Raw genomic sequence first — 144,179 nt, forward strand, 5'->3', positions numbered from 1 at the left:
TGCTTTTCCCAGTGTTTAGTTTGAGTTAACGTTATTTTAGACTGAATCAAGCTGTCAGCTAGCGGTTAGCCAAATTAGCTGTTAGCTAAACTAACGTTAGCTTCCTGGTGGAGGCTAACGGCAGAAGGGTGGAACAGATTGTGATTCGTGCAGTGTTGTAAATCCTCGTAAAACAGGATTATCATCTTGTGCATGCGCATGATGGATCGTGCAGGCAGCACAGATCGGGTACCGACAGCTCCCCCTCCTCACCAGCATGAGTTCCACCATTCAGAGGCATCACTGTGGGATTGTGGGATTGTTCAGGATTGTGGGTAATGAAATACTTATCCAAGACATCGCGAATAAAAGACATTTATCTCAAAACAAGGTTGGTGCCCCATGAACTTATCCAAGACATCGCGAACAAAAGACATTTATCTCAAAACAAGGTAGCCTATGAATATCCATGAACACAATTCTAAGATGCACGAGACATAAAGGCTTCTGGGATCGGTTGATAACTCAAACTTGCCGAGAACCTAGACACCTGTTTGATTACATAGACTCATGCATTAGGCACGGTTATGGTCTCATTCAGTAGCCTGGTGCGCGGTCTCCTCGTGACAGCCTATCTACCATGCAGCCTGCAACATTCACTTCTCTGACATTTAACTTAACATAACTACCAAGATAACATGACGTGTATTTGTATGTGATGTACTTCCTCATCGATAATGTGTGAATTGCCATGAACACAATCATCTAAGATGCACCAGAAACAAGGCTTCGTTAATAACTCAAACTTGCCAAGAACCAAGACATCGCTTGATTACATTAGACTTGAGCGGTTGCACGATTACATTTGGTCTCGTTCAATAGCCTGGTGCGCGGTCTCCAATCTACAACTCTTCAACAACTATTTCGGTCCAATCATGCTGCTCGAGGTAGTCCATTTCCTGATTGATTCTACCACCACTCCAGTGGAGGCGCTAATGAGGTAAAATAACAGGGATGAGTCGGTTCATTGACGTATGGCACTCGATTCTCCCGGTTCAGTGACACGACTCGGGTTAATTAACCGGCTCTTCAGTCAGTAGCACTAACACTAGCTAGAGTTGTAGTTCAGTAATGGCGGCGGAGAAAGATGCGAGCGAAGCCATTCGGTCCGTTGTGGCAACGCTGCCGAATATCCAGAAGTTAAAGCCCGAGCAAGAACAATCTTTGCTGAGTTTTGTTGGTGGCCATGATGTTGTGGCCCTCTTCCACACGGGGTTGGGGAAAATTTAGATTTTCCAGCCCGCTCCGTTAGTGGTGAAGGAGTTGGCTAAGGCTAACGCTAGCGACGCTAATGCTAAATATAAGCCTTGTCGGTCTCCCCTCTTGTTGCACATGCGCATGACATACGTCACGACCAAACGTTAGCGATTGGTTATGGCAGATCCAGAGTGGCTCTGGGCAGATCCAATAGTTTTAAACTTCAACAGAGTACCCGCCTTCAAGGAAGTTAACACTTGTCAATGGAGAGAGGCCAGACTCTCTGTACAAATGAAATGTACGAGAGTCTGGTAGGACCAGGCTAGAATGGACAGAGGTTTAGCACCCTTTACACCCATGCTTCAGATACCACATCCAACCTTGCTATCATACCCTGAGTGAAGTCAACACCATTAACAGCTGGCTTGACTTTTTGCTCTGCACACAGTATTATACAAGTCATAATAATGCTTCTGCCATGGGGTTTTATTGGTTCTTTTACTGTAATTAGCAACAACTTTCTTGCAGTCTTGTTATATTCTCATTTCTTTTCATTTGGATTCCAGCACATACAATATTTTGTGTGGTCTGTGTACGTTTTGATAGTTTGTTTTTTCGTTTGAACCACAAAACAAAATAACGAGAAACCACCTGTTTTACGTTTGTCGTTTCAAACCAAAAACAAAGAAACGGTAAAAAAAAGAGCCGTTCTCCCGTTTTTGGTTTCTGAATCGAAAAACGAAAAACGACTAAACCAAATTCAAATAACAGTCCGATTTTGGTTTTTTGAAATTCCTTTTTTCATTTCTCCGTTTGAATATCTAGCCTACATTAAAAGAAAGACAGGTTGGCCAAGTGACCAGGAAGTAATAGTAAATATATAGCCTATAAAAATAAAAGCCAAGCTGTTAGAACGGTCATAACACCAGAGTAACGTTAGAAGAAAAAAAATCAATCAATAAATAGACTTATATAAACCTGGACCGAAAGAAATATGTTAGCAACAGTAGTTTATTACAGTGATTTAATATCGTGCCTATCCACGTACACATCACCAGTCACGTTAAATGAGCGCATTCTTTGGTTCAATACAGTAATAGTTACCCTAAGAACTTATTGTGTGTGCAGAGTTGTTACTGTTAGCACTATATTATATAATTAAATTAATATTTAATGTGATTTCCATCGTAATGGACCAAACTGTTCCCCCTTTCTACCAGCAGGTGGCAGTATTTAAATGACTGACTGTATTGTGTCTTTGGTAACTGTTTTAAATCAAGATTACTGATATAGATGTATTTATTGTTGTTCATTTCATTTGGTTTTTGATTTTGATTTTATTTGCAACCTAGTTATCATCATCATCATTCACCCCCAGCCCAGAGTTAAACCTGCATGCCCTTCTGTTTTAAACTGATTCTAACACTGCTATCAGCTTCTTAGCAGCTCAGACAACAAACTCACATCAGAAATGTCCTAATGTAGGCCATCTGGCCAAAAGAATGATTTACCAGTGTGCTATATGTGAATCTCTCTTCTCTATACACATTCCAGTGTGTATAACATACAACACTCCCATTGTGTCATGCGAGTGAAGATAATCCGTACAAGTCTTAAACATTTATTCAACATATATAGCACATACATGCTTTCAAAGGCATTGCATGTACAATCTATGGCTGCAGAACATTTACTGTGAAGCCCTAAGGTAAGAACATTTTACAAGGTCCTCAAAAGAAAGTCCAGCAACATAATTACATTACTAAAAACAGGCTGTCAACGCTGAGTACATCAGCAATAACTGCAACAAAACGTTTCCAGTAACTTTTGAACAGTCCTGCTTATTACGAATCTTTGCCCATTCCTCTGTACAGAACAGCTTCAACTCTTGGATGTTGGTGGGTTTCCTCACATGAGCTGCTTGCTTCCTCATCCTTCCACAACATTTCAGTCATTTTAAGGTCAGAACTTTTGACTTGGCCTTTCCAAAACATTCACTTTATTGTTCTTTAAGGTAGGTGGGTAGATTTATTTTGTCACAATATAATAGGTTATATAGTATAAACCACATCATCATCAGCACATTTGCTGATGTAAGATGTCACACTGATGATGTATAATCGTCAAGGCTCTCCTGGGTGGTGACCTCATCTGTCCACACTTTGACTGTCCTTACTTATGATCAGACTTGCAGCACTGTCTTTATATTTCATGAAAGCTTAAATGTTAACATAAAAATGTTTTAGAATGGCGTAAAATTAAGAAATGAGAATGTGTCTGTACATCTAGCCTATGTGTCTTAAGCAGCATAAGCAATCAACATTTGTTTGCTTTCACTCCCTCTGACTGCAGCTCAATATATCATTTGGACTGTGCAATGACAGATATCGTAGCAATAGATGATGGAGAAGTGAACTGTGCATCACTACGCTGCATGAACTTTATCTGAAAAATTTGTGTATGTAAAAGTAAAAATACAATTCCATAAATGATATTCCATAAATATTATCAAAACTTTAGGAGGTGTTCTCTGTAGTGTGGTCCTGTAGCAATACATAATGATGGCAGTTGTTAAGTAGGCTATTCTGCTTAATATTACCAATATGCCAATAATTGCTGACAACAACTAGCCTTTATAATCAATCTGGAATGTAAACAAAACATTGTCAAGGTACACATTTCAAAGAAGACTACTTGAATGAATATGACGTGCTAGAAAAACAAAATGCATCAGGCGGTATCCAATGATAGCCCCACCATGGGCCCAACACTTTTCTGTAGCTTTTCCATTATATTAATTTAATTATATAATATAGTGCTAACAGTAACAACTCTGCACACACAATACGTTCTTAGGTTAACTATTACCAACTGTATTGAACCAAACAATGCGCTCATTAAACGTGACTGGTGATGTGTACGTGGATAGGCACGATATTAAATCACTGTAATAAACTACTGTTGTTAACATATTTCTTTCGGTCCAGGTTTATATAAGCCTATTTATTGATTGATTTTTTTTCTTCTAACGTTACTCTGGTGTTATGACCGTTCTAACAGCTTGGCTTTTATTTTTATAGGCTATATATTTACTATTACTTCCTGGTCACTTGGCCAACCTGTCTTTCTTTTAATGTAGATATTCAAACGGAGAAATGAAAAAAGGAATTTCAAAAAACCAAAATCGGACCGTTATTTGAATTTGGTTTAGTCGTTTTTCGTTTTTGGATTCAGAAACCAAAAACGGGAGAACGGCTCTTTTTTTTTACCGTTTCTTTGTTTTTGGTTTGAAACGACAAACGAAAAACAGGTGGTTTCTCGTTATTTTGTTTTGTGGTTCAAACGAAAAAACAAACTATCAAAACGTACACGGACGTTTATGCAAGTCCCCCATGACACAAACATGTTGTGTACTAATGTTATAGTTTATCTCAGTGGCCGTACCTCACTCTAAAATCAATCCTAAAATTGTAACACTTGGATCATACTTTACATTTCAATCTATTACCGCTTCACCAGGTATTTAATCTTAGACTAATTTACCAACTCCAGGAGCTGTTTTGTGTACAGAATTCAAGCTTACAATATCTTGCTTTGCTAACCATGTCTCTTGAATGCAGAGGATCTTACTATCCCTCCAAAAATCTTCAACCACAAAGCTCCCCGACCAGAATTTAAGTAGGGATGTTGCAGCTATATGTTATGAATCTAAAATCTGAGACTGCTATTAATATATTTCTTTATTAAAACATTTTAGATGTCACACATTTCATGAAATGTTTTGTAGCATAATACATTTTAACAAGTGCCATGATGATGCTTTCCTTACCAAGTGTTACAAATGAATATGCTAATGATACTCGCATAAGATTTTAATTATTCTGTTCCATTTTGTTACTGTTTCATAGCATGAGATGCATTTCGTGAGGCATGAAAAGTGACACTCGCCCAGATATGCATTTGTGCGAGCCTGCTTATGGAATTGCTGCCCACATCTCTGATCTACATTTGCATACATAATGTGGCATCAGACGCTTGGTGCTCCATATCCTCCATATTGGTTCTGCACCATTCAACTCCAGCTTTTGCTTCAGGTGAATAGAGCTCACATGTTCTCCTTTAGAAACTTGTCCTCAGTGTCTCAATCTGAAAAGGTCAGCAAATACAAAAAGGTCAGGGGTGACCGACCTGCCTTCGCCCACGCAGAGAATAACACTGATGATGATATCACAGCTGACTGATAAAATGCTATTGTATGTGTGGGGTTGGTAGGGTTGTGGGGTTTGTGTGCGTTTCTCTGCAGCAGTGCATGTACAGTTGGTGTTCTGCATGCCTGCGACAATTATTGGTGACCCTTTTAACCATGAGTCATGAGATTAAGCCTGGTTGATATACTTAAACTGACAGGTCTTCTGAGTCATATTTCATCTTTAAACTAACACCTACACTAACAGGAAAATGCTTCAGAGTGTTTTCTCCCCTCCCTGCTCAGGGACAGTGCACTGTGGCCTTTGCACCACATGGAGGCGCTACTGCATCAGCTTTAGGAGTCAAGACGGCTAAGTGAGAATGGAAAATATGTGTGTACCAAACGTAGGTGGTGGTTGTTATTGTGATTCAGCCCCTCGCAACTGGAGTGAGACCTCTCAGAGGCATGCTGGCTATTTTTTAAAGATGGATGGGAACACAACAACAAATGAAAAGCCTTTGGGTATTATGAATTTGATTTAGTGGCTTAATTCTCAAGTGAGACTGAAAAAGGGGATAGAAAAACATCCATATACGGTAGTTCACAGAGAGTGGTACAGTAAATTACATGTTCAAGGGCAACAAATTACTACCTGAAAGCCTGTTTACTGTTTAACAGCACCCATCCACACACACTTACACACACAGTCCTTGGCTTTTCTTTCCTTTCCTTTTGCTTGGAAACATACTTGACCCCAGCTGGGGTTAATTTATGATTCGTATGTTGTGGCAAAATACATAAAAAAGCAAATGTGAAACATCTTTGTTGAGTCAGTTTCCAATTAATAAACATTTCTGTTGTATAAAGTTGACCAAATTAAAATTAATGTCATGTAATCTGAACCATGACTGTGAATTACTGATTAAGCAGGTCTCCACAGGAAGACTGCTCAGCTCGATTATGTCTGGTGGTTTATAGCTGCGTAACTGATGACTTGTCCAGAAGCCCTGTCCACTCAGTTACACTTATTTACAAATGTAAATGACACTTTGCACCAGGCCTTTTACAATATATAAATAATCAACCTCTCAAAAAGCTGATATATGCAGATCTGTAAATTGCATTATGTAAAAAGACAAGAAGACTGGCATTCAGTACTCATCCTATAACTTATACTTTACTTATGCTGGGAAAACAATGTACTGCTCTTAGATTATACTTTTATATTTTTTCATTCAAATTGTCATTGAAACTAAATATAGTTGTAATTGCTCTTACAACAAGTACTGTATATAACCTTCCAAAGAGTTTTGCTTTTACTTGGCCTGGTACTGAGAAATCTGGTTCTGAGATTTCTGCCATCACCTCAACACAATGGAGATGAATGGAATATTGCCTGGGGTTCCCAACGTACAATAAATGACACATGCTTTCCTTGAAACAAGAAATAGTCATTATGAAAACACTTTCTCTTTCAGTCTCTTTGTGATACCTCACACGTTTTTTTTTACCTGTGTGGGCATTGCAATGATGTTAATTCCCTGGGGATTTACCCTAACCTTAATCACAATCACTACATGCCTTTACCTTAAGACCCTAAACAAAAATTAAGTTCTTTATTCTGATGGTTTACCGCGTAAGCACCAATTTTTTTGTCTACATAATTATGATGTGAATATATGAGTACATTTTTGTCCCCACAATACGATTACAAGTAGGCCTACTCACACACACACACACACACACACACACACACACACACACACACACACACACACACACACACACACACACACACACACACACACACACACGCCCTCCATCGCCCCAATAGCACCAGGTCTGTCTGTCTGTCTATGAGCCCAACTGCAATACTACAACCTGACACTGGTGCGCGCACTGCAGCTTCCACTCCATCCTACTCATGGATGTATAATAAGAAAAGTCGAGTTAGCCAGTGAGAGTCAGACACAATCAGGAAATCAGACCACTGTGTCTTCAAAATAAATTACCCAATGATTAAACACAAAAAAGTAGGTAATGTGGGGAAAACAGTCACTGTGTTTTAAATGAGTCCCCATTAAAATGTCTGAATCTGGACATGAAAGTCAAGTTAATTTGTATAGCCATTTTGAAACAAAGAGGTAATTTAAAGTATTTGCACAGGGCATAGATATATTAAGCTATTTAGATATGTATGCAACAAATAAAATAAATCTAATTTAAATAAAAGTTCTACAATTTCAGTGTGGTAGAAATAGCCCCAAATGTATCAAAGGAAATAACGACTTATCTCTGAATTATTGTTATCTATTATTTGGTAGCCTACATAGGCCTATAAGAAATACTACTATTAATTAGACCGGTCACCAAAACGCAAAATGGGAATCCCAAATTTAATAAAGAATTATACAAACATTTACCACAAAGTTCAAATTCAGAGCACAGCCGTTTGTCTTTATTTATAGTGTTAATTAGCTGTTGATAGCAGAAACAATTGAGTTGCTTTACTTAGTGACCACACAGCCTAATATTTTGAAAAGTCATGACCGGATATGAAGTTTCCCCCCTCTCTGGTCTGCGTTGACACCGGCCATCCAGCAGATCCCAACAGAGCAGCCTCGACCGCCGTATTCAGAGATCCCAGCTCTCCCAGTTCCTGTTTCCGTCGCAGCCTTTCTACTCAATTCTCTGGAGCAACAAATCTCGGCTACCGCCGCATCAGACCCCAGTCTCCGCAGCCCCGGTCGGATGCCGCTGGAAGCCGGTGTATCATGTCAAGGTAGGTGATATTAACCCTGCTGCTTGGCGGAAATGTAGCAGCCACGGAGGTTCAGCTCATAGATTTCCCCGCTACATCCCGGCCTGTTGACTGCGTCGCTCCCGAGATCACGGTGACCAAATAGCGGTCACGGTAGGTAGGATTTTCTGGTCCCGTTATATTAGCGCCGTTACTTGTTTTTTTTGCTCTGCTTTAGAGGGATGCTCCGTTGATACTTCGGTTCGTTATATGCAAATAAACTGCCTGCCGTTCTCCTTTGTTGCTTATTCGCGTTGGGAAAAGCAAGTGGGTATGTTCAAAACAATTTACAGTGTTTCCGCGTAACGACCACGGCAGTTAGCCTGAGACGTATTTTAAGACCGCAGCATTACCTGGACCGTGCAGTGTAAATGAATGGGTATTACAGTAGTGTGTGCCTTATTTAAGGATAAAGGCATCAACAAGGCTAGAAACGTGTAGCCTGTAAGCTAACTGTCTGTCTGTGTGCGTGCGTTTGCTTTCTGTTTGTCGTAGGCATATATGAGTTCTCGCCGTTAAATGAGAGTGAAATGCATTTGACCTCCACCCTCGCACACACAACATGAAAGTAAAGACACATGACATGGGGAGGTGTCTAACAAGTTTGTGTATCCTTCACTGTCTAACATGTATGTGTTGTATGTGTGGCGAGCAGACAAAGCAGCTGCATCTGTTTCAGCTTCGGTGCACTGCTGCTAGTATCAGGGAATTGCTTTGTAATAATCATCACCACAGCCAGGCGTGCGTTTGTTTTCAGTATCTGGAGGTGGAGTTAATGTGTAATAATTCCTTCTAATGTGTAATTATGATATAAAAACGACTGAGCTCAGTCCAAGCATCATCTTCATCACATCTGGGCAGTCAGAGGGAGCAAGCAAGGTGATTTCTGCTTTCCTCCTCACACACACTTTACAGTGCTTGTGATAATATAGCACAGACGGTCATGTGGTTCTGTGTTCAGTGTAGCTCAACTGATAGAGTCTGGCGTCAGTGCTGGTAAGGCTAGAGGTTCAATTCCCATCAGGGGCACCCATTAGAAGATGTACGCCTTCATAGTGTTGAAAAGTGCCAACAAATACCTTGTGATGATTGTACAGCTCACTGTGCAAACTCTTGGGTGGGTGTAATATTGTCATGGTCTCAGAACTGAAGCTGAAAGCATGTAAAGGAACAGTATGCTATAAGGCTCTTTTTATCTTATTTAATATGACAGATTCAATGGAAAATAAGTACAATATGTTAATGCTTTCACATGAAATTGATTTGTGATATGAATGATGTATGGCTTTTTTGTACCCTTAATTGTAGTATTTAATATCGCTTAATGTCTGCAGGTGTTATAACAAGACATATTTCAACTCTGTGAAGCACATTGTTTTTTTATTTCTTTGATAGCATATTGTCTGACGATAGATTATTAGCTCATAGTGTTGTATATTGCCACAATTATCCCTAAGTTTCTATCCATTTGCAGCCAATATCCACTGTGTTCTCATTTGAATTATAGTTGCTGACAAGGGAGAAACTCAACACCTACAACCAATGCATCATTAATGTTATCTAATAAAGTCAGCCTGGGTAACTGGAAGCAGATTGATTGAGTAACCCATTCATGAATAAGTAAACAGCCATGTATATATATATATATATATATATATATATATATATATATATATATATATATATATACAGTGCTGCTCATAAGTATTCATACCTATGCTAAAGTTGACTAAAAAGAGCAATAAAAAAATCATCTTTTGGAAATTGATCTTAATGCCTTAATTAAAAAAATGAGGGAAAATCCGACCTTTTAAGGACACCAATTTTTTTTGTGAATGAATAATGTAAATAAATAAATGTTCTTCCTTAAAATACAGGGGCCATAATTATACATACCCCTATGTTAAATTCCCATAGAGGCAGGCAGATTTTAATTTTGAAAGGCCAGTTATTTCATGGATCCAGGATACTATGCATCCTGATAAAGTTCCCTTGGCCTTTGAAATTAAAATAGCCCCACATCATCACATACCCTTCACCATACCTAGAGATTGGCATGGTTTTATTTCAGTTAGCCTAATAGCTAACTGAGATAAGATCCATATCAATGCAAATCAAACCAGCTATTAGGCTAACTGAAATAAAAAAATTGGTGTCCGTAAAAGGTTGGATTTGTCCTCATTTTTTTCATTAAGGCATTAAGATCAATTTCCAAAAGATGATTTTTTTATTCCTCTTTTTAGTCAACTTTAGCATGGGTATGAATACTTATGAGCAGCACTATATATATATATATATATATATATATATATATATATATGTATATATATATGTATATGTATATATATATATATATATATATATATATGTATATGTATGTATGTGTGTATATATATATATATATATATATATATATATATATGTATATGTTAAATAGTACCTTAATATTACCTTACCATACCTTAAATTAAATAGTAGTGATAACACTCAAACTATCTCTTGACATTTACTTGGCAGGTTTGGAGTTTTTTGCAGAATGCTTCCCAGATTGTGTTTTTTGCTTGTTGAGTTGATTGCATTGGACAAATGTTTCATTTGCTACCATGTTGCTGCTGTATCACATAATACTGCATATTTAATACAGAAGAATATGCTTTCTAGAGAGGTAGCCCCCCTGCTTTACTAGGGGTGGGAATCTCTTGGCACCTCACGATTCGATTCTGATTCAGAGGCCAACGATTCGATTCTAAACCGATTATTGATGCATCTCGATGCAACAATTTTTTATGTACATTTCCATGCATGATTTTTAAAAATATACATATAAATCTGAGTTTGCTACTTAGTTTGCTAATCACTTGCTAGACAAAGCAGCTAGACAAAGCTTAGATTTTGACATATACAGTAGGGCTGTCCTCGACTAAAGAAATTCATAGTCGACTAACACTTATATGATTTTGTCGATTAATCGATTAGTTGATGTAATCGACAGAGCTGTGCTTTTTGAGAGGTGGTTAAGACTAGAAAAGCACAATATAAATGTAGTTAATAAACCATCTGTAAAACTGAGTTTCTCCACAATTAATCCTGCAAAAGCACCACTTTAAATCTTGTGCTTACCAGAAATGTGCTCATAAGTTTCTTGGAAATGAGTAATTAAGCATGAATAAGCATAAAAAATGACTCATCAACTAAAGAAATCTTAGTCGACTAAGACCAAAACGACCGATTAGTTGACTAATCGACTAAGAGGTGGCAGCCCTAATATACAGTATTTGTCACACACAAGTTTTAATGAAATGTTTTGTCTACTGAGGTTTTTATTTTGCAGTCATTCCATGCTTAAGCCTTAAACATGCTTGTGAAAGTCCCCTTCTCTTCTAGTAATCTTCCATGTCAGAGGCTCAGTCATGTTTAAAGGTGGATCATTGGCTTCTTAGAACATGAAGGTGTCAGATATCATGTGATAAAGTAGATGAACAGCCTATATGTGTTTTGCCTAATTATTTTATGTATGTCTTATTAGATCATGTGTATATATACAAAATGTAATTTTTTTTTTCTCCTTTTGGCAATTTTTATGTTTTCTTTCTGCACTCTTGCCTAAACTCTAAGTTGTTGTCCATTATCCCATCCTCTTTCAGTCACTCTGTTTTCTGATTTGTACTTGTCTGGAGACAGTAACTTTTAAATAAAAATCAACACATTTATATATATATATATATATATATATATATATATATATATATATATATATATATATATATAAATTGATTATTAACTGAATCGAGAATCAAATCGTTCTAGAGAGAATTGCGATGCATCTAAGAATCGATTATTTTTCCCACCCCTATGCTTTACTAAAGCTATTTTCTCTCTTTCCCCTTCCTTCATTTCCCTCCCTCTCTCTCTCTGCCCTTTGTGCTTCCATCTTCCATACCTCATGCCACTGTCTGTCTTCATTTTTGACTAATGAGTTCATTAAACATATTAGTGTTGCTCTGCCAAAGAGGTTAGATGCGGTGTGGTGAGCAAAAGTGGGCGGTGACTCATTTCATAGTTTTATCTGTATTTAACACATTTGTTACGTGGCAAGCTCCATTTCTCTGTTTAGTTTAGCGCAGCAAGCCACTGCCAAGTGGAGTTTTATTTAAAATAGCAGTTGGATTTGTTTTTCATTTCAATTCTGTCTGCAATACCAGCCTGTTACCTGCACAGCAAGTGCCTCTGTTTGCATGAAAAGCCATTCTAATTTCAAGCATCACAGTGTTTTGGCTCACTGTACAGTGTGTGTATAATGCTTGATATTGGCTTCAGTGTGCTGTTCATACACCCCTTTTTTGCACCCTGTTGTCCCAGATATATCCTTTTTTTGAAAACGTAAGATGGATGAGAAGAGAATGCTAAATAGAGCTATGGAGGAAACAAACAACACATTTTGAAGACATGTTCCCAGTTTGGGGGCCTCATGCCACAAACAAAAAGAACATTGAAGTGTCTATGCAATACATAGCAATGCTTGTAGCGAGCTATGTAACAATGTTACCAAAAGAGGAAGCATTGTTTTGTTGGTATTGTTAATCTCTGTGCAGGGTATTTCTGCTCCCAAATTCCAGACAATGTACTGTAAATAGAGCAGAAGCCATTGAAAATAAATGTTTGCCTTTGTTGTATCTGCTTAGAAGAAGGGAAATACTGAAATTATTATGTATGGATACATAGACACAATTTCATTTCTGAGTCTTATTAAACACTTGGTCCGCCAAGACAAGAAAGATGAAGAGTAGCTGGTTCATGCATATGGTTCAAGGAACAATGTTCAGTGTTGCCATTTGGCTGGCATTTTTCATGTGAGAGTGGTGTTTAATGTCTGTTTCCTGTCTCCTCCACCCTCTAGGCTTTTGAAGACCCCAGTAAAGAGATGAGAAAATAATCATTAACCTCTTAAGATGTTAATGACTTAGTGGAGAATCTTAATGACATCTTTTGTATCAGAGTAGGGACTGTAGAGCTAGCCAACTGCATGCCTTGTGCAGGAACATACCCGTAGTCTCTAGTCTATTGTAAGCTTGCAGAATGCAGCCTCTCTAAAGGGCAACATCTGCAGGAAAAATGCATTTCTGCCATCACTCTTCTCCTGCTCTCATCCTACCAGAGGGCCATTATTATCTATATTGTAAGACAGAGTGTCTGTCTAGTGATCGTACCAGCCAATCACAGAGTGGGTGTGGGGCAGGTTTCCATGGAGAAAAGCGAGCCGGGCCATGAGGCTGCTGAAGCTCAGCTTGAGCAGCCTAGCCTGATCTAGGCTGATAGCATTCTCCGGCAGCAGAAAAAGAAAAGGCGCCAGCAGGCCTGCCCTGCTGTCTGCCTGTCTAAATGTCTCGCTGCTTGTCTACCTGTCTTATTCAGCTGAATGTCTAAAGACAGGGTGGAAGAAGGGGAGTTCTGAATAGGAATTCAGTCAGACAGGCACAATAGGAGTTTGACCCGATAGCAATGTGGCATCAGACTGGATTTGTGTAGGGACTGGATCTAGATCACATACTGTAGTGCCTTAGCCACAGCTGTCTTATGGCGTTTTTCCATTACATGGTACCTGCTCGACTCGCGTCGACTCTACTCATGTTTTTTGGTTTTCCATTACGAAAAAAGTCGTGCTAACAGGTACTTTTTTTAGTACCACCTCCGTCCAGGTTCCAAGAGAGTTGAGCCGATACCAAAAGGTGACGTGAAAACCTGCAGACTACTGATTGGTCAGAGAGAATCGTCATTAATCACTGCGTCATCATTGCTAGCGACAGACGGGGGTGTCCTGAACAAAACCGCCATTTTTAAATAGTTTAGCCATCAGTGTTTTTTTTTTCTGCCTCCAGCTTCTTTTGAAACTAAATTTGTCTTCTGGCTGTGGCAACAGTCACATGCTGTGAGTCAAAAACAACACACCTTCGACGTTCTGTGTGTGTGTCGCGACCAGCCACGCTCGCCTCAGGTATGAGGCGGTACTAAATCTGCAATGGAAAAAGGAGGACGGGGCACCGCGGTCAAGTCGAGCCGAGTAGAGTCGAATCGAGCAGGTACCATGTAATGGAAAAACGCCATTAGGTGGGTTTGGAGGATGTGTGAATGTGTGTTGGGTTTAGGTTGAGGGGTAGACCAGTCAGAGATCCTGACCTGAACTCCCCCTCAAAGAGTGTGCTGCCTCAGTTCTGTTTGGCCCTACAGGGAGGCTGCCCAGCCCGCAGTGCACTCACATTAACAGGATGTGTATTTGTGTTGGTGTGTGCGCACTTATGTGTGTTTGCTTTTGCTGTATCTCGGGGAGTTATTGCTGCTGCAGCCTGAGCCGGGAAGTGGGTCTTACGACATTTCTTCTTGGCTCATTGGAGCCGTCCAGAAATAGGCATGCTTAAATTCTCTCCTTCCCCTTTTTTCTCCTTTTCAGTAGGAAGCACTTAACTGCCCATTGTTGCACAGCTTTCTTTGTGCATTTCCATAATTTGGGTCTATGTTTATATATATATATATATATATATATATATATATATATATATCTGTGAATACTCCGAACCAGAACAAGAAGAATGCAGTGAAGTTTGTGGCGCCTTCTCTGACTGAGGAACTATAGTCACATGGGTATGACACACACTGAGAATTTATAGCTCATCAGAGGTTGCTGAGGGACTCACTGTGGGACACAAACAGCCCCCCTCTTTCTGCCAACCACCCACCCACCTACCCACAAAATCCCCTGATGCTCAGTGCCTATGGCCCATCAAACAGCCTTGTCAGCCCCTCTGAGTCCCCAGCTCAGGCCAGGATCAGAGCACGCATGGAGGGCTGGAGGGATTCAGGGATGCTACTAAAAAGGCTCAGCCGCATGACAATATACTGCACTGTCTGAGTCTTATGCACCCCACAGCGTCAAACTTAAAACTGGATCTGAACCTACTTCGGTCTCTAAAGGGCTCTTTCTAGTATAGGAGCATCCTGGAAGTACAAACCCACAGTAGTGGCATCTATAGATGGAAGGGACAGAAATTTGGAGTGTAGAAGAGGCAGATGGATACGAAGGGGAAATTAGGAGAGAAGAGAGAAGTAGTAATTGGGACAGCTGTGCAGCTTGAGGCGTAAGCAGTCAGATCACCCACCTCACTCCCACCCCCCACTCTCCCCACCCCAAAACATAAAAAAGCAGCGCCAGAGAGCCAGATGCTGGCCATTAGGATCACAGTGACAATAGCCCAAATTCATTCTGCAGCCAGAACACAGAATGCACAAGCCCACAAAGACACACACACATGGGGATAGAATAGAACAAGACTATGAGCTCATATGACAGAATGAGTGCATTTCCCACACTTGGGTAGAAAGGTTGTGTGACAGGCTTGCCTCTGCATGGGGGTTTGTGGATATTATTCTGTTTTTAACAGGAAGCCCAAATTCCCAGCAGCCACTCCACCTCTACCCACACACATGAGGACTATTGAATGGCCTCCATTTAGCCAGTGGTATCTGATCCAGTACTGGCCAGTATCGGGTGGCCTGTGCGTGACCTCCACACAGGTCCAGAGAGGATTCAACCCCAGGCCCCTAGAAAGTGGGACCTGGATCGGGACGAAAGGCCTGCGTTATCTTTCTCACAGGCAGGGGCTATTTTTGTCACTAGTGCCAGTCGTGCTTCCTGGAGGGTTTGTTTGCCATGGTGGGGGGAGTGTTTGTGGATTTTTGCTTTTACAATGTTGATCCCCAAGGGATAAATTCATCTCTGAGACCTCCATTGCGGAGTCAGAATGTAAGGTCAGTTACACTGCGTAGTCCTCGTAGCTGGAATGGATTCAGTGTTTCGCTTAGCACTAAGCCCCCCAACGTCTGTACCAAGTTCAGAGGAGGTGAGGTGGTTAATCTGCATGTGTCCATCTCCGTAGCTATCAGAGAGTTCATTGTCTGTGTGTGTGGCAAGTGCAGTGTGTGTTACCGATGGTTGGCGGTGTACGACGGCGGCTGAGAGGATTGTGTGGGATCGTAGAGGATTGGCCTGATTGGATTTCCGTTGCAGGAGTCCTGTCACCTGGCTCAGCATGGCACTCTGGAACACAGCAGGGTAGCAATCAGACAGCAGTCACACTTTGAATATACAGCTAAATCTGCATTCTGTCATTGCAGATACAAACATCCACTATACAGAATATAAAGATAAACTTCCCGATAGTCAAGTCAGTTTACTTATTTATTTGGCATTTCTGCTTTATTTGATAGTGATAGAGACAGACAGGAAAGTCAGGGGAGAGGGAGGGGAAGACATGCAACAAGGGGCCCGAACCATTGTTGCTCTAATGGTTTGGCTCTAGCCGGTGAGCTGCCAGGGCGTCAAGTCAATTTTATTCATAAAGGCCAATATCACAAATCAGAAATTCACCTCAAGGGGCTTCACAACCTGTACAGCATACATACGGCACCTTCTGTCTTTGTCTTTCTTTTAGATAGGACCTGAGCCACACAACCTTTTCAACCTCTTCACTCTGGAGACCTGGAAAGAGGACAGACTACACAAACACACAAGAGACAAAGCTCAAGCACACCTTTCACAGGAGAAAGGAAACAAACACAGAGGGAGGGAGGGAGGGACAAGCATACTGTACAAGGGAGAGAGAAAGTATTCTTGTTTGCAGGACAGACATGGACTATAAGTACTAGGGTTAATAGATTAATTGACACAGAGACCGACCCACCAAAAGGATAATGGTAACAGCTACAAGGCCCAAAGTAATCAAACAATAAACAACTAACTGGAAGTTAAGGTGGAAAGATGTGTTTTAAGTCTGGATTTAAATGCCTGTCTGATGTGAGCAGAGGGGGCATCCCAGAGGAAGAAGCATGATAGGAAAAGGCCCTGCAATCTGCTGACTTCTTTTTGGCTGGCCGGGGAGGCCAGCCCTATAAACGCGATAGTCTGCCGCTTAGTGAAGTTACACCATTGGTCGAAGTGAGTGAAGACGTCGGTCAAGTGGAAGCTTCCACATTGGCTGTTGCTGTTTAAAAATACATTAGCGTGCAAAGTCTTCTAGTAACGGCTTTTCTTTGCCTCCACTATCGCTGATCAGTCAGCTGATCAACTTCTTCAGTACGCGGTTGTTGTTGTTGCCACCGTCGCCGTTTGTTGTGTGTGAGTTAAAACTGGGATGGAAAGATAGACTACTTAAATAACCAGAGTACACATTATGAAGAAATGGAAAATCATCTTTTAAATAGAACCATCTGAAAGTAGTGCAAGGAAACAATGCCGGTGGAACTTAAGTTTCTCTCTCAGTTTCCACATCGGTGCATCTCTGAAGAGAAAGAGACGGTGGATTTGGAGCAGACAGATGCTGCCGAAGGGAGTAGAGAAGAAATAAACGGTAAAGTTGTCAGGTGGAAAAAAAAATGTACAGTATAGATTTTAGTTTGCCCATGAGTAAATGCTGCAGCTCCTCAAGACTAACATTTGAGGCTGGGGTTTATAATCGTCATGGGGTGAAACCTAGGTCTGGTCTGTTTAACAAACTAACATTATTAAAGCAGTCCTCAAATATTTGAAAGTAGCTCAACCATGTCATGTGATATGCTACTTCAGTACATGACAAACAAATTACTAGGACCACTACAGATTAGACTACTACACATTTAATATCCAGAAAGTAATGTTATAGACACCACCGCTGACTATGTCTTTAACAATTTGGCCACAATTAAGCACATTGATCATATACCGTCCAGCCATATACTAGGTTTCAACCTGGTCTTGTTTTTCAGGGGACAGACAGACCTATGCCCTGTATTGTGAGAGCATAGAGTGCAGGATGGAATAAGGTTTAGGAGATCAGACCGGTGTGAAGGGCATGCCCATTACTTTAAATGATCAATGATCACTGGCAGGAATCCATTGTTAACCAGACTGTGATGCTAATTTCTCCAAGTAGCCTCAAAAGACCAGAAAGCAATGCAGCAACAAGACATTTTGTGTTCTAACTAAAGTACACTGTGCTCTTGACTTTAAAAAAAAAAAAGAAGCTCTGATATGTTTACTATCTTGTTTCCCCCTACATATAGGTCTACAACCCATAGCTGAATAAAACCGCTTGTTCCATTGAACTTGTCAGGACTTTTCTCTGGGGGCTGTTGAAAAGCACTCTGGGAAATATAGGAAATCATTAACTGAAGTCAAATTAGACGAGGGAGGCTGAAAGAAAGTGGGTACAACAAAATCGTAATTATAACAATCACAGAATAACTCCTGGAATGCATTGTTGATCACATATTGATAATTTTCAACAGCGTGAGAATATCTGAGGGTGGATTGTTCTTTTGATTTCTTTTCTCACAACTTTCCTATAGGGCTGAGGTGGATTTAATTGAGGATGTCAGCAAAGAATCAGGGTGGTATTTTACAAAGAAGGAGTAGAATTTTAACCACATAACTGAATGTTGTGTTCATTTGCAATCATCAACATACGTGACTGAAACCCAGCATTTTAGGTTTTGTATAACAGACTCAAATCAGTTTCATCAGGATGTAGCAAATACTTGTATACTGCTGTTGGCTTTGAGTTGGATATACCTAATCATTACATGTAACAGCAGTACTTTGATGGACAATTCTGGTGTTTCTACTTTTGTTCCCTCAAATAATGAAGAATGAACGTAATATCTGCAAACGGAGGGAATCACAGAAGTTTTAAGGAGCGGATTACACCGTGATCCTCCCACAATGATTTTATATTAATGCACACCTCTGCAATTTGCTCACCCGAAGATAGAAGAGTACCACAGAGAGCTAGATCTGCAAAATCTAGACAAAACATCCCATCAGCATTATTTTGACATACAGTATATTGCAGTTGCAGTGCATTTGAAGAATTGATTTAAGGATATATTAACTTAATAGATGTGACTTGAAACAGTTCCAGGAGCCTCTGGATGAATGTAGTGATATCCAATTTCTTGTTGCTTAATGATATTTCTGGGTATTAAGAGGTTCTGTGTGCCAAGCAGAGTCTCATTCCCAATGTTTCAGTTATTGATTGAGTTATAAAATGAATTAATTTTCATGTTGCAGGCTTTTCATTATATATATATATATATATATATATATATATATATATATATATATATATATATATATATATATATATATTGCATTCTTTTATACTGCAATATGAATATGTACTTTCAACCCTTGTACAGTGCAGATGGCAGGCATTTTTGCACAGGCAGTCCACATACTAAATAATGTCGAAAAGTAACATGCTACGTCTCAGGACAACACAGATCTTATTGGCTACCAAGAATTTTCCATCAAAAAGGGGGGAAATTGATTTTTCACTTCCACATGACTTCTAAAATAAATAACTGCAGAAATGAAAAGGTCTGGTGCATTCTTGTGTGAACAGTAACCATTATGTTGAGGGCAAATTGAGCTGTGCATCTGCTAGAAAGCTGTGTGTAAGTTTGACTCATTATCTTTGTCACATGCAACCCTCTGGCCTCTGCCATCTTTCCTGTATTGTCACACTTTGCAGAACCATTGCTTCACAAATAATGTCTAAGAAACCAATGTCTTCCTGTGTTATAATAGCTTTTGAGTGCAGTGTGGAAGTCTGCAATACAACTTTAACCATCTGTCTACAGGATTTCATCTCTGTGAGCCTAGAGCTAGTGACTGTTAAAGTTTTGTCTTGGCCCAGAACGCAGAGATATCACACAGACACAGTAATAGTCTTAAAAGGTTTATTAGAGCAACAGGTACTCAAGGAGACAGACGATGGTTCCTAAACCGGGAAGCTCCAGACTGGTCCGGGCAGTTTCGGAGCACGAGAGGAGACCGGCTGAGGCGAGATCACTGGTGGGTTCCTGAAGTGAAGACGGAGGCTGGCAGGTGAGACTGGAGCATGCAGACGCCGTGGAGATGCAGCAGGACTGAGCGGAAACACATGGGTTGAGGTTAACGAACTGGCGCCGACAGGAAGATCAGCCCGGGTTAAATATTGCAGGTGATGAGGAATGAATGAGCTGCAGCTGCGGAGATCGGCTGAGCAGAGTTGATGCGGCCACGCCCCTTGACCCAGATCACGGACCACGCCTCCAGTACTCCACACAGAAACAAACACAGACAAGACACAACACAGACAGACACACAGGAAAAGACATCCAGGCAGGACAGGGGAAGGCTGCCCATAACAGTGACTGATACAGGGGATGGTTAAGTGTTGTCTAGTATCTCTGAAGCATCAGTCGGACATAGTCCATACATAGTTTAGCTGGTTGCATGTGGGGAGAAGTGTGATTTTACCAGCATGAGCCTGAGCCTCAAGATTTTGAAGAATCTGTCTGAGGGGCAGGAGGATAGTGTGGTCTTTTATCAGTATGGGATTTGGGAGGTACAGTTGCTGCTTCTCTTTGATGCTTGTTGAGGCTCCATGGTCCACAGAAAGGGGAAAAGAACAAAGCACTCTCTATTGCCTAATGTTTAGTTTTCACCCTTTCCTCCCATTCCTCTTTGTCCCTATTCTGGTGAACGCTGCAGTGCTACACCCTTGTCCAAATCCAACACCTTCACTTAGCTCCCAGTAAGATTCCTACAACCTTTGCTTTACTACATCAGCACACGAGTTGGGGTTCGGTACCATTTTATTGATTCTGAATCCTTCCAAACCCCTCATAATTTCCAAGTATATTAAAGCTAATAATAAATAATGAGGAGAGATAAATGGTTCAATAAAAAATCTGTAGGCATCAGAGCTTAACATATCCGGGTATTTTGCCGACTAGGACCTATCGGGCACTGTTCTACATGCCTCCTGCTGCCTCTGCAAGCTTGTTGACACCCCTCAGTCCTCCTTCAGCATTTGTGAGAGTGGCAGCACTGGCATTCACTTATGGCAAAGCCCTTGGCAAACCAGCATGAGACCATTAGCATCTGACATGTCTGTTGTGTAGCCCCAGGGGTGTTGCATCACACGGTGTCAGCACCCTCTCCTTCATCTCTTTTCATGTTGTCGTGGTACCATCCTCCACCGCAAACCCACTGCACCTCACTGCCAGTGCCATCAATGCAGAGGGGACTTTAAAGGGCCTGCTTGGCAGACCCATTCCTCAGTTTTAGCTGTGGTCTGGGAGAGCAATAACAACATGCCAGTCAGATATAAGAGCCCCTAATAGGACTCAATGAGATGACACAGCAGTCCAAGGCCTGTTATGCTGTTGTAGCTGTGGGACAAACGGGGAGAGGAGAGGAGGGAGAGAGCAAAAGCAAGTGATTGACCACATGCCAAAGAAATCATGAAACATTCTTCATGGAAACAAGAAAGTGTAACAAGACTGGATAGACAGATTGTAGGTGGTCTGTACCAATGTATGCTATCTGTGTGTCTGTGACCCTCTCTTGTGATGCCAGCCACACTACCAGGTTTTCAAATATGCATCTGTAAAATAGCTGCGTGACAAGCCGCTCCAGAAAACAGCCTCCCCTAGCCTGGTTTGTACTTTTCTTTGATCTTGTGACAACAGCAAAGAATTGAAGTTGGCACATCAACTCAATGAGGAGCGTTAAACACCCGGCGAGGGCTTTGCCTCCTCACTTTGATTTGTGGAGAAAATGAAGGATTATTATAGATGAATCCAGTGTTATGGTTGTCCTCCAACTCTTGATGTTTAAACAAAAACTAAAAGAGTGCAACCACCTGAACTGCCATGCTGTCACATTAGAGGATGAATGAGGCAAGCCATAACCACGTATGGCATACTTACTTATCATTATTCTACATTTACAGCATAGAGAACATGTTATTCAAAGTCATAATGATACCCTATAGTCCCTGTCTGTATTTTAAATAGAGGTGTGAATCTTCACTGATCTCCCGATTCGATTACGATTATCAGGTCTTCGATTCGATATCTCGATGCATCACGATGCGTCAAAAACATTTTTCTATTAAAGCCATATAGGATATTTGACTTGACAAACTTGCATTGTCAAGTGCAATGCAAGCTGCAATAAGTAACTTTAGACTGGAATGATGAAGTGTTTGGGTTTGTTTCTTTAAAGTAGCTACCACGAAGGTTTACCTATTTTGGATTAGTCATATACCACCCTACTTTTAACCAGCAAATCTATTGTGCTGTATTGGAATAACTGACCCCAGACAACTCCTTAACAAAAAAAGGTATTGTTTACTGAACGATAACTTAAATGTACAAATAATATTTAGCCGTTAGATTGAATAACAAAAAAAAAAAATAACACAAATCACACCCTTCAAATATGCTAACTGCAATATTTCTTCAAATGATATTACACACAACTACCCCTTTACCTGTTTCTCTATCAGTTTCCACTTAAAACACAAAAGGATTCCTCCTTACAGCAGTTTCAATGTAAAACTTACTCAAACCCTATTAAACCACTGTGTTACCACACACCCACACCCACCGAGAGAAAAAAAAAAGTTGCGGGCCTGATGGTAGCTTGTGTGGACGTGCAGGGCGTTATCTTCAGTGAAGCAAACGCACAGAAATCCAACTTACAGTTAGCTGTTAGTCCAAGAAACACATCTGAAACTCGAAAACGAAAACCAGTCACCAGCTACGGCAAAGTCCTCTTCAGCAGGGAAACACGCTGTCGTCCTCTCCGGTCCAAAATCAGCGTCCCCCGAACCAGCAACTCTCCGCCCTTAGTTCCAACTTTAGCTAGTCCGTTAGCTCCAACTTTAGCTAGTCCGTTAGCTCCAACTTTAGCCAGGCACACTAGCACAACGTTTGTTCTAAACCACTGCTGTTAGACAGGAAAAGTGCCGTAGTGTAGCTACACCTCTTCAGCTTCGTTATTCCACTTAGATCTTCTCCAAGCTAACTATTCTAGTGTCTCTCGATGTTTCTTAGTGTTTTCTTTCCTCTTCTCGATTTGTGATTCTCTCCACTCTCCTGTGCCGTTTTGCGTGTGTGTGTGTGTCTGTGTTTGTTTGTTTGTTTGTGTGCATGTCTGCCTGTCTCCGTCTGTCTGTCGGTGTGTGTGTGTGAAACGGGTTAGGCTACTAAGAATGTTATTTTTCATTTGAATGTTTATGCCGCGGCCGGAAAATTAACGAGCGACGTCATTGCGTTATAATCGATTATGGTGGGCCACTGCATTGATGCAGCATCGTCCATGTCCGCATCCCAATGCATCGATTATTTGATTAATTTCAACACCTCTAATTTTAAAGGTAATAACATGTACTTGTACTAGAGAGTGGTGGAGTCTATACAGCATGGATAGGGTCAAGCCTGGCCAAGGCCAAGCTGTGAGGGTCAAGCTTCATCTGTAAGCTTACCCTTCTATTTGAAAACTTGACCCATCCACTCTGTTGAAAAAACAAAACGCCTCTTTTTCATTCATAGCAGCATCATTGGCCTCACTCGGTCTTTGCTCTCCTCTGGCAATTGGCGCCCTAATTGAGGCACTCTTGAGCCATGTTTATCACCGTGGCAACGTTGCCCTGCAGATAATCATTGTCTTGTGGATAAGCATAACAACAGAGGAGAAGCTTTGCTTCAATTCCACTAACGCTGGACCAAGCTCCTTTGTGTCGGTTGCCTGCCGGGCTTGTCTTAACTAGGATTAGAAGCATTGGCTGTAAGCACCCACCAAGCCCCCACATTGTGCTCCTAGTGCACAGTGAACCCTATTCGTGCCCTTGGCAAATCACAATTTTCACCTCACCATTATTTATATATATGTATGTATGTATGTATGTATGTGTATGTATATATATATATATATATATATATATATATATACAATTGCAATGCATAACAATTACCATAAGTGCTAGAAATGGGCGGGGCTTTACATGTAGGGATGCAGCGGTTAACCAATTTCACTATTAACCGCGCTTTAAAACTTCCCGGTTAATTAATCATAAAGGCTCCACTACACCGACTGTGAACTGCACGTTATGTGTAGCAGTGTGTGCAGTTCTTATTAAACCTCCTTGACAACATAAACACTCGTGTACACGCACACACACCGCACATCAGATGCCAGTCTGGTTTCTGCGATTATGGACTATCTTGAGTGATGTACAACAGCGTCCCCGTGGTGGCATACTACTGCACATTTTTAACATTATATCAAGTAAGCAAACAGCAGTAAAACACAGAGCAGAGCCAGCCCCTGACCTCACGACAGCTGCAGCTGCAACGGGGAATTCCACCCCAGTTGGTAGGCTTGCCAGCGACTTTATTGTTTGTTAAAGTTGTTAATTGTTTTTTAGCTTGTTAACGTTACCAGTTAGCTAACGTTAGCCTGTTTAATGTTAACGGTAACGTTACAGTTAACACTATCTAACTAGTCAGCACCAGCCGACCTTTGCATTTTTACAGTGAGAGCGCTCTCCGTTACGTTAATTAGTTAGTCAAAACTTCGCAACAGCTCAAACATGTCACTGACGTTAGCACTTAATGTTACTCACTTACTTCTTTTCATCCCCTATGGGACGTAAGGCTGTAAAGAGATCTCTCAATTGCATTTATTCCTTGGAAACATGCTGCACATCTCCCTGTGACAGGTGCATCTTGTCCAGCAGCTCCTCCAACTTTTAGAAACTAGCTAGCAAGGCCGATTCTAGCTTTTTGAGGGCCTGAAGGACAGCACTGTTGTCGCCGGCTAGGCCTTTGTTTGTGGTGTGACTGATTCACCTCTAGTCTCTAATATCATATTATTATTTTCAAAACATTCAAAACTGTTACTGTGTTCTGTTTCAAAAGACAGCAATACATAACAGTGTTTTATTTTATACTTTAGTAGTGAAATAAATTAATGCATAATAATTGTGATAGACAATAGACTATTATTTTACCAACAAAATCTAAAATCGTTGCATCCCTATTTACACGTCATATTCAGTGAACAGCTAACTTGTCACATACTCCAGTCCAGCTGTATACCTAATAATATGTTATGCAGCTACTTGACTTTGTCATTGTACAGTAGGGAGAGAGGAATAAAGCTTATTTTGTGTTTGTTTCAAGGTGATTACGTTCTAAAGCACAAATAAATAATAATCAAACACTTATCAGATGATTTTGTGCAGATTTGGATTTCTCCTCTGCATATGTATTGCAGCAGCTGGACTAGGAGGTTACTCTAGTATCGATTTTCGACTATTTTAAGATGAGGGGGGGAAGAACATTTGTCTTTGTTTAATTTCATTAAAAGTAAAGTTGTGTTTTGCTGTTGGCTTCACGAGTCATTTTTTAAAAAGACAGAAAGAAAAAAGAGAGATTTGTGCTACCCAGCAGCCATACTGAACTGCAGTCTGCAGACGGGTGTCTTGTGCAAAAGAGAGGGAGTAAGAGTGGCGGTGCCGAGAGAATTTAACTTAACTTTTCATATGTTTACGTTCTAATGCTCTGCAAAAGTTGACTCGCACAGTCAACTTTGGAGACCGGCAGACTAGTGAACAGATGTCCAAATCCTGGATACTTTCTCAGCTCCACACACCTGACCAATTCCTGCTTGAAATGGGCATGTTATTCGAATTGTCAGTTTCAAAAAAAGGTATGAGAAAAAGGTATGGGGAAGGGGATTTCAGATGCTGTTCGATGATCCAAACAAGCACTTTGTTTTTTAAGCATACTGACACCTTAATCTTTGGAAATCAAAAACTATTTGTCACCCAACTGTAACTCAAAAAACTTGAAAAAAGAGATTATCAATTGAAATCATGACCATGTGGCGTTTTAACAACATTGAACTAGCATGCAGAACTGCCTGGCTGGTTTTCTGAGAAAAGTGTCACAGTTGGTAGCGAGTGGGTTTGGTTGGCGGTAAGTGTAGGGAGAGGAGGCAGGCGTGTAGCAGGAGCGTGCCATGCTGTCCTATCCTGATCTGTCGATGCAGTGCAGTAGGGGCTCCACGGGGGACTGGGTGTAACCACTTGTCTCTTTCTGCTGGCAGAGGGGAGAGGGGAGCTAGAGAGAGGCGGAGGTGTGAAGGGGAGAGGAAAGGCAGAGGATGGAGTGGAGGCAGCAGCTGAACCCGTAAACACACAAGATTAAGAGGAATAATATAAAGGGGTCTTGGCAGTGCTTCCCTAATATGCATGGCAATTTAAAGATGCAGTCCCTCCAGGATTTCGTGGCCTTTTTTTGAGATTGTTGCAGTCAAATGCAAATGCCTGATTTTGCGGCAGCTTTTGTAAAATAAAATTACGATAAAAGTTGCAATGTCTTCTGTATTTTTCTTGCGATGAAATTGCGGGACACAGTGAAAATTGCAAAAAAAAAGTTGTTTTTTTTATAATTATACCTTTTGAAAATTAAAAGGAAACTTGTTTCAGGGAGAATAAAACTACTCTGGACTGAGTTTTCCTAGTAACCTTACCAAAAAAGTTCAGGATGCTGCAAATGTTGGTATAATATAATTAATGGCAGGTGGAAAATAATAATTTACAATTGAATTAATACAATTTGAACATATCTGTCAGTGGCTGGTTAGTGTTCACATTGTATAAAGTTAATTTCCCATCCTGGTCTGGGACACATTCACCTTTGGTTTGATAAAGTACTAATTGGCATTTAACTTTTTGCACTTACGATAACAAGCGTAGCTGTCCTCAACTGAAGTCATCGTTTCTCCTGCATCTACCATATGTGTGTGAATAACTGTGTGTGTTTAAGTCGCAGGGAGAACTGAGCAGCAGCCCCGCCCGCTGCAGAGATCAGACAGGATTGAAACAGCAGCAGCTTTTAGCGACTTTAGAGTGACAAATCGTTACAGCGTACTTTGATGTTAAAATGTACACAGGTTGGCAGGACGGTCTGAATTGTTCTGCATGGTCTTTCGCTGTATGTTTTGTTGGTAAATGTGAGGTGTTCAAGTCACACACGTTTCACCTTCATACCAGAAACAAGCAAATGAGGTTGGCGACGTACGTGTGTTACGTCAGCTTGTTGTCACTCCCGCTTGGTCAGTGGCTCTTAGCGTCAGATTCTGAGGCAAAAGTCTGGCACGGGGGACTGCTGTGATTGGTGGACGTCGCGGGAAGCTCCAGTTATTGGTCAAATTTGCGGTAAAGTTGCGGTGATTGGACAAAATTGCGTGTCGCACTAAACTCATGGAGATTAGTTGAATTCGCTGTGGTGGTTGCAATCAAAAGATTGTGAAGTCCTGGAGGGAAAAGAAAGTCTGTGTGTGTGAGAGTGAGAGTGAAGTACGCACACATCAACAATCTCCATGGAGGATTCCTGTGGTAAAGCATTCTCGGCTTCCCAAGCAAACAAGTGGTGAAGCGTGCAAAAGAAATTTCGGGCCCTCGCAAAAAGATGACCGCACAAGTGCAAGGGAGCTCCTTTGAAAGATTAACAGTCTATATGCTCTTGCCGCAAACAGACACACACACACACACACACACACACACACACACACACACACACACACAAGTACACACACTTCTTTGTCTCATATTTGATTTACTTTGTGGGATGGTGGTTTCACACTTTTTTTCTTGTGGCTGACATTATCTCAGTAGGTTTTCCTTTGCCGGGCTTCTTTCCAGGCTAATTTGCTGTGTTTAAGGCCACCAACCCACCAGCCAGCAGTTTAACTTTGCAGTCAGTACTTGGCAAGGCCATGGCAACATAACATAGCCAGCAGCCCTGGATAACATTTCTCTTAGTTAATCTGAGCGACTGTTGTGGACACTTGTGATCATTCTGTGACCCATGTTTGAATCTGAAAACAATATGACAGAATCCAAATAACTAACAACACTGCAGGCCACTTGTATCCGCCTCCAGTGTAGTGCTGTTTACAAGTGGGCAAGTGGTGGGGTAGGGCAAGTGGTGTGAGGCAGGCTGCTGGAGCAGGTGACATCTGTGACCCAGCACAACAGCAGTGGATGCCGGACACATGCTTCTTCCTCAAAGGCTACTGGCACCATTTCTGCCTCATTGGGCTCATGCCCACACGCATGCCCTTAAACACACACACATTTTAACTACTTAATCTGAATGAATCCACTGTACATAATCTTATCTTGAAACTACCATGATTCAACATGACTTTAGGATATAAAGGCAATACACATTTCCCCCATAGATAGTTTTTGTCCATTACTGAGACTGGAGAGATTCATGCTTTCATTTTAGACAGTTGACCTACACTCTACAAGCTGCTAACAGCTACTTTGTGAACATGTCAGACTGCTAAACATCAGGATCATCGGCTTATAGAAAATGACCTCTCGATATGTACAGCTAAGAGCTGGACAGTTTTCCTATTTCACACAAACATCTAATGAAAAAAAAACAACATCTCAGGCATGACTGCTGCTCTGTGTTCTCACATGATATAGCAGTGCACACATACGTTCACGTACACATGCATACATACACAAAGTATTGTTTTTTTCCTGTCATTGCAATATCAACTGGCGCAATATACACATCACGAAAGGCTGCAACATATTGCGATAGACACAAAACAGATTGTTTGTGTTAGTTGAAAGAAAATATCGGTAGAAAACTGCACTTTAAAATGTAACGGTCATTCTTTTTTTTAGTGGTGCCGTTTTATATTCAACATAATGTTTAATTTGTCCATAAAATAATGTTGGAAATCATTTCCTTTTATTTGTTTTAAATTCAACAAGCAATTTGTTGTATTGTAGAAGAATACTAAAAGCAGTAGAAATACACACACCAAATCTGTTTATGTGTACGAGTAATATCATTATCGCAATATTCAACAACATTATCGCATATCGCATATGTTCCTCATATCGTGCAGCCCTACTCTACATATTTTGGTACTTTCTCCAGCTTCACAAAATGACAGAAGATTGATCTTGCTTGCTGAGTTATCAACCCATTATATTTACCAAGCTGCCTGATAATTAAACTGTTAATCAAAACAAAGGCCTTTGTTTCCCCCATTCAGTCCCAAACTCCCCTCACTGAGCTGAAGGCCATTATATACAGTAAAAAGCAGAAATATACAGTAAAGAGCCGATTATTAACACTCCACCCATTTCCCCTTCATTGTCCAATATACTGTATTTTAGGTTGTTTTTTTTCCAATTCTTTATTGTACAAAAGTTCATATACAAAGGTACACACAGATACATAAAGTAGTAGTAGGAACAAAAGAAACGGCAATACAAAAAAAATACATCTACATTTCATAATGCCAGAGCATGTGTCATATCATTTTTATATTATACTCATCTAATAACTTAAAGATCTTAATGCCTTTTTTTGTTTTTAATATTAAATAAAAGGGTCTTACATTGCTGAAATTCATCAATAAAGTGCAAAAAAGTTGGCATGGTTCCTGACCATTTTTTCTTATGGAATTATCCAAAAATAATACATATTTGTATATTATACATCATGTTATTTTCAATAATATAGCATCACATCAAACATATTTACTTCAATATTTATCTTAAGTTTCCTTTTTAGAAATCTGTCCACCTTAAGAACATTCTTGTATAAAGTGAAAAAAATAGATGGGAAATACTCTCTTCTTCTAGTCCACCGAAATCACACATATAATCAATATCTAGTTTGAATCTTTGTAACACAAGTTTAACTGGGTAAATTCTATATAATAATCTTGAAAGACACTTCCTTAAACTTGTTATTAATACAGTATTTATCACAAATTGTCCATGCTTTCTCCCACTGCATATCATGAAATAAGGAATACCAGTAACATAACTGTGTTTCTAATGTTTTTGCTAGAGCACTTTTCTTTCAATAGATCAGTTCCACCAATATAAATAATTTCCACACAGTCTTCAACATTGAAAGGTAGATCGTAGAAGTATAAGGACACTTTCTGGTATAGCATCGACAACAATAGCATACTCCTTTTGGTTTTAGAGGTATTTTAAATTTATCAAGCAGTTTTTGTATTTTCAAAAGCATCCACACACAGGATTTTGTCATTAAAAGTATTAACAATCTTGCAATACTATACTAATACTTGTGTATAATTTTCTTTTAATGGAGCTCTACGTGATTTTTTTTTTAAACTCAGTTCTACATCAGCTCTCCCCCTCCATATTGGCCTGCCCTCTCCCTGGAGGGAGTGCGTTGCTCCTCCTGGTTTCTCGTTGCATTCTGATAAAGCATACGCTCTCTCTGATGTCTCTTATCTCTTCTCATCTCCTGCAGTTAAGACGGTCTCTGTTTGTTTTATGCTTCCTGCCAGTTTTTTCTCTTTCCATTCATTTTTCTCTCACCCCTCTTAGGTGTTGCCCAGTGCCTTGTCCCAGTACTTTGTGCAATGTATCAAAATTGTCAGAATAACTTAATGGTGTGCTGACCTGCCTCCTGACCCCTGCTGTTTATCAAATTCTATCATATATTGTAGCTAGATACCCCCTGCACACTCTCCCATTCTGTGAGAGGTATAGATTTGTTGCTCCATATCTCTGGCAGTGCAGTACTCCTGCTTGCTTACTGCCGTTGACAGAGTGTGTGTCCGGTGCAGGCTACGCTTGGCTGCATCAGGGTAATGCTGCTGGCTAGCTCAGACCCAGCAAACAAACAACATATATTATATTGGAGACATGGAGAGTGGTTCTGTAGCCAAGGGGCCTCACTGTGTATGCATACCTGTGCGTTTTTGTACAATTGTGTTAGTGTGCGCATTGACCTACAATGTAGGCAACACTGCAAGAAGCAATAGACCCAGACCGTGTCAGACCTGCTCTAACCAGGTTTAGGCAGTAGTGTAATAACAGCAAAGTTGAACTTGTCAGAAGTAGAAACAGACAAACATCACAGCGCACACATTTGTGTACACTTGAGTAGTGGATTGACAGACAATTGAGAGACCAAATATTCTGTAAAGATGTGCTGCTTTTCTTTGTTGTATTTGATCATTAACTGAGTATTTGGAAATTCTGATGGCCATTTTTCACTATTTTCTGACATTTTATTGACCAAACGATCTGAAATCCTGCAATTAAAATAATTGTCAGTTGCAGACTTGAATTTAATATATTTGGGTTTTATGATGTGAGAAAAATCACCTTGGGCTCTGAAATATAGGCATTTATTACTATTTTGTGACATTTCATAACCTAAACGATCAATTGATTGATTGAAAATAACTGATTAAATATAATAATTGTTCCTTTATCGTTAGTTGCAGCACTACCAAAAAGAGCTTGAGTCTCTTTTACAGTCACACAGTTAACCAAAAACCAAAAAAAGAGCTGCCCTGGTGAATTAGCAACATGGGCAGTTGAGGGAATACTAACGGTGAAGATATCCTTTTAATAAGCTAAGCAAATAATGCCTCAAAATGATTCATTTTGAAAAAGCTGACTCAAGGATCTTGGCAAAGAGAAAGGGAAAAAAAAAAAAAAACTGAACTTTGAAAAGGAAATAGAAAGTGTCTGCAAAGCAACATTTTATATTTAATAGAGGTGCATATAAACTATACAAACAATCTGAGTATTTCATTAATAGATCAACCATTTGGATGAAAGTGTGCATCAAAGAAATTAATTCACAAAAGACGATACTGTAAGCCTCATATATTTGATTTTTAACACATCTACATTGACTATTAAGAATTTTCAAATCATGAGGGGGGAAAATGACATATTAAAGGACATATCATAAAAAGTATCAGTTCTGGTATCTGAAACTGAAAAATTAATTTTCTGATGCAGCCTTATCAGTTACAGATACTGTCGGTGCACTTCTGATGTTTTAGTCCAGTTGCACTCTGGCATGCGGTGGGAACCTGCTTGCAGAGGATTTGACTGGTCTAGCCAGCCTGCCTGCCTGTCCACACTGTGGAGTCTAACTCCAATACAGGGCTTTGTTTTCCTTCACTAACCCTAACCCAAATGCCACCTTCCGTCCGCTGAAATTATTTTTTACAGTAAGTTTACCATTGGCTTTGATAGGAGTGTACTCTGTCAGAGAAGGACCCTGTCCCACAATGAAGGCGGTGAAGGATTTTAGCTAGTTGTCTGTCCACCCAGCAATTTCCTTTTTTGGGCATTTTCTTATTTTCTTATCCTGGAATTTTCCCTTTCCTGCTACACTATTGCATCATTCTCACTAATCATATTTGTCATTGTCGTTCTCGGATTTTCTGTGGCATGTGAACACAAATGGCTCAGGTCATGTGATTAATATCAAAGGAACAGTAGTTCTGCTTAGAGACACCCCGTCAATATGATCTGACACACTTATGATATCTCATTTTCCCTCCATCTGTCACTGTTCCTCAGGCTCTCTCTATTTCTCAACCCATTTTCCAGACGGCTGACAAATATGTAGAGTTGTATTAAATGGCCTTACAAACCCACCCCTCTTGATATCCGTAACGTTCCTTGTACTCAATCCCTCCCTGTCTCTCTCTCTCCACGCACGCACTCGCACACAGACAGACACTGGCCTGAGATCAGGTGTGTGTATGAGGTAACAGTCTGCTCTCACTGTTAGGTCCTCAGCTCCCACTAGCCTTCCAGATGGCCATGGTGTAAGCACCACACCTTTTGCCCACACGACACTCCCTACATCTTTCCCACACCCGCTGCTCCCAATTACAAAGTGCACAATTACAAATGAAGTGAAAGGCGTTTTGTACAAAATTTGTCATTAGCATTAATCTATCATTGATTACAGTTTAGGGATTTCTGGCACAACTTCACCTATGTCCAAGGTGCATGTAGAAGTGAAATGGTCTGAAGAGGTCAAAACTCCTACTACTTGTGGTATGAAGAACTAATTTGTTGTGAGACCAAAATGCCCCAAACACGCTCATAATATAGTTGATTACCGCTACTGCAGATTGCAGACGACATGAAATATTTAAGTTGTGTGTAAACTGTCTGGCACGTAGCCTGACCTATTAGCAGAAGTGAATAATAGGCTAGTAATAGGCTAGTCTGTCACAACATGGTGTCCTCCTTTAACGTTTTGACATTTCAATGGACATTTCTATATTTGCTTTTTAACAGCAAATAAGAAGAAACTAAACAAAAAGTAAAACAAAATACCCTCAAATAAACCCCAACGAATTGGGGTATTTATACATTTTTAAAGAACTGAAAAATCATGGCAGACAAGCAGAAATTTAAACAAAGCATAAGGTTGATTCTACCAGACCTGATTTGTTTTACAAGAGAAAATGAAAAAGCTTTCACAAACTGCTTATAGATTGAAATGCCATGGCGTTGGATCAGTCAGCAACAGAAAATAGAAAAACAGACTTTTCTTAAAAACACAGATCATTCAATTATTCAGTGAAAGTTTCCAGAGGATGTGCACTCCTTTTTTTCTGCAATGCCCTGTTTCACATTCATGCAGCAACTCACATTCGCTTGGGGAGTTCTGCAGGAGAACCACACGTTTGTTTTCTTCTTGTGCTACAGAGCAACTACACTGGAGCAGATTGAACAGCGTGTGCTTTGCTTGTGGTTACATGTGGGTGTTGATGAGGGGGGATGAGGGGTATTTATTCTCAGCCATGCGCATGGTCATCTCATTCGCTCAGCAGCACCCCCTTTTCATTAACCTGCTTCATTCACTCCGTGCTGTTCTCTATTAATACATACCTCCTTTTCACCCCCCCGGTGAACTCCTCTTTACTGTGTAAACTCCCCATTTGTTGTCCCTATCACGATCATCTCTCCCGCTGCCCTCTCCTCCTCTTCTTCCTATGCCTCTTCCTTTCAGTCTCTCTTCTCTTTGCCATGTGCTCTCTGTATCCTTCCTCCCCCTCTCCTCGCATTGCTGTCTCTCCCTGCCTGCCTCCATCCTTACTGCAGGGTTGAATCATCCTCGTTTCTGCTTGCCTTGTCACGTTTGGCCCCCCTGCGCGTCTGTCCAGGCCTCATCAAACGGCGATGTCGCGAGCTGGGCTGACATCTCGCCACAGCGCTAAGGGGCTCTGATGTCCGTGACGCTAGTGCTGACCTGTCCCTCACTCCTCAAATCACTGACATCATCAAAGGGGGTGGGACACATTTCTGCCCCAGGGGCTATTAATTGCCAAATTTTGGTGTGAGCCACATTTTCATCCATGCCATTTCCAGATTAGAAGGGGAAAGAGATGAGGGAGTTTTTCATCTGTCTTTCCCTTTTCTTTGGTCTGTTATCAAAGAGACATTCTAGCTGGCTTCAGGTTTTTAGGCTTTTTCATGTAGTTTGTATCCTGCTGTCTTCTCGCTTGGAACTATCTGGCTGTTGTCAGAGAGAGGGACCACATCAGCACTATTCTCTTCGCAGCTTTCCCTCACAGGGGAGCCACTTCTTCCCCACGCACTCTGCTTCAAACGGCACACCTCAGATCACACACACACACACGTATGCTCACATGCGCGCCTTGATGCCAAAGTGCCCACAAATGAAAGCCCCAGCATCCTCCTTGGTGGAAAATTGAGTCATGGTCCTTCTGCTTGCGTAAACTGACTGACAGACAAGCCAAGCGAAAAATGGAATCAAAATGGCCCTATATTGGGGAGTGTGTGTGGGCATGAGCAGTGGCACTGTGTGATTTTATAACAAGCACATTCAAATCAAGTCAAACCAACCCCAGGTTCATTAAATAAAACATGGGAGTAAGGACAAAAGCCTGCCTTCTACTGCAACCTTGCATATTCATAATGAGCGCTCTTTCCTAATGTGGAGTAGAAGGATGTAACGCAGGTTGACATTACGTGGCTGGGTGCTTCTTTGGTGTGTGCTGTGCAGACTCTAAGTGGGCTGTAGTACAGGGTTTTTCTGTTTTCTAATTTTTCAGACGAGGATGGAAGACTTTGTCACTTGTTTTGACTCTATATGGTATCAATACAACAAAGATCTTGACAATCCAGAATGGTTGATCTTCACTAACGTTTTCTGTTCAGGCTCAGCATAGAATCGGATAGCACCCAATAACTTGCTGTGTTGTGAAACAAAAATGTATTTACAGTAATTGATCTTCAGCCAGACCAAATGCACATAAATGCAATGAAGAATTTTAAAAACTATTTTAAATGCACTTATAGCAGAGGTCAGTATATATTAGGGTACTCAAGATTACACTGTGTTTTGGTATTATTCAAGAAACAAAAACACTTAATTTTAAGTTTAAATTCAAATTTTTTTCATTCCCTTTAGGAAATGGTTTGAAAAAAAAATATATTTCCCCAAATTAAAATAAATAGATAGGCCTAGTTGCTTCCCTGTGAGTAACGCAAGGAAGTAACGTCAAACTTCTTAAATTTACAATAAGTGGAGATGTTCATACACCATCAATATTTGTAGACCTGTGCATATTTTAAGTATTTTTTTTATGAGATCGTGGCCCTAGAACCTGAGTTACAGCGGGCACACTGTAACTCAATGAAGGTAACTAATAGCTGAAACAATCAATGTTGTAATGACACTTGAAACTGTATGTGTGGATCAGTCACATCTAGGGTTGGATATCGTTTGGGTTTTTTCCGATACCGGTGTTAAAGCGATACTTTTAAAATGGTGCCGGTGCCTGAACCGAAATATGTATAATGTATATAATATAAAAAAGGAGCACAAAACGACAGTTGGTGACATTAAAGAACGGCTTGTTTATTGCTAAGGCCATATGGTCAAAATTAAATGATTGATTAAAGGACAATTCCGGCGCAAAACGAACCTAGGGGTTAATAACAGATGTGTACCCACTCTGTCGCTCTCTGGGACATGTTTTCATGCTAATCGAATGTGTTTGTAGCTTGAAAGACACTAGCGCGGACCGCTGATTAGCTTACAACGCTAGTATTCAGGGCACAGGGAAAGTAAAAACAAATCGCTATTTATACCACTAAAAAGGCTCAAAATATCACCAAACTTCAACGGTAGCATAATGAGGGTCCCTAAATGTTAACCGAAGCATTGAGAACTTTGTAAGTGTAGAGACAGTTTATTGAAAAGATACATTATAAAGACACTCGTGTTCATGTTTACATGCCGCCGCCGTCTTGAAAACCAGTCATGACTTACAGCTGGCGATGCAAACTAAAATCAAAAGGAATTTGCTCAATATATCTGAAATAATCGTACTCTACATAACTTGTCTGGTGTACTTACTCAGTGGATAACTGTCCATCTGGTCCCTCCGGTCTGGGTCGCTGTCTCCAATTTATTATCGGGACATGGAAAAAAGTTTCAAGTACAGCCCTGTTTATCAGAGAGGGGAAATCAACAGAGTGGGTACACATCTGTTAATCCTCTACAGGGAAATACAGTCACACTTTACACCGCTTAAACGTAAGCTGTCAGCATTTTAACCATTGTGTTTAATCCAGCTACTAGCTAACGGTAACATAGCGCCCCGTGCAGCGATGATTCTGAAAACCAAAAGTCAGGCACCGGAATGAGGAACCGAAATTTTCATTCTTGTTCAGTCTCATTACTACCGTTTACGTTGGAACCGGTGCCCAATTGGCACTGCGTTTCAGTACCCAACCCTAGTCACATCTGATCCACTTAATAAGGTCAATATCGGTGTGGATGCTGATCTGGTTCATTGTTTCAGTGCATTCCTCGTTTTTTTTTTTCATCAGGCAATAAAAGTAAATGATCAAATGTTCTCTTCCCCTGCACTGGCATTTAGGACATTTGGTGTGCCAGTGTCATTTTCAAAGCTTAAAAACCAACTTTGTTGAGGTGTGTCATTACCAGAAGGTTTGTCACAGAATCTCACAGAATGATCCAAGTATGAGGCTTAGTTCACTCTGGTCCTGATTTTGACTTGAACATTACCAAGGTAGTTGTAACAAACACTTGAGGGAGGTGGGCAGAGAGGCCAGGAGAAAGATTAGATGCCTCCACTGATCTTGGTGATCCCCACCCAGCAGAGCAGACAGCGGAGAGAGAAAAGTAAAAGAGAGGCCATTTAGATCCAGCTACGCTGATCCATCGCCCAGAGTGATGGGTGAGAGATCTGCAAAGAGGACTGTGACTGTGACAGGCAGTGTTCATTAATGTTCCAGCCTCTGCTGTAGAGTCCAATCAAGGGGCTCCACACACAAGCACCCTCAAACACTAAAGCTCTCTCTCTCTCTCTCACACACACACACACACACACACACACACACACACACACACACACACACACACACACACACACACACACACAGCTTTCCAAGCAATGAGACAGGCGGGCTGAGCGTGGGCACTGATGGCTTCACTGCCTCAATTGATGGGTGCTTAGAGGGGAGCTGGAGATACAGGGCCAGAGAGTCTGAGCGTGAGAGAGATGGAGCGGCCGGTCTGCTCTGTCGATGACTCTCTGATAGCCTGAGCTTAGCCCTACTTCTGCTCAACATGCAAAGCCATTACAATAATCCACATGCTGCCCAGCTGTTTCCATTAAACGCTGCGGTCCTGAAAATCTCTTTAGCTGTCACCAGATACACTACAACCCTAATAAAGCTTTCTCACTTCCAGGTGCTGAATTATACTGGTAAAAAGCTGTGTTATATTTGACAGAAATTAGGCGTTTAGCCAATGGTTGTATCCAGAGTGAGTCACAGGGATGGCAACGATAGAAATTAGTTTATAGGCGTAAATTGCCAACATTAGAGGGAACCAATATTGCATAAATATCAGTCTCTACAAGGAACTGGCATAGCTGCGTTGTGGCAGAATGCGCTCGTGAATCTACAGATGCTGCTCTGTGACAGACTTGGCAAGGCACAGAGCGGTGTCTGTCACAGTACTGTGTCTGTTTGTACTGTCATTCAAATGTTTACCTCCCAAATACCCATCTGAAATGTAATCAGCAGTGTGTGCATTGATTGTAAGCCTGTTTGGTGGTGTGATTGACTCAAACGCAGGACAAACAGGCAGAGAGCCTGCGAGCATTTTCCTTAGATAAAAGGGACAAATGCTGACTGGAGGAGCGTCGCCCCTGATCTGTCCTTGACCCAGCTGATAGGGAAGACAGTGAGAAACCGAGATTGCAAAGCAGAAAATGAGAGCAGTTTGCTTCATTCAGGGAATAAGAGCCTGGATACATTTCTTTCAGGAATCAATTCCAGTTTAATATTTTTTGATGTATCACTGCATTGCTTTACTGTTTTAAGTCAAAACTAATTTTCTTGTTTTTTGTATCATATAATGAGATGTTTGCTACTTACTTGTTTTAGTTTTTTTTCCACTGTCAATATGTAGCATCAAATTCTGCATAAATATCACAGTGAAGTGCCACTGCGGGTGACTATTTTTAGTCGTAATTATGTAAATTCAAGCGTTACTTTTAAAAACTAGTCTGTCAAAGCATGTCTCTTTGGTTTCTCTGTTGGCCTTAACAGGAGGTGGATACAGAGATAACCACAAAAAAAGTTTTGTTTAAAAAAAGACACAGAAAGAGGAAGCAAGGCACTCCCCGTCTCATTTCAGCTCCTCATCGTTCTCAAATGTGGGCATTAATATGAAACAGAAGCTGGAGCTTCTCATAAAAAATGTGCAAGTTTATAGCCTGATGCAATTTTACAAAATGGATTACTCTAAATTCAAAGTCTCGAGGGTTGTTTTCTTTGACATTTGGAATGAAATGGCAGTGAGGAGATGTTGTTAACTGATTTGAAAATATCTTTATCGAGGGTGCATGCATGGAAAAAAATGTACATGTAAAATATGAGCAAACCCTCAAATTAAGCTGGAATTATCCTTTTTAGGCAAGTGTGATATTCCCCAGAGAGCACTTAACAATACCAAAAATAGTTCCCATACAAGTCAGATTGCTGCCTTCCCCCCATTTAATAAAAAAGAAAATATTTTCAGTTGTCTTATTGGTGACTATTAACAGCCTTCATTGTGTCCTGTTTGTTGCTTTGAAACTGTCATTGACTCCCATTCTTTCAAAGGGCTAAGTGAAATATACAAGTTAAGATTATCTTGCGCCGGCTTCCTCTGGTTTGCACGGGTCATGCTTTTTTGTGCAGTCACATGAGACAGCAGGAAGCAGGGACAAGACTGATCAGTGTTATTAGATGAGCCTATGTGTGTCTACTGTGTCTGCTGGACATGTCACAACCAGCATGGCTGTTTGATTCAGAGCTCCCCAAAGAGTGCGTACCTTTGAGCAGTTGGGAATGAAAACAGATCAGGTTTTGCTCCATTAGGAGTGCGGCGCCGAGCGGGGTAATGAATTCCAGGAGGCTGAGCATGCAAACAAATTCATTATTCCAGCGTGGTTTAGGAGTAATTACCATTTTGCATCCAAAGCCATTCAAGACTGGGTTGCTCTTGTCAAATAAGGCCAAGTGTGAATTCAGATACATATTTGCATAAGCGCAAATGCACAAGGTGGGCCTCTGTGACGGCCAAAGAGTTGTGTGGCCATTTTGGATTTCTTTCACACCCTCACTGGTGGTGATTTGTTGATATCCACATATACCTAGAACTGAGGAGCAGTAGGCAATTTCTCTGATTGGCTGATAGTTCCCAGGTTCAGGTTCTGATAACGAGAACAGCAGTAAGAGGCCCGACGTGAACTTGTGACACCCTTCCTTTCATGCATGAGATTGATATGGCATGATCCTAATAAGCAGCCGTGCATAGAGCCTACATCAGATAAGCATACTCTTTTAGGTCTCAGAAGAACGTCATTAATTATGAAAAAAGAACAGTCCCCTCTAGTTGTCTGTGTTGGTACACTTATTCTCTGACTTCCCTAAGTGCATAGATACAAATGTGCCAATGTATCCACTGCAAGTGCCAGAACTCTCCTGTGCATCATTAAATTCTTTTACAGAGGTTGTCCAATCTATTTTACTGAAAAGATGGATTTAAGTACATCCCAACTGGCGTGTAGAAAGAGAGACCGATGCACCAGCAAATGTGCAGCATTGACAGCAAGTTTATAGCTAAAACTGGTGTGTTTTGGCCTCTTTCCGTCATCAGGATTCTCAAACAATGCTTGCAAATTTCAATTTACCAACATACCATCTTCATTTTACAGAGCCCAGCAGGTATTCTTAAAATATTGATAGTTTTTGCGCCCCAAATTTGCAGCTCATAACCTCAAATAAAAAATGTGTCTATTAATTAGTTATTAATTCTCTTTAATGTATAACTTGTACCCTCAAATTTGTAATCTTTGTTGTTTCCTTGTCTTTTGTTACCTTAAACATGTTAAATTAGTGACTGAACAATGCTAAAATAGAGCTATGATTATGCTTCATTATCTTTCACAGTACATTATGTGTACAATAGTTTGTCTCTACCTTGTATGAAGCCGCACTACTGTTGTACCCATGATTAAAGTAAATAATTCCTCCGCAACTGTTATTAACCGATGCACAATGTAGCGGCTAAGAAACATGCTGTTCAGAAGAGTAAAAAAATGAGCCATCAAATCATCACTGTTTTTCTCTCAAAAGCTTTGAGTTACCAATCTGCATAAAAACATACTTTCACAAAAAAATTGGTCACATTGCTGCCTATGGCATGAGACGCATCCTGCAGTGGTCAGATACACAGTCTGATTGGAAATGATACATTACCACAGTGTTGACTGTGTACATTGTGAGTCCCTGCCCAATGGTATTTATCACAGAGGGCCTTTGTTGTCTTGAATAAATAGACATATTACTGGGAGTCCAGAGTTCAGCCCACACTGCCTGCCTGCCACAGGCACACGCTCAGTCCTTAAGGGAAAGATATGTTCATTGCTCGAGCATTTGGATGGAAACACCATAAGTCAGTTCATTATGACAGCATCATAAAAGTAGTAGAAATGTAGAATTTATATAATATTATTTATTTCAATAAAGACAACTACTTTGACACAAGGATAACAAGAAGTTAAAGCGTAACTCTCGCCAAAATGCAACCTAGGGTCTTTTTGTGAATGTACCTGAGTCAAACTTTCGTTTAAAAGCATATTTAGGACAGAAACGCCACTTTTCCAAGTCAAAAAATAGTCGAATGCGAAGGAACGGACTCCATAGGAGGAAATGTCATTTTTATATGAGGCTCCTTTTTCAACTACAAGGTCAATATTGTTTTTCACTAATGACAAAACAACGAATTATCCATGCATTTATATGGAACTAAGCTTTAGGAGCTTTCCATCTTTACTCTCCTCCCTGTTACGTTGCATTTGGAGATCGACTATTTTTGACTGGGAAAATGGCGGATAGCGTAAACAACAACTGCTAACGTGAGTTGCTCAAAACCTTTCTTTTTAGTAAACTCTTTGTACACAAACAATGTTCTCAAGGCTCGAGTTCATGTGTAGAGCCCCTGGTCATACTTTGAGCAAAGTTTCATGTTGTGTCTAGCCTTCTTAGTGTTTTAAAAATAGCTATTTTGATGCTATCGTAAAAGTGCCCCTAGCACTCCCATTCAAACGGCCATTTGACCGAAAACGACAATACGGTAAATCTTAAAAGTGGCGTTTCCGTCCTAATTATGCTCTTAAACAAAAGTTTGACTCGGGTATATTCACAAAAAGACCGTAGGTTGCATTTTGGCGAGAGTTACGCTTTAAATCAAGCGAGTGCGCTTTTTAACTATTGCTTGAAAATGAACACATTTAGAACTCATTTAGAAAGTCAAGCAGTGTTTTAAAATGTGATCCATTTTGGCTTGTGCATCTCACAGGTCAATAAAAAAATCCCTTCAAGTTCAAATGCTCTTTCTAATTTGTATTCACTTAACATCATCACATGCACAGCAGGTCATCTGTAATGTGGTGTTTACAACCAGTACCTTTGGTTGGTTTCAGTGGTTATTAACACAGTTCTAATTGGCACCCTAAATCTGCCCTAAAATAAATGCGGTGTTGCTGCGACTGTTTCCCTCTGTAGATGTGACTGTGCATTTCATTTGAAGACCATACCACTGCTTGTGTACCACAGGGATTTGTAAACTTCTTTTTGTAAAATCACAAAGATATCTTTTTTCTCTCTCAGAAATGTGAAATTTGGAAAGAAATAATAATCTAGCGGATTTCTGCAGGCTGAATATTTAGTTGCTTGGCAACAGTTGTTGGTATTCGATAGGAACCCTCAAGTGAAGGAAGTGGTGAAAGAGCCGGGTGGGGTTGTGGTGCGTTTGTGGCAAAACGGAAACATGAGTGAATGAAAATAGGCTGTATGGACAAAATGGCAATTTCCCCAGGCCTGAAGTGGCTATGTTGTTTTGACAAATTGGCCCACATGCAGGACAGTTGTTTACCAAACCAAAGCCATTTGAACAGCGTGGCCCACCATTATTGCAGCCATTTTAGAGAACACTTATTCGGAGCTCTAAACTTTTCAAATCATTTTTTTTTCGATTTGTTACAGTGATAAAGTAGTGCGTTTTAAAGTGATGTAAAGCTGCTGTGCATGTAACTGTTTTGATTGCTTAAATGTAGGGGGTCTCTGCTAGACACAAAGCTGAAATTTTGTATCTTCTCACTGCGTGTCTTTAAAACCGATTCCTCACAAAACTCCCCCAGCAGCAACTGTTGCTGTCTATGTAAACTCTCTCTCTCACCAACGCTGTTTTTCTTTGTTCCTTCATCTTTTGCTTGTTGTAGCCATTACTATTTGCCCTCTGGCAACCAGTGAAGAAGTCCATGACATTGATGCAGGATTTTCTTAACACGGTTTCCCATCCGAGTCCATTTTCTTCGTCAGATTGGGAGTTTGGATATTTATAATCTTGGGGCACCAGCTAATGGTATTTGCAGAGCAAAATCAGTTTAGCGCTTGTTTTTCCGTAATGGCTTTGACTGCGTGGCATTGCCAGCGGCCCTGTCTTGAATGGTGGAAGGATGGCTCTAATTTGGGCTAATGGGTGACTCAGCCGTCATCATCATGTGTCCCTCAGTGGGCTGCAGATGGCTGGTGAGCCATGGGTGCAGCGGGGCCACCGTTATACACACAGCACAACACAATGCATCAAGTCAGTGACACACGCAGCCAACACTGACATTTGTAGAGCTACATATAGTGAGATGGGGGAGGGGGGGTGAGACTTGCTTAGCTATAGGTGCACAAAACACAGAGGAAAAGGTTAATCAGTGGCCAAGCTAATCGAATCATTTGTCATCAGATTAGATTAAAGCATTGAACCTCCCCTTGGGCAATCATCTAGGGAGATAGCTGCGGCACAGGTTTCAAATAGCTGTGAAATGATAATGCATGGTAAGTGACTGCTCGCTTTTGTTCAAACTCTACTTATCTGCACATGCTTGAAAATGGAGACAAGGCGAGCAAATCACCGTGGCAACTGGAACGCAGGGTGGGTGCTAGGCAGGCAGTTTTAACAGGGATGTCGGCCCTGTGTGCTGGATGCTCTGTGTGATGGGGAGGGATGGGGGGGGCATCGAACAACACGCTGGATTCCCAGTGGGGCAGCGTCTGACTGAGGCCAGGCAGGAGTGCTGCAGTGGCTAGTTTACATTCCACAGAGTCGGCTAAGCTTCACCAACCTCTGCTCAGACACGCACACACACACACACACACACACACACACACACACACACACACACACACACACACACACACACGCTGATATATTTTCAATTTCTCAGAAACATACATATTTACTTTTCCTGTATGCCCCCACGACTACAAAATTCCTATACCTCCATCAACCCATCACTACCTATAACACCCAGACACAATCATATTTCGTCTCACATCAACCATGTAGGCCGATAACAAACCACCTCATCTGTACCACCTAACCCCCGCCCCCCTCTCATCCCCAAGTAACCTAGGCAACAGCGTCAGTTTGCTGGAGGGTAGAGGAGGGAGGGAAGGTGATGGGAGCTTGCATCAGGTCAGTCCCAGGGGAGGGTCCAGCCAGTTTACAGCTGTACAGAGTGGCTTGGCTCCCCACACCCTCACCTCCCCTCAGAGACCCATTACCAGGGGTCAGATCTCTGGTCTTGGGGCGGCTCTGCGCAGGCCTCTGTGTGCAACCTGCCAAAGATCAGCTGCGTGACCTGAGTACATATGTGGGGCATGCCTGGATTGTGAGGAGGTAACTGGTGTCTGCTGCGTATCACTGGTGTATGAGCTACTGAGGGAACAAGGAGGGTAACAACAGCTGTTTTCAGGCAAAATCGAATGCATCTCAAGTATGGGGAATTGGATCTGCTTTTTTCATGCAGTTTTTATGATTTTAGGCAGCAGCATTTGCTTTATTTAACTGTAATGCAATCCAATGCAATAGCCTTCCAATAAATACTGTACTACTGTACATTTGTGTATTTGATTATTTTTGAGTCTGTATCAAAGAGATGTTGAGCCAACTGTTTTGAGGTCACAGTTGGTTATAATGTATAGTGCTTCTGTTATCTTGTCCATTGGAAAAAAATAGCACCTAACAGCATGTTGCAATACAATACTAAGGTGTTTCTGTTATATCGGATTTTTTTTTTATTAAAACACTGACAACTTAATGTAATCCACTACAGCACCACCACAAACTACAGCCTCTACTAAATTTCTACAGAGTTGAGTCAACACATCTCTGATACAGTGTCAACAAAAAATATTACAACATTCAAAAGAAGCACATATAGCAGGGCTATTACATTTTTACATTATTGGGTTGATTTAAAATGTACCAATCTTATGGTATTTTGTCCACATCCTGTATGGAAAGAGCTGTCACTAGGCCATGTATTCAATACAGTGACGTTTGAACCACAGCCTGTACAAGATGCTGTGGAAATAATTGATGGTATATTTGTTTCACAAAACTTGCAATGATCAATTGGGAGTATAATAGTCCAGTGAATTTGCATGAGCAAGTTAGGTAACGCTTTTGTCATAAGCTTATAATAGAGTGAGAGATTTTTGTGCCTGAGCAAAGATGAGATATTGAGCTGACTAAATGCAATATCAACAAAAAAGCTGCCAAAATACAGCCCACTTCAATATGGACACACTAATGAAAAATGGTGAAAACAACTGTCAAACAAGTGGTGGGCTGACAATTAAGAGTATTTTACAAGTCATCAATAAACATATCCCATGCCTCCCTCCGTCCCCCATCACTGAAATTGACTGCCAACTATTGGGAAACGCTGCATGTACTACGCGGTTGTGGGCCTTTAGGAAAGCAGAATGTGCCTCCAGTGTGTGTCTGTGTTTGGGGAGATGTATATTTTTGTGAACGTGTGCGCCTGTGCTTTGGTTGGGGCCCTGTACGTTTGAGTATGCATGGGCTCTGTGAGTCCTGTCTCACCCTGTGTCGCCCCTGGCTCTAATGGAGCCACTGGAATCAAATCAAGGCAAACTCATTACATGTCCTTTTTTTCCCAAGAAGACAGCATATAATGAGAAAGCACCAATATGGGTCGAGCAGGAGCCTGTGCCTCTTTGCTGCTGCTGCTGCTACCACAGTTACCCATGAGGTCTTTCTCTTTGTTAGTTAAGGGGAAGAGCAGGCGCAGACGTCCCTTGCTCTCTGGTTGTTAACCAGCAGTAATGACTAGGCTGTGGGGAGCCAGCCTACCAGGCCAAGACGCTGGAAACCAGTTCCCCTCTGCTGGCCTTCAGCTCACTGACAGGAAGGGGAACAGAAGCAGACTCCACAGAAGACACACTGGGAGGATCAGATCCGACAGATTGAGAATGCAGAAAGGGAGTGTAGGGGGGAGGAGATTTCTACCTCTGGAGAGACCAAGACCAAGCTAGACCATTACTGACTCCCACACAAGCACACAGGATCCAGCTAGCACCCCCCCTGTTCAGAGACCTGGAAGTAGATCAATGCTAGCTGAGCAGCGCTAAGATCAATGTGTACTTTGTACAAAATGTGCCTCGTAGGTTTTCCAGGATCATATATTCACAGGGATGTGATTAGAATTTCTAAGCCAAGCGGCTGTTTGAATTGGAGAACTTTGTAATAGGCAACGTCTTAGCTGAGGATCTTCCAACACAATCAAATAAGACTGGCTTTTATCTCAAGATACAAAATGAATTAAAAACAAGCTCTGCCTGTGGTTTTAGTACATAAAAGAAATTTGCAAGTGCATTTCACAGTTGAGTTGGTTCTATGACCTCATGTGTTTAAAAGTTTCCAGATGGTCTATGTTTATCTATGATTAGCGATCTATACACACTCATATCCTGTGTGCTGTGATAGAGTGGTATTATCGCGTTGGTTTATTGTGTTTACGTTACACATGAGCACATCAATAATTTAGCGGGAGACACACGAGCCATCTGCATTACAAGGCAATATAGCAGCAATAACACGGAATGGCCCGTTTGTCACCATGCCCATTGAATGGTCACCAGGAAAAGCAATGGGAATAACTCTTTTGTATGCCGCTTGGTAATAAATGTATGGATATGGATGTTGTATGGATAGTAATATACATTTTAATGAACCCCAAGTGCCCATAAACAATGATCAGTGTCTGGGACAAAATCCCAAAGACACAAATGCCTTTTTTTTGCCTGCAAAAGTTTTAGTTTGCAGATTCTAAGATGAAACCATCAATGCTGCCTGAGGGGTGAATTAACTGTTGAGGAAGCATTTCGTTTCTTGGCTTGGCTGCTATCGATAGGTTGCAGCAGGCATGTAGTTGTGAACCAGGGCAAAAGAGCTGGGAAAGAAGTGCAAAGACATACACAAGCAAGACTTGTATTAGCAGTTTACATCAAATTGAATATATCAAATGAAGTATTTATCACACTGTGAGTGTATCAGGGAAGATGGTAGTGCTTTTATCTTTATTATTATCAAAATGTGCTATCTACTGCCTCAGCCCAGGGCAATAGTCTCCATCCCTTTTGGTGGATTGCGGATCGAGTGCAACGTTGTGTGAAGATTCACAAACAACATCTGCAGCAGTGGCAACCAGGCACTCCCTCTGTTCCTCATTCTCCTGCCAAGTCCGCCCACGTTCCCTCTCATCTGCTCAGGCCACCATCTCTTCTTCCCCTTCCTTGCATTTTTCTGTTGCCGTTGAATTCGAGAAGACCCATTATTCGTCTGGACTGTTGACTTAGCACAGGCTGGTCCGGCACTGTGGCTTCACTTGAATGCAACTGAGCTGAGCTGACTGCAGTGCAGAAACACAATAGGCAGTGCATTATTGATTATGTTTGTGATCTAACCTTGATGCTCAGGACTACCCCCCTCCTTCCCTGTGCCCATGTATAATTTCTGCAGCAAAGGGGTGCATTTTTTCATCCCTTAATAGAAAGTTGAACTGTAAGAAATTTCCACTAACTATGGATTCGGCATTCAAGTTCAGCTCCCTCGGTTTACCCAGTGTTGGATTCTTGTTCTAGGCCTGTCAAAGGTCAGCAGGCTGAGAAAGAAAAAAAAAAAAAGAAAAAAGAAAGAATTGAGAAAGAGAGTCTGTACAAGAGTGAAAAGAGAGAGCTCTATTATAAATAGATGCCATCAATCAGGGGAATGTCCTTCATTTGGCATGCGTCAGTCCTGGAGGGAGAAATGTATATTCAATCTTGAACAATGAATGTCAATCACACCGCTTTCACCAGACACATGACAGCTGTGCGCAGTGGCTGGTTACACACTTAGAGAATAGGAGCTGCAAGCAAGTGAGGGGGTGAAAGCCCAATCATTGCACAAGGGAACTGAGTAAGCAAAAGATCTGGTACCCTCCCCAGAGAAAGATTGATGGGCTTCCCTCTGCTGTCTAGACTTGTGTCAGAACCAGTTTAAGACAACTGACAAGACGCACACAAAACATAAGAAACTACATATATGTAACATTGATGTCATGTCTGATGCGCTACTTGGCTGAGTGTCCGAGAGCACGGTGAAGGAGAGCGACACCCCCCCTACAGGATGTCTCTCGACGGATCCTCACAACCGGAATGGGAGCAGTGTGTTGTTGGTGCGTTACTGAAACAAGGATGCAGCTGCTCCCAGTTGGATCACAATGTTCAGCCAGCAGTTGAAGTGTTTAGTCTCTTCCTTCACTTTCAGCGTGTTACGAAGTTGTGTTGTGTAAACTCCTGCTCTGGCTTCACCAAGCATTAATAAGGCCTTAGCTGTGCCTGCACTGGATTGAAGGAATGACTAGAAAGAAATGCTCCTTTTTGTGGCATCGTATGATTTTATTTCTCTATTTTCCTCTGTGAGAGATGGAATAGAAAAGGAGGGATTGTTTGTGTAGGTGTGATTGCATCAGCTCAGCGTTAGCACTGCCTGGTACGCTGTGTATTGAGTTTTTTCATCTGCTGTTAATTCATGTGATTTGAGCAACAGGTCCTGCTTAGTGTCAGGGTGTGTGGTGAGGAGAGATGTGGTGGCTTTTTTCTCTGGCTCCCTTAATAGGGGACAGTGTGCCAGTATTTATCTTTAAGCACATTTAGGAGACTTCATCCCCTAGAGGTGAGGCAGGGTTTTGTTTTTCAATGAGTCTTGTGTCTATTTTATTGTCCTCTGGAGGAATGCAGAGTTGAACCATTTAGGGCCAAGCCCGAATGACTACACTAAAAAAGCCTCTGGTTATGAAAAGCCACAGAGGGAATGTTTGCACTGTAGCCTGTAATTGTCAGTTTCATTACACTCACTAACAACCAATGGTATAGCCGAGTCAAGGCTGAATGTAGTGGATGTGATTAGTGTCTCCGGCAAAGCAGAAACCCTACAGCCTGATGACAGGATTGTTTTCCTACAACACCAAAATAAACTCTTCTTGAACCGGTCAAAGGAAATCATGCCAACCATCGCTACAGTGCTATATCTCAGACAAAAAAAACTCCTTTCACATGAGGGTTTACACATGTGTTACACAATCTATACATTAACTACAAAAGACATACAAACAGGTCACATCGAGTGGAAGGAGCATCCAAGCAGAAGCTGATGGCCTGAGCAGACACACAGTGCCAGACGTAGAGCCGGAGTGGAAGAGACGGAGGAGAAGTCAGGCACACGAACGAGTACGGACCCCAAGCGGAAAACACAACCCGACAGGGACGAGGAGTTCCGTCAATATAGCTTGTGTTGTGACGCATGCAGGCTGCTGTGGTGGAGGGACAGGGAAGATGTGAGGCTCGTTAAAGAAAAATGGAAGAAAGAGAGGGCTGGTGAGCATAGGTTAGGAGGTGCAAAAATTGGAGCTGTGCCCAAGCTTTCTCATAATTTCTGTCTAATCTACAACCAAGCCCCCTGAATCCCAACGTTGCTAAGTAATTTCTCATCATTAAGTTAGGGTAAGAGTATTTTAACATTTTCAAACAATCCTGACCCAAAGCAAAGCAATTAAATGGTAAATTCAGTGCAAACTTCTGGGCGGATCCCAGTGGGTTTGGGTTTTAATGTCAAGCTCTCACAAAAATCTGCAAAGATGAGGAAGAGGAAATGGAGTTAAGAGATAGCCAGCGACCAGAATAAAGCAATAGGGAGTGGAGCAGAGTTGAGAGGAGGACAGCAGTCAGGCAGGAACGTGGCACAAAACACCCATCTCAACTTGTCAATTATTAATTTCGTAGTCTGCTTCAACATTTATTCATGCCAGTCAGCAGTCCATCACAGGGCCAATACAGACGGATTAATGCATGCAGCTGTGGGCAATTTTGAGTTTTCATTTCATCTCCCATGCACGTCTTTGGAGTGTGTGAGGAAACTGGAGCACCTGGAGGAAACTCAAAGGGAAGAGCAAACATGGAGGGTGAAGTCGATGCATAAAAGACCAGTGAGCTGAGAGTCAGGGACTTCTTGCTTGGAGGTGACATCCTGCCTATAACTGAACCACCAGGCCATTTTCTATATCTGCAGAGCTGTCTTAAAATGCATTAATGCAAAGACAAAGAGTCATTTTAAACATTTTTTTTTACGTCTTATGCAAGAATTTATTTGGTGTGGAGTGGTTTGGAGTGGTGGCATTTAAAAAGATATGGAATGGTGTGTTATTTGAAAAGTAAGGCATTTGTTTCAACAAATGTTTAATCTTATAATCAACAGCCTCCTGCATGTTCCTTTCTTGTCTTGGAATCAGCAAGATTTCAAGGCGGAGCAGAGGGTGAATAGATATGTCACCTGTCTCCCTGCTGACATGTTTTCGAAGTGTGGGGATTAAGGTCACAGAGCAAAGGAGCTAAGGGTTGAAGACAAGAGAATGGAGGTAATGTAGCAGAGAGCAATGAATCGGTGGGAGCTGTGTGTTACTGCTGTTTATAGAACTCCTCTGTATGTGTCAGAACTCGGGACCCTCTGGGAACTTTCTTCGGCTCTGTCTCTGTGTCTACAGCCGCCATCTTTCTTCCGATTACCACCTCTCTGGCTCCCACTTTTCCTACCACACTCCTGTTTTTTTATTTTTACCCTGTCTTTCTCTGTCACTGTTTTTCTTCCTTGGTGTTCTTGCTGTCTGGGCATTCTTGTGCTGTTTACTTTTCGCTCTTCCTTGTTTTTAGTCTTCCTCCACTGCTGCTGTCTGGATCTCTTCTGCCACAGCTCTCCTCTCCATTTTTTTTCTCCCCCTGGCATTGCTTTGTCATTCAAGGCTCGGCCTCTGAGAGGGCACTTTGACTTTTGCCCCTAGCCAGGGTATAATTGGAGTTAACCGCTGACTGTAAATTCTGTTGCAGAAGATAAGTGAGGTAGGGAGTGTTCAGGGGTGGGGTGCACTGCCTATTGTGTTGGAAATGTAACTTATTACGCAAGAGACCACCAATCCCCCTGCTCTAGTCAATCTTGGCTTTAATTGGGATATTGCGATAGGAGATCAGGACAATTTTTCATACTGTCTTCTTCTTTGGCTGTGTCCACTAACTGCTGGTTTCCACCTCAGATACATTCCTTCTCTGACTGTTCTCAATGCGTTGCCATTTCCTATTTTCTCCCATTACTTTCATGCCAGCCCTGTCACTTGGACTGTGGTTACACTTCAGGCCATTTCAGTGTGATTTTTTTAAAATCTGATCACAAAGAGTGTTTCATAGGTTAACATAGCTGCACATCCACACTCCACCTGGAAATGCCTATTAAATCTCCTATGGTTGTAAAAACTAAAAAATGTTATGTTTAGAACAACTTTAATGCGCGCAGTCTGCTAATACTCCTATACATTTATTGTGCTGCAACGTTTCGACCCTGCTGGGTCTTCCTCAGGCAAATTGCATTCAACAGCATATGTATAGGGCACAGACATGGTCAGCTGATCATGCATCAGCTGAGCTCATTTAAACTAATTACCAAGGCCTTGATGGGCCTAAGTACCACATTTACCATAGTCACCACATATACACAATATGCACACAGACGATGAAAAAATGAAAAAAATGGCCAAAACCCTAACTTACAAAATAACATTATGTGCTACACTATCCCACATTGACACTATTTTTCACATTGACACTATTTTTCACATTAGACCAATCCCACACACAATATCACAAGAAAAGACATTACAGAAAAGGCTTTATATCAAATTCTTCATTTAAGCCGTTTGGAGACATTGTGTTGAGGTAATAAATCCAAGAAGTTTCTCTCTGAAGAAGCCTTCTACCATGATCGCCCCCTCTTGGAGGATTCTTAAAGCAACACTATGTAATGTTTCCCTCTTCGGTCCCCCTACAGGTTGTCTCTACTCATTGGAACTACAGCTCACGCGGCTGTAGTTCCAATGAGACAACCTGTAGGGGGACCAAAGTGGGAAACGTTACATAGTGTTGCTTTAACACATTCCACCCCAACATATCTCAATGCCCTAACGTTGTGACCAGCTCGCTTAAAGTGGGCAGCTATGGAACTGCGTTCGTCCCCCGTTCTAATGCTGCTCCTATGTTCACAGATCCTCGTGCGCACGCACGAGGCTTAAATGAAGAATTTGATGTAAAGCCTTTTCTGTAATGTCTTTTCTTGTGATATTGTGTGTGGGATTGGTCTGAGGTGAAAAATAATGTCAATGTGAAAAATAGTGTCAATGTGGGATAGTGTAGCACATAATGCTATTTTGTAAGTTAGAGTTTTGGCCATTTTTTTTCTTTTTTCATTGTCTGTGTGTGTATATTGTGTATATGCAATTTTATCACTAATGGTTTTATGTGATGGCTATGGTAAAGGTGTTACTTAGGCCCATCAAGGCCTTGGTAATTAGTTTAAATGAGCTCAGCTGATCAAGGCCTTGGTAATTAGTTTAAATGAGCTCAGCTGATGTATGATCAGATGACCATGTCTGTGCCCTATGTATATGCTTGAGCCACTGTTGAATGCCATTTGCCTGAGGAAGACCCAGCAGGGTCGAAACGTTGCAGCACAATAAATGTATGGGAGTATTAGCAGAGTGCGGGCATCTCATTCTTTTCAGTTGTATCCAGCCCCTTTTTGCCCTGCACCTCACCGGTGGGGATGTGCACACTACCATTACTGCTCTAGAACACCTTTAATTCCATCTTTTTAGGTTGCTCTCATTGTGGATTGTGGCCAAATTACATAGAATTGTAATCACAATGTGAGCCTGACAACTTTCAGGTCTTGTTTCAAAGGTCTGATTGTAATCTGAGCAAAATCCATATTCAGTGGATCCAAGTGTATCACAATATGCGTCACTGCATATTCAGATGATAAAATCACACAATTTAGCACAGTGTAGAAGCAGTGAACAGTAGCTGTTCTCTCTGGCTGTCCTCTTTATTCCTCCTCCTCTCTCTCCCTCTCTTGACCACTGATTTTCTCATATCCCTTCTTTTTGCTCTCTATTTTCTCTTGTGTATTCAGTCACTCATTAGGCCACTTTAAAGTAACTGAATGAAGGTTGGCACCCTCTGTATGGGGTCATCACAGGCCCATCCACCCTCCCTCACTGCCCCCACCTTTCTAGCTCATCCCTGGCACCCCAGGCCGTGAAAGGTCAGCTGTCATCGGGACTCATTACGAAGAACAGAAACTGGAACATACTTTGTGTTGTGTGTGTTGTGTGTGTTGTGTGTGTGTGTGTGTGTGTGTGTGTGTATGTGTGTGTGTCCAAGCAGCAATATAGCTCAAGGTAGATGGATAACTCAGACCTTGAGTTTCCCCCTTTCTGTTCCTTGCAAATCTTCAACACTGCTGTGTTTAAGAGCTGTTACACACCAACCAGACAGTCGACCGTTGGCAGAAAAGGCAGTCGGACTCATCAGTCGGGTCCCCGAGGTCCAAAAAAAATGCCTCAAAACACACTGAGGCGACGCCGACTTGAGCGTACGCTCTGCGCGTGCGCGAAACGTAATACATCTCCATAGCTGCAGGCGGCGCTTCTCTGTATTGTTTCCCAGAAAATGAAAACCGGCAGCTGATAGGACGAACGTGTCATGTGGGTCTTTTTTCTCTCTCACAGCCAGACTGTCAATAGTTCACCGAAGCGTGTTTCTGAAAACATTTTAAGTGAGAAATAGGCCATACAGTTGCTGAATCTGTCTTCATTTCAGATCTACAAAGGTCAGTTTAAAAGATTTTTGTCAGATTTTGAGCGGCTCATCCGCTCGCCAATTCCAGGTGAGTCCCGACTGCCCTGTCTCTGACTGAGCATGTCGGGTCGGCCAAAATAAAGGCTGACAGCTCCTCTGACGGACAACAGCACGGAACACACCGAACAGACTTGAGTCACTGACCTCGCCAGACTGTCCAACGGCCGATTATCGGGTTGGTGTGTCAGGGCCCTAAAGTAAATGATCAATATGTAATGATGTTTAGCCCCACAATTTCAATGCAACCCTCCCAAATAAACACTTGCACCTTTTAATGCCCTTTCTGCTCCAGGCATGATAAATGCAGCTGCTTGAGTGGCATCGACTCTGGCTCGTTTCCCTTCTCCCTCAAACACACAGACACACACATACCGTTGCAGAGGCAGTTCATCACCCTCACTGACACAGTGAATTTACAATGCTGTCCTTGACCATGTCTGAGCCCCGAGATCCACCTTCACTCGTCAGGAGACAGATTGGGTTGGCAGTTGGGTCCTCTGCCCAGGTCCCTGTTTTATTTGGACATAAAAAGTAATAAACAGAGGAATGATTGGTGCTTTTTTTTTTTTTTACTGCAAATGATATGTCCCTCCATCCTAATTAAAAACTTGTTTGCATAACCGGCAGCACAAACAGCCCCCACCCCCACCCGGGCCAATGAGGTAGGTGTGTGTGTGTGTGTGTGTGTGTGTGTGTGTGTGTGTGTGTGTGGGTACCTATCTTTGTGTCACCGTGTGAGTGCACGTGCGTGTGTGAATGCGTGTGCATGTGGATTCTGCTGTCAGCGAATTCTCCACAGAGATAACCTTGAAGGAGAGGCTGTGTGCTTAGCTCTGATACTGAATGCCAAGCTGTAGCGGGCTCAGCGGTTGCATGGCTAGAACTTCTCTGAGACCTTTAGCCACTTCTGCGAGACTTAATCTCAAAGTTACGATGAGGTGGGCTGCCTTCAGTACTTTCAAGTGGAGGCCCCGCTCAGATAGTCGGTGCTCGGGGATGAAAGTGTGTGTATGTACACTGTGGCCTCCAAGTTCCCATTAAGTCAAGTGCAACCAGTACACCAATGCTGGGATAATACTTTATGTAAGTTATGATAATTTGATTAGATATAAATTAGGATGCGTCATGTGAGCACAATTTAAACCCAAAATATTAATGCTCGTGAATCTAGATTTCGACATATCTGGGCCCTCTACAAATTCAAGATAGGCTGTAAGTATGACCCGCTGAGGTTGATATTGTATTGTCCACCCACAAGCTCCATTGTGCTCATAAGCTATTCTATGTTGAAAATCAAACATCTTAAATCAAACATGTCATTTCCCAAAAAGTGTTTGATTGGATACCAAAAAGGCATTGTAAATTTTTTTCCACTTTATATTATTTCATTTTTCTTGAGTTCTGCTTTTGTAGATACTATCAACCTACACAATGGTCTAAATGCTGTTTTAAAGACTTCTTCACTCTACTAGAAGTGTCATTCTGGTGGAGAACCACTAAATCTCTCCATTTTATTTCAATTAAACGTAATTGTAAAGGTATTGACTCCAAAAAATATATCAAATATCTAGGGCTGTCCTCGACTAAAGAAATTCTTAGTCAACTAACACTTATATGATTTTGTCGATTTATCGATTAGTTGATGTAATCGACAGAGCTGTGCTCTTTGAGAGGTGGTTAAGACTAGAAAAGCACAATATAAATGTAGTTAATGAACCATCTGTAAAACTGAGTTTCTCCACAATTAATCCTGCAAAAGCACCACTTTAAATCTTGTGCTCATAAGTTTCTTGGAAATGAGTAATTAAACATGAATAAGCATAAAAAATGACTCATCAACTAAAGAAATCTTAGTCGACTAAGACCAAAACGACCGATTAGTCGACTAATTGACTAAGAGGTGGCAGCCCTACAAATATCAGCTTTTAAAAACCTCACACGTGCGTGCTTGCGTGCGTGCATGCGTCAGTCAGACGTTTGCTGATAGTCATATTGATAAAGAAAAAAAAAATAAGACTCAAAATGTAATCGTAATGTTGTTTTTTGAATGCAAATGGCAGGAAACAAGGGAGAAAACATTCAAGGTTGCAAGCCTCCCTGAAGCATTTGTGTTGTTCTTCCCTGTTGCTGCAGCTTTTTGGACTAAATACATTAGGATCCATTTTAAGTGACATCCACTGATTCATTTTTTTTTGTCTTTGTTAGATCTACTATGTAGTGTCTTTGGTTCTGGCACTTGAAATGTGTCAACCCCTGTGTTCCCTACATTAGTGTGATCCATTACTTGGGAACTGGGGTAGAGGCTGAAAGGTCGCCAGATTGAACCTCCAGACCAGCTGAGAAAATAGCCGGAAAGGCTGCTCAGTGGCTATTTGTAGGAAACTGTGGCCGCACCAGGCAGCTATCAGGTGAAAATAAGTGTAGCTTTATGGCTATAAAGAAGGCTGTTTCGCAAGAACAGCTTGCTCAGCAAACCATCCCTGGATAAATAATTACAATTAGAAATTGCTGCCAGAGTCAGAGTTGATATTTCCTTTGCTGCATTTCTGTAGTCCAAACACCTGCAAGCTGCCCCCTCCGTTGTGCTCATAAGCTGATAATGAGATTCAGACATCTCAAATCAAACTGGTCATATACTGGGATTGAAAATGTATTTCAAACACTTTTGACAGTATCAACACGAAAATATAACTCCTGTCCAATCTTACATTTTTTTCCTTTGGTATCCTTTCAATGCTACATTGCATTTATTCCTGATCTTCTCCTACCTGTCTGTTTTCCAGACACACACATCACATCTCTGCCACTATGCTACATGCCATAACATGTAATACATCTAAGGGCGCAGAGCAAAGTGCAGAGTAAAGCGCAGCACAGGTATTTGTCTTCGAAGGTGGCAAGGAAGCTATTTCCCATTGCTAGGTAACGATAGCTGTTATCTCATTGGTTGCGCTTTCAAAAGGTCAGCAGCAACTAGGTTAAGTTGAAATAATTTGAATTTGAGCGCAGCTCATAGTTGGGCGGCACCGCTCTCCCCATAGGAAATCTATGGAACGGCCAGCGCAAAGTGGTTTTGCCGCCTATCACGTGTAGGCGGTTTTAGGGTTGTTTTAGGTAGCAACACATACTAATACACCCTCCTGCACCAACATGGATGAGAAGTGACATATATGGTATAAATGCAGTCCCTTCCAGTTGTCCCCGAGCTGGAGTGGTTGTGTTGGTGTAATAGAAGCCGTCCTCAGCCGAGCTCCATGCATAATTCAACAGTGGACCTCATCGCGGTGCTTATTGCCTGGAGACCGGAGCCGCTGATGGATGACCTCTGCTGTGGCTTGAGTCACGTTGAAGATTAACCAGCAGGACTGAAAACAGGTCATCTCTGCTGACCCCTCAGGCTCCTGCATGTTGCTGCAGCACACAGGCATTTTGTGACAGCGGTGACAGTCCGCCCCGCAGTGCCACATGTACCACGCCAGCCTTTACCGGCCGAGCAGCCCCTTTGGTTGCCGCGACAGCTAGGTGAAGGGCATTGTGGGCGAGCGATGATGTTTGAAATGCAAGGTCGAGAAGAAGATTTGGGGAGCGAGCGTGAAGGTGGAGCAGCCCATTAATTAACAGAATTCCTTCCATTTATAAAGTAGGAAGACTGCGCATTCAAAAGGAAGCTGTGACATATTTCATTTTGTCCGTAGTAGCCAAGACCTCGCAATCATGTTTGCATTTGACTGGGAAGATGAGGAAGGAGGGGCTTGGTGGAAGAAAGTGGAATAAAAAAATAAAAAAAAGAGCCAATGGCCAATTTCTCTAAAATCCCACTGTCAGCATATCTGTCCCACAGTCCAACTTAGAAATGATTGTGCCATAGTAGGGAACTTTAATTTATTTATTTAACTGACATTATTATAATTTCCATTATTTAGGACCCCGGTTCGTGGTGACTCGAGGGCAAATGTGAGAGGTTTGAGAAAATGCAAAAATCTCCAGCGCTCGGTCCCACCCAGTAATATCTCTTATGAAATATTACACTACCAGATCTTCATCGGTGGAATAAATTGTAGTAGAGTATAATTTTCTCTCTAATCAGGCCACATTCTGCTGACACAGGACTCAATAGAGGTCTCCTTGTTCTTTTAGTTAGAAAACACAGCGATCTATGAATGTGTTTCTTCTCTCCTTTGCCACTGCATCACAGCCAAGGCTAAACGTTGAAAAGAAACGGTTAAACCTTCTTCACTCATTTTCTGAAGCCATTCATTGGATTTGATAATTGTCATAATATGCAGTTAGGTAAGATGGCTTTAATTTTAAAACGGAATTAACAGATTAATCCTGCAGATTGATACCCTCTGAAGTCGAGTACATCTCTTTAATAATGATTATTGGGTGCTTCCAGTATTTAATTGCAGGCAGTTGATCTCAGGTTCTGTTACCTAACCTCTACACACTGAGATAAGGTCACATTACTCAGAGAGCACACACTGTTCTAAAACCTTTACTCAAACTGTAGGGTGAATTTGCTTTGGCTATTAATGTTGCTAGACTGTGTAACAGTTTCACCAAAAGTGTGAGGTCAGCAGACTCTGAAAATGCTGCTATTTCTAACAATCAAAAACCAACATTTATGACCTTTAGTGTGACGGATGTGTTTTTCTGTGTGCTTGGTCTTTTACCTTTGATTACGCTGATCCTTTTTTTTACATTGTAAAATGATGTTAATGAATTTTAAGGCTATTAAAGTGGTGCTCAAGCAATTTAGTAATCAAAATCAAAGCAGCAAAGGTGAGATATTCTGACTTTTAGTCCCCAGTATGAGTGAAGCTTCAGAAATGCTAGACCCTACAATTCCCAGTTTTTCATTAGACCTTCCCTCAAGTCACAAGCCAAATTGGAGACAAACAATTGATGACAGCATCAGTGCCCTGATGACATCATCAGCGCTGGTAAATAAAACTTTTACTGCATGTGTTATAGTCTGGTGTATAGCACATTTTAGCTTTTACCTATGTGTTATCTGAATTGATATCACTGACAACCAGTGTCCCAGGTAGGCCATTAACTGCAAGGACTTCATGGTAATTTCTGTTAATATGCCATACATATATTACCAGCTCAGCTTGATGTTCAAGTATAAGCCAAACAACTAGCTAGAAGTGTTATCTCAAAAAAATTCCCATATCCTATTTGGTAGCAGTTGCCTGCCTCATCCAACAGTTTAATATTTATCAGTTTTAGTCTACTGAGCACAAACCTCATTATGGCTCCTCAAACACAGTGACAAGGGTTTTTGTAGCCTGCCTTTTAGTAAAGTCCCAGTGGTGCAATAGCTGGTGGAGTACTACCCTCTTGCAGCTCTTTTTAAAAAAATAAATAAAACACAGCTCAGCACATCTTTGTGCTGCATGCATAAAGAAGAGTCACCTTTGTGTCAGCCTAGGTTAGTCACAACAGAAGCACTGGCAAGGAAGTAATGTCTGCACAGATTTCAATAATCCCAAATCATTCAATAAGAAATAAAGGAGAATAGTCTGCACCTCATTGTTCCAGTGATCTCAGCTCAGCTGCTACATTCTGGGCAGTTTGCGCCAGCGAAGCATGAACAGTCTCTATGATATTACAGCATGGCACCATACGTCCTACCTATTAACCATGCTGTCATGGTAAACATGAGTTACTGTTAACCTACTTCTGTGCTGCCAGGCGAACCCCAGCAGGAACACTTTCCTCTGTCTTGAACACTCACAGGCAGAGGCACCAGTGTTCCTGCGACATGTCAATCAACCGCACCCCACCATTGCCAATCACATGAAGTCTGAGATGCTTGCCATTATTCCAGCACGCTGTGGTACACACTCAGAGATGATAGCACACATACACACACACTTGGATGTTGTGTGCACCGACACACCTGCCAGTCTTCATCCCATCACACGACTAGTCTCAGTTGCGTGGCAGGGCTTTGTTGGGGAGTTGACAGCGAAGGTTGCTTCGTAAACCCGGCACGCGACGATCTCATCTCCCCCGCTGCTTTGGGATGAAGGGAAGTGATGATTCAGGGATTTTTTTCTTTTCCTCTGCTCCAGTGAGCTCACCGTATCACCTTGACAATGTTGCATTCTGTCACGGAGGCTATGGGGATGGCAGCGAGCATTTGGGAAGGAGGAAAATGCTCGTGGAGAACTTTGTGGGTTTTAGCTGTCTCCAAACAAATCCATTAACTGACAGGCTTAGTCATGCCTTAACTTACAGTGAGAGAGAAAGTGTTGGAAGTGGGTTGTGTTAGGATGTGGTTGAAGATGCGGTATAGGATGTTGAGGAAATAACAGATGTATTCTTGGTACTGCGTGCGTGCGTGCGTGAGTGAGTGAGTGCGTGCGTGTGTGTGTAATGTGAATGCAGGCAGGACTTGTAAAGTTAAACATCCTTGTCCTGCCTCAACAGCAATGCAGCATAGCTCAGGGACTGCACATCGCTATGTAAATGCAAATTGCAGTGTCATGCTGATCAGTCCTGTAGGCTGCTGAGACAGGGTTGTGTCGGTCTGTCTGCCCTGTTCTGTGCTCTCTGTTTCTGTGTGGCACTATATGAGGCATGTGTCATGCTTGGCTCTCCTCTTCAGGAGTATTTGTCAATCTGGTTTGCTGGCCTAGCTCTTTTCTGATTTGAATTTGCTTCTGTTTAACCAACAAGCACATAAAGTATTTGCAAGACAAAACAATAAGCTCAACTAATTCCCATGTCTTTCTTTGTTTTTACAGGAAACAACTCCAATAAAAGAATCCTGTGGGACTGGAAGGAAACAGCAAGACGGTGTGGGACAAGCTGGTCAACACAGAGCTGGGTGGAAGGGAGGAGTCACCAAATGGGACATTGAAACACAGACATCAGAGCATGCTAGCCATGCTTTAGCACACGCAGGAAAGGCTGGTTGATCGCTGGAGAAACACCTGCTGCCTTTTCTTAAACACCCCTGAGCCACAAACACACGCATCTCCCGCTCATCTGTCATTTTCTGTACACCATCCCTGCAAAGATGCCGATGCCAAGGGTGGCGCTGTGGCACTTGTGGTGACGGGGCACAGAGTGTGTGTGCACATCCGGCAGGCAGGCCGGTGGGTCGGTGGGTGTACAGGCACACCAAGAGGCATTTCTGGGTGGGCAAGGTTGCACCATGCGGCCCTGGGCGGGTTCATGGCGTTGGATTACCCTGGTGCTGTTGGCCTGGGGCACGCTCCTTTTCTACATCGGTGGCCACTTGGTGAGGGATAGCGAACACCCAGAGCGGTCCAGCCGGGAGCTCTCCAAGATCTTGGCCAAGCTAGAGCGGCTTAAGCAGCAGAATGAAGACCTGCGGCGCATGGCCGAATCGCTCAGGTAACAACAAGCTGGTTTTTAGAAACTGAGTGGATTGACTGTAACAACACCAAATGTTCTTTTCCTAAAATGATTGTTTAAATGGGTATAAGTATTCTGTTTATGTGGTTACAGAAATCACATCCTAGTTTCAGATAACTGGATAAGCCCATACCTGGCTTTAAGAAACCTGAATACACTAGCTGGATTACTGTGATTGAAACCAGTATACGGCATGTGAGTCCAGGCAGCCAGAAACCAAAGAGGGTTCATCGTCAACCACTGAGGTGACTCAGTCGGTGCAGAAATAATAGTGTGGCCTAGATGTCGAGGAGTGAAAATTACCTGCACGCAGACGGAGTTCAGAAACCTGGACACTGTTAAAATCCTATATGAATTACCAGGTTTCTCCTTCTATTCCCATGTAAACACCATATCCCACATATGATCAAAACAAAGAACATCCATATTCAAGTAAACGTAATGAAAGTTAAGCAAGGTATTTTAGAAACAAACCTCACCAACAGGAATAGCTGAATCACTATCTTCCTTTTCCATTATAATCTACAGGTCAGCATATCCTTCTCCTTGGCTCTGGCAAGGTCCTGCTTGGGCCAGTCGATGTAACATCACATTTTGAGTGCTTTGGTAAAATGCATCAGTTCCCAGAATTTTGTCACTACTGGATCTGTGGATCTAAGGTTTTTGCGCAAAAGCACAATTGAGCAAACAAATGTAATTAGAGCTGCAACGATTAATCGATTAGTTGTCAACTTTTAAATTAATCGGCAACTATTTTGATAATCGATAAAAACTCTTTCATCTTGGGCAATAATCAACAGATTAATCGACTATGAAAATAATCGTTAGTTGCAGCCCTAAATGTAATGTGCCACTTTTGTTTGCCAGGTCAGTATACTTTTGTTTTTGAAGTTAGAAAAAAAAACTATGGTGCAATGCATCATTCCCTTAAGTTTCTGCAAAGTCCAGCAATTAAGTATGGCTTCCAGCTCCCTGGTAGTCTAATCAGAGTAATTTTACAAATCCCAGAATGTGGCGATGAGATGATTGTTTCTTTAGTTTTTTTGTGAAAATGTAATCAGCATATGATTAAATCAGCATATTGTGCCCCGTACAGTTAAACAAATGTTGCTGCAAAGTTTCATCAAAAGCTGATCAGTGGAGGTGGAGATACTGTGTGTGACAGACAGATGGATGGACTGTCACACACCTCACCAGATTTTATTGTGTTATTTTGGCAGACAATAGCACATTGTACGACCCCATTAACCACAAAGCATCATTCACACATTCAAGCTATGAGTAATAGAGAGACAGATGGTTCTGCTCTCATCTCCGCATGCTGACAGCATTTCTCTTCGCACACAAACTCTGGGTCTGTACATGGGTGTGTACGTCCGACTGAGTGTGCATGCATGTGCAGGGAATGCTGGAGTGTGTCCTGGTGTGCGTCATATTACAAGGAATTCGAGCTTCAGATGTTGCCATTGCTGCTCTTCTGTGATATTCAGATTCCCTTTGATGCAGGGCCCCTTATCGGCGCACACAAACATAAAAACACAAGCACACACGTTGCTTCAGACAGCTGGTCCCTGATTAAATCCCTTGCTTTTGTAATTATTCAAAATTGGCTCAGAAACAAAGGTGTAATTCATGAGATAAAAAACAAGTGCAGCTTTCAGTCGACCAGTGTCCAGATGGGTCCCCGACACACTGCACGCTTGTTGCTTGTTATTGAGTTCAGTTGTTGATCTGGGACCGAGGCCTCCACAGTTGTTCACTGGGGCAGCACTACAATGCCTTCTCAAGTCCCTCTAAGCTTCTGCTTCAGCTAAGGATCCAGCACAGCAAGCCAAAAGCAGGCAACTGGCTTTCTGAGGTTAAGCTTTGTGAGCTATCGACAGAGACGGGTTGGGTTGTCCTCTTTTCAATTTTGTGTCTTTCTGTGTGTGTGTGTGTGTGTGTGTGTGTGTGTGTGCATGCGTGTGTGCGCAGTGGTCAGATACAGGCCCAGGAGTGAACTGCACCTCCCTGTAGTGTCTCTTATCCTTATATTAGAGCCCTAATTGACGCAAAGAGGCTGTTAGTGAGCTGCCCATCATTCCTGCCACAGCCCCTCCCTTCTCCGTTCATTGCCTCCTCCTGTTCCTCGTTTTGCTCCTTCTTCACCTCCCTCCTCCCTCTTATTCCACTACCAAACTGCTGACAGAGGCATGGAGCCGAGCCAGACTCCAGCTTGCAGGTTGTCACAGACTGACTGACTATGTAACAACTCAATAGCTCACTTATCGACTAGCTCAACGCACGCCTAACCCAATTCACTGACATGCACGTTCTGCAGATTTGGACTGAAAACATGAATCTCTGAATGTTGCACAAGAAGCAGAACCGGTTCTTTGCAAGCATCACGCTGACATTAGACAATAAAGGTTTCATTCAAAGTACCTAACCTTCACATTACTGCATTTGTTTTTTATGAGTAGCCTCAGAGAGATTTAAACCCATAAAACTGACATTATTACACCTTTGTGTTGAGTTGTTGCGCAGTAGAAACCCAACTGCATTGAGACTGATTTATAGTTCAGTAGGATTTAACTTGGTTACTGTCATCATCACACCACAACAGCACTAGATGGATGTGTAATGCATTATTGGGCAGTGTTGTGCATTCATTATATACCAGGAGGGATCTTGTTTACATTGTCTCGTTCGCTTTATGATGGAGAGTGATAGTCTTGCTGAAGCAGTGTGCATTGGATATTGATTTTCTTGATCAGAAATTTCAAATTTGTGTAGCATCACTGAGAGGAGGACGATACTTAGTTATGCAACCTGCTAAATGGATACTTCACACACTACTTATCACGGTTTACCTATTTTTGATGAACTCTCCATAATTTTTAGAATTAGAATTGTCATGTGAAATCAATCAATCTATCAACTACTGCTCACATTCAAATTAGTATCACCTGGCTGGCCCACTGATTCAGTCCAGTGGCTCGGTTATTCAGGCCATTCCTGAGAGACTTGAGTGACAGGCGGCATGCCAACCTACCAATCACCCAGCAGCATTAATGAGAGGTGAGCACGAGGTCGAGTTGCTCAGTCTGCCTGGCTCCGCCCTCTCTGCAGCTGTCAGTCACCTCGGGCACGAAGCCACGGCTCCTGTGGAGACAATGACACGCGCCTGCCTGATGGTGTGACATCGGCGGGATGGAGGGGTGAGAGTGACAGCTGGGCTGAGCGATGAGGACCTGATCGATCCCCCAGGCATGCCAACAGAGGGATGGAGGGAGGGAGGGGGCGATGCAGAGGAGGCCAAGAGGAGGGAAGCATGATGGATGGCGTGAGGACTGCACTAAGTAAAGAGCAGCAAGGAGGAAATGGAAAATGAGGAATGAGGGGATGAGAAGAGTTGTGGAGGCTGCAGTCATTGCACTCAAATCTTGTCTACATGTGTTACTTTTTGCATATGTCTTAGCTTATGCCTTTTTTGGGTCTCTATCTTTCACGTAAAATAAAAATGCAAATGCAAACTTAAAAAATAGTTTGGTGTAGTGAAGCCACTGTCCACGCATGTACAAGAAGGCCTTGATTAATTTATCCTGTAATGGTTTTAACCCAGTGCAGCCCCACCAAACAAATTCTGCAGCTGCTTCACGACCTGAACTCCCATAGATCCTGCCGTCGCTCAGGCACGGCGAGTGAAGGTTTACTACCACATACACTAGCCCTATTGTGCAAGCTGTCTGTGGTCAGGACATCTCTGTCAAGTACGGCTCGGATAGGAGCTGGCTCGCTCTGGGTGTACTGAGGCGTTGAAGCATTCAAAGCAAGAATGCACCATTCAGAATCAGTTTACTTGGAATTATACTGTTCAGTCAGTGGACATAACATGGAGACAGCAAAGGAAGGAGACGTCAAGGCAAGATTAACTGATTCGACACAATGCAGAAATATTTGCACAAACAACTGATATACATAATTACTATAGTACATATACAATGCAGTATTATACAGTCATACAATTACTGTTCCTATCATGTCTTCAAACAGGTCTTTCAAACCAATTCTGAGCAGCGGTAGCGGGTTTTCATGGTAATGACCAACCCTTTCCACACATTTATAGTGTTTACTTGTGTTTTCCCACTGGCACATTCCTGTGGTTTAATAAGCTTGACTTATTGGAGTCAAGTGGTTTTGTTTAACACACAGTGAGTTTAAAAGCTGGAGCATGTCAGTCCCGTCTTTGATGCATCACAGTGTGGTCATTCACACATACGCACACGTACAGTATATATATAGCTTTTTTTTCCACCCAGGGAGAGAATGAGGAGAGAAGAGAGAGTGCAACATAGGAAGGTATGCAGACTATGGGAACAAAGTTTCCTCTTAATGTTTTCCTCTTAAAGGCAAATTGTGTTAATGTAGCATGCTTTCATCTACACCTCCCAGAATACTTTACATCTCCATCCATATGTATGGATTTCCAGGTCAGCACATACAGAAGGTTTTCTTTTGAAGTCAAGCAGATTATATTCAATCTAACCACGGAAACATATATGCGCTGCAGTGCCACCTAGGCCTCCACTGTTCAAACTGCTCCGCCCGGCTCTGATCACCCTGTGAACTCCATGGTTATCAGGTGCAGGGGAAGGAGGCAATGGAGCGACAGCTGGGGCAGCATTTCGGAGGAAACTGGGTTGCATGCTGAACCTCACCTGCTTTCCGACTCAGTGCTTAGTGCCGGTGGGGCTCATCACCCCACGCTTTCATAGCTTTAGTCTTTCGCTCCACAGTATTTCCCCCCCACCTTTCTGCCCTGTCTCCCCCGAGCCAGAGTTTTTCTCATCTGTTAGCTCTCCTGTATCGTTTGATTAAGACACTGTCAAATCCAGCTGCCTTGTCTCGTCTCCGCTTCAGGTCCTCTAGAGGTACCGTCAGGGATCATTTGTGTATTTGTGTACAGTATTTGCCTCCTTCCTGTGTGTGTGTCTGTGGGTTTTGATACCGCTGAGTGTTTGGATATATTTTATATCTACATATCTTGTTTGGGGATGCTTGTGGTTTGCCTGCACCAGTATTGTGTCTCAGCAGCAGCTTTGGAGCATGTTAGCTAACCTCTGTATCACGTCTCTACTTATTAGCCTGTGCTGGTCTGGCCTATTTCTTCTGCCTTGTTCAAGTATGTATCATGTTGCTTTATGTTACAGTTTTAGCAGCACTTAAAACCCCTGGGAAATGATGTCACTTAGGAAATAGGCCTACTTCCTGTACAATTGTGTGACAAGCCGGTTAGGGTGTGGCCTTTGGGAGATCCTGTTGAATATTGTTTGAACAGACTTAGCTGTGGGAATAGACAGCAGAGTTGATACTTGGAAAGGAAATGCACCTGGGTCTTATTTCAAAAGATCTGTGTCAGGCAGCTGGAATTGGCATTTACAGATTTCACAGAGAAAGGGTGCATTAATTTAAGACTTACATATAAATACCCATGATGCAAAGGTATTCTTGTCCATCACACGGTTACATAATGTAGAAGTTAACATATCCATCCTTTTCTCTTGTTATTTCCATTGCTTTGAAGCACAATGCTCAGTTAGTGCTCAGTGAAGTAGGAGGACAGGGCTTCTCAGGGACCGAGGCTTGAACAGCAAGAAGGGCTGTTGCAACTTTAAAAGTCTCATCTTTATGCCTGCCAGCGACTGATGTTCCTCACTCAGGGAGCAAATTGAGTTTGCATGCCTTGATGACTAATTAACATGGCCTTTGCAGTACTTCGCCAATGCCCCTGTGCATTCATACATATTCCATTTTTAATAGTTTTATGTAGAGGAATTGATTTGGTATAATGTCAGTGGCAGGTCTTTTTTTCTCCTCAACTGATTTGAAATCATTTGTGTTTTTCATTACATGCATGCAGTAGTTATTAATAGCTTATCGACACGGAGCTGTGAAAATGTTTTATATATTTGTATTTATTAGGGAGCCATAATTGACACTAGAAACATACACTTTTTAACACAGACCATTTACATATATGCATTTGAAAATAGCTTATTAATTATTATAATGTGCAATGCGTTAAATGGAGTGAAAGACTGCCCAAACATCATTTCAACTATAATGAGCAGTTAGCAAGATTATCAGCTGTTAATTTGCCACGCTCTTTAAATATGATGCTTTTGAGCACAAATCTCTGTCATGCATGCTCACATTGGCCACTGCAGCACCAATCAGCATACAGTATGTACAATAATGTAAGGGGATTTCCAGTTTGGCTGTTGTTAAATGGTCAAAGGACAGCAACAAATTATGTTTAATCTGTTGACTGCACTTTAATAGCTTTGATGTAGTTGTGTTTTTTGGAATTTCGACTCATGTATTAAACCTTCTCACTGCTTCTCCAAACCCCTGCACATCGTTAATGACTATTAAAACTAGGTGCTGTAAATATAAAATGAAGCCGAATCCTGCAAATGTGTGGCCTGCACTATTTCTTGAAATATTTTATTCAGAGGCTGATTTTGGTTGATTGGTGGGAGAGGAATTTGAAGTGAGTGGTGTGGTCATCCAGTCAGGTGTAGGAATGGTTGCTGTTGAAGTCTAAGTGAGGGAGAAAACTGTCAATCATCTAATCTGCAGCCCACTTAAAAACGATGTATGTCTCAAGATAATTCATCCATGGTGTTCCCAAATCAAAATAAGTGAAGCAGAAATTCAGTCTCCTGTCTAGTTTGCATTGCTTTGGAAAGATCATGTTTAATAACACGTTATCCAATAGTTTTACATGAAGTGAGTGCTGAACCATTTGCTTAGTCAGCAATTGACAATTTTAATGATTGTTTTAGTTTTTTAAGGAATTTAGCAAAGTAAGTAAAAGTGTAAGTGAAGTAAAAATGCCAAACTGTGGCTCAAATTTTAGGATTTGCTGTTTTACTAAATATATAATATACAGCTTGGGCTTTGGAAACTTATGGGCATGATTTGTCTTTTTTTTACTTAATTGAGTAATCAAAAAAGATTGATAGCTTCTTTGAAAAATGAAATTATTTATTACTTGCAACACTACACTGAGTACAACTTTTTTTTCTAATTAGACTTTTACTGAGATACAGTTTTATCATTTCAGCAGGGGATTTCTGCAGAGTAAGACATTTTTGCACTGTGTTCCTTCTCTCGTTGTACACATGCTCCCATGCTCACCCATCACATCCTCTCCTTGTGTTTCTCTCCCCAAGGATACCAGAGGGTCAGGCAGAAGCCGGGTCCCTCGCTGCAGGGAGACTGCGCTCCCTGGAGGACCAGCTAACCAGAGCCAAACAGAAGATCCACAGCTTCCAGAAACTCACTGGAGATGGTAAGCAGGGCGGGGCCATGTAAAGGTTTGCAGGGAAGGATTTGGCACAGAGCTTGGAAAGGATTGATTTTGAAGGTCCGCACCAGTCTTGACTATATATGGTGGAAACCAGTCGACGTCTCATGTGAGCTTACGCCTGCAGCAGGAATCTCAGACGTGTCCAGCGTTAAACCTGCTGTAGCTCAGGAGCGATGACGGCAGAGCTGTGCCGTCGGATGGGAAGGGTTATGTGTGTATTTGCCACTCTAAGCAGTGGTCAGAGGGGCACGAAAGCTGTCAGGTGAATGGGGAAAAGTGTGAATGAAGTGGAAGCCGCCCGATGGCAGAATGGGAGAGGAGAGAGAGGAGAGAAAAGACAGACAGACAGAGAGAAAATAAAGGACATGTGAGCGTAAAGGGCAGCAAGGGGTCAGCCTTTCCATCTTGCCGCAGGGGAGGAAAAAGCTAAAAATACCCTCCAGCTTTTTTTTCCACCCAGGGAGAGAATGAGGAGAGAAGAGAGAGTGCAACATAGGAAGGTAGAAGAAAAGAGATTTTCCCTCACCACCACCTCCTCCTTCTTGACGCTTGAGGCTGTCCTTCCCGTTCCTGGGTTGTTTTGTTTTTTGTTTCTCTCCGCAGAAACCAGAGCAGTCAGCTGTGTTATCCATGTGGGTTACCTCACATTGTTTGGCTCAGTTGGGGTATAGAGTTCCTTCCTGTTGGTAGAACTGTGTGGGAAAAGACATGAGAGAGGGCCACGACGCACAAAAAAAAGTGATCAAGTGCTCCTTATTTAGGTCAAAGCAACACCAAGGGACAAAGAATAAAAGAGGAACATTTTAATGGTTATATTCCAAAAGCTTGGTTTGTGCCATTAGCCTGTTTAGACTCATGTAATCTAATGCTCAAACATTCCTTAAGACCTGGCATCCTTTCCTGTCTCGTTCCTCCCAGGTGTATTCCTGTGGAGCTGCTTTGAAGTTAACGTCATCGATTCATTGTTTTAGATCATGCCTGTGTTTCAAATGTCATGCCAGCTGAGTATCTTTGTTATGTTATGTTGTGAGCCGTTCTCTCTTACTTACCCCCCCTGCAGGCCCAGGGCCCACTCAGGAGGAACTGCGGAGGACGGTGGAGAATGGTGTTAAGGAGTTCTGGTACTTTGTTCGCAGCGAGGTGAAGAAATTGGCCAACGCCGAGCTCAGCGAGAGGCAGAAGTACGCCGACACGCTCCTGCAGGACCTGGGACACCAGGAGAGGTTAGTATGTAGTTTCTTTAAAGTGGAGATGTCGGGTCGGCCTCTAGCTCACCCAGTAAGAGCGTCCGCCCCATTTTGGCTGAGTCCTGCAGCGGCCCGGGTTCGAATCTGACCTGCGGCCCTTTGCTGCGTGTCATCCCCCATCTCTCTCCCCCTATCCTGTCTATCCACTGTCACTATAATAAAGGGAAAAGCCCCAAAACATAATCTTAAAGTGGTGATGTCAAAATGTTCCACAGTGATTTGAAGAAAGCCATTACATATGTGGCTGAGCTGACACTGAAATCAGTAAATCAGACTGTTGTTATTGGGGCAGTGCCTCAATGAATTACACTGTCACCTCCACGAAGGAAGTTGAAGCAGACCTGGCTGGCAGGGCTGTTCTGTGTGGAGTTTGCATGTTCTTCTTATGTTTGTCACGGTTTCCTCCCTCAGTAAAAACTCATGCACATTTGGTGAATTTGAAACTCTAACATGCCCATAGATGTGAGTGTGATTGTTTGTTTTTCTTCTCTGTGTGTTGTTTCTTCAACTTAACACACTCTCATCAAGTATTGGGACTCTTATTCCTTAAGGACGTTTTACTTTTTGGTAAATGTATATATATATATATCTAGGTCTGTGACTCCATTAGCCTAACTAACTGATATTACTGAGCAATCAGCTGGCCCACCTGGTATATACAGGCCTGGGTATTGAACCTCAATACTTAATTGGTGTCGACCAAAAAGCAATCATAGATTATCGAACTGTCAAGTACCAAAAGTTGACATTCGATGTTTGATTCGATTTTTAATTTTGTTTACTTTACTTCTTCCTTGCATTTAGACAAATGTAACATTTAGGAACTTTGGCTACTTTGAGGTAAGTAAGTATTAGTATTGAAACTCAAGTATTGCATCAGCAATAGGTTTGAAACATTTATAAGAGTAGGCCTACCAGCCCTTTTTATAAATTGGGTGTTCCTACATCCTTCTTATGATGATTTTAAAGTAAAACTGAAAGCTTGACACTTCACACTTGCCAGTTATGAGTGTCTCAGAACCTGAATGGAAAAGGCAGATAGAATTGACAAAGAATGAACCATTTTGATAACTGATTCATTATTTAAGTAACTTTTAAAGCAACAATTGTAAGCATTCTCTGTTTCTACCTTCTCAAATCATACCTTTTGTCATCTTAAAGACTTAATAATGAATCAGTTATTTGAACAAAATAATCCACAGATTCATTGAGGATGATAATTGTCAGTGAAATAGCGGAAGCCCTAGGTGGGTAGATGTTGGCGGTAGGGCTGAAACGATTCCTCGAGTAACTCGAATAATTTGATTACTAAAAATCCTCGATGCAAAATGATTTGCCTCGAAGCTTCGTTTAATTAATGTTACCAACGTTGTATCGCTCACGGTGTTTCCGCACGGAGGATTATTACTGTCGCACACCGGGCAGACACTGCTGGCGACACATACCATGAAGACTGATTACAAAATGAAGAAAGAGCGTAAGGGGCTAAGAGAAGAGACAGGCTGGAGAAAATGACAGAAAGTGTCCAAAGTTTCAGTTCAAACGTAATTAAAACGAAAACTCTGTACAGTGTGTCTACTGCAAAATCGAACTAGCGTACCACAATAATAGCACGACGTCAATGCTTCAGCATCTCAACAAAAAACATTGAGTCTAACTTTTTCCTCCATTCCACGAAGCGGACCCGACAAAAGTAAATCACAGAGTCGTATGGACGATGAAACTACACCAAACACAACAACTACAAAAATATGTAGTGGTGACCACAATTTGATCTAAAGAGCCAACTTGTTGACTATCCCTTTGGAAAAACAGCTGATTGTTGCACCATTTTCTCTCACTCTCTCTCTTCACGGAGAAACAGCTGATCAACGATTTACTAGCACAAGTGTAACAGAGCTGTGTGACATTGTAATCAAATATATGAATGAAAATAGGTTGAGGATAACTAATATTTACATATAGGCCTATATACAGATCAGTCTCAGGTTGAAACTTGTAGTTCTGAAAGTTAAGTTGCACAACTTAAGGTAATGTTCGCGTATGTTTCATGTATGCCTTAGTTTGAGGTTGTTAGTGCATTTCAGAAAATGTTTTCTTTAGAAACAATGTAATATGGCACTAAAATGCACTTAATATGTTTAGTTTTTTGAGAGATGATATTGTAAGCAATGTAAAAATGCAGCTTTATCCAAAAATTAAACCAAACTATTGTATATTATTGCTCTTCAATAAAACAAAAGTATTTCTTATCCGATTACTCGATTAATCGATGGAATAATCGGTAGAATACTCAATTACTAAAATAATCGATAACTGCAGCCCTAGTTGGCGGTGCTCATGGCTCTGCTTACTCATGATGTCAAAAGTTGACGCTTTTGACGGGAGAACTTGAAAGCAGCACTGGCGGTGGTTGCTGAGAAACAAAGGGCAAAGGTCATAGATACACTCTCTCTGTCTTGTGGATGGCTTCCACCCGGCTGAATGAAGAAAGGCCCGATGTTACTTAGCCAAGGGGTTCATTGTAATCCTTCTGAAGTGGCTTACAGGGCCCATTGTTTAGTCATTGCTGCCTAAGCAGCTTTCCAAAGACTGATTCCTCACCCTATACACACAGGCATGCATGTACACACACACATACAGTCACAGACTTTCACGTGCATTCACTCTCCATCTAAGCCCCCCGGCTTTCTTTCTGTGCTGAAGGCAAAGGCTGGGAGAGCCAGCACAGATAGGGGCAGAGGTGGAAAGAGCAATGAAACGTTTGACTCGTGTAAATGCACGGCTTCCTCATTTAAATTCTGCTCAGGAAGTGAGTAAGGTCCTTGTCTGTTATACTTCCCGAGTAAAATAGAAATGTAGCACATTAAAAAAAGTATGCAATTACTTACCTTCTCTCCCAATGAAAATGATCGCTGCGTTATGAAGAGCTGTTAGTTTCAGAGACAGCTGAAATGAAATTCCGTTTGCAGAAATCACAACAAATCGAAGTTCAAATGTCGGAAACGGGAAATGTCGGAAACGGGTAATCAACACCTCTGAGTGTATCACCATACTGGTGCCTGTGTATCAGTAACATATACTGTAGTAAACCGCCACATCACAGTGTATCTTGATACCAAGTCTCAGTTAAAAATGACCTGAAACAATGTTATTGAGTTTCAAAGTTAGAAGGTACTTAAAGCACTCAGGAAAAAAAGATTTAAACATCTACGTATATTTCCATGACAACTGGTCAAATTCCATCTGCTGATGGAGATTACGTGATGTGGTTGAAAGCTCTAGAAGAGGTAACAAATGGACAATGAGGAGAGATTATTATTCTTATTATAATTTTTAACTCCACTTTAAATCTGCAACTATTGATTATCTTCATTATTGATTAGTGTGCTGATTATTTTTCCGATTAATAATTTAGTCTATACCATGTCAGTGAAAAAAAAAAGAGCTAATGGTGATGTTTTCAAATATCTTTATATAATTAATATAAAAATATAATTGTATCCAACCAAAAGTCCAAAGCTATATATTAAAGCAGCCATATTATGCTCATTTTCAGGTTCATAATTGTATTTTAAGGTTGTACCAGAATAAGTTTACATGGTTTAATTTTCAAAAAACACCATATTTGTGTTGTACTGCAGTGCTCTCTCTCACTGCTGCAGATCCTCTTTTCAGCTGGTCTCTGTTTTAGCTACAGAGTGAGACCTCTTTTCTTCTTCTTCTTCTTCTTCTGTACTATCTTTGATTGCACTGCACATGCCCAGTAGCTCAGATGTAGATCATGTCAGCTAGCTAGCTCCATAGACAGTAAAAGAAAGGCTGTTTCTACAACTTCGGTCAGTTACAAGGCAGGATTAGCTGGGAGACTTCTAAATGAGGGCGCACATGTAAGTAGTTCTTTTGTAGATTATGGTGAACTTGTGTGTGTTGTAGCAGTGCTTTGCTATTGAGAACGAGGTAGCATGCTAGCGTTAGCATGCTAGCGTTAGCCATAGTGTTAGCATGCTAACGCTACGAGCTAATGGTTGCGGTTAGCCTGCTGCTGTCGGCTTGTGACGTCACAAGCCGTGCCGATTTTGAACAGCTCACCCGGAGACTGAAGGCAGGACACATTCAGAAACCGTATCTCACTCTAAACAGCATGGATGGATTTTTTTCAAAGTTTGTATGTGTGTGGAAGCACCAGAGACACAAAATAACACCCCAAATCCCAGAAAAAGTGATTTTTTCATAATTTGGGCACTTTAAGCTGAAAGCAGTGAATCTTTGCCATTTTTACTTGAAAAAAAATGACTTAAACGACTAATTAAAAATCCTAAGTGTTACAAATTCCTTTTCTGTTCATCAATTAATCGACAATCATTGCAGCTCTAATTACTCTTTAACTTGCTCTCTACTATGTAATAGTATCTAATACTCTAATCTAATCTATAAACTAAGTAAAGCATATTAAGAATGAAATATTACATTTTGGGCAGAGAAAAGTGACTGTGTAGATAATAATTACTACATGTTTGAGATATTTAGGGATTTATTTATAAATTGTATTACACAGTACTGTACATGCTGCAAAGAAATGCAATGTGTGGTCTGAACTTATGTCACTATATCTTTAGAAAATAAAGGTCTCACTAAAAACCCAAAATTGAAACTGAAATCAATAAACTAACATGATAAACTTAAACATATTTGCAGTATTTTTTATGCCTAACCCAAAGAAGAGAAACACAAAGAAAACTTAAGAAGAATCACTCTCCAAAAGTATGATAGACATAAACTGTGTAACAATTCAATCTAAGGGTGAATCCCAAAAACCCCAAATAGTGTAAAACACTGATCATTGATACAACAGGATGGATAGGACACTGGCTGAAACTGTTGTGTCGGAAGGGAAACAAGGAATGAAATCAACCCATTTTAAGGGCTCAGTGGCAAATAGGGTAAACTCACTGTTCAGTTCCCACCAAATGGCTCACATTTTGTCATAGAAGAGCTTGCTATGGGCCTATAGGCCAGTGAAAGAGTATCTTTTCTCTTCCCTCCCTTCTGCCTATCCTCTGGCTTACCTGGCCTGGTGATATTCATGCTGTAATGTAAGCCTGAAACCTTGTAAAGCTCTCTCGTTGGTGCATCATCAGTACTCAGAAAAACTGTGCTCTGCTGCCAAGCCCAGCGGCGGCAGCCAATCAGAAGCACTGGGGAAGCCCACAAGCTTCACACATTTAAACACACATAAGAGCATACACCCACCCCGATGCATAGGGACATCACGGCGGTGTGGTGTACCCCTGTCTTGCTGCCAAATTCCTCAGGGCTTGTCTGTCGATTCCTTCTTGTTAAGTTTTGCGGCCAGTCAGGTTAGCTTTTCCTTCCCACAGAGAGTTGGTGATTGCTCCCCCGTGCGTTTCTAGAAGAGAGTTTGACATCTGTGCACACATTGTGGTTCCAGCTTCAAAATGGGACAATGAGTAATGATACGGTCTTATTTGTAGAAAAATGCACTATTCACCCTGCCACACTGCTGAAATGGGACATGTTGCATTTATCTACTGTGTGTGTGTGTGTGTGTGTGTGTGTGTGTGTCTTTGCATGCACTACTGAATATATGCAAAATAACTCTCAGTCACACAGAATGTGACTGATTTAGGTCAAAGAAGTGAGTAATAAATTAAGCTTGCTAGTGTGTGTGTGTGTGTGTGTGTGTGTGTGTGTGTGTGTGATGTGTTTGTATCTGCCCTTAGCTGCAAGAATCAGAGCTCATGGGCATGTTTGTAAGTGGATGGTCACAATAGTTGGCGGTGTGTGACATGGCACAAATTCGCTGTCGGAGGCTTTGCAGATGGCAGACTTAATCCAAAAACAAGCTAAACAACCAGAAAGACGTTGTTGTCATCAGTCAGCTTGACACAACAACACTTGAAACATTCTGAAACCATGATGAGCCTCAGTAATGTTAAACACACCAACTATTAACATATGCTGTCTAGTGGATGTTCTATCTAAAGCCCTACGTAATGTAGGGACTTTTGTAGGCGAAGGGTTTGGTCTCGCAATCTTCCTGCTGGAGAACACAAGTCACATGATTCAGTAGTTTACTATCATCTGGCTGTACGTTTTGTTGAGGAGAATTTCTGTGCAGAAAATTGCATAGGGTCAGTTAAAGTTAATTCTAAGAAATGTCTGCACATAACGGTAAGCATCCTATCTGGACTAAAAGTAAGGTCACAGACAAGATATGCAAGTATGTAATGCAACATGTATAAAATATGCAAGTTCACTTAGTCAAGCTCATGTTTACAAAACTCGTCTGCATATTTAAGTAGGGGTGGGCAATATTGATGTGGACAGTATACATCTTTTTATATTTTGATATAGATATACCATGCTATTGTAAATTGTCTTTCTATAAACAGTTTAGAAACTGCCTGTTTTTGTTTGATCCAGTGAACTAGATAACTGAAAAATTAAGTAACTGTACGTCGTCACGTCTCGTTGATGCATAAATCCTGTAAAACAATCCTGCTGATTGATTTGCTCTATGTTCTAGTTGGTACAACCAGCAAATATTTTCATTATTTTGTAGCCAATCTGAAATGGACACATACCTGAGCCCAACATTAATATATTAGTTTTCAAAAAAAAAGACCCGATCTGAAAGGAGCAGGAGGCAGCGTGAACCAGACACGATCAAAAATGCAGTTGACCCAAACAGAGCCAAATAGGGAAAGAAGATCCAGGTCCCTGGTCGGGTCTACCAGGAACTAGTCTCGCATTGCCAGACCTTCCTCGACAGCACTGCAGAGGAAGGTCTGGCAAGTCAACACAACATTCTTGGATAGGAGAAAAAGGTGCCCTGGTTTATTGGCATTTCTTTAAACCAATCACAGTTGTCTTGGGCAGCGCTAAGCGCCAGAGGCAATGACGGTGCCTCTGCAAAATAGCCTCGGGAATGACCTTTTTTTGGTGGAACGTGTACATTCAAAAGTTGTTTTAGTCGTGCAACAGAAAACTCAGATTGGACAGATAGTCTAGCTAGCTGTCTGGATTTACCCTGCAGAGATCTGAGGAGCAGTTAACCATAGTCTTCATAAATTCACTGGAGTTTAGAATGCCAACACAAAGAAAGCGGAAGGTAATGGACATCCAGTGCAACTTCTGACAGCACCAGAACTATCCCGTAAATGAAACGTCGTTGATATAGAGTACCAGGAACTGACTGGATCTGTAAGTCAAACAAGTTTTAACTGCGTCATGACCATGAACTTGTTGTTGAATCCTTGCCACACATTTAAAATGGCTGCTAATATGGGAATGAAGCGCTTTACAAAGCAAGACATGAGAGAGTTGTCGATGGGTTATTTAAGGACATTTGCACATTGTATTACAAACGTTAAAAAATTCCCAACAGAGTTTGTAGCAATCAGTGTCTCTGTTCAGTTCATTATAATACATACATAATTAAAGTTTTGAAATGTGTATGTGTCTGCAGGTCCATCATGACAGACTTGTACTACCTCAGCCAGGCGGACGGAGTGGGCGAGTGGAGAATAAAGGAAGCTAAAGACCTGTCGGATCTGGTCCAGAACAGAATCACCTACCTACAGGTATCTACAGACCTACCTGCTGCTCAGCCAACTGGCCTTGCACTCTCACACTCACACACACAGTGTCATATACACACCTACATGTAGACACAAATACACGGTAAGCATTTATGCGAATGGGTCTCTCACAGGTATGACTGCGTATATGCGTTTTTTAGGACATCTTTCACACTTGCTTGTCTCATTTGCACCATCCATAACTGTCGGCATCAGTTTCCACGAGGAGCAGGTGAGGGGGTGTGATAGCAGACTGTCTCAGCAGTCGGATCTGACAAGCAGAATTCTTGTTGCTTGTCAGCAGTTTAGTGACACGCACAAACACATAGACACACATACAGATTTGTAAAATGACAGATCGGCAGACACACATATGCAGAAATGCAAAAAACGTCTACACTGTACAAAGACAGACACACACATATTTACTCAGGCTGAGGTAGATGCAGATATGCATAGAGCAACACACACAACCTGAGACCCATGACACATCCAATCAACCCCAGCAGCCCTGCTCTCCTCCCCCATCTCTGGTGCTGCTGGGTTCCCGGGTGGGGTGGTGCGCCGCGGCACCGGGCCCTGCAGCATTAATGAGCCAGTGTGTTTGATGAAGAGGACCCAGTCAGTCTGGCTGGGCGGAGACGGCACCACTAACAGCTGCTGTCACCACCGCTGAGGGATCACACCGCTCCACCAGCTGCCGTCACTAATTCATCACACACACACACACACCGAGTCGTGCACAGATAGATTCAACCACACCTACACAAGCAATTGCCGCGCACACACACATAACGCACAGCCACAAGAATGATGCACACACTCTTATGCAGTGAGTTGCCCTGTGTGTGTGTGTGTGTGTGTGTGTGTGTGTGCTTGTGAGTGTGTGTGTTGCTTTCTCTCTCACACACACTCACACATCTATATGTACACACAGTGACAGACTCCACCCTCCTATCCTGCTGTCTCTGCCACCCGCACCAGCCTCTCCCTTCAGTCCTGGTTTGACTAACTCCGTCTCTGCGTCTGCTCCATCTGTCCACTCACAACATTCGGTGAACATGACTGGCTTCTTCAGATGTATTTCTGTTGGACACGCTTTTCATCTATTTTTGCACTGTGAGCCTTTATATGCTGGTTATAATTGGTAGTGACAAAAATCGTGTTTTCTTTTTCAATCTTTGCCGTTTCTGCACTGCATTTCCTAAAGATCACATTGTCACTCAACAAACGTGTCCAGTACCTTAAAGTTATAATCCTTAAAGCAGTTACAATCAGTATTTTTATATTGTGTGAAAGAGGATGGTCAAATTCATGAACTCTTAGAGAATTATCAGCTGACTCAGGCAGTTCCCCTCAGCTCTACATTGTTTTGGTTACAACAGCCACAACGTTACTGTTTTTGTTCAGTCTCACTGCTGTCAGGGACCTTAGGTGTTGCAGCAACTCGAATTCCGCTACAGCGAGAGGAGAGGCTCTACTACTTTCTTAGTGCGCTAGCTAATTCTTGTGAATGATGAACAGAGAGAGAGCAAGGGCAAGGGGGATGAAACAAACAGAAATGTCATATTTCAATCAAGCTTTCTACATTGTTTTTCACTGTTTGTGCTTTGACTGGTGCTCTTTTAATCACATCATCTCGTTGCACCCTCTTTTTTTGCAGTATAATGGAATCAAAGCCACCTACTGCTTATCTCGATGAACCAATAACCACATAATGGTACAGGATGGAAAGTATTCTTTTGCCTATCTTTTGCGATACATTTGGATGGAAACCTGACTAGTGTTGTGTTTACAGCTTGTTAAAAAAGTTTTTGGAGCTTTAAGATTTTAGTCCTGGTTGATTTGGCGACACCGGTGGTTACTGATGGTATGACGCATTGGAAAAGTCTAGAAAAATACTTGAGTATCAGACTTACTGGCAACTTACTGGTTATATAACAGTCAGGTTACAACAGTTCATACAAAGGATGGGTGTTTAAAAGACATCATATTAAAGCATAGGCCTTACTAAATGCAATGTTTTCTACCACAATGGAAAGTTAGTGTTGATAATACACATCCCAGAGTTCCATTTGAAGCTGATCTGCTGAGAGAAATGAGAGAGTGAAATGTGGAGTGAAAGCATTCAACACACACAGGCAACATTGTGGCACAGTAAAAGTGTGAACCTATTATCAAATGTTGTCTTCTGCATTTAAATGCGTGCATTGCACCGGCTTTTGTTTTCCACATCTTGTCCAGTGCGCATCCTTTTCTGTGAATCCCTTGTGTGTAGGTACACAATTTGAATCCAATAGTGGGAAAGACAAACTCAGCAAAAATTAACTATACAAAGAGGCAATTACAGAATGCAAAACATTAAATGGATATTGCTGAGAAACATTGCCATCAGTAATAGTACCAAAACTGTTTCCCAAAATATATTTTTTTCTGAAAACATAAAAACTGATGAAAAATGTCTTCTTGAGATGATAACATTTGAGTTTTTTCTCGGTGGACCTCTTTGTCAGTTCAATCGCTGCGGATGTAAGTACTCACTATGCTTGTGCCGATTGGTGATCAGATAAATATCGATTGAAGAGATGATTGGCGATTGGTTTTTCCAACGCCTATATTAAAGCAATTTGAACTAACTTGCTATCTGCGTCCTACTGTTCATTTAGAGATGTTTCTGGTGAGCTCTAAGTCTGCTTGCGAGCCACATTATTCACCAGGAGTGATGAGTGAATTTTAAATCCTAAATGTTAATTATAAACCTGTTTTCCATCTCTTTTCCGTGGATCGGACATCTGATGGGCTATGCTTCTTTCAGACAGTAACTCTACTAAGTTACAGCAGCTAACATTAATGATCGAATTTCCCAGGTGCGGAGCTTCGCCTCCTACACGGCAAATAAACTACAGTTATTACATGTAAAATTATCAATATACTGTAGGAGGCAGAGAAATAGCTAACATTTGACACACCGATCAACAGAGAGTAGGAGAGTGACTGAGAGAAGCCATCGCTAACTGCTAAACTTAAGCAGCTAACAGAGCTAATCACCTGTAAACAACTGTGGGATTAGCGAGAAAGTCGCTAAAAGTGGGAGAGAGCTGTGAGTGTTTGAGTAAACTAGACGCTATCAGCAACACAGCATCGTCAAACGCAAATGTAGCAATACAGCTGCTTGTCAGCCAGGCCGGTGTAGCATATGAATAATGTTGTGTCCAATTATGTGTTCAATGTAGCCAGCCTGTCAGACTGGGGATCAGATCGCATATCAGCGATCTCGAGTAACCATAATCCATTAAGGAAAATGCAGAGACTTTAATGAGCTGGATATTGTGTAGATCTGCTGGCAACAGAGTAGCAAAATGTAGTGGAGTTTTACTTCAGATATCTTCAAGTGTGCACAGCTTCCTTTCATCTTCCACTCTGTTTTTTGGAATGTGGGCATCACAGTGGATAATTACCTGAGCTTGACATACTATTTATCTTATCCAGTTGTTCTCAGCCATATTTCCTACATAAACAATATCACTGTGGTTTCTCTGAACTGAATCACTCTGCAACGGCCTCTGTGTTTGACACTCAAAAAGCTCACCATTTAAACAGGCACTTAACATACAGTACAGAGCGGTACTCAGATACTGCCTTTGTGCACGCATCTGCCGTCATTATCCTTGAACTGAGTTTCTCAGTGTTTCGGAGTCATTCCAGCCTCATCACTATCAACCAGGGATCTAATGGTGGCCTCTACGCCACATGGCTCATGCCACATATTGATCTCATGCAGACATTGCGGCTCAGATTCTTTTGTCAGGACGCCAATGTAGATTATTAGCACAGTAACTTAGCTTACACCTATGGAGCTAGTAATGAACCGGCATCCTGTAACTCCAGGGAAATACCTGTGTGGCTTGTTGTCAGCTCCATGGCTGCTGTACTCTGCTAGCCGGTGGGTGCCGCGTGGCCTGATTACTGTGAACCATCCACAGCTGCAGCAGCCTAATGAGGAAAACACTCCCATCAGCCCGTAATTGCTGTTTAGGAAGCTGGTTGGCACAGGCGTTGCGGATTCGATCAGACCGGCTGCCGAGCAAATCACAAACCGCCCGGCAACACATCGACAACACAGCATGGGTGACTCTGTTGGTTTCCCTGTTTTTTTTACGGAAAAAAGAGAAGTCCTTGTTTCTTCCCCCCAGCGCCTCTTATTTGGTATTCTTCCCCTCAGAGTGTGTATGATACTAAAGCTAATTTATGAGATGAGAGTGAGACAGGGAATAGAAGAGAGAGTAGGAAAAGGAGGAGGGGGGGAAAGTATCAGAGCATAAGAACATAGGAGGGGAGAGAGAGAGAGAGAAAGAGAGAGAGGGGGGGGGGGGGGGAATAATGAGAATGAGAGTAAGAAAAAGATGGGGGAAAGAACAGGAAGCAAAAAGGGGCAGTGAATGAGAGAATGCAAGAGCAACAAAAGGGAGATAAAGGAGGAAGAGATATTAAAGGATGAGGCTGGTGATTTTCTTTATTTATCTTATTGAGAGTTAGTCCCATCCCTCAATAATCACCCCCCTCCCACCCTCATTGGCACTCAGCCCCAAGCCCATTAGTTCCTACTGACAACTTAATTCTTAAAAAGCTGGTCACAAATACATTTTTTTGCTGTGGCTTAGTAATTTCTAGTAAATGTTACTCAAACAGGCTTTGTCTACCAAGACAATACTTGTTACCATAAAATGTAAAAATATAGGACATCACCAGTTTTATCCTTTAACTATTAACCGAGGCAAACCGAGAAAAAGAGTGAACAGGTATAAAATTAGTCCGGAATGGAGTGTGAGACAGACAGGCAAAGGGAACAAAGAAAACAATATCAGCCATGTGTTATTACAAGTCAGAGAGCAGGGCTTTGAGCGATACAAGAAGGTCAAGCAATAAAAAGTGTTGAAACATTCCTTCCTCTTTTCCTCCCAGAACCCCCCAGACTGCAGTAAGGCGAGAAAGCTGGTGTGTAACATTAATAAGGGCTGTGGTTATGGCTGCCAGCTCCACCATGTTGTCTACTGCTTCATGATCGCTTATGGCACCCAACGCACGCTCATCCTGGAGTCCCACAACTGGCGCTACGCCCCCGGCGGCTGGGAGACCGTCTTCCTGCCTGTCAGTAACACCTGCACCGACCGCTCTGGGGCCACCACTGGACACTGGTCAGGTAGGTACACACCCACACACACACACACACACACATACCAGCACCATTGTGAGCTGCACACAGCCTCACATAGCCTCAGTGCTGCCTGCAAATGACTGTGATTGGTTGCTTAATAATCAAATAACCCTGGCTGTTTTTTGGTCTATCTCTGCTAAAAGATAGGGTCTGCCAGACCCCTCTTTTGTGCTGCTACAGCGAAAACAAAGTGTGAATCCCTGGCTAAGCACGACTGTGCAATTCCTGTTAAAGCACTTTGGCAGCCAATGTAGCAGCAGCAAGTTACTGTTCAAAGGTTTCATTGCCAAGAAATCCTGTGACTTGATTTCAGTAAACAGCCTGCTCCTCTGACCTATAGGAAATTGTGTTGTCCATTAATTGTTAACTCCCTGCACAGTTTTGATTCATCATTTCCTGTACACTGAGAATATCTATCATGGACTATCCACAACAGCAAATGTATGGAGTCTTAATCGGAGAAAGACTGCATCCATTTCTCTTGCAGCCCCAGGTCGTTGCATAGACTGTCTTAAGGGCCTCATATTTTCACATTAAAAGCTTGTCTTGTGCAACCTAAGCCGAAAATCGACTTTGACATCAACATTTAATCTAGCGTTCAATGAGAAATTTGTGCTTGTCTTAATGCATGGAAGTGAAAATCTAGTTGAACTGACAACCCCCTGAGCAACTACTCTACTCTTGAGCAATTGTTGTGTATGAATCATTCAAATATCTTGAGTATTAAGCCATAAATATAACATTTTTGTATTTATTTTTTTATTAAGGAAGGTCAGTGGGGACCCCAAAGGAGTGTGAACATCTATTCAGGGTCTTGGCATGTAATCAGCCTTCAAACCGTACTTCCTGGTTTCTATTTCACGTTCTCACCGGTATCTGTAGCAACACCCCTACACCAACACAGCCTTGTGATGTTTGTCAGAGGGCTACTGCAGCCTTGATGAATCTTGAAACAGGGGACCTCTTGGTGAGCCAGGCTTGGGAGGGGATTTTGAATTCTACTGATTTTGGTGATTCCCTGACTTTTTTTATCGAGTGATACTTGTAGGTCAAGTTTTCACCAATTATATAATATACTCAACTGCAAATGTCATCATGCTGAAACACTGAACTAAGATGGTGAATATGATATTATACATTATACCTTACATTTTCGTTTTGAGCAGCATGCTGACAATGAAATTGAGCTCAAAGCACCGCTGTACCTCCTCAAGTACAGCCTCACAGGGCTGCTAGCGTGGCTCTAGACCTTTTTATCTTGTTATTTATGTGTGTTATTAGAATTCTGCGGCAGTCGCTGACTGTCCATAATGAACGCCATGTTGAAGCATAAGGTAGTTCATATGTATACCTGGTACCAGAATACGTTAGACGGAAGATCGATGTGCTTGTTTGGGGGGCTTGTTTGCACAGGCAGCAGAATCATTTACGAATGAGATTACATATAGGACGAGTCAAAATTGTGATTTTGATATGGTTAATGGATAATTCTAAAGTATGGGTGTGTTTGCCTCTGTTAAGATGACAAAACCAAAGCATTTGTTAATGAGAATCAGTGACGATTTGGAGGTTGTACTATGAGACTGTGCCTGCACCTCTCTCATTGCTTTCTTGTTCTCATCACTGCATCCTTTCAGCTCTATATTGTTCTCCTATCACTTCAATTGACTTGTGCTCTCCCTTCTTATCTCCTGCTCTCCTAACGCTTTCCCTTTCTTATTCTCCTGCCTTTCATGTGTCCTTTTCCACTATCTAATGTCTTTCTCTGGTGTCTGTCCTACAAACAGCCTCCTATAGATCCATAAATGCCATCTGGCTGCTCGCAGCAAATTCACTACAAACGCCACTCCCCAGGCCTTTTGGCATTCTGAATTTGTATACTTATAAAGTTTTGTAATTTGCAGAGGCAGTATTTTCTTTTGACCAAGCCAGCTAACTAGCTAGGCATAGCTAATGTAAGCCTGTTGGGTACTTGGCTGCGCCTGTGGGCATGCCTGTTTTTGTTAACAGTGCAAGCAATAACATTCCTTGGGGCACTGGACCAGACGCGATGCTAAAACCTTGGATTAATAAGTAGATATGCATTGAATATTTCTCAGCAGATGCCAGCCCAGTACAATTAAAGCATTTGAATGTACTGAACTTTTCTAATTGTGTTAATCCTGAAACCTTATCCCTGCTTTATCATTTTGTGTTAAATGCCACCAATCCTGGTGGTCACCTTCAATTAGAAATGTGATGAGCATGCTGCTTTTAGTTATCTATACTTAGCAATTCTTTGTATTGTGTGCCTAACCTTGTGGGAAATTGACATAGTTAGTATTTTATGTAGCAGCCGTACCAGATTACCACCTTTCCTCATTTATCTTTACAAGGTTAGCCCACTTTCTTCTGAGTGTTTCCCCTAGGATGCGAGTCATTTATAGACAGAGAGAGGAAGCATGATATATGCATCTGTGACAGGGTATTTCTGTCTGGAAAACATATAGCTTGGGGGGGAATCAAAGATAGTTATAACGTCATTATGGGACCTGCTGATTTTCTTCCCTCCAATGGGAAGTGGGAAAAACAAAACATTACAAGAAAATCCACATTAAAATACAAGGTACCCCTCTATGATTTGCTTTGTGCCAGAAGAAGATAATTGAGCAGAGAAAACAAGTGACGGTACCAGTCAAAAGTTTGGACACGCTTTCCCATTCAAGTGAATGAGAAAGCATGTCCACATTTTTGACTGGTACTGTATACATTGATGTTACAGTATGAAAAAAAAGTATACCTGTTATTAGATTATCATCATATAATTAGAATATTGATACAAATTGGTCTCACCCAGTGGCCTGTCCCTCTTTAAGGACTGAACATTATTTGAATTTCTTTTACTAGTACAGATACAACACTCAAGTTTCACTTCTTATTAGATTATGATGATGTAAAGGAAATATTGATAAAGGTTGACCCATGTTGTCTCTCTCTTGGGATTAGATACTGGATACTTGTGCTACAAGCAGCTGTACAAAACCTTTGCCAGATTACAACAGTCTAAAATTGGCAAAAATCTGGTTTTAGTTTGGAGCTATGACTACAAATATAATCAATAGCAGTTTTTAATACTTGACATTTTTAGATTCTCGGCGCTCAGACACATTTCTGTAAGTACCAAAGAAAGTAATGGTGGGTTTCAGAACCAGCGCTTCTGTCTATTAACCCACTGGTGCATGTTGCTGTTTTACTACTTTTACGTTCAATGGACAGCATGAGAGAGCTTAACACCATCTTGCAGGACTGGTATAACAGACTAAATTCTGAACACACAAAGGGGAAACCAGTCTTCTTGTGGAACAATGCTTCGTTGATCAAAGAGCTAATTTGCCAAAGAGAGTGTATTCCTTTGAGGTTCTCTGTAAAGATATTACTGCCTTATGAGTGAGTCAGAGCAGCAGGAGAAACATAATGTTCCCTGCCATGTAAAAACTGGAACAAGAGTTTTCGAAGTTCATAAACTCTGTTTCAAATGTATTATGAATGGAGGGGCATTTTGTGTCTTGATGGTGTCACTCTTGGTTCTCCGGTTTCATAGCTATGTTAATCTTATGAAATATTTATGAGGTTTAGTATACATCATAGGCTTAAAATACAGTGTAGGAATTTTGTGTCAGTGCAGACCCATATGCGTTCATATCGCATGCAGAAACCATATGCAGATGCTTTGGAGTTGTGATGCAATTTAAAAGAGCTTTGTGATCTAATTAAGTAGCTGTGGGAGGCAGACATACTGCACTCTGTACATTGTGCCAAGAAGTGCAGGCCTCAAAATATGCCCATTCCCCCTTATGTGAATCATGCCAATTCAGTTATATAAGCAAAGACAGGCCTGGGAATATTTTTTCTGTTCAATATTTAATGCTTCCACCAATTTATATTCAGTTCATGCTCAGGCATACACACACATAAATTGAAGCCTCTGTTTCTGTCCTTGTTTTTTATGTACCCTTTCTGTGAAAGGCCATTTTTAATGACTCATTATGCCATTTATTTGGAAGTGTGTTGTGGATGTGTTTGCAGCTGTATTAGGGCCTGTCTGTGGCAGTTAGGGAAGCCACTTTAGTCTGACAGAACATGGACCTCAAACTTGTTTTTGCATAATCAGGGTTTTACACACACACACACACACACACACACACACACACATACACACACACACACACACACACACACAGACAAAAAACTCTTCAGGTTTTAAGACTGAAAGAGAGTGAAGGTTTTGTCTGCCAGGCATATTCCTTCTGGTGCGATGAGATTAGCTGGGGCTCTTTGTGTGTGTTTGTGTGTCTGTGAATGTGGATTTCTTTATTTTTTTTTTTTGGATCCCCTTTAGTTGCCGCTGTTGGATCACCTTTTTTCCTTCTGTTCACAAGACCCCGTACATATGCATTTTCATGTGTGTGTATTTTCATGTAGTATTCTCTTGGTGGAATTTGTACATACTGTACAAATTGCATGCTTGTAAGTGTGTGTGTTTTCCACCTTTATTTACACATGCAGGTGTGCATCATGCACATGCATGTGTCTTTGTGAATGGACAGTTGGCCTTGATGTGCATGGAGGTCTGGCAGTGCAGGGGGGCTTTCTTCTGCCCAGAGATGTGACCTTCGTAATCAGCCCTGCTCAACTCTCTGCCCAGGGCTTCTGCCAAGCAGGACTCAGCCCGAAGGGGCCAATGCCAGACCACCAGCCCCTTCCCCCTCAAACCCCTCCAATCCAGGTCCTTCCATCAGCCCCTGGCCCTACAATGCCTCAATAGAAAGGAGCTTGCCTTGGCCTTTAAGCAAGGACAGGCAAAGAGCAGCTGTCAATCACAAAAGCTAGACTCACATGGGGTTGGGGGATTTGGATTCATGTTGGAACGAGAATAGGAATGAATATAATAGGGCTGAAGAATAATGCTGAAATATCTCACTGCATCACATCATATTTTATTTTGACAGAGTAACATAATTTATAGTAGCTATTTCAGTAAAACAAAAAGACACTGAAAGGCTCAGCAAACCCACAGATGTAAATCAGTTTTGTCTGTTATTTGACAGATTTGACAGGAAGCTATATTATCAACTTGGTCATGTCTCCAAACTCCATATACTTAAAATAGAAAACAATAAAAGGTGCAAGGTTTTTACCTGAACAGGTTAATCGGTAAAAATGAGTCAAATGAGTTACCGATACAAGGTCTGAAGCCAAGTCAGTCAAGTCAATTTCTTTTACATAGCTTAAAAAAGGGCTTTACAATCTGTACATCATGCCACACCCTCAACCCTTAGAACCTCAGTTTTGATAAGGAAGACCCCTAAACAGGTTTTTAACTTGAGTAGTGCTGAAATGTTTAGCCAATCTGTAGAAAATAAATCGGCAACTCATTTTGATAATCCATTAATCACTTAATGCCAAACATTAGCAAGAAAAGTGAGCATTTGCTGCCGGACAAAACAAGCAATTTGAAGACATTACTTTGGGCTCTGGGAAACTGTGATGAACATTTTTCTGTAGTTTCTGCTATCTTAAATTAAATTATTTATGAATAGAAATTATGTTTGCGTGAATGATAAACATAATCATTCATTACAGCCCTATTCTTGAGCTGTGCTGTCAAATATGTTGAATAGGTATTGAATATCGAGTGTAAACTCAACATGCTCCTCTTTGGACCATCCAGGAGAGGCCCACGATAAGGACGTCCAGGTTGTGGAGTTGCCTATCGTGGACAGTCTCCATCCTCGGCCCCCCTACCTGCCCCTGGCGATCCCTGAGGACCTGGCCCCGCGCCTGCACCGTCTGCACGGCGACCCCTCCGTCTGGTGGGTTTCCCAGTTTGTCAAGTACCTGGTGCGCCCACAGACATGGCTGGAGAAGGAGATCCAGCAGACCACCGCCAAGCTGGGCTTCAAACACCCCATCATCGGGTAAGGACACTCAGCTATCACTTCTCTGTGTGTGTGTGTGTGTGTGTGGCTTTGTTTTCTCCTTTTTCTGTGGTTATAAACACTTCAATAAAAATGAGTTTGTTACTATAGCATATCTCTACAATAAAGTGTAGAAAGTGCTTCACAATCAAAGCAAACAGAAGGCATAGGAAGAATAAAACAAAGACATAGCCATAAGGGCTGTGGTGGAATACAAACACTGCTCTGGGTGAGGGTTAATATGAGGTTAATACAATAGTATTTAAAGTAACTTAATTTGATGGTGGTGTTTTGTTTGGCTAATTTTCTACCTTTATTTATCCTTGGAAGGTTTTCATTACTTCCCTCCTTTACACTCATGCAGCTCCTATTCATGCAAATCGACTCGATTAAAAGAAATTTCATCTCTTTACTCATCACTCTGTTTTTCCTAATTGCATTGGTATGATATGTCTGATTCTGCTTTGTTTTATGTTTTAATGTCCCCATGAGGGTTTTCATTCTCTAGTCCAATCCAAGTCATTAAAGCTACATTGTGTAAGAATTTCTCCCATCTAGCGGTGAAATTGTATAGGACAACCAACTGAATATTACTTTCTAGCCCCCCCCCCCCCAAGTCAATTTCCCATCCAGCGCCCACGTCGTTTAAATAGCAAATGCACCTGCGCCCATCTTTGCGCCCATGGGCGTGCTGGTCTTACAGGAAGGTGTGTTCAGGTGAATTCTTTGCGTATTGCTATCTTGAGGCAGTGGGAAGTGATCGCGCCATTGACCAACAAAAACCTGGTCTAAAATCAATAGCACAGCATTTCATTGTTATTTTAACAGCAAATTAGTAAAATGTGCCTAGGCTTGTGCACAGCGCGCGCACACTATGCTTGTTACACACACACAGGGAAGCGCAGCAGTACACAAACATGCAAAAGATTACAAATAAAAATATTACGGTGCAAATCCGCCATCATAATAGCAATGCGCCAAGGTACAAACGCACCTGATTGGTTTATTGCATGTTACGCCGAAAACACACCTATGAATTAATGATGACACTAAGTACAACCCTTTTGAACCATGCACCCGGCGCATGGACCCTTTTTTCCGCCGTCAAACTAGCAAAAGTGGATTTGGACACACCCTAAACGCACCTGCGCCAGGCGCTTCACGCCGTGCGCTTAGATCGTTAAAATAGGGCCCTTAGAGGTAAATGCTAAACCTTAGCATGCTTTCGTTTAGCAGGTTAACCATGTTCACCATCTTTCTGTTTTATGTGTCTCCACATTCCAACACAATGCTCCTCAGTGCCCTGATATCTGACACAACCCAGATATTACTTTTGAAACTTGGCATAAATGGCGCAGATGAGCCGATACCAACCGTTCCAAATGTGCCATTTTCAGGTCTGATTTCAGTCTTTGATATCATCTTGGCTTTGATTGTGACTGTACTTAGTATTGTGCTGTTTCCAGAGATTGAAACTATCTTGGGACTTCTAATGGTCCATTATTGGAAAGTATTCATCAGTGTGAGGCGCTCAGTTCCCATGAGGGCCACCCCTTGTGGGAATGTATTCATTCACAATATTGTAAGCCACTTTTGATAGCAACTTCTAAGAAATGGGTTGTACATGTTTAGCTGTTTATTTACTACTTTTATTTTACTCTGTCAGGCGTTCAGTAAATGAACATTCATGTGCTGTCTGCCAGCCACTTTTGTCTCATAAATAACTCCACCCGTCTTTGAGCAGCACTTTACACCTGGATCAAATAGGACTTTGCAAATAATTCCCCGCAGTTGTTTTAACCTACTTGGTCTAGCAGATTGAGGGGATTTACCATATTAGGATAATGCACGTGATGACTGGTAAGCTGCCAGTCATGGGAAAGTATATGCAATGACTTTAAGATACTTTGCTGAGATTGTCTAAAGTTTCTGCACCGTCCCATGAGGCTGACTCCACCCGCCTGGTAAAGTAAGTAGTTTAAAACAAACGCTAAGAGTTATGTTCTATAGTTTGTGAAGTCAGCCTGGTTTAGTTCTGTCATCCCCTTCATAACTCTCCCTTCCATATGCTCATAGTCTCTGTGCCAGCTTCTCGCCCTTCATAACTCCTCTTTTCCCACCGTCTTCTTTATGTTTCGCTGCAAGCAATCGTCACCGTTCTTCCTCACTTTTACTGTCCTGCTCTGCTTAGTTCTCACTCCCTCTTGTTACACGCTCATTTTTTCTCTGTCTCTCTCTCTCTTTCCTCAGATGCTCTTCTCTTTGGTTTTTACCTGTCTGCCTTTCATCACCCCAGCAGCTGTCGTCTCTTTCTCCCAGCCCTCTTTGACTCTCCTCCCCCTTTTTTTCCTAATTTTTTTCTTTTCTGTGATTCATCCCAACTTTTTCAATCTCTCAACTCATTTGTGATCGTTGCTCTGTCTTCATTTGTTCATCCTGCTTCAAGATTTTTTAAATTTTTATATTTCACACTCACCTCTCCCTCACGTTCCCACAGGCGCACATCCCTACCCGCAGTTCTCTTGCTCTCATAGTTTTACACATCTCTATCACTGTTCTTTGTGTTTCCCACTCCACCCCTCCACACACTCATATATCCTGTCCTCTTCTCCCTCCATATCACTGGGGAAAGGCTTATTGAAATGATGTGCTGGGTAGAACAGTTTTCATCCCTTTTTGTCCGGTCCCTTCTCAGCTCTTGATACGTCCTTTCCACTCTGCACTGATGTTGCAACAAAGTGCCTATGCGCTTCCATCAGCACTGTGGGGGAAGGCGATATGTGTGTGTGAAAAGTGAGCGGGGGGATGTGAGAAGTAAAAATGGGGCTGAACGAGATCCATAGTGTCATTGCAAGAAAAAGGCGAGAGGGCGGCAGTAGTGGGAGAACCAGGGGTTGATGGAGAGAGTACCTAGAGGGATAGAAAGGCAGCTTGTCCCCAGAGAACCCAACAACCGCCAGCCAACCCTCTCTCCCTGTCGCTCCCTCAGGACACGAGCTGCAGGAAGGCTGGAAGCTACCGACTAAAAGCAGCTATCAGCACAGCTCCACCCTGCCAACGTTTAATGCTTCCTAATGGTAGTAAGGTTAGTCAGAGAGAGAGAGAGAAAAAAAGTAGAGTTACTGCTTCTATTGCAGATACCAGAGTAGCCTTATCGCCATGGCAATGTGGTTACCAAGAGATGGATTATATGGATATATCTTTTAAAATATCTTGTTTCAGATCTGTTCTATATAAATAAGGCTTACAATATATTGTGTATATACAGTATGTCTTTAAATGTTGTTTTTAAATCACAGAATATCTTAAAACAGGTACAAATATGTGTGATAATGTTATATTAAAAATACAATTTCAAGTGGAAACTCTGTAGAAAGGGTGCATGGGGACACAAAACATAAAAATGAAAATTGGTTTACACCGATCAGCTACTTTATAAATAATCCAGGTACTTTTTGATCAAAATCAGTAAATGATGAGTGTTATTCATGAAGTGGTATCTTAGTATTAAAATATGATTCTCTTGAATTGTAAAATGAAGATTTAAGCTTGCATTAACTGTAAACTGTAAACACAGTAGTGACCTTTAAAGTTGATATGATGAACATTTAGTAACGGTTAGTTACTAAAAAGAACTGTTAGTAAACCGTTGCTTATTTACTAGGAAGTGTGAAGAGACACTCAGCTCATGAGACGAGACGAGACACGAGATTGGGTTCGCGAGAACAAGACGAGATTTGAACACTATTTTAAAGAAAACTTCAATTAAGAAATATGACTCGAAAAATAGTCTTTACTCAGAGAACCAAGGTTACAACGTAACCAAGCGTTTCACTGCAGCACTAAACAAGGAAGTAGGCTGCTCTTGTATTGATTTATGACCATTTCAAGACGAGGGGAGAACATTTCTCTTTGTATAATATCATTAAAAGTAAAGATAGATTTAACTTTCTGCTTCCGACTCATTTAAAAAAAGACAGCGAAAGAGAGCGATCTGCGGGAGTCAGCACAGCACTGAACTGCACGCTGCAGTCCGCGTGTGTGTCGGGCGAGAGAGAGAGAGAGAGAGAGAGAGAGAGAGAGAGAGAGAGAGAGAGAGAGAGAGAGCGGCCGTACCCTCTTACGTTCTAACGCTGGGTTTTGCAGACCGCTTTTTACAATTGCAACTCTGCTACTGCTCTGCAAAAGTTAACTCGGAGTCAACTTTGGCGAACGGGTGAGGGATCTCGAGGGCGAGGGTGGTGATGGCGCAGTGGATATGACACATGCCTTTGGTGTGGGAGATCTGGGTTCAATTCCCACCCTGATACATACAGGTGTGTGGCCTCTGACATATGTAGCAATTAAGTCACTTTGGATAAAAGCGTCAGCTAAATGATATGTAATGTAATGGATCTTCTATGCTAATTTAGAGGTCCAAACCAGACTCATCTTCAAAGCCAGATGTATTATAAGACCAACCAGGTTAGACTAGCTTCTAAATGCTCCAATATGTGCACTAGCTATGTCTTCAATTTGGTGCTGGGTAGGAAACATACAGTGCTGCGTGTGGAGAGAGTGAGTCAGTTTCGGGCGTAAAATGAGCTGAAAGATGCTAAGGGGAACTGCAGAGTCAATGATAATTTTTCATCACTACAAGCTATACCTTTAACATATGTGATTTGATCCATATTTGTAAATATAAAATATTGATAACTGTAGCTTTAACCTGAAATTTTTTTACAACATTTTCACAATTCTCTACTTCCGCTTAATTTGATTTACATGATACTGGGGAACAAGTTTGAGTTTGTCATCTATCATTTTGCGAAAACTAAAGCTTATGGTTTTGTACTTTATCTATATACAGACGAGTAACAAATTAAAGGAAAAACTTGAGTAGAGTTCCACAAATTTACAATCTAAGAGTACTGAAGCTGTTCTGGATGCTCACGGGTGGCCCAACACCTTAATAAGACACTTTAAGTTGCCCTTTCCTTTAATTTGTCACCCATCTGTAATTATGAACAGTGAAGGTAAATCTTAAGAACTTTGACATGTTTTGATGTCAAAGTGCATGTTGCATAAGCAGTGATTTTACATCAAGTATAGATTTAATATGGTAATATTCAGCTGATAGGCACCCAGAGGTCATTGTCAAACAAATCGTTTATTCAGTCTATGTGTTATTGTCACAATCTGCCAGGATCAGCACTTGCTGTGTCTAGTGTGGGTGTGTTTGATGTCTCTAATGTATGCTTTTACGCCCACCATGAGGATTGCCCTGCCTTGCCAGGGCTGTATGAATAGAGAGAAATGAATTGAATTATTGTGCCTGTAGTGTGGGAGAATTCTGGAGAGGGGAGGCGAGGGATGGAGGAGATGGCTTAGAGCTAAGCGATGCCTCAGTGCAGTCTCTCCTGCTCTGACGGAGAGAGAAAAGGGCAAGACAAAATGAGAGTTCACAGGAACAAACAACTGTAAACATGAAAGACGTAAGGGAGCAGGAGAGAGGGACCCTGAGTCTGACAAAGGATAGAAAAGCCTTGAATCAAGACCTCTGTCTGATCAGAGAGACACCGAATGAAAGGCTCCGACACCCCTGCCCCCCACTCGCCCACCTGCTCTCACTCCATTATTTGTTTTTGTTTTTTTGCCACATAAATAAAGGGGTCATCCCCAAGTCATTGATTGATCACTGGCCAGGGGTAGAAATTAGGTACAGTCTGTTTATTCTCTTTCTCTGAACCTCTGACTCTTTCTCTTTTATTTTTTCTTCCTCTACCTCATTCTCACAAAAGAGCTAGAGGCAGCCTTGAGGTTAGAGAAGCTGTTTGAACCCCTAACGCAACTGGGAAATCCTGAATGGGGGAAGTGAAAGACTAAAATTCGTCACCAAAGTGTCCTTAAAAAGGCTCATAACCCCATATGTTCCAGTGGAGCTGCTCCTTGGTCAGCAGTAGACAGCTGGTTGTACTGGGGCAGCTCCCAGGTGGAACTATGTGAATGTGTTCACTCAATTTTCCTTCAATAAGTTTTTCCCATCTTAGATTTTGAAAATGAATTTGCCCCTCACGGCCATAAGTCACAATGCAGATGTGGCTGGTAGTTTTGTAATTGAATAGTTCTGGATGGAATAAAATTGTGTTTCGCCATCCATCAGTTTGAGGGATGCTTCTGTGTCAGGAGAGGGAATGTTTCATCTTTTGTTGTGATTTCAAGCTGTGCTCTTTTTCTCATACGTACAACCACTGACAGCAGTCCTTGCTTAATGCAAGCAATGACAATGACTCTGGAAAAAAATTACAGTTGGATATTTCTCTCTGTCTGTCCATTTTTCTGTCCCACTCTATTTCTTAAACTTCCTCTCTCTCTTTCTCTCTCTCTGTCACCGCTTCACTTTCCTTTTTTCCTTTTTTGTTGTTGTATTTTGCCCCATAATTTTTGGGTTTGCGTTTATACCAACAAAGATTTCGAAGATATGCCATTTGAGTTGAAGTGCCGTTTTATTTTTTTTTACAACACATGAAAACACGTCAACAAAAACCGACTGTTGAGTCAAAGCTAGGTGATAAAAACACGTACGTAAATAAAATACATACAAGTACATCAGTGTCATCCCCTTTTAGCTTCACCACTGTAGCTTTTTAGAAGCAAGGTCCTCAGTTTAAAAGAAAGAAAAGCTTCTCATTTACAGCAGTTGTAATACTAGTCTGTAACCCTGTCTGTGTCCCTGTCTGTCTGTAGAGTCCATGTGAGGAGGACAGATAAAGTGGGGACGGAGGCGGCCTTCCATCCCATAGAGGAGTACATGCTGCATGTGGAAGAGCAGTTCCAAAATCTGGCCAGACGTGTCCACATCGACAAGAAACGAGTTTACTTGGCCACTGACGATCCATCCCTGCTGCAGGAAGCCAAGACCAAGTCAGTGTCAGAGAGAGAGAGAGAGAGAGAGATATGTGTTCTAAGTGTCTTTTGTCTTGTGACTTTATTTTACTCAGACTCCTGTCCTATTGTCCCTTCCAGGTATCCAGACTATGAGTTCATCAGTGATAACTCCATCTCGTGGTCGGCAGGCCTTCACAACCGCTACACTGAGAATTCACTGAGAGGAGTCATCCTGGACATCCACTTCCTGTCTCAGACCGACTTCCTGGTCTGCACCTTCTCCTCACAGGTCAGCCCACTCTCCTCAATCGACCTTTAGAGACACAAAATGGGATTTTCTTGCTTTGTGTTTTTGGTATTTTGATGCAACTGGTTGGGATGGATTTGATGTTGGCATGAAAGCAGTCCAAACTAACATGGAAGGCGGCCTGGAATTTTGATGTGCGCTTGCTAGTAGACAAGGAAGCATGTACTGTAAGTGAAATAAAATGAATAATGTTTGGATGTATATTAAAATTATTCACATATTACAGTTTATGAAGAAGACCAACCAACAGAGATTGCTGCAAGAAAGACAATCATCCCTTGATGTTTCCAGTTTGTCATGAGGCAAACCAGAACCTTTTTGCTAATCACAAGCATGTGATTGTCAACAACCTTATTGTCCAATTTTCACTTACATGATTCAAAGCCTATTTATTACAGCTTTGACATTACAATGGCATTTGTCTTCCATTATTCTAATCATGTCAGCTTCTAAAGTGCTGTTTTATAGAGACTTAAAATGTGGAGTGGACGGGCTTCCTGCCAACCCTAAAAATAATGTGTGAGCCACATATTTCCTGTTCACACCCTGGGTTTAATGGTCCACTTCAAGGATCTGACTACAATGAGTCGCTTGGCCCATTTTATCCCTCTTTAACCAGGGCTGTATACTGTATGTCTTAGAGAAGTCCTTTGGTCCCTCTACCAGCGTGTTCTCTAGTCTACGGCTTTGTTATTAAGACAAATACGTGCATGTACATCTATAGATCGAAGAAAATAATCCCTGGCTCCTTTTCTGTCTCAGGTCTGTCGTGTGGCCTATGAGATTATGCAGACGCTGCATCCAGACGCTTCCTCCTTCTTCTATTCCCTGGATGATATCTACTACTTTGGAGGTCAAAACGCCCACAACCAGATCGCCATCTACCCCCACCAGCCGCGCAACAGCGAGGACATTCCCCTGGAGCCCGGAGACGTGATAGGCGTGGCCGGCAACCACTGGGACGGATACTCCAAAGGCATCAACCGCAAACTGGGCCGCACTGGCCTCTACCCTTCCTACAAGGTGAAAGAGAAAATCGAGACCGTGAAGTACCCGATGTACCCCGAGGCAGACAAACTGCTCAACTCTCAAAAGAAGTAGAAGAAGAAATGAAAAAAAATAAAAGGAGTGAGGAGAAACATGCAGACTCCGATTCCAGGGAAGGAGGCTGCTTTTGTACAGAAGAGAGAGGCGTACTTAGTGCGCAAAGCTGGGAAGAAAAGAAAAAGCCTGTACCCAGGGCTGATAGGAATGAGAAGGCACTCTGTGTGTTTATGTGAGAGCGCGCGCGTGTGTGTGTGTGTGTGTGTGTGTGTGTGTGTGTGTGTGTGTGTGTGTGTGTGTGTGTGTGTGTGTGTGTGTGTGTGTCTGTATGTATGTGTGCGCGGACGTGTGTGTGCACTTGTGTAAATGCCTGTGCATATGTCAGGTCATGGAAGACTTGCACCCTACCACTACTCCCCCTGCCCGATGCTCTGACGTCGGGTCTGTAGAGATGTAGACGTGAACATTGATTTTAAATAAAGCAAGAAAACAATTCTAATCTACACAACTGACCGAGCTCACTCTCCCGAGACAAGACTGGGACTACTGTAGGACTCGCACAACCCAGAGTGAGCTTCAGATCAATGACTGGAAAAAAAGATGACAAACTGGGGGAAAAAAAAGTGTTTTTGATTTTTATTTAATTCTTTTCAGTGGTTTTGATTCTAATCTTGCCTTTTATCTTTTTCTCCTGTTTTTTTGTTTTGTTTACTGAATGTACTGTATCCTCTTCTTGCCATGCTCACCGCTGCCCCACCCCCCCACACTCCTGCTTCCCTCACTGTGCTTCCTCCATCTCGTCTTTACATGTGCAATTAATTTTAAAATACCATATTGTGCTTTTATTGAGTGTTTTTAAAGGTCTTAATTTTGTGCGTATGGGGCTTGTGGATTGTATACTGTACAGTGTGTTTGCGTGCGTGGATGGATGTGTGCGTGATCAAGTGTGCCTGTGTGTGCTGTTTAAGTCTAAGGGGCCATGTCACAGCCTGATTAATGGTGAGCAGTGTGTGTTTTTATTTCTGGCTTTCCTCCTAACTGAATAGTGTTTGTGCGGCCAGCAGGAGACTGGCAGTGACAGCAGGGACTGTCCTCAGCCCCTCCAGCACTTGGAACAATGGTGAACTCCAGTCACTCTGCTGGTGACCTCTAGTGAACAATGGTAAGATTATATGGAGTATGGTGAACTCATGGTGCACGCACACACACAGACACAGGAGCCGTCCCGAGGCTCACCAAAAGAAGCACTCCACTGAGATGATGTCCTTTTCGGCATCTCTGTCTCTTCTGTCCATCTGTTTGTTTATTTTTTACTTTTTACTTTTAACATTGCTGTTTTAAAATAAATGAGGAAAAATATGCCTATGTTTAAAAAAAATAATGCTATGTCATATCAAACCCAGAGTCCCCATCATGAAGGCTTTTTTTTCATAACTTATGTTCTTGGGCATTGTCTTTGATAACCACAGATCGAATAAACTTGAGAAACCAACACGGCATTTTTTATCTCCTTTCGGTCTGATTCTGTTCACCATCTGCTCCTCCATCTCTTAACAGGCAGCACCTGCTCGTTCTAAAATGCTGAATATGCTTCAACTGCATTACACACATTCCAAACTGGGAATCAAGGCTTTTTATATATTTGAAGAGTTCATTTCCTGAAGGGTATCATCTATTTTTGAAGAGTAAAAGTCATTACCTGAAGTTCATCTTTTGATATCTCCATAAAAAGGAGGACCCTGCTTCTGAAATTGATATAATTTTGGCATCCCAGGATTAGAGCTACACTCTTACCTTCAAAAGTACCAGTAGTTTGTTTTATTAATCATTCAGTAAGACTGAATCCATTTTCAAGTCATTACAGAGCAAAAACTCTTAAATCTGTCTTGGATTTACATTTCAAATTGAAGACCGAGATCAGTATCTTCAACAGAGACATTACCGTCCTTCATTTAAATATTCCTTGTGACAGCTACATGACATTTCTGCCCCAAATACCAAACATTTGTCTCCATGTAGCCAAAACGCACCCGTAGACTTCCTGCTTTCATCTAGTGTCCTACTTCCTGCATGTCTCAATCGTTTATGATCTCGTTCTCGGTGTCTTATTTATGGGCTGTCTTGTTACTTTCTTACTGAGGGGGCTCTGGGAGTTTCATTACAGATCCCTCTTTAATTTCAACGCTGATCTGCATGCTTCGTTGGACACCCATAAGGAAAGCCGCGGAGATGAGCTTTTTTGCAAGTGCAAATGAGAATAATAGTTTTATTGGGGTATTTTTTCTGCCTGACAACAATCCGCAACCAATTTAGCCCACGTTGACAAAGCGTTCACAATGCACATGCACCGTACAGCAGTTCATTAACCATCTCTCTTCACTGGGAAAGAGTCCCTCGTGAGCTTTATAAATGCACACGCTAACTGGAGGGCACTTTAATTAAAATGCACTCTTTGCTGTCAGGGTGGCCTGTAACAGTCGTTTAAAAGAGATGTTAGTTCAGTTAATTATTCTGTTAATTGAACACTGCTCCTGATAGAGAGCATTCAGGTTTTCAGCAGGCTGGTTTCTTTCTCTGCATTAGTGGTTTAAAAAAATCTAAGCTCATTGAGAGCAGAGTGAGGCCTCCTACATGAAGTTGTGTGTGTTGAAAGCCTAGGGAACCTGTCCCATCTGAGTGCCTGATCCATTTCCAAACGCATGTGTCAACAGGTTAAGTTGTTTTCATGTGTACAAGTTTGTCTTAAAGCAATACTCACATGGCCATAGTTGTATAGAAAGAGTTATTGGTTGCTTCCTTCTTTCCATACTGGTCATGAAGAGATCCTTCTCCTAAGGTAGCCTGGCTTACCGTACAGTGCTGAGATAAAACCTGAGATGCACAGGATGTCAGGCTTTCTCCTCCCCTTCCGCTATCTCCACTATCTATTTTGCAAGGACACCATTGCAGCATCCGGGCTTAGCGTTGCCCAAGACAATTGTCATTGGTTCAAAGAAATACAAACAAGCCAAAGCGTTTTTTTTCCCCTATCCCAGAAATTTAACTCATGCAGCCAAACCATATTTGCTGTGGAGATAGGTCTGGCAATGCAATACTACTCCTACTGTAAGGTGACTACTGTGTAAGAGATGAGGCAGGAAATCCAGTCCTTGTTTCATTCCATATAACCTTTTTTTGTTTCCCCAGGCAGTGTCAGCATGCTAACACAGAGACACTTAAGGTATCTGATTAAGTATTTGGTCATGTGAAGTTATCCTCTCTGGACCTTGAATATCTGTGGTGGCGCTAGAGGATCACCAAATTCATTATGGTTCATCCTCTGAGCACCATGAATGTCTGTACAAAATTTCATGACAATGCCTTAGTTGTGAGATAATTCAGTCACAATAAACACACATCCAGTACACACCTCCGCGGGAAGGTGTCACATTGTTGGATTAGGAGTAAATGCAGAGGTTCACCCTTTGTGTGTGTGTGTGTGTGTGTGTGCGTGTGTGTGTGTGTGTGTGTGTGTGTGTCAGTTGTATGCGGTATGAGATGCTGAGGGGTAAAGCAGCGGTTAGGAGTAAGAACAAGCTTCACAATCTGCACACTGTTATTGGCTGGGGGTTACAAACCCATGTGGGGCCTAAAGGCTTTTTGCTGACGCCCATACACACCTCTAGTGGGTCATAACTGATGATTGAGAGGAACTATTTGTGTTATTTAGTCTGTACATTGGAATGGGGGGTTAGGATTTTGTCCCCGATCTCTTACACTGGAGTCACCTTAGAGATAAACCACTTCACAGCCTATATGAAAAATTACAGTGACCAATAACTATTGCAATGTACATGTGGGCACATGAGTGTTGCTTTAAGACAAATTAGAAAACGTGTTAACCTGTCCTTTAATGCTTCAAGAACATGGACCAAGATTTCAATGTGGCAGTGTAACTCTGATGGAATTCATATAATATAGAGATAAGTGGGTACGCCATCGCCTTGTGGAATTCTAATCTTGTAAAGGGCAGCTGAATTAATTCTGACTGACTCATGAAAAAGGGAGAGGAAATGGAAATGATTATTGTAGTCCTGGCCGGCTCCAATCAGTACTCTGGTGGCGCAGCAGTAACAAGTCATGTCTGCCCTACGGTACCTGGCCCACATCAAAGCTGAGGGGAGAAACTCGAACAAGGAACTGTTGGGTTTTCACGAGGCAAAGAAGATTGTAGGGTGTGAATCTTTCTCCTCTTCGCCTTAAATCAACTCAGCAATCTGCTGCAGTTTGGCTTTTATTAGCTCAGTTTTTTTAATCCCACCTGTTGTCTCAACTCACTATAAACCTAATTCTTGGCACAGAGCAGGGCCAACTTAAGCCACTGGGAAGTACATCATTACTCAGAGGAATAAAGGCATTTTGCTTGGCACACGTACTGTACTTAACTGTGATCCCTGCTGTGAATCCAATAAATCTGTGTTTCTAATGGAGTGCTGACACACCTGAGGACAATAGTATTACTTGGAAAAAAGATACCTTTTCTTTACGAACGACATAAAGAATGGTCATTTTCTTATTTGATTCATACAGCAGGTTTAACATTTCAACCTCTCCACTCTTCTTTTGGAGGTGGAGGTGAAGGTCTGCCTGAATTAAGACCAGCTTGATTATTTTTATTGTAACGTATTTGGAAATACAGTTTTCAAGGATGTATTACATTGTCAGACTGCCAGACCGCTGTGATTGTACACTATATTATTAAGCTTTTAGTTGTATACTCTGCCATGCATTGTGCCTAGATTTTTTTTTTAAAAGACAGAAAAGATTACATGTTCATATTTATGAAACATAGTAATAGCATTCAATAAAAGTTCTACATATTGCTTTCATCCTGCAAGCATAGGTGATCAAGGTTAAAACTCTTTTTTCTTCTGTCAGAAATATCAGCAGAACATGCTTGACAGCGGTTTCCTGAGTTGCATGTACTAGCAGTGGAGTTGTTGACAGTTTCATGAAGAACACAGCTGGCCTGAGAGCTATGTGATGTCACACAGATAATGGAGCTGCAGTTCCTCGACTCTCTGTAGCTTCCTTTGTTGTAAAACAGACAGAGCGCTTTGTATTACCAGCCTGATGAAGACCAAGTGTGTTATTAGCACTGTGACTATGATGTCATAACAGTGTATATTAATACATGGTAATGATGGCAGTGCATGTAATATTGTGATAGCATATGAAGATGTGTTAAAGGATAATTGTGGTTTATTATAAAGTCTTTTTTTCATAGGTTTTTGGCCATCACTATCAGTAATTGTTGAGATATGGGAATGCATCTTTGAGCAGTCAGACAATTATCCAATTTTTTTGAAGGCTGTGAAGTCTTCGCTTCAAATTTTAAGTATTTCTCTATAACATTGAATATTCATGACTAAACACAAATCAAAGTTTAAAAAGGAAAACATCAAACTGTGTGTTTTTACAGTGATAGTGACCAAACAACCCACCAACTGATCCAAATGTTGCTAAACTATGATTAGTGCATGGGAGTATGTGACATCACATTTTTCCAACGAAGCCCCATCCACTTCAAACCTGTGAGAAAAGCACAGAGGAAAAAGAGAAATACAGAAAACTCTGATGTGAAAAAAAACTGCTGTATGTAGCTTTGGCAGAAAAGACTGTGCTCATGTAAGAACCTACTGCTCAAAGTAAGACGCCAACTGAGAAAATACAGTAAGTTGTTAGAGGCTGTAATCAAACCCCCAGTTCAAACTTCTTTTGGAGAGAAAATTAAGGCAACCTGTGAAATGATTCCCCAAATTGTACATAGTAAACATTCATGACGGTTTCAGACCAACTGCACTTACCACTGTTGTGCGCACACATGGTTTTCCTGTGCCATGAAGGATAATTACCATTCAAGTTTGGTTTTTACCATTAAATAAAGTGGTTTAGCTAGAGGTCGCCAGGCAACAGACCAGTACTGGACCATGGATCATATGCTACTGGGCTGCAGGGAAATGATATGGTTGGGGAATAAAAGCTGAATACTAATTATATAACGTTATATGCTATTAAGGGCAATTAATTTTTTTCATGGTGATTAACTTGATGCAGTTTGTCTGTTCTGCACTTTTCCTCATGACTCCCTGTACACAGATTTCTAACAACAATAGGTCATCAGCATGCAAGGCAGACAGTCTGTCAAAAGCATTTAGCACATGAAATCTGTGATGACAATATGTGAGTGTTGCTGGGAGGTCTACCTGTATGTTTATATTTGGTGAAATACAGACCTAATAACGGTTCTTTTTTATGCTCATCCACTCTCTCTCTCTCTTTCTCTCTCTCTCTCTCTCTCTCTCTCATGCTCTCTCCTTTCTCCCTGTCTCTTTCTGTAATTGTCTAACTTGATATTATGATTGTGTGTTGGGAGGATAAACAAAGAGAGGTCACACCTGAACTAAAACGTATATGATTGGTGAACCTGTGTATGAACCCAAAAACAACCTAACGAGAGACCCCTTTCTAACTTTATCTTCTTGCATGAAAAATTACTCACGTTAATTAGCCACCACAACTGCTGCGCCTGGTTTAGATACTCTGACTAAACTCTGGGCTCATTGACAACTTGTCAGAATGTCTCATGTTTTGGCCCCATTGGACTTTGCTGGTGTGATGTGGATGTCTTTCTCAGCAATTAGTTTAGTGAGTAAAATATTATCATAACCAATTAAAAATGATGGCCAAAACTTAAAAGAAAATAGATTCCAAGTTGTAACAAACAAGAAGATTCCTTTAAAGTGCAGTCTTTGATGCTATAATTCTGCCTGGACAGGGATGTCGCACTTTATAGTGACCTAATATGCTTTGTGTCCGTTGGACTTCAGCTCTACTGTACAGCACAAACAAAGACTAATGTTGCTGCTGAAACATCCACTATCCCTCTGAGTCTCCATGTGAAGCCTGCTGCAGCAGCTGTGGAGAGGAGAGTCCACAGCTCCATCCCCTGCCCCGCCTCCCCCTGCTGCCGCCTGCAGGGTTCAGCCCACTGTGATGACCATTAGCGTCTGGCTGAGGCTGCAGGAGATAACAGGTGATTTAGGGCCCTGTACCCCAACACAGCCAGAGAGAAATGGCCGGCTGCTGCTTATCTTCCCCTCCGCCATATTCCACACACTTTTACATTAGGCTCCCCTATTCAAAGCCATCTGTCTTCCCAGTCAGGGTTTGATAAAACCGCCTGCGTACCACACGAAGGGGGAGGAGTGGGAGACTGGGGAGACACACACTGCCACTCCGTCTGCATACTTATACACACAGCAATGCAGAGGATCATGGTGGAAGTCGACAACATCATGCTTGCTGAATACTTTATCCACGCTGACTTAGAGCCCGGGGCGAAACAGTGGGACTCGACAACAATAGCTGAGCACAGCACACGAGAGATACTGTACCTGGTTGTAAAAGAGAGACCTAAGTATGTAACATCACCCCTGGACTAATTGCAAATCAATGGTCTTGGTGAGATGAATGTGGTGGGGATAATAATCGCCCAGGGCTGCTGTACATCAACTATTCATGCACACTGCCAAACCATAATCACAGTAGGCGCACCAATAAAAGCTCCAGAGATGTTATCATTCCTCAACAGAAAAAGGCATTATATGTCGTTGAGGGCTTTCTACCTCGGAGCAGGGCAACGACAATGACAGAAATATCATTCCTACTGATTGCTCAGAAGTCTTTGACATGCCAATAGACTGGTGATTAAACCTTAATGCTATAACATATTTGGCAGCCTCCAGCAGGAAACGGGATTAGCCTACTTCATACTTGTTGGTTTTGCATATGTGAGGAAATATCCACTATCTCTAGGGCATGAGAGAAAAATGCCTGTTATCTTAAGAAAAACACACTGATGATCCAGAGGAGATTGGATGTAAAGAGACTGTTAAATTCATATGTGGAGCAGGAGTTGTATAATTGCCCCTGCTTGCTGATTTTCACCACTGTGGAGGCTAAGTGGGCAGTGGCTGTCTTCCTTTAGTCCCTGCTCTGTAATTATGGTGTCATTGTGTGACAGCAGAATAGCCTCAGCAGCAGCTAAAGGACAACAAGTTATCTGGTGTGGACATACGCTGAGAGAAGAGTGGGCTGTCCATCTAGCGTTCTTCTCTACGTCCATCTCTTTCCTGTCTTCTACCTCTCAGACCTCCATCTCCCCTTACTCGCTTTGCCCTTTGTCCCCTCAAAAGCTGATGACCAAGCACACGTTAAAAGTGCCTATGCAATTAACTGTATCGCACAGGTTAATACGTTCCTCCTGATGGCAGATTATGGCCCATGTCTTGAGTGCTAAAAAAAAAAAAAAAGTCTTGAGTGCTTCCTCGTTCAAGTCTGTTTGACCCCTGCACTCGGGTGATCAGGCTGGATTGGTGCCAGGGTGGCTTAGTAGTTAGAAAACCCATCGAATAACATCAAGACGTTAAGTGTAAAAAAGGACTTGTTATTTATGTTCGGGGATCAGCCAATCAGTGCCTTTGTTTTCGGGGTCACAGAGAGGACAAGTTAAGTTTCGCTTCTAAGTTAGTAGTGAGAGTGGCCGAGAGAAACACACCGTAGGTATTTCTTAAGTTGTCGTCTGTGTCGCCATCTGTGCATGCGTGCGTTCAGAGACATGTGAGTAAACTGGTGTAAATGTTTACATATGTGTATTTCGGTGCCTTGGGTTTATATGAATGTTGTCTGTTGTGGGATACAGTTGAAAAGCAGTATGTTAGCATAAAGTTCGCTAGCAGCATGCTAATGCTTAGTATTATTAGTGTTACACTACTGTGCTTATGTGTGTACTCACATGACATGACACTATAATTATTATCGTGTTTACAATGGTTTTGTATTAGAGAACTATGTTTGGGTTGCTGTTACTGAGATCCCAGCAGTAAGAAGGCTGTTTAATAAGGAGCTGATGTGTGCTATTTGGTATATTATTTGGTTATTTTGATATAAGCAGCTGTAGCTACTAGGGGTGTACGATTCAGAAAATGTCACGATTCGATTCCGATTTTTAGACTCACGATTCGATTCAGTCGATTTTTGATTCAAAAACGATTCTCGATTCAAAAAACGATTCACAGTATGTAAATGTAGTTACTTTTCCCATGTGATTGCAGTAGACATACAATTTAAAAGAAATGAAACACAACAAATTAAATGTAGTTTGATATTACTTTATATGTCTTCATACAAAAATAAAAACTAAAAACTGCAAAAGTGCCAAGCTTTGGCCAGCTTTCAAATACATTTAATTCAAGTATAAAACTGTTAAATAAAAAGAGCTTTTATATTTAGCTTTAAAGTGCTGTACTCAGATCAAACAAAAAAATACTGCTAAATGTGGTTTAAAGATTTCAGCTACCAGGTTGACTGTTGAAATGTGAACTCGACTGGGCACATTGAACTTCTTAAAATTAGGCCCTTTCTTTTTAGAACTGTGGCAACTACAGTCCATTCAACAGAACTTTTGTGATGTGTCAGAATCACATAATGGATACACATTTAGGTGTGTGTGTGTGTGTGTGTGTGTGTGTGTGTAACCAGTTCATAGTCCACCACTGGCTGGAATCTGTACATTCTTTTGCAGAAACAGAAGCTGGCCCAGCTAACAATTTATGGTTCCCAGAACGTTCTTCTGGTGGTGGGAACGTTCCCTCAAGGTTGGGTTTTTGGTTAGGTTTTGGTTCCCATGGAAAGATTTCTTAACGTTCTGGCTTACATCGAACGTTCGGAGAACGTAACCTAACGTTAACGTTTTTTACATTCCCCTAACCTTTAAAAAACTTTAGCAACCATGGTACCAATTTTATTATTACTTTAAACTGTCTGTGTATGAGCAGGAATGATTATATATTAGCAGGAATGAATGAACAGGCAAACTTGATGGGATTTAAAACTTTAATATACAATATAAAATTAACAAAATACAAAAAATATAAATGGCCTAAAAAAAAAAAAAAAAATATATATATATATATATATATATATATACAAGAATTGGAATCAGTTTTATTGGCCATATAGACACATCATAGTGCAAATGTAGTGTGCAAGATGCATATTGGAATGATAAAGTATGTAATGTGTAGGTGAATGGCCAAGGTGGGGATGACCCCACTTATCAGCAGTTCAGGAGAGTGATGGCAGTGGAAAGAAGCTGTTCTTGTGTCTGGTTGTTTTTGTGTGCAGGGATCTGTAGCGCCTGCCAGAGGGGAGGAGGCAGGAGGATGGCAGCAGTGTAGAAGATGGCCAACAGCTCTTGTAGTAGGCCATGCTTCTGCAAAAACATAGAGCTCCATGGTTTTAAAGGCTCAGTCCTTCTCAGCTGGCCTAAAAAGAAAGAAACAAAAATTTGATATGTCATACTAAGAATGAACACGTTGACAAAAGCAAGACAAATATCAATCACAATAAACAATAAATAAATCACAAATATTGATAGTTTTTGATTATTATGAACATTATTATTATGAACATCACATAGAAAAATTTCAATTTACTGTCTGTGTGGGGCAAACTTAAGCACTTGCCCAATCAAGTCCTCCGTGTCTGCTGCAGTCAGCGTGGGGACGTTTTTCTGAGAGGCCGCTAGAGTAGAAGTCAAAATGAAGCAAAGTTACAAGTCAAATTAAAACCGCTTATCAGCCAAGCTAAGCATAATAATGGTGTGAACAATAAAATGGCCACTTAATTACCATTTTGTTCCTCCTCTCCTGTTGACCGGGACTCCTGTTGAACTCCTGCAGCTCGGTGACTGTCGAGCAGGGTGACAGCAACATGTCATCGACTGGAGCAGAGGGAGGTGACTTTAAGGTGTCCTTAAGAGCATGAGCAGCTCATCCATCTTCTCCTCAAATGCGTCCATCCGCTGTGCCATGCGGGTAATGGATGTCCTCATGGCTATGGAAAAATGAATGGTGTTAGTTTTAGTGTTATACATTATATACTTGCATATGTGAACAACTTAAGTGAGTTTTCTTACCTCTCATTTCCGTCTCCATGGCTGAGCCACCTCCCTCTGTGTGATGAGTTCTGCTGTTTACAACAACAACAAACGTTAAGTTACTCTCAAGTTCCTCGTCATGAAATTGTATTTATTTGGAAATGGAAAATTCAAAGCTGCTCCTCAGCAATACAAGACTGTATTGTGAGGGTGATCTCATTTTCTACCATACATACACAAAAATCACATCACAGTATAGCATCTCACTCAACTCTTAATATGCACATTGCTAGCCAACAGGAGAAATTAGAGTATACTGGGAAAACCTTACTTGAATTATAACAATATAGCCTATGTGACAAACATGAGAACCAACGTTTTATACATGTCAACAGTTTCAGTGGGCAAAGTTAAACAGTCCGTGGGTTTGGGTGACTGCACAGATAACAAAAAGAGTATAACGTCTAACAAAGAAATACACATACCTGCAGAAGACAATATCACATTATTTGGCTTCTGGTCTACTGTTTCCTTTATCTGCTCCTAAACATTAAATAACAGAATTTACACACTCAAACTGGGCTGCAGAGCTTCTGTTATTTTACATTGCACAGAAACGAAAATGGCACGAAAATAAAAAGAGTTAACAAAGCATCGTTTAAACTTATATTTAACCGTAAAAACGGCACTAAACAGCTTACTTAATATCGTATTAGCTTTGAGGCTCTAAAAAGTGAAGGGTCACATCACAATTTTCAAAGAAAACAATAAAATGGCGCAGCAGATTCTTACACGCAACCTACCTCAGCAGTGAGCAGTACGAGTACAAGACGGAGGAGGAGACGGAAGCTACGGCAACTTAGGAGGTACAATAGAGGCGCAGTGAGCAACAACATCTCCGCCGGACACAATAGCAATATGATAAATATTTACCTGAAAGCCACTGAAAGAAGACGGGTTCCCAGGCCAAGTTCTGTGTATCCAGAAGGACTTTGGTGTATGTACAAATAGCACAAAACGGAAGTCAGGACAGGACTTCAGTCGGTCACCTGAAAGCAGAGGCACTGTCTTCCCCCTACCGGCATGGGGGTGAACGGTTGGATTTGTACACTGAACTGAGCCACTTTTGAAGTGAAATGTGAAATGAAAGAAGTGAATTTTCTTAGTTGTGAAAATCGTTCTATTGATAGATTCTCGTTTTAAGTATTTCACCTAATAGCCTACAGTTAAAAACCCGAAATCAAACACAAAAGTATTGTTTTTAGAAAAATTGATATCAGCTTAAAAATAAATATTCTCTTGCTATGCTGTTTATCTTACTTAGATTTTATAAGACCAATCATTTTTGAGTGAATCTAAATCAAGTGACTGCAAACCTTTTATATGCTACTTCAAAAACTTAAATGGAGCTGGTTTGGCTGTGTAGAAGTGCACCATCATTGTCTTTGGCAGGTTAAATTTCTTCAGCTGCCGCAGGAAGTACATCCTCTGTTGGGCTTTCTTGACGAGGTCCTGGGAGATGATAGTTCCCAGGAAGCGGAAAGACTCCACAGTGTCACAGAGGGTGATGTGGGCAGGTGAGGCTGAGTTCCTCCTGAAGTCCACAACCATCTCCACTGTCTTTAGAGCGTTGAGACCTAGATTGTTTTGATTGCACCAGGTCACCAGGTGGTCAGCAACCCACCTGTAGGCACGAGTCCAATGAGGGAGGTGTCGTCCGCAAACTTCAGAAGCTTGACGGACTGGTGACTGGAGGTGCAGCTGTTGGTGTACAGGGAGAAGAGCAGAGGAGAAAGAACACATCCCTGGGGGGATCCGGTGCTGATGGTCTGTGAGTTGGAGACGTGTTTCCCCAGCTTCACATGCTGTTTCCTGTCAGACAGGAAGTCAGTGATCCACCTGCAGGTGGAGTCAGGCACGCCTAGCTGGGAGAGCTTCTCCTGGAGCAGAGCCGGGATGATGGTATTAAAGGCAAACAGGATCCTGGCGTAGGTTCCTGCGGAGTCCAGTGCTGGAGGATGTAGTGTAGGGCCAGGTTGACTGCATCGTCTACAGACGTATTGGCTCTGTAGGCAAACTGTGGGGGGTCCAGGAGGGGGTCGGTGATGGCTTTGAGGTGTGAAAACACAAGGCGCTCAAAGGACTTCATAACCACAGAGGTCAGGGCGACGGGTCTGAAGTCATTAAGTCCTGTGGTCCTTCGCTTCTTGGGGACAGGGATTATGGTTGAGGTCTTGAAGCAGGCTGGCACGTGACATGTCTTCAGTGAGGTGTTAAAAATGTCTGAACATTTATTAGCCTTTCTAATTGCATCCTGTCATCACTGTCATTTTTACTTGTATGCAGATATTTCCCTTTTGTATTTGATTATTGTAGAACTATACACACACTCACAAAGACACAGACAGTCATCGGCTGGCTGCCAATAAATCTATTGAAAAGCATCAGAGCATTCGACTGCATTCTTACCGATGCACCACAGTGGTCACCTATTCCCAACCAGCTACAGTTACAGTCCTAGTTATCAAGTCTCCATTACAGCCTTGCTAGCAGCTCTGTCCTTGCAGCTAAATGCTCAATATGCTAGCAATGACAATTGTTACGACAGGTCTTTTGATTAGCAGTTTGTTGATGTTATGATATCAGTTTAGTGTCTTTTCAGTGGTGAGCTGATACTGACGTGACCTGAGAGGGCCTGTGTGTGCGATGCTTGATAAGCCAGATGTGCATGTGTGGAAGGGGAGATTCATGGTGGAGATTGAGTGAGGTGATTGCTTTGGGGCTGGGAGCAGTGGCAGAGAGCCTCAAGTGGAATGATTGCCACACCACAGACACACTGAAGAATAACTCAGGGAGAAAGACTGTTCCAACAGAAAAGACTTGGCTTTCTTGTTTTCCCACAACCAGTCTTTGGTAAACCTAAACACACTAAAAGGCTTCCTCTACGAAGCGTTTTGGATGCACTTCTAGATATACATGTAAAAACTTTGTCCTGCTAGTGGGGATAGATGAAACTTCAGAGCATCAATAAAGTCACTAGGATTCATCCAGTGGGGACCATGGATATTAGCATCAAATTTCATGGCAATCCATCTAATAATTTTAGAGATATGTCACTAAAATAAAAAAAATGTAAACCTCATTGGGTCAGGGGAGGAACTCAGGGGATCACCAATGTGTGTCATCCTCTGAATTGCAATGCAATCCTTCCAGTAGTTGTTGGAATATTTCAGTCTGGCCTAAAGTGTTGGGCTGACCGACCGACATTGCCATCTCTAAAGCCAGGCCACTTACCAGGCCCGATACCATTTTTTGCTTCCCGATACCGATTCTGATAACTGAACTTGCGTATTGGCCGATACCGAGTACCGATCCGATACCAGTGTGTCATATATTTTATTATGTTTTAACTAGGGCTGTCAAACGATTAATTTTTTTAATCGCAATTAATCGCCAAATTTCTATAGTTAATCACAATTAATCGCATGTTTTATCACATGAATAAAATTCTATTATTTTGCATTTCAGAACTGTTTTTAAGTACATATTAACAATGGAAAGCCATTCTTACCAGTGTATCTTAATTGCGAATCAAATGAATGCAAAGAAAGTTACTTTATGAACTTGACTTTAAGATTTGTAATTGTTTATTATTTATTTACTGTAAACAAAAGAAACGTGTGAATCTGTCATTATTGCACAATTCCTACAAGTACCTAACCTAACTGAGATGTAACACTAACACTTTGCTTATACAGTACAAACAAAATGGTCCAAAAACCGGCTGCTACAGCAGGACATTTGTAACCTTTACATTTTTCTAATAAGGAATGTAACAATTCTCCTGGACAGAAAAGGGGGTGGGCAATGTCCCAAATGAGAAAAACAGTCAAATAAACGATACAAACAACAAAAAAAACGTATGCTGATATACATATTCAATATAGTACATATTCAATATAGTGTGCAGTAACCTCTAAATAATTTGGCTTACTCACTGACGTCCAGTGATCACTGGTTAATGAGACAGCGTTTGCAGCACTTTGCAGCAGTTTGAGTTGGGCTGTTTTCTCCGTGTCGTACAGGCTGTGTATGCATGAAACTACTGTCCCCCTCGACAACTTTTTAAAAGTAAACTTTCCATTCAGAATCTTATTGGCATCCATTTCGGCGTCTCGCGCTCGCCATCCACTCAACGTAACGTTAGCCTACTACTCTTTGGCCGGCTCGCAAGCCCAAACAAGTGTGTGCAGCGTGCCTGTTGTTTTGTTTCCGGGCTAGCTGGATCCGGTGTGGTGTTGTAGTTTTTCTAATGTTACTAGTTGTTGCAACAGCATGTGAAAAAAACTACAACGTTTGCTAGGCCAAAAAGAACGTTAATCTCGCGCTAAAAAAAATTAGGCCGTTAAAATGGGTTTGCGTTAACGCCATTAATAACGCGTTTAACTGACAGCACTAGTTTTAACAACTGTATTGACCCTTTGCACGCGACGTTACGCTCCACTCGCGCGAATTATGAACGCCATGACGGACGGCGAAAGAGCTATGCTGTAGATGGACGGCAAGCTAAACTCGTACGTTTTCGTTCGTGTTTGTGTTCTCACATTCACAATCTGCAGAGTAATCCTCACCAACACAAGCATATGTATGTATTGCCTTTCTGTTTTAAATGAGTGATAAATAAAATTATCCTCAACCAGCTAGCTGCTGTGCTAACCAGCTGTCCTGCTAACAGGTCCAACCTGATGATGACCCACATAACTAGCTAACATCGGGTATTCACTGACCTAGCTACATATCCAAAAAAGAAAGCCGTTCCCTTGATCATTTAACTTAACACACATACAAAAAATATTGGTTAAATTAAAGATGACATGGCACGGAAACTAGCTTCAAAAACGAGTTAAATGCGGGTCTGCGGAGCTCCTACCCTGGCTAGCTGAAGAGCTAGCTGCAGCTAGCTTTGGACTGCTCGCTAGCTGCTGCCCATCGTGTCGTAATATCCACCGGTCAAATCTTAACATAGGCTACACAGTGAATATAATCACAGATAAGAAGGTGGCTAGATGTTACAATTATGTGTGGTTACTACTGATCATAGACACTCCGTGATTTACTGCATGGATTAACGTGTGATAGATATTTAATGACTGCACTTCCCAGAGCTGGGATGCGTTCAGGCATCCATTAGCTAGGAAGTTGCATTGGCACACCCAGTGAACAACGGTATGTGGGTAGCCACGACCGACCATGTCCTCTAAAAACATGGGCTACGTGTTATATAAATCTTTACTTAAGTAAAGAATAGATGTTAATACAAAATAAACCCTAGATTGATGTCTTATCTTTGCCATTATGAGGTACCTCCCCCGCCGTCAGCGTAGCATCGCGTACCTGTAACCCAGCCAGCTACAAAGCACTGGTTAGCATCCAGACTTTTAAAAGCTTTGAGATCAGCACCAGTATATGGGGATACCCCGTTTACCACATAGTGGTACAGATCGTGTGGACTGAAGTCGGGCAGACTCAGTGATTTAATGAGGTCCGTGAAAACGGAGGGAGAACGAATTAAGGGTCGGTATCCAATCCTGCTATCTTCAACTTCTCCAAATACTGCTCTTTGTGAGCATCTACCAGATGCCCTACCTCGACCGATAACGGCACGACAACTTGTTGTTCAATAGAAGAAGCCATATAAAGCCATAAATACAGTTTATTTAGTGTTATGTATTTCAAACTGATTGAAACTATGAAACTTTCCGCTCGTCCACTACTGCTTAGCCTGTGCTTCCGCCGTCCGTCATGGCGCCGTCACGTGATCGTGTGACGTGTTTGCAAAGGGTCAATACTACTTTCCCTGTATGGATGTGATATTATTTCTATCTTTGTTGTCAGTCTGGCTCAGGTTAAACTCTTTGTGAAACATGAACAATGAATGCCACAGAACATTCTTTTATTATGCAGTTTGTCAGTTATAACGGAAAAAGAACATAAATAAACTACTTTAACGTAGATTTTCTTTAGGGCTTTATTATGTGGTATCGGATCGGTGCATAAACTGCAGTACTTCCCAATACCGATACCAGCGTTTTAGGCAGTATCGGAGCTGATACCGATACTGGTATTGGTATCGGAACATCTCTACTTGCATGCCTAAAAAGATCACAGCTCTGGTCCCTGCAGCAGCCAGACTAGCTTGTCCAACTCTGCCTTTGCTTATTTTATCTGCCTCTTTTAACATCTACTGTACATTTCTCTCTGTCTCAAACGAGTAATGCAGAAAAGCAAAATTGTAATTGCACAGCATGGAGTATGATAATTGAAGTGCTCTAAAAAAAGTCTTCCATTAACACTAGGGAAATGATGGACTGTGCTTGTGACATTCCAATGGAAAAGTAGCCACTTTTGCCAGTTGGCACCCAACCAGCCAAAGACTTATTCATTAATTTCTCCTGCTATGATACATTCACTGCCAGGCTTTTTTAATAGACCCCCCCCAAAAAACTTAACTGGCATGAGTTTCAAAACAAAGGTTTCAGTGTCATTTTGATTATGCGTAGTTTAATCAAATGTTAATTCAGGCACATCTGACATCATCCCACAATTATCCAGTTAATATTAGAGGAAGCGGGTGTTTAAAGGAGCCTTGGATGAAAGGTATTACCTATAAGTCTTATAATGAATAAGCCCTAATGTTCCCATTCATGTTAGTCAGGTGATATTTTCTCCATGATTTAGTTTTGTTTCTCTTTTGGGGGGATTAAAGCAGAGTGCTTTTAGCTATTTACGCTATTTAAGGTGTAACTCTTTGATTTCAAATAACTAAAAACCTCATATCTGAGCGAGTTTTGTTGTCTTTTTTTGTGTTCAGCTTCTCCATTGCTCTCCATTGGTTTGTGAGGAATATTCTCCTCTAAGACACGAGAATGTAGTACAGGCTTTTGAAGCTTGGCTCGGTGAAGGTTGTATAATTCCAAGTGGAGCTTTTTTCTCCCCCTCATGCAGATGGGTGAAGTCATGGAGTCTGAAGCTTTGATTAGACACGCTGTTAGATTACTGCCTCAAGCTCCAGTCTCCCTGTGATGATATAGCCTCGCCCTTGACCCAACACTTACCTGCTTCCCTGTGATCCTAGCCACTGTCATCTGTCAAGGCTGCTGGCTGCAGACTGTGAGTGTGCTTGTATATACATACGTAAGGATGGACACGTCTGCTGGGCAGAATGCGTCACACATGGATGAGCTCTCGGACAATTTTGTGTTTTTTGCTTTTTCTTTTTTGTTGACCTGGAAAAATATCATATTATCGCTGTCTTTCATCTCAACCGCCTGATCCCTCCAAGTTGTCTATTGTTAGCCCTGCAGATAGTACATTGGATCGTATTTTACTGTGGCCTTGGTGACAGTATTTCCAAGATCGATGGGCCTTTTTTGCTCGCTTTGTGGGCGCTGTTGAAAGGACATACAGCAGTATAACTTGTTATTCTCACTGTGGTGCAATTTCACTCTTGACACACATTACAGTGGGTTTCAAATCACATGTTTCACATTTCATCATCAATCTAAATGAAGAAAAAAAAATTATATCAATTAATTCAACATTAATTCAACATTAAGCAATAATACTTTGCCAAGTGCAGATTCAGATTGTATTGTGAATTGAGAGCATAGATAGTAAATTAAGCCAGCACTCACACATGGCGTTCATGGTGTTTTTATTGTCAGGCCCCAATTCAAAGCAGTGAGACCTCGCCAGCCGCCCCTGTCGCCCCCTCTCAGCATGAGAGCGAGTCGAAATTATGAGCAAGCGTTTATTAGGATGCCTGAGCACGCTGTTCATCAGCCGCACAGTGGGGGTTATTTCATTTCCCAAGTTTTGTGGAAAATTCAGGTTATTCATATCATCCCAGATGTTTGCCAATTTACTTAACATCCATAACATATGCAATACCCCAAAGCAAACAAGCACCCTGGCTAATCACAGGTTACTCACTGAGAGGCTGAGTCTAGCGCTGCCAGTTTCCATGCAATATGACATAATTCTAATGTCACCCAGCCAAAGGGGCACACAGCGGAGATTCGGTAATGAGTTGGAGTGTAACAAACTGCATGCCGCAAACACCTTTTTACTCAAAGCTCTTCAAAGGTTCGGCTCACCCAAATTATAAAAAAATATATTTATTACACTCACCTCCAGTGGTATCTTGCCATATGGATAGTTTTGGTTTTCTTTGTCCTGGTTTTACTGCGTGGTCTGCATCCACCCAGACACAAAGGTGGTGAATGCAATTTAGATTGTGGTGCTCACTGCAGTGTTACTCAATCCTGACGTGTCTTTCCAGAAACAATGAGCCTCATGCAGTAACTACTCAAATGAGCAGATTTGTTCTTACAGTAAGATGCACGTAGAAGTGATTTAAAAGGACTTGTGACATTTACCAACTTTCTTGTATTTAGAATATTTAATGAATTTAGACTTCATTATGTTACCGAAATCAACAAAAAATGAAATAAAACTTAATGTTATTTTAACATTCTGTTTAGTGTGATTTGGCTTGCCAGTTTGTTTGGACTGTGACAGCAGGGTTTTTGCTTTCGGCTTGTATTGGCATGAGTATTTTGGCATGACAGCTACAACAATTTCATATTTCATACTAGCTAGGAGATTTCTCACACTCCAATAGCTGCCTCAGGGTCCTCTTGCAAGTTGCTGTCAAGAGGAACTGAGGACTGTCACGTCCCCTTGACCACCATCCTATCTAAATTATGGACCACTTTGCTTTAGCAAGACATTCTTGGCATCTGACTTAATGTCAAACCATTCCTTCTTTATTTCTGTCACAGAACAGCTCTGCAATGACACAGTGTTGACATCTTTTGTAGTGTTTTTTGTCTTTTTGTTCCCAAATATCACGACTCGCAGTGCTAAATTTGTTTTTCTTCTCTGTTGATTTCAGATAAGACCACTTCAAGCTCCACTGTGTAAAGTTCTTCTATTTACTCTTGGGAGACATTTTTGTGAATGAAACCTCCCCACAAATGGAGCAGAACAGGTAGTCTTAGGGCTCCTGCACACTGCCTGTGTGGCGTGAGCGTGTCAGCTGCGTGGCGTGTCCGTTTTTATTTCAGCTCCCATGTTAACAGGTTAGAGCTTGCACACTGCCTGCGTGACATGCACGTCTCAGGCGCGGCTCGAGCCGCGCCGGAAACGCATGCATGCTAGAAATAGGACCGAAGCCTAGCCAAGCGTGTTGGAAGTGTTTCCAGGCAAAATAGAATACGAAAAGATGTTTATATGTCATTTTGACACAAATACATTTAATAAATGACATTTTAATGTTTGAAAGTCTCTAGGTTTTGACATAAATGCAGATATAAATGTAATTAAAAAAAATAATAATAATTATCGATTTTCAAATATTGCACCTGTCAATACAGAACGAAATATTCTGTAGCCTATTTTGCCGTCAATACTGCCAACGTTGTCTTTGCTGTAATCAAATCAGTATATATTTATGTTTAACATGGTATGTCATTTTATCAATGGTACATGTGTACAGACAAGGCTAGCAGCAGCAGCGCCGCGTCAGACACGTTTCTGGTGTGCAAAGACATAGAAAACGCCACGCAGCCGCCACGCAACTGACACGCAACAGAAACGCCACGCTCACGCCACGCAGCCAGTGTGCAGGAGGCCTTATATAGCATTTTGTGGGTGTCGATCAGTAGTGGAAAGTACTAAGTACATTTACTCAAGTACTGTTCTTAAGTACAATTTTAACTATTAATTTTGTACTTTTACTTAAGTAGGATTTTGAATGCAGGACTTTTACTTGTAACTGAGTACTTCTACACTGTGGTATTGCTACTTCTACTTAAAGGTGCTGTAGGTAGGATTGTGAAGATCCAGGACTTAGCCAAAGAATTTGAACATCGACAACTTCTCCTAAGCCCCGCCCTCCACAAGGGAGATTGAAGGCGTGTGCATGAGCAGTGATTGACACACTCGCTAAACACTCAAAATGGCCGCCACGCCATGCCCACACTGTCTGACGAAAAGTTTTTCTTTTAATAACTTTTCATCTTTAAGGTGTTGAGAAGATACAGACCAAGTTTGAAGTCCATCGGATGAAATCTCTTGGAGGAGTTCGTTAAAGTATGGCACCTTGACTTTTAGGCCTACTTCCTGTTGCCACTAGGGGGCGCTATGACTTTAAGTAAATATCGGCCTTTATTTGTCCTCAGAGTTGGACTCTTATGAATCCTGAAAAGTTTCGAGCCAGTTGGACAATGTACACTCGAGTTACACCCACTTTGTGTTTTGATGGCGAAACGCACAAAATGGCCGCCCCGCCACGGCCACGCCCTATGACGAAAAGTTTTTCTTTTAACAACTTTTCATCTTTAATGTCTTAAGATGGCACAGACCAAATTTGAAGTTGATCGGATGAAATCTCTAGGAGGAGTTTGTTAAAGTACGACATGTGGAAATGGCCCAAATCGCACTAATTTCGAACTTTGAAATCCAAATGGCGGACTTCCTGTTGGGTTTAGGGTATGGCTCCAATGACGTTTTTTGTACATCTTGATATGTTACATATGTGTACCAAGTTTTGTGAGTCTACGATAAACGCACTGCAGGGGCTCGATTTTTTTTTTACTTTGTAGGGGGCGCTAGAGAGCCATTATTGGGCCCCTATTCCCAAAACCCTTAAAATACGTAAATTTTCAGCAGACTTGATGCGACCGCCAAATTTGGTGAGTTTTTGAATATGTTAAGCCCCTCAAAAAGCCAATTTACTTGCAGAAAATAATAATTCCTTCAGTTCCAATAGGGCCTTCGCCGCTGTCGGCGCTCGGGCCCTAATAATGAGATGCAAAGCAGTAATGTGCAGAATTGCGTCTTCAGATTGTCACAGGATGAACTTAGTTGAGCCTTTATATATCCAGGGAATGTTTTTTGCTGAGCGGGCATGTTCTTTTGCATACTTCTTTTTTAGCTCTGCTCTACTTCACAGTCTGACTCCTATATACAGTAGATGCCCACTGCAACCACAGTCTTCAACTGTAGGATGCTGAGCAACTTCACTTGGGCAATTCAGTGTCAACTAACTGCTTCAAAGGTGTTCAAAAGCACCTTTGAAGCAGTTAGTCACTTGTGCAGTGAGGTAGAGTCTTATTTGTTCTCTGACAGGTTTTTTTCCAGCTGGTCTGAGGAAGCCAAGAATGGTTTGTCTAGCCTGTGGGGGTAGGACAAGACAGAAAGTAAGCCTCAGTCTCCTTCTAGATTAATAATGCAGTGACTCTATTCAGAGTCCCTACGACTAATCCAAGCCCCTGAGAGCCCCACAGTATGTTGGTACCTGCATGTAAAAGCTTTTCCTGCTTTGCTTTGTGGGCCACCAAGCTTGCTTGGAGCTCATAACATGGAGCTAAAATCTAAAAGAGTTCCTGCTGTGTGCTGCAGCTGCAGAGAAAGGCCTGCCATACAAGGGTGTCATGATCAATATTCCTGAGAGTGCTTGCCAAGGCCCCTCTGAGATGAGGTAAAGACAGATCTTATCTACTGTGTGTGTGTGTGTGTGTGTGTGTGTGTGTGTGTGTGTGTGTGTGTGTGTGTGTGTGTGTGTGTGTGTGTTTGAAAGAAGGAGTGGGGGTTGTGAGACAGAGCGAGTGAGAAAGACAGATGGAGTAAGAGTTAGATGGAGAGAGAGAGTTCGACACCGACTCAGCAGCCAGGCTCCATCGGAGATAAATGTTGGGGGATGCACTCTGAATAATTTATACACGCCAAAAATAAAATCAAAAACCTTGTTCTCGCTCCTTACAGATAGATGAGTTCACTGGGATCCCGGGAGACCTGCAGACAAAGTAGGGAGGGTGGGAGACTGAGCTAGGACACGGTAGAAAGCAGGGCTCACTATTAGTGCGTGTCTCATAACTGGTTAATTAACATTTATATTTCATCATGGAATTCATTGTGGTTCATTTGGCCTAACTTGTGGATTTGGAATTAAATAATACAGAGGTGATCATGCATGAACATAATTTATAATAAGCAAAAGCCCTGCATCAACTGTATCGACAGAATGACAAGGTGTGTTTTTCATCTGTCAGCGCTGATACAGGGATGCACTAGTGACATGTAAGGCAAGGCAAGGCAGCTTTATTTGTATAGCACATTTCAGCAACAGGGCAATTCAAAGTGCTTTACGTAAAACATTAAAGAGCAGTTAAAAACGATAACAAAATTAAAAACAGATAAAATACAAGAATAAAAGTCACAGTGCAGTATAAGAAATTAAACATTAAAGAGCAGTTAAAAACAATTAAAAATATAAAAGCAGATAAAATACGAGATTTTAGGCTGCTAGTATGGGACGATGTATAAGCCGTTGTTCTATACACGTAATCCACCCGCAATCCTTGCCGTTCCCAGAACGGGCCGGTCCCACCGGTCTTACTTTTTAATTCACTTTATATGCTTATATAGATTGTCATACAGTTTCAACAATGCAACTTCAGTATAAGAAATGAACAATTATTTAAAGAAAGGCAACATCAAAAAGAAAGGTCTTCAGCCTTGATTTAAAAGAACTGAGAGTTGCGGCGGACCTCCAGTTTTCTGGGAGCTTGTTCCAGATATGTGGAGCATATGTAACAAGGTAGATACCACATTTAAATGTCAAAAAGAGTGATTTGTATAAACTTGGTGATTACTTAAGAATATCTGTGAAAAGAAATACCTTTTCTGTGTTCTTTAACAGCAGCCAATTGTGTACACTTCTACATTATTTAGCGCAAATGTAAAATGAATGCAACACAAGCAGCACATAGTGGAAAAGAGTGCTCTTATTTGAAAAGAAGCTATATTCTGTTATCAAAGTTTTATTGCATTTATTAAAAAGTACAAGGCACAGAGATGATATGTGATTATCTACATGATATTTTAACCAGACAAAGTAAAAATCCAGTAAACCTAAATTAAAGCTTCATGTGGTGTTCGGCAACACTAAATTACATTTTAAAATGATTAAAAATTCATGGTGCGTGGTGCAAAGTAGATTAACATATCTTTTTAGACTTTGCATGAACTTTACACTAGCTAGGGAATCTGTAAGACCTCCAGTCTTTGGAGAAAAAAAAAGATAACCCATGTTATATAGGTATCCAGTGCACTCAAAACACAACGAGGCCTTTAGGTAACTGCAGGTCATTGACACATATCGGCCAGGTGTAAGTGGGATGTCTTGACCAACAACAAGCTTAGTCTCATGAATTTCTAACCAGGGATTCTGACCTTATGGGCATCTCATTGCGCCTTTTTGCCGCTCTGTCCAAATTCTCAGGTCACAAAAGGCCTGCACAGAACAACTGCACAGTGACACGGCCAGCACTACAGTCAGCTTGTCAAGGATATATCTGCTGAGGATATTTCAACACTTTCACTTACAAACAGTGGAATTTCCCTGACAATCTGATGGATCATCTTTCATTGTAAATGTTACCTGCAGAGTTGGACATCCAGTGGTGTCCATCCTCATTTCTTACACATAATCTAAAGTGAATGGGTTTCCCCCTGCCTCTCTCTGCCTCTCTGACATTAGTAGGCAACACAACCTTATTTCTTCTGGGATTTATGAGGTTAATGTTGGAAAAACATAGACATTCACATTTCTGTCAGGTCCATAACGTCAAGGACAACACAGACAATAAAAGCTTTAAGAATTTTTTGAATAAATTATGAATTAAATTTGGCGGTATGGCTCTGTTCAGAGGAGTCCCCTGAGCTTTCATGAGCACCATGAAAGCGCAGTGAATCAAGGGACAGCAGCAGCAGCATTAGGGGACGCTCACACAGTTTAATACTGGGAGAGCTAAACTATTCCCCCATATGAACAGAGCAGCAACGATGACATAGAAGCAAATGCCACGTTATACACGACAAGGTGGAGCAGGGGAGGAGGTGGGTAGCAAAAAGCGAGCAGCAAGCATTTGGAGCAAACTAAAGCAGCAGTAGGAACAAGCTAAAGTAGCAGCATTTAGGAGCAGCTAAGGCAGCAAGCAGAAGGAGCAAACTGAATCAACTTAAGTAGCGCGCCCTGTTGAGTGTAGCCATTTAGCAGCGAGGGGAGTGACCAGCTGATGCGCTAATGCAGATCAGCTGCTGCAGCTCAGCTGATGCAGATCAGCTGATGAGACCGTGTTGTTGACCAATAGCGGTTAGCAACGTCTTGACTACCTGGCCTGCCAGAACTAACGCTAACGCTCAATTTATTTCCTCTGTCATCTGTATCTCCACATTCACAGGAACCAGCATCAAACACACTGAGCAGACATTTGAAACTTTATAAACACTATCTGTTGTCAGTTAAGACGCATTTTACATCAAAACTTAGATCATGTCACCTTTTCTTTAACTTATAACATGTAATACTTTCCATGTGGTAGTATCACGTTTGGAACCATTTCCTCTTAAATGCAGAACTGGTGTCTTCAGTCACTCTAATGGTCATGATACCATTTTCAAAGCTTTGGAGAAATTTAAGTTATTCTGTCATTTGGAATGTGTTTACATATGAATGTTATAGTAATTTGTGTTCCAATTTCCTGATAGTTTGATTTATTTCGAGTCAGATAAGAGATATGGGAGAGCGTTCTAGGAAAGGCTGCATATTTTAGAGGAGTACTATTTTCTAATAAATGCAGTATTTGAGTAAAACTTAATTTGGTTACATAGTTAATATTCATGCAATGTTGCCATAAGGCAACAACTTAGTTCCAAATAAAGTGCCCCCTCTAATCCTTATCACCATATTTCAATGTGTTTTTTTCCATTCACATGAAAAAATGATCATCCACATACAATGTTAATCACACAATGTAGTGTTTGAACTCTGCAGCAGCAATTCTACCAAACCCAGCTGGAATTCAAGTATGTAGAGAATGTTTGGTTTGGTTTGTTTTATCTGCACATCTGAAACAGACTAGAAAAAGACACTGAAAGATATGCAGGAGAAATGATGAGAAAAGTTACCAAGAGATTCAAATACCAGATCCCTAATTGTGCTAAAAGTTATCACATCAATACCTTTACCCATCGCCCCAGTCTACCGCTTATTTGAAACACACTGCACACACATCACACTGATGCAGGTGCAGGTAAACAAAAGTACGCAGGCCATAAAATATATCAATCAAAGCAAAAGTAGGGGAATAAAAACAACAGAACCAATAGTCTCATTCCATTTGTTGTCTAGATATTTCACTCTGGACTAAGCAACTGATTACAGATTGGTTCAATAAAATCACAAAGTATTGTATATATATATAAAAATATCATATATATATCTTAGGGCCTCCATGCTGAGCTCGACAAGGTTGATCTGGATTGAAAACCATATCTGGTATATTTATGAGCAATATCAGGAGTAAAAAGAAGAAAGTTACTATTGAGCCACGGACAAATTGAGCTACTTGCATGTGACTCAATTGGTAAACATTTAATAAACCATTTTAATGGAACTGAGGTAATGTCTGTATCTTGGTTTTGCAGATTTGTTATATTTTACTGCATGTTTCTGCTGCCTAAAGATAAGTCGCAATGTAGGTGAGTGCTAGTCCAGACAGAATTTCAATAACTAATGAGAAGATAAGATATAGAATATAGAAACATTGTTGCTTTTGTTAATGGGATGGTAAAATTTCCAAATGGTTTAGCCTCAAATGAATCCACAAACCCGACAGCATCTTTTAGAATATCGTGATGACTTTTTGTTTTGACAAGATCCAAGTTAAATTAGTAGGAGTTGTACAACCTCAGACAGCATAAAGCCTGTTTCTACCATATATTATACCTATATTTCTTATATCTCTGTATCCCACTCTTTGATACACTGGGTCCGAGTTCAATTTGATTAAAGTGTTTTACTTGTGCTAAACTGATGGAGAAATGCCATAAGCTGCTTCTTTTAATGGGCTGGCTTCAAGAGGGTCACCAGAGAGAACGAAAGAAAACAGAGAGCAATGACCACATTCTTTTAAGAAATTTGCCAATAATTCAATTATAACCAGCAAACATACAAATAACACAATTTACATTGATAGTCATTAATCTTTCAACTTACCTTAGTATTACACATTAGATTTGTTTTCAAGATTTTGATTTGGCACATTCAACAGAGAGGTTGCATAGAAAATAAGTGCAAGCCTTATTTTTTTTATTGCATGACTAGTGGTAGTAGAAAATGAAAATAAATTAAACAACATGATAGCCAATAAACAGCAGTGAATTTCTTCTTCTTGCTTCTTTTTTTTGATGTGTGGAAATGTCCCCTAGGCTATCAGACAAACCTGATTATCAGACAAAACATGTAAACCTGGGTTATTAGGTATATTATGTGAATGCTCTAATTGAGCAATTACCTTTAGTGTGGTTATGCACAGTAATCAGTTGCTGTTTTCCCACTTATGCTTGCTTTGTCCTACTCACAGTGTCTATTTCACATTCGATTTTTATTCTCCCCTTCGGCCTTAAGGGGTCACTGAGTCATTTAAATTTTCAGATTTTCAATATTGGATTTTTGTCCCTGAGGGGAAAGCAACATAATGATTTATTGCATTGAGGGTTTTAATTGCTGCCTGTGTCCACTAAAACTAGACGAGTGTCATTGCCCTGAAAGTCTCTGACAGTCTGCTTTTAAAGTGTCCTTAAATCTTTTCACCATTTCTGTGCTCGGGAAGTGTGTTCTTGAATGAAGAAAACTCTCCTAGTGATAATATTTGTGAGATAAGATTTGGCAAATCACACAATAGGTAAAATAATTTGTCTAAATCCTCCTTCACATGGAAACCCTAATCACGCCCCCTCCATCCCCCCTCACCACTCTTCCTGGGATCTGCTGAGTGTGGGTACACGTCTATTCTGCTGACAAAAGGAAATCCAATTATTTGATCTAACACTAAAGTGCTGACTTCACAGAGACATAGAGAGGCTAGCCGTCTGCTGGATCCTGGCCTGGGGACACACAGGAGTCCATCTGCTGGGGGCATGGCCCTGAGGCGTGTGTGTGTGTGTGTGTGTGTGTGTGTGTGTGTGTGTGTGTGTGTGTGTGTGTGTGTGTACCTGTATCAATCATGTTATGGGGACAAGTATCTATTCCCACGATAAGGGTACTCAACTCCAATGTGGGGACAAAAAGTCTTAAGGTTAACTACATTTTAGAGGCTGTCCTCGCAAGAAAATCCACAGCATTTGTTTTTGTTCAAATGCATCCTTGTGTAATTGCTGTCTTCTTTCAGATGCAAAGGTGGAAGAAGCATGTGCCACAAAACCTCTTAGAGTTGAGGTCAAGGTGGACGTTAAGATGTGCAAAGTGCCTCACTTTGACACCAGAGACTAATGCCCTCATCCTGTCCCCTACAATATGTCAATGTGGCTCCATGGCCACAATCGTTCCACAACTTTAAATCTGCATCAGTTTATTTATTTGATTTGGCCACTGTGGGTACCACACCGACATATTACATCTTTTTAAAGATTATTTTTTGGGCTTTTCCGCCTTTAATTCATAGGGCAGCTAGGTGAGAAAAGGGAGGAGACATGCAGGAAATCGTCACAGGTCGGACTCGAACCCTGGACCTCTGCGTCGTGGCATAAGCCTCTGAGTATATGTGTGCCTGCTCTACCCACTGAACCAACCCAGCCACATTACTAGCTTTTTAAATTTATATGGTGAAAATGTTCTAGCAAACAGTTGCCTATCTACACATCCAGCAGACATGGAGGAACATTAGCATTTATATACAGTATATAGTCGTGTTTCTCGCAACCTGATGAATGTGAGCCTATTATTAATTATTTTTTCTACACTAGCTCTGTTTTGGTCTCAACCAACTCAGTTGATGTATGCTCCACTATGTTCACCAGCTAGTTGCTAACTTTGTCTGTCTGCCGTTTGGTGCTGGGCTGCTGCCTGATGCATCTGGAAATAAGATTGAGCGAGACTGAACCAGAACAGTAAAGCTGCAGGCTGGAAAAGATAAACAATGAGCGGAAAGATGCTAAAACAGTCCAAAGAGCTTATTAACCTTTAGAGTGACAACAAAATACAGTAAGGACCGTTACTCAATTGTTCAAGGCACTGTTTGTTGGCTAGACTGGTTTACAGTTAGAGGACTCGGGGAGCATCCTCACGTGTGTGTTTCAGTGTCTGCGTCATTTTAGGGGGTCACAGACAGCACTCGTGATGTGTGACTGGTACTGTGCATTAAATCCAACTTATAAAAGTCAATACTAAAGATGGAAAATTGATTCTAATCACATATCTGAGAGAAATTACAGTACCCATATGTGAACAGGTGTGATAACACACTACAGTATTGTATAAATCATACACCATCTTTAAGGTTATTCTATAGGTTATGCTATTACCAGCTGTCTGCTACTGTACTAGTTTCCCAGGCAAGTAAAATGCTTGTGGTTATGAAAGACTTAATAAAGTTATTTTATATATATAATATCTATTATCAAAAGTACACTCAAAAAATAAACTTGGGCATGTGTTTGATTAGCAAATTTGGAGTTTGCTTAAATTACATGAATTAATGGTGTTTATCTTCATTAAATGATTAATTATTGTCTGTAAAATGTGATTAAAAGAAAATTCTTTTAAAGAAAAATTAAAGATGAATTATTAACATACAGATCAATGCAATGAGAAGTGGATTAATCAAAACAACGACCGCATGTACTGTCAGCTATTGCGCATGCTCCACACCCTTGACCGGCAGCTGATTGGACGAACGCGTCACGTGGGTCTGGCTCCTCCCGAATTTCAAAAGCAACCATAATCGCAGCTCGTTCGGAATACAATCTCGTATTTTACGAAAATAGTTCACCGGAACGTGTTTCTGAAAACATTTTAAGCGAGAAATAGGCCGTACAGTTGCTGAATCGGTCTTCATTTCAGATCGACAAAGGTCAGTTTAAAAGATTTTCGTCAGATTTTGAGAAGCGGCGAGCCGAGCGACCGCTACTCATCTGCATACAGTTGGTTGGATTCATCTGATTCAACTACATAAGATTGAGCGGGCGACTCAACGCCCAGCTTCCCGCGACGCTACCAGAATGCATTGCACAGCTGCTCCCATAGAAATGAATGGGAAGCGGGGACATGACGCTGACGTTGGATACACAGCAGCATTAGCGGACCGGGAATGACGCCCTTCTCTAGCAGAGTGTGTGTGAGCCTCGAGATTTTCGGTTAGGGGTCTGGCTAAATAATGTTACTGTAAGATTAAAACTGGAGAGCAACAGGTCTGTTGCAGTAGCTCTGGCAAGGTAATAACAAGAAGCAAGTTAAAGATAAATCTGTATCTGCATCAAAATTAATTACATGTGATTTTTCTGCCTCTAACCTAAGATTAGATCATAAGTATGATTGTTTCCTTGGTATTAGAGTGTCACTGGTCAGTCATGGAATTCATTTGGCCATTCTTAAAATTATTGATTTCATTATCTTTATAATGGGTTAGTAATGAATAAAATGTAAGCATTTTTAACACACCGGTATGGGATCGGTACTTGGTATTGGCCGATACGCAAGTTTGGGTATTGGAATCGGTAAGGAAAAAAATGTATCGGAACATCTCTAAGCATAACAACTTCTTCTGGAAAAGAACAAACACATTTTTCACATAAGTAGAAATATCTCAGACCACTACTTTGAGCAAATTCACTCCATGAGCTTGTTTTTTAGGAATTGTGCCTTGGATGACAACTTCTGCCCATCCAGATTCATAAGAATCTTCTGCATCACTTTGAAAGTGCATTTGAGGTCTGCTGGGTAACTTAGTATATTAGTCCAAATAACAAAGCACAGGTGTCCCCATTGTTTCCCAACGCTGGAAAAAACAACGTGAATTCTTGAGTTTAAAAAACGTTGTCCTCCACGTTTAGTCATGAAAAAACAAGCTCTCTCGTTTCCAAACATTTGTACCTACGTGCACCTGTTACTATAACGTGAGGTTTCAATGACCTTAACCATCACACATGACATGTGTGTAACGTTAGACATCTCTATCTTTATGCTGTTGTACAAAAAATGTCTGCACTGGCTGGTTGCTGGTGCTGATGCGCCCACTCAATAATCACGATTTTATTCTAATTTAATCAATGAGTGTGTAAAGGTTTCTTGGACTTAAACAGTAGTTTGACAAAACAATCAATTGACTAGCTTTTCCTGGGACTTTGAATCACATCGTCTTCCTCAGTAAATGGAGTTTGCTCAGTTTTTGTAAAGGTTGACGTACATAGGGGGAGATCATAACCCCTGTCTCTGTTCAAGTCTTTAACACGAATGTGGGTGGCCTCCTTGATCTGTCAGTTGTACATTTACTCCTAGTAGATGACTTTAAGCCCAATGTTGCATAAATAAAAATGTAAAATGGATTTGCATGTTGTCATTTTGTATGCATGTTTGGTCATATACAATACATTCTTGTCCTAGGAATGAAAACAACACTAATTAAACCAGCAAGATTGACATCAGTTCATTCAACAACACTGACATTACTATAACTGACAAACCCTATATGAGTTATGTCAAGGTGAAATTTTGTTCTACTGAAGTTTTTGACCAATGTAGAATACACTCAAAAACAAACATATAAATTCAACAAGATGCAAATGAGCTGAATGCAAATACTAATATTATGTTTAACCAACACACGTATGCTGTGTTCAAATAACATGATAAATGTGGTTTGACTTAACTTGGTTTGTTTAGATGGAATATAGGTGGCATGATTAAGTCATGTTCATCCAATGAATTATTTTTTTGAGTGTAATCTGCAGAGGCACATATGAAACTTTCTTCATTGCTGGTTTCATCTCTGTCTTTCCTGTTATGTTTTTTAAATCTATATAAATCATCAGAGTTTCCCTGCTTAGGCTGTTAAATTCTTTTTGCTCTGGTATCTGCCATTTCTCTTTTGTGTAGTGAAAGCATTTGACTTTGTCTGACCATATCTCATAGAAAGATAAGCCAAGCACAAGCCGGAGAGCAACTTTCTGGCAACTCTGAAAACTGGTCTTTTTTTTTAATCAGTTCCCTAAACTTCAAAACGAACTGAGGAAAAAAGGGTGCCAAAATGTCATGTCATCCTTTACCATAGTACACCAACACAGGTGCTTTCACCTAATGTGCCTGATTAGACCTTATTTTCCTGATTGGCGTGTCAAGAAAGACAGTGCTTGATTGGCCCTTTTCTGACTTTCTGTAAGCTTTGTTGCATCTTAAGCTGGGTCAATTTACACATTTATCATTTTCATGGTGAAGTCAGATGGATTTAGCTTCCCATTCATTTCTATCTGGAACGGGCCAAGAAACATGGCCTCTTATTCAGAAACAAAAATTATGAATTTTTTGTTTTGTATTCTTGTTTTATAACTGTATGGCGAATCAATAGAAGGAGGGATGCTGCTTGGATGCAGAGTGCAAAGACAGTGACAGAGGTTAATGACAATAAAGTGTTTGATAAAACTGTAATTCAAAACTTTGATTGCTGTTGCCTGCTATGCTAGCCCCCACAATTTGTGTTTAAACCCTGACCACGCCATTTCCTGTCTCCGGCTTTTTTCTACATGTGAGAATGTCTCCAGGCATAATTCAGTCTGACTGCAGCTTTACAGATACATCGACTGATAACTTTACATAAGTGCCAGCATAGCTCTACCCAACTTCAACCCAAGCAGAGCAAGAATAAGTGAATATTACACTGGAATATTGGATGTCACACTGCATTTGACTTTGTGTCCCACCAACTGGACTTCAGTGGATTGCTGTATGGCACAAAACAACAAGAGGTGGTAGTGGCAGAGATGGAGGTCAGTTAGTAATGGAAAAATCAATTTCAACACAGAGAAAACAACACTATAAAATTGGAAAAGAGACAGTATCATCACCTTTTTTGCAGCTCGAAGGGTGTATGGGTGTGACAACACTCTGGACAGGTGTTACTACTTTTTCTCTTCTTAAAAGGATTTTTACCTTTCAGAGGTGTTATTTTTTGGTTTAGTACAGTAACACTTTACAAGAGGAGTAAATAAAAATACATAAAATATATTTTTTTAATTATTCTGTCTCTGGTTTGTCATCAAGAAACTATTTGTAAATCAGTTCCTAAATACTTTACTTAGTATTTTGTGTTCCTTATTGTAATGTGTTATTGGTTTGGTTATTTGGATCAATTGCATTTTGTACTATCAATATCAATATCAGTATCTTGTTTTCACTTTTTCATTTGTCATGTTTTCTTACTAACAGTTGTAACTCATGTTTGGACTCAACTTTTTGTTATACCCAGTTGTGAACAATTTAAAAGGTGGATACATTTAGAAAAACACTAGCACTGATGTGACAGGCTACATTTGTTTATGGTCATCACACCCAGTGTTCAAAGCTGACAATGGTAAATTAAAATGTGGAAATTCTCCATGATACACCTTTAAATCAAATGGAATTAGTTTACTTATTTGCCTTATGTATGTATATTATACTTTAATTATTAAGGTGTAATTAATATAAATACAAATACATATTATGGTTGTTATAATTAGAATATTTTTCTTAGATGTTTCCCTCTTTTGGGGGACATTTTTGTGCATGTATTTGATAGTGGACAGTTGAGAGTTAACAGGAATCAAACCAGTATATGGTCTCTGTCTTGACCAAAAAGCCATTTGGTTGTCCCAAGAGAGTAGACTACCATCTGCCTACGTTAACAGACAGTATATACATTGGGACAGCATGCCATGTGTAAAGGTTCACACTTTCTCCATCCGTGGATGTGGATGCAGCTTACCTCTTTATTGACAGTGTGTACAGTTGTTGTGTATGGATGTTGGCAGAACAATGGTAAAAGCCGAGATCATTGGCCAGCATGATGCAAGCTTTTTTAGAGCCTTCAGTGGCTCCTCTGTCTCCCTGTTAATGATGGCTGAAGACAGTTAATGAGTGGGATCTGTCAGACATGGTGGACAAGCCTGATGAAAAGTTCACTTGTCTCAGAGCAGTTAAGCTCTTGGGAAGTTGGTGTCACACCAAAAGGTGAAGTAAGAAATGGTTGCTGCTAGGCTGTCAGAGAGTTTTTGTTACAGTGGACTGCAGAGATGGCAGTATTGTTAGAGTGTGAGGTAGACGGTGTGCATAATAAACCAGTGGAGGGCAGTTAGAAAAAGATGTGCAGGATACAGCTTTGCTTGTGGGGGGTGGAGGTCCCTCGGGTTTATATTGATGATGATAAATGAAAGTCTGTTGTAACAGAGCCTGAACACCAGTGGGTGCAAATCGGGTGGAGGAGATTCTTGATCAATTCACTGTGTTGGACACTTCTATAAAAATATCCTGAGAAAAACGGGTAGTATTCAAGTGTAATTAGGTCTTTTAAGTTTTTCCTGCAGAGCAAACTGGAGCAGGGCCCATGGACCCAACCATTTGGATTATATATACTTTATAGGTTTATGTAGATTTTCTCCAATCTTTTCTTTTTTCTTTTTTTTAAGATTTGTGTTTTGGCATTTTAGGCCTTTAATTGATAGGACAGCTTAGACATGGAAGGGAGGGAGAGAGAGGGGGAATGACATGCAGCAAAGGGTCGCAGGTCGGAATTGAACCTGCTGCGGCAAGGACTGAGCCTCTGTACATGGGGCGCACGCTCTACCAGGTGAGCTACCCAGGCGCAGCTCTCCAATCTTTTCTATTGTGAAATTTTAGATAATTTTAAATGTTCAAGACTCTTAAAAACTATTAAAATATAATATTCTGATAAGGAAACATCACGCTTTGGTGAACTGCTCGCAACTCTCACACATAAGCAACCTGGGACGAGGAATCACAAGCAGATTGTGTCACTTTAAGAGGAACAACGGGTGTAAAGAAAGCCATAGAGAAATGTTTTGAGATAGTCTCTTGAGTGCAAGGCATGGTAATAAACACATTCATGATGTAAAGGTTAAAGGTTATGTTATAGCTACTAAAATCATATTCTTGCCTGGAACGCATGTATTTCCAGACTAATCTCATGAAGTGGCGTATGTATGACAATACATGTGCCAATTCATACGCCATTATTGGCGTGTTATCAAGACGCATACTCGCTTTTTAGCGTGTATATCAACACCGTTTGGCCTCCATTGACTTACATTACCTTGCGATTGCGTGTGAATTGACGCCGTAACGAGTAGTATGAAAGGGCGAAAATCCACGTAGGGAGGTTGGTCGGGGTGGTGGATGGGTAAAACACAGGACTTTCACCCAGGAGATCGTGTCCCGCGTGTGACGTTTCCGTCGTGTCTCGCGTGTGATGTTTCCTTTCCACGTTTGTTCTTTTCCTAAACCCGACCCCGTTCTTCGTTTGCTAAACCCAACCGGTTCTTCTTTTCCTAAACCCAACCCGCGTGTGACGTTTCCTAAAGCCAACCATAGCCTCGTGATAACACACCACGTGGCTTTAGAAAGTGGCGTGTATGTTTACGCTGTGACGTTGCACACTGCCGTCTGCTGTATACAGCGTAGACATACACGCGGATAGCTCAAAATGCGTACAGATAACACGCCACTTGGCTTTAGGAAAGTGGCGTGTATGTTTACGCGAAGTCATGATGTCATGTTGAGTGCAATCATCCATGAAGCCTCCTGGTATAGACGTAGCTTTAAAGCCACATGCACCTTCCAATCATATATAACTATGACCTCACTAAAACAGCTAGGCGATCCATATAAATAGATTTAATTCTTCCTCTACATTCTTCACAGCTCTGCATCCTTTTGCTTGAGCCACTGCCTGCTTCCCAGCAGTTTAAGGATTTAGATTTATGTGAACTCAGCATGTTTGTCAATTCAGTATAAGATTATATCCATTTAACTGTTATGGATCACTGCCATGGGGGTGTTTAGCTTAGAGGAAAGTGTGTGCAGACTTTTGCTGGAGTAACAAACAAATGTATGTTATTGTTGCAAAGAAAAAATGATGATGGTGTCTTGACTAAAATGTGTTTTTTTTACACCTAAAGTGCTGATTACAGCTGAGCTTGACATGTATGTTCTCTTGACCTTAATTCAGTCCTTCTCTGCCTTCAAATTAATCACTAAGGTTTTTATATTTGTATTACATTTTGATTCATTGCTCATGGGTTTCATGAAGCCCTTCGACTTCGGCATCTGTGATAAAGGGCTCTACAAATAACCATAACTGACATTATCTGTGCTTGTGTTTGCACGCAGTCAAGCGTAGTTGAATATAACAGGGTTTCCCCTCAGAAGAAGCAATGTGTTTCCAAACATTTTTTTACAAACATACGAAAATCAAGTTTCACAGAGTGGAATAATTTATTAATGTTAACAGGAAGCCTTCATTTGGCTTTGCCAGTGTTTCTGTGTCCTTTGCGAACTGTGTTTACTGTATATCATTGTACACATCATTACACAATCCTTATTCTGTTATTCTACTGAAACTCGAGATGCAGCCCCCACCAGGAAATGATCCCTCAAAACATGTTGCATAATACTTCACACACATTCATATTTACATTTTTAGGCCATTTTTTGCTAAGACGCAGTTAATCTCAAGCTGTTTTGACAGCATAAAGTTTGTATTTTGAAAAGCAAAAAATATAAATGCATATATATATATATAAAAATATGGTGTGTAATGAATACCAACATATCCACATATTCCTTTAATTAAAGGAACAGGTTGATATGAGCATCTGTCCAAACTGTGATTTGCTCTCATTCATTGTTATATTAACCTTTTAACATACAGTTGATTTTCAGAAAGGTGATTATATTTTTATTTTTTATGTTTTGTCAAGGCTGATATGAAACAACAAACAATCTGTTCCCCAACAGATACCGAAACGTTTGCCTTTTGTTCTGGCTCGACAAGATATCCAACCGAGAGCTCTAGACGCTCAGATCCAAAGCCATAACATTCTCCATGAGATCACGCTGAACACTGAGCTGGCTAGGACACATTTTGAGTCCAGAGAACCAGATTCTACAAAACAGCCTCCAGACGAATAATATCAAGCAAAAATAAATAAATGAGGAAGACCTACTGAGGAACCCTGGCCAGATAAATCTGACAGAAACACAATGAGCTAATGAGAGTATACCGTATGTTAATTTACTACTACTTTAGTATTTCCATGTTATGCTCCTTTATGCCCCGACCAGACAGAGCGCGTTCTCAGACAGACTTTAAGCAGTTACAGTACTTAAAAACTTGAGCATTGTGACAAATTTGGTCAGTTTGTCCCTTTCACACATATTTCTTACCATATGTTTGTTTAGCCAGTACCACCTGTGGCATTGCTAGCACTTACTATCCCATGTTTGTTAATGTTTAGCATTCTATTTATTTATTTTTTTACAGTTATCATCAAACCATTTAATCAAAACACAGACAAGTATTGTTTAAGTTCATTTATTGTTTATTGTTTGCTGGAGTTAAACATTAGCTTCCTTTGTTCTACATACGCACCATGATTTCCTGGAGGTAAAAGGGGAGGCAACTAAAACACTTCCTGCTTTTATGCTCTTGATGGCATCAACAATAACGTCATGGATTAAACAAAGTATTGGGGAGGGGGGGAGGGGTGTATTGAGTAACATGTTATGTTGATAAGACTTTGTTTATCATTATAAGAGTTTTCTTTTCAAAATGGTGAGAAAAGTTGACTTATTTTACCAATATGTTTACTTAAACGAGTAACATTTTGTCATTTAGGCCTACCTGTTGCAATATGAGAGACTGTGACACCCCTGACAGAAATGTGGTTCTGACTAAACTGATTGTGTAGTCGACTGTAGGGCCTATTTAAGGGGAGATGTTTGTCAGTCCGGAGAGAAGGATGTCTTTGTAGCTGTGTGCATGTGGTGTCGTGCTTGACTTGAGTTTTTCCCATTTAAGCCTAGTTTGTGATTTCATAGTTTGTTGTTGACTTTTGTTACATGTGTAGTTTGGCTGCTCTGCTGTAAAACATCACCCTTTTTTTAAAAGTCTTTGACAACATCTGAGTATGCCTCCTATCACCTTCCTAGACCCTTTGGTAAGGGCTTCTTCACAACCACAAAAGCCTATTCTTGACCTTAGAAAGTCCACTTCCTCTTTACAAATCTTCAACTTCAACGGTCTTCCTGAAACTATATCTGCTCAGAAAGGACTCCTAGTCTTTCCGGTAAAAAAACTTGCTGTGAACTTAGTTTTTCTGTCAACCACATCTCAGGGAAATACGCTGTTGAAAGCTTTAGTTTAGGATTGAGATGTTTTGTCAAACACCTGAAAAATTGGTTTTACATTTTATGCATTTCTCTAGCAAGAGACTAAATAAGCAACAATCAAAGTTAAAGTTTGACTCATCATAATTGTGTGAGTGTGGTCTCCTTAGCAATACAACCCACAACTGTAATCAGATTCAGTTTCTAATTCTTACCTTTTTTAACTCTGATTGGTCCATGGAAGTGCATGACACCATCTTTTTCTAATAAAGCCTTGCCCACTTCAAACCAGGCAGAAAAGCATAGACAAAAATAAAGAAATCTTTCATGGGAAGTACCAGTATGGGTTTACCTTTAGCTGATAATTGTGTGTTCTTGCAGGACCCCATTGCTTATAATATAAAGCTGATTAAGACAATGGGGTTTTAGGGCCTTTAAGCTTACCTCCACCTGGACCAGCTGCAAAATTAAGCTGCTGTTTACATGTTAAGGCATCAATTATTTAACACTCTCACTGCAGCCATTATTCACGAGGCGTCCTTGAAGTACAACACTTTAGTACACTTTGCTGCAAATACTGTTAAGAAAAACTAAATGCAAAGTTTTTACTTGTAATGCAGTATTTCTACTTTAGCTCAAGTTAAGCATCTGAATACTTCCTTACCATACAGGTCAGGAGGTGAAGAGGCTCCAGCTGCAGCAGCAAGAGCCGGGAGTGAGCTGTTAACTCCCACACTTTTCAGGAGCTGAAAGGACTGCAATGTTCACTTCTCAGGTATACGCACAGGTATTTCCACTCTGCTGCCTTCCATCTATTGTGTGTGACAGGTGCTCAGGCGCTGGCTTATGATGACATTGGTGTGGGGCCTGAGCAAGTGACAGAGCACGACGCCCAATCTATCGCTCATCTCTACCCCCCACATTTACACAAATGCATGCACACATATCCTCTTCATTGTCTTCCGCACCTAATCATCTGAAGTATACCACACTCTCATTTTTAGCCCCAAATGGTGCCTCCTCCTCCTCCTCCTCCTTCTCCTCCTCCTCCTCCTCCTCCTCCTCCTCCTCCTCCTCCTGTCACAACCAACCAGGCTCCCAGGTGGCTGCTGGATTTGCCTCATGATGCATGAATCAGGAAGAATATTAACAATGAAATGCGTAGAGTCTTGTAAGTAATTTCACATCGGAGTGATTTATAACACAGTGGTGGATTGAGACAGATACCTGGAGGTTTGCATTAGGGGGTGTGCTGTACCTGTAAATATAGAGTCGCAAAGTGGGAGGAGGCATTTGAATTTTATTTTCAATTGACGCAGAAGCCATTGCTAGGAGCAATTAGCTTAGTGTCTTCAACATCATTAAAATAAATATGTCAATTTAAGTCATCCTTTAAAGCTGCATCAGTCTCATCTATTCTAAGCCATTTTTCTGATGCTATTTTTCATGGATGTCGCTAGTTAGATACAGCTTTCTATGTAGAAAAATGACGCCCCCATTCTTGATACTGCTGACTAAGTTCTGACTGACCTGTTTCTCTAACCAGAGGTAACAACAGTCAGTGGGCACAAGACCAGACCTATTTGAATCACTGAACAAATCATAAATGGGGGGGGCAGCGATTCAGAGGTCTGGAACCAGGCTATCAACTACCTGCCACCTAACATTGTCTACTGTATGCAGGAAATAAATGTGACCTTTACATTTTACCTCCCACGTTGTTACTCCTGGATACGGCAGACTTTTTTTAACTTTTGTTTCAGATTTGATGAAGATGTAATTCTACGAGTTAGAATCCAACATAATTTCTGACTAGTATTTGTGTGCAATGGGCACCAATGCATGCTTGTGTGTGTTCTTGTCAGTCAACAAAAGCAGCTTTAAAGGAACTCCCTGTGCTTATAATCCTTCATGGCCTGTGTACAAATTCTGGATGAAGCTGGCTCTAACCCCAGCCTACATTAGCTCGGCCAGACTTTGATCCTCCCGTACAATGTTGACGTGTTAAACGCTTTCCTATCAGATTGTGAACACAGGGGCCAGAACTACAGATCACATTTCATATTCCAGACACAGACATCCCAGATGCAGGCATTAAGAACATTGTCTGCTGTCAAACCTCACAAAGTTATGGCTAAGGGTGGAAAATAAAAAGCCCTCATAAATTCCTAAATGAAAAGGTAGGGCGCCTGAGATGACCAATGCTTGGGCGAATGGATGTTTCTTGTGCTTTGGTGCGTTTCATCCCGAGTAATGAAAATTAGGTCCATCAACGCAGAAATGACCCCAAAGATGAGACAACCCTTTATCTCCCCCTTTCATCCGACAAGGATTATTGATTCATGAATGTAAATGATCGTTCAGGGTTTGATGTGCCCTTGAAGGTAGTCTCTCTCTCTCTCTCCTTTGCATCTTTTATCAACTCCATGTTAGCTGCAGTTGGGGGGTTTTCTTCATATCCTGCAATATTCATACCTTACTCTATTATTTTAGCTTTTTTCCCACCTCAATGGGAAATCCACATTTGTGAGCTGGTGCCTTCCCTTGCAGCTCTGCAATGTTGAAGGACATCAATGAATCGGATTATTTTTTTGTGCATCCGTTGAATAATCTCCTAATAATAAGGTCCATCTGCGGCAGTGACAATAAGAACAGCACCTTCACTTTAATACTCGATCTTGGTTGACACAGACGGCATCATATTGCAAGACTAATCCACTGTCCGATGTCACGGCATCCTAAATCTAATTTACCATTCCATTTGGGACCCAGATATTGCTGTTGCCAGTACACCTGTTGATTGCTAACACTGCTCTCCTCATGCACCTGCCTGACGGTACACAACACACACATACACACACCCCTGTACACACAGCTCACTCTCCCTAAAATGGTTTCTCCCACATAGTTTCCATAGCAACAGTCCAGTTTTAGTGTTCTGTTGTTTTTCCACAGACGGAGAGTGGCTAATTTTTCAAAATGAGGGTCTTTGATGATAAAGAAAGCTAGGTTGTGAGATTTACATAATGAATGGATGCCACGCTAGATCAGTCACCACCTAGCACTGATGATTGCTTTTTGATGAATTTCTTTCCTCTATGTCCTTAGGTAGCTCAGCTGCGGCAGCCCTTTGTGTCCTAAAAGAGCAATACAACCATCCATCTATTTAGGTTAGTCTGTGTCTCTTTGTGCCACTGTAGCCTTACAATTGTAGTCAAATTGCACATACCCTGAGGGCAAATGTCAACGTGTCATTTGGCGTCTTACACCAGAGTCTTTACAAGAGAAAAGGGCCTATGGGTTTCTGTTTTACGATGTGAAGTTGGGCTTTTGAGGTCACACATACAGACTTTGTACCTTGGGGTAAACATAACACTTCATGCTAACCTTTTCTCAGGCCTTGAACTCCTCACATTTCTTTTATCTCATCTGCCTCCTGCCAAGCACAAAGAGTGTGTTTAAGTGCATTTCTGTGTGTGTGAATATGTATGCATTCATATATGTTTGGGGTGGGTGATGTCAAGGGAATGGGAGAATTTAATCACACCCTGACAGATGTGTGCGGTGTTGATTTGTGGCTGTTGTAAGCACTGCTCCAGGCCCTGTGGGAGGGACATAAACCCCTCTGTCAAAGCAACCTCCCCTCATGGTTTTCACCGCACAAACACGGCGCTTCCCATTTGTGTGTGTAAGCGTATGTGCTTGTGTTTTTTGGGGGAGTATAAAGGTGAACCCGAGGTTCTTGTTAAACCACTCCAGCACTCACAGGGGAAATGTATAGTTCTCTAGATGGAAATGGTCGATTCCTCCCTCTGAGAAAGCAAACCTTCTAAATAACCAAAATTGGGATTAGGTACACGTTTCAGGGCATAAAATATTACAGCAGCAGCTAGGGCTCACTGAAAGAATTCCAAATGGTTAGGGAGTGTATTTCTTCACAGGCAAGCATCCTGAGTATTTGGCCTGGTTAGTGCTGGCTTTGATAAAAGGTTTTTACTTTCCCCCATGATGACTGAAATTACATGACCTCTAATGTGAACTGATGCCAGTATGATTCGACCCTTCCTGTCTCTTCTGCATTTGTCTTTTCCAACTCACCACTCCTTCATCCACACCCAAACACACTAACACATTTTGTATTACTCTCTAGTGGTGCTCGACTCAGCAGCCAGGGGGGGGCAGAAATAAAAGCAAAAAGTGAGACCCTCCCTTCACCTCCTTGCTGCCAAATGGATCGGAGAACAGGACTGTGTTTACTGCCATGGCAAATGTCCTCATTAACACTAATCTATGGGGAGTGTGAAAGACAGAGAAAAGGCGGGATGCTGTTCAAAAGAGAGAACGAGAAGGGTGGTATGGATGGAGAGTGAAAAGGAGTTTGGGTAAAGAGTAGAAGGAAGAACCAGACCAAGTGAATGGATGGATGATGGACTGTGATTGGCTCATTAACCCCTCCTCTTCAGGCTGGCTATACTGCATGCTCCCCTCATATATATTCAATACACATTCTACCACACAGATTCCCACATACATGCAAACAAATATGCTCATTAGCAAGCCAATGAAGTGGACAAGCATCCACATATGATCTATTTCTTCATTAGACACACACACACACACACACACACACACACACACACACACACACACACACAGAGTCAATGGATCATTACGCTAAGTATGTTCTCTGTCAGGCCTGAATCTTGAACAACAACGATCCCTGAGTGGTGCAGTGCCATGCAAAGTTCAGATTTCCACTCTCAAAAGATGGCCTCCGGGTTAGGTCTGTGGTCAGAAATAAAGTAGGAGCTGTAGTCTGTGCAGCTGGGACCAACGTTTTTGAACTTACCAGAGTGTAAAGACGCATCTGACAACTAAGATTTAACAGAAAATAGTAAAAAAAAAAAAAAAGGCCTTTTAATTTGACTGAGCTTTGTTGATTTGATGTCCATTTTGGTAAAATGCCTCTTTTAATTGGAGGGTTTAAGTCCCTCATTTGTGTTGGATGTCTTGAATTCAACGAAGTTGATTATAAATGCACACCTTTGATGGCTACAACTGTTCAATTTGATAAATAACACAAGCTTAAAATCACCACATTATGACATAATTACAGCTGTTCTTAAGCTGCAATAAAACAGACTATCATGGCTCATTGCTCGGTTAAAATGATAAATGGCATAAACTGAATTGCTTGATACTTAAAGGGATACTTCACCGATTTAGCATTAAGCTTTGTATCAGCAGAAACACGGTAGTATTTTTGAATGACCTCCGATGAAAAAATGATGAATGAAAAAAAAAATAATGAAAAAAGTCTCCGATGACGCAAAAATCATCGTTTTCCGTCATTGGAGGCATTTTTGCCCAGAGGGAATGGACTACAGCCAGTAGTAGGAGCTACTTCCGCATGTTTCCAACCCGCCCATAGGAGGTTGGACTGTCGGCTTTCCCCGTGTATTCCCGAGGCAAAACGAAGGTCAGCCATCTTGAAGCATCGCTAACAGGCTCCGTCTTTTCAACAGAAAACTTTTACAACAATTATGTGCATTCAAACTGCCGCACATGTGTACCACCGGGATACATTGGAACAGATCGGAGAATATGCGGGAAACTTTATTACAGACAGAATCTGCGGCGGAGTGGGACAAAAAAATCTACCGGGAAATTTCGTAGACCACCGGCCCTCGGGGGGCGGAGGAGAGATGAATGTTCGGAAATAAGAGGTTGCTGCGGCCCGCTGTACAGGTTAGTTTGACCAGCAGCGGTGGCCGGAGCGGGCTGCAGCGGCGGCCGGAGCGAGCAGCTGCAGCGGCCATAGCGGGCAGTGGCCGGAGCGGGCAGCGGCCGGAGCGGGCGATCATGGGGGGACATCCTCAGCGGTGAAACGCGAACGGGGGCTGGAGTATAACCTAGCTAGGTGGAAAGCTAACGCTAGCTGGCCACCTGTTCCATCAATCCTGCCTGCAAGTGTCCGCTCATTAGACAACAAACTGGACTACATCCAACTTCAACGAAACTCCCAACGCGAGTTCAGAGACTGCTGTGTTTTTGTTGTTGTGGAAACATGGCTGAACAACAGTTTCCCGGACTATCCAGTCTGCTTCTCTGTCACCGGGTAAGAGTGGAGATGGGCTGTGTTAACACAGACTTGTGCAGAAATGAGCTGCTTGTATCCAACTAAATGCTAACTACTGGTGGAGTTTGTGACTATTAAATGCCGACCATTCTACATTCCACGCAAATTTACGACTGTGTTTATAATCAGTGTTTACAGTCCACCAAGCGCTAATACTAGTATGCGTTAGCTGAACTTTATGGAGCATATGTGTGTGCACTAGCTAAATGTAGCCTGTTTCGTATGTCGTTTTTATATAATGTCGTTTTTATATATTTTAAATGTGTAACCACTTGAGCCACGGTGAAACGTTGTTTCGTGTATATGGTTGAAATGACAATAAAACACATTTGAGTTGAGTTGAATGCTGCATCACTGTCTGTCTGTAAACGGTAGGCGTGGCTTGGGAGTGGAGTCTAAAGCAGCGAAGCAAGTGCATTCTGGGATTTGGTGTCTTTCATCCATATGAGCCAAAAACACATTTTCTGGCTTATCTCGGCCTAGAAGGCACCAATTTCTATAAATTATTTCGCATTTCTACTACATAAGTGACCCAATTTAAAGATATATTCGTCTTTCCAATGGTGAAATATCCCTTTAAAGGACAATTCTGGCACAAAATGAGCCTAGGGGTTAATAACACATGCGTACCTAGTCGACCGTTCTCTGGGATATGTTTTCATGGTAATCGAATGTTTCTCTAGCTTGAAACAAGCTAGTGCAAACCACCACACTTCCACTGTAGCATAATGAGGGTCCCTACATGTAAACCGAAGCATTGAGAACTTTGTAAGTGTACAGACAGTTTATTAAACCCTCATTATGCTACCGTGGAAGTGTGGTGCTATTTTGAGCCTTGTTAGTGGTATGAAATAGTGTTTTATTTTTACTCTACCAGTGCCCCAAATGCCTAGCATTAAGTTAATCAGCGGTTTGCGCTAGCTACAGAAACACTCGATTACCATGAAAACATATCCCAGAGAACGGTCAACTAGGTACACATGTGTTTTTAACCCCTAGGTTCATTTTGCGCCGGAATTGTCCTTTAAAACTACTCCAAACGCAGATGGAACTGTATAGACCCAGACTTATAATTTCATGACACTCTGCAGTACTCAAACTTGTGCTAAGAGTCAAAGTGTGCATCTGCACGGAGGCAACCAGTCAGCGAGGAACACTGTCAACTTGACTGGTCCTCCATTGTCAACCATTTCTCAAACACAGCCAAACATTTTGTTTTCCTTTCCTTCCTTCCTGATCGCATCTGTCCTGTCAAGACAGACAGCTATTATTATTTCAGCTATGAATCATCCCTGCAGATCTCTGTCACAATTTCAAATAATAAATTGAAGTCTCGGACAGAAAATGTCCCCATGCAACCGTGTACAATCATAACGTCAACATGACTGCGCCCATCTAGTGCATCATTTACTGTAAAATTCCCAAGTTCTTACAAGCTGGATAAGCTACTAACAGCTCAAACTTAAACTTTGACTGCATGTTCAGTGGTCAAATAACAGGGTGCAAACATTAGTCACGCACATTAGTCTATGGTCACGCATCACAGCCGAGCCTGCTCGTTTGCTTTGTCATATTATTGTTGTTATTTTTGAGTGGCAACAAGGGGTTGACATGGAAATCTGGTTGTGTTTTATGGTTACATTGATGTCAGATTTATATTGTTCTGCACTTCAGATTGTGTGTGATCAATTACAAGGACAAGGGTGAAAATGTGATTGCCATGTTATAAAACACTTTGCTGTGCTTTTTCTTGCATGTGCTTATCGGTTTGTTGATGAAGGGTCAGGTAGAGGGAAGGGGTGCAAGTGCCACACATTGTAGCTTACTAATTATGCTGTGACATTTTGAATTTTAGCTTCTATTTTTTCAGGCCATATACAAGAGATTTTATATAGCTGTAATGCATGAAACACAACTAGCCACTGCTAGACTGCTACTAAAAACTTGAGTCATGGTCTGTATTAGCCTTAATTGCTTGTTAACTTAATGAAGCATGTAAAACATTTGGTTTATTTAAGAATTGAGACATCAGAAACTGCTGTGGCTTGAGAAGTCCAATTGACTTCCCTCTGCAGCGATTGTCCAATCATAGCTTAGTAACCATAAACTGACACAACAGGTGACACGCTTTGGAGTCTTCTCAACATGCTGAACTCGTATGTATGGGGCACTGAGGATGTTGTAATTTCTTGGCCATACCACAACCACAAGAGCAGAAGTTTAAAGAAGGAATTAAACTGTTATCTGCTCTAAGGTAATCGTCAGCTTATCATGTAGCCTTCAAAGCTGGCTAAGCCAACAGAACAAGAGGAAAAGTTCAATAAATAGATAAAACAGACTATTTGTCTTCTTAACGCTAATGTTAGCGTACCTTGCTATCTAGCTTACAACTGTAACTGTACTAGTACTAGCCAAGTTTTACTTAGGTGGCCAAAGTGGAGAATTTAATTTACTAGTACATTATGTATGTTTTTGACAGATTATGTAACATCCACTGGCTTTTTGCTTTTCATTAAATTTGGGGAGGAACCAATTGTTTCAAAATTGTGAGCCGCAAATCTGCCACCTAGCTGTAAGCTTCACAGGTGTAGCAACCTGGTAGCAACTGGAAAAAAGGAGTAGGTCATTGTCTACTTGTACATCTTTTTGGTGAATTAAAAGCCTTTGTCATGAGCTTACCCTTTTATAAGATTCACCAACATCTTCTTCGATCTTGACACACTATTGTTTCTTTTTCTTATCAGCACATTTACATTAGCGAGTTAGTCAATAAATCTATGGCTATAGATTCAAATGTCACCCTGCCATGGGCTCCATTTACTCTTCATTTATTTCATATTCACTTGTTATTTTTATCTCATGTGGATCATTCGATTTCATGTCTCTCACTGATTTCTATTTAATGAATGTCATTGATTTGCCCTCATCAAATCTTCATTAATCACCATGAAACTGACTGTCTCGTGTGTTTATCATGATTACTCCACTGGAAAGCCTGCACACATTTTGCTCGACCGAGCAAATGGATAAAGAATATTTGAATAAACCTTGTGGCATGTCCTTTATTAGTCATTCACTGTATTTTGTTTCCCTTTCTGGCCTACCGCCTAGGGGTTTAAAACATAAGTATGTCCAGCTATGC

General features: G+C 41.4%; 1 protein-coding gene and 2 long non-coding RNA genes across 5 annotated transcripts; 2 read left to right on the forward strand and 1 right to left on the reverse strand.

Moving 5' to 3' along the window:
* Positions 1-7,973: 7,973 nt before the first annotated feature.
* On the forward strand, positions 7,974-96,845 carry fut8b (fucosyltransferase 8b (alpha (1,6) fucosyltransferase)). 3 transcript variants are annotated; one of them, XM_031321800.2, is made up of 10 exons: positions 7,974-8,207; positions 60,400-61,015; positions 68,257-68,375; positions 69,454-69,616; positions 77,133-77,247; positions 82,207-82,444; positions 88,170-88,416; positions 95,143-95,319; positions 95,422-95,572; positions 96,353-96,845. In XM_031321800.2, exons 2-10 carry the CDS (start codon positions 60,813-60,815, stop codon positions 96,689-96,691), a joined length of 1,752 nt encoding a protein of 583 aa, XP_031177660.1. In that variant the 5' UTR covers positions 7,974-8,207; positions 60,400-60,812; the 3' UTR covers positions 96,692-96,845. The 3 variants fall into 3 exon arrangements, with proteins under 3 accessions (XP_031177660.1, XP_031177663.1, XP_031177662.1); XM_031321803.2 differs by having other exon boundaries at positions 8,003-8,339; XM_031321802.2 differs by lacking the exon at positions 7,974-8,207 and adding an exon at positions 8,262-8,343.
* Positions 96,846-106,684: 9,839 nt separating this feature from the next.
* On the reverse strand, positions 106,685-108,764 carry LOC116066190. The gene is made up of 6 exons (XR_004108910.2): positions 108,549-108,764; positions 108,101-108,158; positions 107,655-107,707; positions 107,368-107,572; positions 107,173-107,260; positions 106,685-107,002 (listed from the first exon to the last, which is right to left on the reverse strand). It is a non-coding gene; the product is annotated as an uncharacterized LOC116066190 (long non-coding RNA).
* Positions 108,765-117,500: 8,736 nt separating this feature from the next.
* On the forward strand, positions 117,501-135,153 carry LOC118493870. The gene is made up of 3 exons (XR_004895920.1): positions 117,501-117,607; positions 121,578-121,584; positions 135,143-135,153. It is a non-coding gene; the product is annotated as an uncharacterized LOC118493870 (long non-coding RNA).
* The last annotated feature ends 9,026 nt before the right edge of the window (positions 135,154-144,179 follow it).

This window comes from Sander lucioperca, chromosome 19 (assembly GCF_008315115.2).
Source record: "Sander lucioperca isolate FBNREF2018 chromosome 19, SLUC_FBN_1.2, whole genome shotgun sequence".
Classification (NCBI taxonomy): domain Eukaryota; kingdom Metazoa; phylum Chordata; class Actinopteri; order Perciformes; family Percidae; genus Sander; species Sander lucioperca.

Coding starts and splice junctions, on each gene's coding strand:
- fut8b (XM_031321800.2), top strand. CDS start 60,813: ATGCGGCCCTGGGCGGGTTCATGGCGTTGGATTACCCTGGTGCTGTTG. Junction 61,016..68,256: donor CGCATGGCCGAATCGCTCAG/GTAACAACAAGC, acceptor TCTCTCCCCAAG/GATACCAGAGGGTCAGGCAG. Junction 95,573..96,352: donor TCTGCACCTTCTCCTCACAG/GTCAGCCCACTC, acceptor TTTCTGTCTCAG/GTCTGTCGTGTGGCCTATGA.